The sequence below is a fragment of the Corythoichthys intestinalis genome, unplaced genomic scaffold (genome assembly GCF_030265065.1).
Source record: "Corythoichthys intestinalis isolate RoL2023-P3 unplaced genomic scaffold, ASM3026506v1 HiC_scaffold_35, whole genome shotgun sequence".
Classification (NCBI taxonomy): domain Eukaryota; kingdom Metazoa; phylum Chordata; class Actinopteri; order Syngnathiformes; family Syngnathidae; genus Corythoichthys; species Corythoichthys intestinalis.
In genome coordinates, this window is record NW_026651604.1 from 295,598 (window position 1) to 439,776 (window position 144,179).

Below are 144,179 nucleotides of genomic sequence, written 5' to 3' on the forward strand. Positions count from 1 at the left end.
TTGAGCGCAATCCTCAAACTTAGGTCAAAACAGCCATTTAAGCCTTTTCACAGTGAGATCTATGCGATATGGCCGAGAAATGTAATTTTGATGTTAACTCCCAAACCGCTGCGCAGAAGTCAACCAAACTTCACCCAATAGTGTATTGTATCACAATCTAGTAGTTACATTTGAAAATTTTGTTCTAGGACATTTTGTTTGAACGCAATCATCAAACTTAATTAAAAAAGTCATTTAAGCCTTTTCACAGTGAGATCTATGCGATATGGCCGAGAAATGTAATTTTGATGTTAACTCCCAAACCGCTGCGCAGAAGTCAACCAAACTTCACCCATTAGTGTATTGTATCACAATCTAGTAGTTACATGTGGAAATTTGGTTATTGGACATATGATTTGAGCGCAATCCTCAAACTTAGGTCAAAAAAGCCATTTAAGCCTTTTCACAGTGAGATCTATGCGATATGGCCGAGAAATGTAATTTTGATGTTAACTCCCAAACCGCTGCGCAGAAGTCAACCAAACTTCACCCATTAGTGTATTGTATCACAATCTAGTAGTTACATGTGGAAATTTGGTTCTAGGACATTTGATTTGAGCGCAATCCTCAAACTTAGGTCAAAAAAGCCATTTAAGCCTTTTCACAGTGAGATCTATGCGATATGGCCGAGAAATGTAATTTTGATGTTAACTCCCAAACCGCTGCGCAGAAGTCAACCAAACTTCACCCAATAGTGTATTGTATCACAATCTAGTAGTTACATTTGAAAATTTTGTTCTAGGACATTTTGTTTGAGCGCAATCATCAAACTTAATTAAAAAAGTCATTTAAGCCTTTTCACAGTGAGATCTATGCGATATGGCCGAGAAATGTAATTTTGATGTTAACTCCAAAATCGCTGCGCAGAAGTCAACCAAACTTCACCCATTAGTGTATTGTATCACAATCTAGTAGTTACATGTGGAAATTTGGTTCTAGGACATTTGATTTGAGCGCAATCCTCAAACTTAGGTCAAAAAAGCCATTTAAGCCTTTTCACAGTGAGATCTATGCGATATGGCCGAGAAATGTAATTTTGATGTTAACTCCCAAACCGCTGCGCAGAAGTCAACCAAACTTCACCCAATAGTGTATTGTATCACATTCTAGTAGTTACATTTGAAAATTTCGTTCTAGGACATTTGGTTTGAGCGCAATCATTAAACTTAGGTCAAAAAAGCCATTTAAGCCTTTTCACAGTGAGATCTATGCGATATGGCAAAGAAATGTAATTTTGATGTTAACTCCCAAACCGCTGCGCAGAAGTCAACTAAACTTCACCCAATAGTGTATTGTATCACATTCTAGTAGTTACATTTGAAAATTTCGTTCTAGGACATTTGGTTTGAGCGCAATCATTAAACTTAATTAAAAAAGTCATTTAAGCCTTTTCACAGTGAGATCTATGCGATATGGCCGAGAAATGTAATTTTGATGTTAACTCCCAAACCGCTGCGCAGAAGTCAACCAAACTTCACCCATTAGTGTATTGTATCACAATCTAGTAATTACATGTGGAAATTTGGTTATTGGACATTTGATTTGAGCGCAATCCTCAAACTTAGGTCAAAAAAGCCATTTAAGCCTTTTCACAGTGAGATCTATGCGATATGGCCGAGAAATGTAATTTTGATGTTAACTCCCAAACCGCTGCGCAGAAGTCAACCAAACTTCACCAAATAGTGTATTGTATCACAATCTAGTAGTTACATTTGAAAATTTTGTTCTAGGACATTTTGTTTGAACGCAATCATCAAACTTAATTAAAAAAGTCATTTAAGCCTTTTCACAGTGAGATCTATGCGATATGGCCGAGAAATGTAATTTTGATGTTAACTCCCAAACCGCTGCGCAGAAGTCAACCAAACTTCACCCATTAGTGTATTGTATCACAATCTAGTAGTTACATGTGGAAATTTGGTTATAGGACATTTGGTTTGAGCGCAATCCTCAAACTTAGGTCAAAAAAGCCATTTAAGCCTTTTCACAGTGATATCTATGCGATATGGCCGAGAAATGTAATTTTGATGTTAACTCCCAAACCGCTGCGCAGAAGTCAACCAAACTTCACCCAATAGTGTATTTTATCACAATCTAGTAGTTACATTTGGAAATTTAGTTCTAGGACATTTGATTTGAGCGCAATCTTCAAACTTAATTAAAAAAAGTCATTTAAGCCTTTTCACAGTGAGATCTATGCGATATGGCCGAGAAATGTAATTTTGATGTTAACTCCCAAACCGCTGCGCAGAAGTCAACCAAACTTCACCCATTAGTGTATTGTATCACAATCTAGTAGTTACATGTGGAAATTTGGTTCTAGGACATTTGATTTGAGCGCAATCCTCAAACTTAGGTCAAAAAAGCCATTTAAGCCTTTTCACAGTGAGATCTATGCGATATGGCCGAGAAATGTAATTTTGATGTTAACTCCCAAACCGCTGCGCAGAAGTCAACCAAACTTCACCCAATAGTGTATTGTATCACAATCTAGTAGTTACATTTGAAAATTTTGTTCTAGGACATTTTGTTTGAGCGCAATCATCAAACTTAATTAAAAAAGTCATTTAAGCCTTTTCACAGTGAGATCTATGCGATATGGCCGAGAAATGTAATTTTGATGTTAACTCCCAAACCGCTGCGCAGAAGTCAACCAAACTTCACCCATTAGTGTATTGTATCACAATCTAGTAGTTACATGTGGAAATTTGGTTCTAGGACATTTGATTTGAGCGCAATTATTAAACTTAGGTCAAAAAAGCCATTTAAGCCTTTTCACAGTGAGATCTATGCGATATGGCCGAGAAATGTAATTTTGATGTTAACTCCCAAACCGCTGCGCAGAAGTCAACCAAACTTCACCCAATAGTGTATTGTATCACAATCTAGTAGTTACATTTGAAAATTTTGTTTTAGGAAATTTTGTTTGAGCGCAATCATCAAACTTAATTAAAAAAGTGATTTAAGCTTTTTCACAGTGAGATCTATGCGATATGGCCGAGAAATGTAATTTTGATGTTCACTCCCAAACCGCTGCGCAGAAGTCAACCAAACTTCACCCATTAGTGTATTGTATCACAATCTAGTAGTTACATGTGGAAATTTGGTTATAGGACATTTGATTTGAGCGCAATCCTCAAACTTAGGTCAAAAAAGCCATTTAAGCCTTTTCACAGTGAGATCTATGCGATATGGCCGAGAAATGTAATTTTGATGTTAACTCCCAAACCGCTGCGCAGAAGTCAACCAAACTTCACCCAATAGTGTATTTTATCACAATCTAGTAGTTACATTTGGAAATTTAGTTCTAAGATATTTGATTTGAGCGCAATCTTCAAACTTAATTAAAAAAAGTCATTTAAGCCTTTTCACAGTGAGATCTATGCGATATGGCCGAGAAATGTAATTTTAATGTTCACTCCCAAACCGCTGCGCAGAAGTCAACCAAACTTCACCCAATAGTGTATTGTATCACAATCTAGTAGTTACATTTGAAAATTTTGTTCTAGGACATTTTGTTTGAGCGCAATCATCAAACTTAATTAAAAAAGTCATTTAAGCCTTTTCACAGTGAGATCTATGCGATATGGCCGAGAAATGTAATTTTGATGTTAACTCCCAAACCGCTGCGCAGAAGTCAACCAAACTTCACCCATTAGTGTATTGTATCACAATCTAGTAGTTACATGTGGAAATTTGGTTCTAGGACATTTGATTTGAGCGCAATCCTCAAACTTAGGTCAAAAAAGCCATTTAAGCCTTTTCACAGTGAGATCTATGCGATATGGCCGAGAAATGTAATTTTGATGTTAACTCCCAAACCGCTGCGCAGAAGTCAACCAAACTTCACCCAATAGTGTATTGTATCACATTCTAGTAGTTACATTTGAAAATTTTGTTCTAGGACATTTTGTTTGAACGCAATCATCAAACTTAATTAAAAAAGTCATTTAAGCCTTTTCACAGTGAGATCTATGCGATATGGCCGAGAAATGTAATTTTGATGTTAACTCCCAAACCGCTGCGCAGAAGTCAACCAAACTTCACCCAATAGTGTATTGTATCACAATCTAGTAGTTACATTTGAAAATTTTGTTCTAGGACATTTTGTTTGAGCGCAATCCTCAAACTTAGGTCAAAAAAGCCATTTAAGCCTTTTCACAGTGAGATCTATGCGATATGGCCGAGAAATGTAATTTTGATGTTAACTCCCAAACCGCTGCGCAGAAGTCAACCAAACTTCACCCAATAGTGTATTGTATCACATTCTAGTAGTTACATTTGAAAATTTCGTTCTAGGACATTTGGTTTGAGCGCAATCATTAAACTTAGGTCAAAAAAGCCATTTAAGCCTTTTCACAGTGAGATCTATGCGATATGGCCGAGAAATGTAATTTTGATGTTAACTCCCAAACCGCTGCGCAGAAGTAAACCAAACTTCACCCATTAGTGTATTGTATCACAATCTAGTAGTTACATGTGGAAATTTGGTTCTAGGACATTTGATTTGAGCGCAATCCTCAAACTTAGGTCAAAAAAGCCATTTAAGCCTTTTCACAGTGAGATCTATGCGATATGGCCGAGAAATGTAATTTTGATGTTAACTCCCAAACCGCTGCGCAGAAGTCAACCAAACTTCACCCAATAATGTATTGTATCACAATCTAGTAGTTACATTTGAAAATTTTGTTCTAGGACATTTTGTTTGAACGCAATCATCAAACTTAATTAAAAAAGTCATTTAAGCCTTTTCACAGTGAGATCTATGCGATATGGCCGAGAAATGTAATTTTGATGTTAACTCCCAAACCGCTGCGCAGAAGTCAACCAAACTTCACCCATTAGTGTATTGTATCACAATCTAGTAGTTACATGTGGAAATTTGGTTATAGGACATTTGATTTGAGCGCAATCCTCAAACTTAGGTCAAAAAAGCCATTTAAGCCTTTTCACAGTGAGATCTATGCGATATGGCCGAGAAATGTAATTTTGATGTTAACTCCCAAACCGCTGCGCAGAAGTCAACCAAACTTCACCCAATAGTGTATTGTATCACAATCTAGTAGTTACATTTGAAAATTTTGTTCTAGGACATTTTGTTTGAACGCAATCATTAAACTTAGGTCAAAAAAGCCATTTAAGCCTTTTCACAGTGAGATCTATGCGATATGGCCGAGAAATGTAATTTTGATGTTAACTCCCAAACCGCTGCGCAGAAGTAAACCAAACTTCACCCATTAGTGTATTGTATCACAATCTAGTAGTTACATGTGGAAATTTGGTTCTAGGACATTTGATTTGAGCGCAATCCTCAAACTTAGGTCAAAAAAGCCATTTAAGCCTTTTCACAGTGAGATCTATGCGATATGGCCGAGAAATGTAATTTTGATGTTAACTCCCAAACCGCTGCGCAGAAGTCAACCAAACTTCACCCAATAGTGTATTGTATCACAATCTAGTAGTTACATTTGAAAATTTTGTTCTAGGACATTTTGTTTGAACGCAATCATCAAACTTAATTAAAAAAGTCATTTAAGCCTTTTCACAGTGAGATCTATGCGATATGGCCGAGAAATGTAATTTTGATGTTAACTCCCAAACCGCTGCGCAGAAGTCAACCAAACTTCACCCATTAGTGTATTGTATCACAATCTAGTAGTTACATGTGGAAATTTGGTTCTAGGACATTTGATTTGAGCGCAATCCTCAAACTTAGGTCAAAAAAGCCATTTAAGCCTTTTCACAGTGAGATCTATGCGATATGGCCGAGAAATGTAATTTTGATGTTAACTCCCAAACCGCTGCGCAGAAGTCAACCAAACTTCACCCAATAGTGTATTGTATCACAATCTAGTAGTTACATTTGAAAATTTTGTTCTAGGACATTTTGTTTGAGCGCAATCATCAAACTTAATTAAAAAAGTCATTTAAGCCTTTTCACAGTGAGATCTATGCGATATGGCCGAGAAATGTAATTTTGATGTTAACTCCCAAACCGCTGCGCAGAAGTCAACCAAACTTCACCCATTAGTGTATTGTATCACAATCTAGTAGTTACATGTGGAAATTTGGTTCTAGGACATTTGATTTGAGCGCAATCCTCAAACTTAGGTCAAAAAAGCCATTTAAGCCTTTTCACAGTGAGATCTATGCGATATGGCCGAGAAATGTAATTTTGATGTTAACTCCCAAACCGCTGCGCAGAAGTCAACCAAACTTCACCCAATAGTGTATTGTATCACATTCTAGTAGTTACATTTGAAAATTTCGTTCTAGGACATTTGGTTTGAGCGCAATCATTAAACTTAGGTCAAAAAAGCCATTTAAGCCTTTTCACAGTGATATCTATGCGATATGGCAAAGAAATGTAATTTTGATGTTAACTCCCAAACCGCTGCGCAGAAGTCAACCAAACTTCACCCAATAGTGTATTGTATCACAATCTAGTAGTTACATTTGAAAATTTTGTTCTAGGACATTTTGTTTGAACGCAATCATCAAACTTAATTAAAAAAGTCATTTAAGCCTTTTCACAGTGAGATCTATGCGATATGGCCGAGAAATGTAATTTTGATGTTAACTCCCAAACCGCTGCGCAGAAGTCAACCAAACTTCACCCATTAGTGTATTGTATCACAATCTAGTAGTTACATGTGGAAATTTGGTTATAGGACATTTGGTTTGAGCGCAATCCTCAAACTTAGGTCAAAAAAGCCATTTAAGCCTTTTCACAGTGATATCTATGCGATATGGCCGAGAAATGTAATTTTGATGTTAACTCCCAAACCGCTGCGCAGAAGTCAACCAAACTTCACCCAATAGTGTATTGTATCACAATCTAGTAGTTACATTTGAAAATTTTGTTCTAGGACATTTTGTTTGAACGCAATCATCAAACTTAATTAAAAAAGTCATTTAAGCCTTTTCACAGTGAGATCTATGCGATATGGCCGAGAAATGTAATTTTGATGTTAACTCCCAAACCGCTGCGCAGAAGTCAACCAAACTTCACCCATTAGTGTATTGTATCACAATCTAGTAGTTACATGTGGAAATTTGGTTCTAGGACATTTGATTTGAGCGCAATCCTCAAACTTAGGTCAAAAAAGCCATTTAAGCCTTTTCACAGTGAGATCTATGCGATATGGCCGAGAAATGTAATTTTGATGTTAACTCCCAAACCGCTGCGCAGAAGTCAACCAAACTTCACCCAATAGTGTATTTTATCACAATCTAGTAGTTACATTTGGAAATTTAGTTCTAGGACATTTGATTTGAGCGCAATCTTCAAACTTAATTAAAAAAAGTCATTTAAGCCTTTTCACAGTGAGATCTATGCGATATGGCCGAGAAATGTAATTTTGATGTTCACTCCCAAACCGCTGCGCAGAAGTCAACTAAACTTCACCCAATAGTGTATTGTATCACATTCTAGTAGTTACATTTGAAAATTTCGTTCTAGGACATTTGGTTTGAGCGCAATCATTAAACTTAATTAAAAAAGTCATTTAAGCCTTTTCACAGTGAGATCTATGCGATATGGCCGAGAAATGTAATTTTGATGTTAACTCCCAAACCGCTGCGCAGAAGTCAACCAAACTTCACCCATTAGTGTATTGTATCACAATCTAGTAATTACATGTGGAAATTTGGTTCTAGGACATTTGATTTGAGCGCAATCCTCAAACTTAGGTCAAAAAAGCCATTTAAGCCTTTTCACAGTGAGATCTATGCGATATGGCCGAGAAATGTAATTTTGATGTTAACTCCCAAACCGCTGCGCAGAAGTCAACCAAACTTCACCCATTAGTGTATTGTATCACAATCTAGTAGTTACATGTGGAAATTTGGTTATAGGACATTTGATTTGAGCGCAATCCTCAAACTTAGGTCAAAAAAGCCATTTAAGCCTTTTCACAGTGAGATCTATGCGATATGGCCGAGAAATGTAATTTTGATGTTAACTCCCAAACCGCTGCGCAGAAGTCAACCAAACTTCACCCAATAGTGTATTGTATCACAATCTAGTAGTTACATTTGAAAATTTTGTTCTAGGACATTTTGTTTGAACGCAATCATCAAACTTAATTAAAAAAGTCATTTAAGCCTTTTCACAGTGAGATCTATGCGATATGGCCGAGAAATGTAATTTTGATGTTAACTCCCAAACCGCTGCGCAGAAGTCAACCAAACTTCACCCATTAGTGTATTGTATCACAATCTAGTAGTTACATGTGGAAATTTGGTTCTAGGACATTTGATTTGAGCGCAATCCTCAAACTTAGGTCAAAAAAGCCATTTAAGCCTTTTCACAGTGAGATCTATGCGATATGGCCGAGAAATGTAATTTTGATGTTAACTCCCAAACCGCTGCGCAGAAGTCAACCAAACTTCACCCAATAGTGTATTGTATCACAATCTAGTAGTTACATTTGAAAATTTTGTTCTAGGACATTTTGTTTGAGCGCAATCATCAAACTTAATTAAAAAAGTCATTTAAGCCTTTTCACAGTGAGATCTATGCGATATGGCCGAGAAATGTAATTTTGATGTTAACTCCCAAACCGCTGCGCAGAAGTCAACCAAACTTCACCCATTAGTGTATTGTATCACAATCTAGTAGTTACATGTGGAAATTTGGTTCTAGGACATTTGATTTGAGCGCAATTATTAAACTTAGGTCAAAAAAGCCATTTAAGCCTTTTCACAGTGAGATCTATGCGATATGGCCGAGAAATGTAATTTTGATGTTAACTCCCAAACCGCTGCGCAGAAGTCAACCAAACTTCACCCAATAGTGTATTGTATCACAATCTAGTAGTTACATTTGAAAATTTTGTTTTAGGAAATTTTGTTTGAGCGCAATCATCAAACTTAATTAAAAAAGTGATTTAAGCTTTTTCACAGTGAGATCTATGCGATATGGCCGAGAAATGTAATTTTGATGTTCACTCCCAAACCGCTGCGCAGAAGTCAACCAAACTTCACCCATTAGTGTATTGTATCACAATCTAGTAGTTACATGTGGAAATTTGGTTATAGGACATTTGATTTGAGCGCAATCCTCAAACTTAGGTCAAAAAAGCCATTTAAGCCTTTTCACAGTGAGATCTATGCGATATGGCCGAGAAATGTAATTTTGATGTTAACTCCCAAACCGCTGCGCAGAAGTCAACCAAACTTCACCCAATAGTGTATTTTATCACAATCTAGTAGTTACATTTGGAAATTTAGTTCTAAGATATTTGATTTGAGCGCAATCTTCAAACTTAATTAAAAAAAGTCATTTAAGCCTTTTCACAGTGAGATCTATGCGATATGGCCGAGAAATGTAATTTTAATGTTCACTCCCAAACCGCTGCGCAGAAGTCAACCAAACTTCACCCAATAGTGTATTGTATCACAATCTAGTAGTTACATTTGAAAATTTTGTTCTAGGACATTTTGTTTGAGCGCAATCATCAAACTTAATTAAAAAAGTCATTTAAGCCTTTTCACAGTGAGATCTATGCGATATGGCCGAGAAATGTAATTTTGATGTTAACTCCCAAACCGCTGCGCAGAAGTCAACCAAACTTCACCCATTAGTGTATTGTATCACAATCTAGTAGTTACATGTGGAAATTTGGTTCTAGGACATTTGATTTGAGCGCAATCCTCAAACTTAGGTCAAAAAAGCCATTTAAGCCTTTTCACAGTGAGATCTATGCGATATGGCCGAGAAATGTAATTTTGATGTTAACTCCCAAACCGCTGCGCAGAAGTCAACCAAACTTCACCCAATAGTGTATTGTATCACATTCTAGTAGTTACATTTGAAAATTTTGTTCTAGGACATTTTGTTTGAACGCAATCATCAAACTTAATTAAAAAAGTCATTTAAGCCTTTTCACAGTGAGATCTATGCGATATGGCCGAGAAATGTAATTTTGATGTTAACTCCCAAACCGCTGCGCAGAAGTCAACCAAACTTCACCCAATAGTGTATTGTATCACAATCTAGTAGTTACATTTGAAAATTTTGTTCTAGGACATTTTGTTTGAGCGCAATCCTCAAACTTAGGTCAAAAAAGCCATTTAAGCCTTTTCACAGTGAGATCTATGCGATATGGCCGAGAAATGTAATTTTGATGTTAACTCCCAAACCGCTGCGCAGAAGTCAACCAAACTTCACCCAATAGTGTATTGTATCACATTCTAGTAGTTACATTTGAAAATTTCGTTCTAGGACATTTGGTTTGAGCGCAATCATTAAACTTAGGTCAAAAAAGCCATTTAAGCCTTTTCACAGTGAGATCTATGCGATATGGCCGAGAAATGTAATTTTGATGTTAACTCCCAAACCGCTGCGCAGAAGTAAACCAAACTTCACCCATTAGTGTATTGTATCACAATCTAGTAGTTACATGTGGAAATTTGGTTCTAGGACATTTGATTTGAGCGCAATCCTCAAACTTAGGTCAAAAAAGCCATTTAAGCCTTTTCACAGTGAGATCTATGCGATATGGCCGAGAAATGTAATTTTGATGTTAACTCCCAAACCGCTGCGCAGAAGTCAACCAAACTTCACCCAATAATGTATTGTATCACAATCTAGTAGTTACATTTGAAAATTTTGTTCTAGGACATTTTGTTTGAACGCAATCATCAAACTTAATTAAAAAAGTCATTTAAGCCTTTTCACAGTGAGATCTATGCGATATGGCCGAGAAATGTAATTTTGATGTTAACTCCCAAACCGCTGCGCAGAAGTCAACCAAACTTCACCCATTAGTGTATTGTATCACAATCTAGTAGTTACATGTGGAAATTTGGTTATAGGACATTTGATTTGAGCGCAATCCTCAAACTTAGGTCAAAAAAGCCATTTAAGCCTTTTCACAGTGAGATCTATGCGATATGGCCGAGAAATGTAATTTTGATGTTAACTCCCAAACCGCTGCGCAGAAGTCAACCAAACTTCACCCAATAGTGTATTGTATCACAATCTAGTAGTTACATTTGAAAATTTTGTTCTAGGACATTTTGTTTGAACGCAATCATTAAACTTAGGTCAAAAAAGCCATTTAAGCCTTTTCACAGTGAGATCTATGCGATATGGCCGAGAAATGTAATTTTGATGTTAACTCCCAAACCGCTGCGCAGAAGTAAACCAAACTTCACCCATTAGTGTATTGTATCACAATCTAGTAGTTACATGTGGAAATTTGGTTCTAGGACATTTGATTTGAGCGCAATCCTCAAACTTAGGTCAAAAAAGCCATTTAAGCCTTTTCACAGTGAGATCTATGCGATATGGCCGAGAAATGTAATTTTGATGTTAACTCCCAAACCGCTGCGCAGAAGTCAACCAAACTTCACCCAATAGTGTATTGTATCACATTCTAGTAGTTACATTTGAAAATTTCGTTCTAGGACATTTGGTTTGAGCGCAATCATTAAACTTAGGTCAAAAAAGCCATTTAAGCCTTTTCACAGTGATATCTATGCGATATGGCAAAGAAATGTAATTTTGATGTTAACTCCCAAACCGCTGCGCAGAAGTCAACCAAACTTCACCCAATAGTGTATTGTATCACAATCTAGTAGTTACATTTGAAAATTTTGTTCTAGGACATTTTGTTTGAACGCAATCATCAAACTTAATTAAAAAAGTCATTTAAGCCTTTTCACAGTGAGATCTATGCGATATGGCCGAGAAATGTAATTTTGATGTTAACTCCCAAACCGCTGCGCAGAAGTCAACCAAACTTCACCCATTAGTGTATTGTATCACAATCTAGTAGTTACATGTGGAAATTTGGTTATAGGACATTTGGTTTGAGCGCAATCCTCAAACTTAGGTCAAAAAAGCCATTTAAGCCTTTTCACAGTGATATCTATGCGATATGGCCGAGAAATGTAATTTTGATGTTAACTCCCAAACCGCTGCGCAGAAGTCAACCAAACTTCACCCAATAGTGTATTGTATCACAATCTAGTAGTTACATTTGAAAATTTTGTTCTAGGACATTTTGTTTGAACGCAATCATCAAACTTAATTAAAAAAGTCATTTAAGCCTTTTCACAGTGAGATCTATGCGATATGGCCGAGAAATGTAATTTTGATGTTAACTCCCAAACCGCTGCGCAGAAGTCAACCAAACTTCACCCATTAGTGTATTGTATCACAATCTAGTAGTTACATGTGGAAATTTGGTTCTAGGACATTTGATTTGAGCGCAATCCTCAAACTTAGGTCAAAAAAGCCATTTAAGCCTTTTCACAGTGAGATCTATGCGATATGGCCGAGAAATGTAATTTTGATGTTAACTCCCAAACCGCTGCGCAGAAGTCAACCAAACTTCACCCAATAGTGTATTTTATCACAATCTAGTAGTTACATTTGGAAATTTAGTTCTAGGACATTTGATTTGAGCGCAATCTTCAAACTTAATTAAAAAAAGTCATTTAAGCCTTTTCACAGTGAGATCTATGCGATATGGCCGAGAAATGTAATTTTGATGTTCACTCCCAAACCGCTGCGCAGAAGTCAACTAAACTTCACCCAATAGTGTATTGTATCACATTCTAGTAGTTACATTTGAAAATTTCGTTCTAGGACATTTGGTTTGAGCGCAATCATTAAACTTAATTAAAAAAGTCATTTAAGCCTTTTCACAGTGAGATCTATGCGATATGGCCGAGAAATGTAATTTTGATGTTAACTCCCAAACCGCTGCGCAGAAGTCAACCAAACTTCACCCATTAGTGTATTGTATCACAATCTAGTAATTACATGTGGAAATTTGGTTCTAGGACATTTGATTTGAGCGCAATCCTCAAACTTAGGTCAAAAAAGCCATTTAAGCCTTTTCACAGTGAGATCTATGCGATATGGCCGAGAAATGTAATTTTGATGTTAACTCCCAAACCGCTGCGCAGAAGTCAACCAAACTTCACCCATTAGTGTATTGTATCACAATCTAGTAGTTACATGTGGAAATTTGGTTATAGGACATTTGATTTGAGCGCAATCCTCAAACTTAGGTCAAAAAAGCCATTTAAGCCTTTTCACAGTGAGATCTATGCGATATGGCCGAGAAATGTAATTTTGATGTTAACTCCCAAACCGCTGCGCAGAAGTCAACCAAACTTCACCCAATAGTGTATTGTATCACAATCTAGTAGTTACATTTGAAAATTTTGTTCTAGGACATTTTGTTTGAACGCAATCATCAAACTTAATTAAAAAAGTCATTTAAGCCTTTTCACAGTGAGATCTATGCGATATGGCCGAGAAATGTAATTTTGATGTTAACTCCCAAACCGCTGCGCAGAAGTCAACCAAACTTCACCCATTAGTGTATTGTATCACAATCTAGTAGTTACATGTGGAAATTTGGTTATAGGACATTTGATTTGAGCGCAATCCTCAAACTTAGGTCAAAAAAGCCATTTAAGCCTTTTCACAGTGAGATCTATGCGATATGGCAGAGAAATGTAATTTTGATGTTAACTCCCAAACCGCTGCGCTGAAGTCAACCAAACTTCACCCATTAGTGTATTGTATCACAATCTAGTAGTTACATGTGGAAATTTGGTTCTAGGACATTTGATTTGAGCGCAATCCTCAAACTTAGGTCAAAAAAGCCATTTAAGCCTTTTCACAGTGAGATCTATGCGATATGGCCGAGAAATGTAATTTTGATGTTAACTCCCAAACCGCTGCGCAGAAGTCAACCAAACTTCACCCAATAATGTATTGTATCACAATCTAGTAGTTACATTTGAAAATTTTGTTCTAGGACATTTTGTTTGAACGCAATCATCAAACTTAATTAAAAAAGTCATTTAAGCCTTTTCACAGTGAGATCTATGCGATATGGCCGAGAAATGTAATTTTGATGTTAACTCCCAAACCGCTGCGCAGAAGTCAACCAAACTTCACCCATTAGTGTATTGTATCACAATCTAGTAGTTACATGTGGAAATTTGGTTATAGGACATTTGATTTGAGCGCAATCCTCAAACTTAGGTCAAAAAAGCCATTTAAGCCTTTTCACAGTGAGATCTATGCGATATGGCCGAGAAATGTAATTTTGATGTTAACTCCCAAACCGCTGCGCAGAAGTCAACCAAACTTCACCCAATAGTGTATTGTATCACAATCTAGTAGTTACATTTGAAAATTTTGTTCTAGGACATTTTGTTTGAACGCAATCATTAAACTTAGGTCAAAAAAGCCATTTAAGCCTTTTCACAGTGAGATCTATGCGATATGGCCGAGAAATGTAATTTTGATGTTAACTCCCAAACCGCTGCGCAGAAGTCAACCAAACTTCACCCATTAGTGTATTGTATCACAATCTAGTAGTTACATGTGGAAATTTGGTTCTAGGACATTTGATTTGAGCGCAATCCTCAAACTTAGGTCAAAAAAGCCATTTAATCCTTTTCACAGTGAGATCTATGCGATATGGCCGAGAAATGTAATTTTGATGTTAACTCCCAAACCGCTGCGCAGAAGTCAACCAAACTTCACCCAATAGTGTATTGTATCACATTCTAGTAGTTACATTTGAAAATTTCGTTCTAGGACATTTGGTTTGAGCGCAATCATTAAACTTAGGTCAAAAAAGCCATTTAAGCCTTTTCACAGTGAGATCTATGCGATATGGCCGAGAAATGTAATTTTGATGTTAACTCCCAAACCGCTGCGCAGAAGTCAACTAAACTTCACCCAATAGTGTATTGTATCACATTCTAGTAGTTACATTTGAAAATTTCGTTCTAGGACATTTGGTTTGAGCGCAATCATTAAACTTAATTAAAAAAGTCATTTAAGCCTTTTCACAGTGAGATCTATGCGATATGGCCGAGAAATGTAATTTTGATGTTAACTCCCAAACCGCTGCGCAGAAGTCAACCAAACTTCACCCATTAGTGTATTGTATCACAATCTAGTAATTACATGTGGAAATTTGGTTCTAGGACATTTGATTTGAGCGCAATCCTCAAACTTAGGTCAAAAAAGCCATTTAAGCCTTTTCACAGTGAGATCTATGCGATATGGCCGAGAAATGTAATTTTGATGTTAACTCCCAAACCGCTGCGCAGAAGTCAACCAAACTTCACCCAATAGTGTATTGTATCACAATCTAGTAGTTACATTTGAAAATTTTGTTCTAGGACATTTTGTTTGAACGCAATCATCAAACTTAATTAAAAAAGTCATTTAAGCCTTTTCACAGTGAGATCGATGCGATATGGCCGAGAAATGTAATTTTGATGTTAACTCCCAAACCGCTGCGCAGAAGTCAACCAAACTTCACCCATTAGTGTATTGTATCACAATCTAGTAGTTACATGTGGAAATTTGGTTATTGGACATATGATTTGAGCGCAATCCTCAAACTTAGGTCAAAAAAGCCATTTAAGCCTTTTCACAGTGAGATATATGCGATATGGCCGAGAAATGTAATTTTGATGTTAACTCCCAAACCGCTGCGCAGAAGTCAACCAAACTTCACCCATTAGTGTATTGTATCACAATCTAGTAGTTACATGTGGAAATTTGGTTATTGGACATATGATTTGAGCGCAATCCTCAAACTTAGGTCAAAAAAGCCATTTAAGCCTTTTCACAGTGAGATCTATGCGATATGGCCGAGAAATGTAATTTTGATGTTAACTCCCAAACCGCTGCGCAGAAGTCAACCAAACTTCACCCATTAGTGTATTGTATCACAATCTAGTAGTTACATGTGGAAATTTGGTTCTAGGACATTTGATTTGAGCGCAATCCTCAAACTTAGGTCAAAAAAGCCATTTAAGCCTTTTCACAGTGAGATCTATGCGATATGGCCGAGAAATGTAATTTTGATGTTAACTCCCAAACCGCTGCGCAGAAGTCAACCAAACTTCACCCAATAGTGTATTGTATCACAATCTAGTAGTTACATTTGAAAATTTTGTTCTAGGACATTTTGTTTGAGCGCAATCATCAAACTTAATTAAAAAAGTCATTTAAGCCTTTTCACAGTGAGATCTATGCGATATGGCCGAGAAATGTAATTTTGATGTTAACTCCCAAACCGCTGCGCAGAAGTCAACCAAACTTCACCCATTAGTGTATTGTATCACAATCTAGTAGTTACATGTGGAAATTTGGTTCTAGGACATTTGATTTGAGCGCAATCCTCAAACTTAGGTCAAAAAAGCCATTTAAGCCTTTTCACAGTGAGATCTATGCGATATGGCCGAGAAATGTAATTTTGATGTTAACTCCCAAACCGCTGCGCAGAAGTCAACCAAACTTCACCCAATAGTGTATTGTATCACATTCTAGTAGTTACATTTGAAAATTTCGTTCTAGGACATTTGGTTTGAGCGCAATCATTAAACTTAGGTCAAAAAAGCCATTTAAGCCTTTTCACAGTGATATCTATGCGATATGGCAAAGAAATGTAATTTTGATGTTAACTCCCAAACCGCTGCGCAGAAGTCAACCAAACTTCACCCAATAGTGTATTGTATCACAATCTAGTAGTTACATTTGAAAATTTTGTTCTAGGACATTTTGTTTGAACGCAATCATCAAACTTAATTAAAAAAGTCATTTAAGCCTTTTCACAGTGAGATCTATGCGATATGGCCGAGAAATGTAATTTTGATGTTAACTCCCAAACCGCTGCGCAGAAGTCAACCAAACTTCACCCATTAGTGTATTGTATCACAATCTAGTAGTTACATGTGGAAATTTGGTTATAGGACATTTGGTTTGAGCGCAATCCTCAAACTTAGGTCAAAAAAGCCATTTAAGCCTTTTCACAGTGATATCTATGCGATATGGCCGAGAAATGTAATTTTGATGTTAACTCCCAAACCGCTGCGCAGAAGTCAACCAAACTTCACCCAATAGTGTATTGTATCACAATCTAGTAGTTACATTTGAAAATTTTGTTCTAGGACATTTTGTTTGAACGCAATCATCAAACTTAATTAAAAAAGTCATTTAAGCCTTTTCACAGTGATATCTATGCGATATGGCAAAGAAATGTAATTTTGATGTTAACTCCCAAACCGCTGCGCAGAAGTCAACCAAACTTCACCCATTAGTGTATTGTATCACAATCTAGTAGTTACATGTGGAAATTTGGTTCTAGGACATTTGATTTGAGCGCAATCCTCAAACTTAGGTCAAAAAAGCCATTTAAGCCTTTTCACAGTGAGATCTATGCGATATGGCCGAGAAATGTAATTTTGATGTTAACTCCCAAACCGCTGCGCAGAAGTCAACCAAACTTCACCCAATAGTGTATTGTATCACAATCTAGTAGTTACATTTGAAAATTTTGTTCTAGGACATTTTGTTTGAGCGCAATCATCAAACTTAATTAAAAAAGTCATTTAAGCCTTTTCACAGTGAGATCTATGCGATATGGCCGAGAAATGTAATTTTGATGTTAACTCCCAAACCGCTGCGCAGAAGTCAACCAAACTTCACCCATTAGTGTATTGTATCACAATCTAGTAGTTACATGTGGAAATTTGGTTCTAGGACATTTGATTTGAGCGCAATCCTCAAACTTAGGTCAAAAAAGCCATTTAAGCCTTTTCACAGTGAGATCTATGCGATATGGCCGAGAAATGTAATTTTGATGTTAACTCCCAAACCGCTGCGCAGAAGTCAACCAAACTTCACCCAATAGTGTATTGTATCACATTCTAGTAGTTACATTTGAAAATTTCGTTCTAGGACATTTGGTTTGAGCGCAATCATTAAACTTAGGTCAAAAAAGCCATTTAAGCCTTTTCACAGTGATATCTATGCGATATGGCAAAGAAATGTAATTTTGATGTTAACTCCCAAACCGCTGCGCAGAAGTCAACCAAACTTCACCCATTAGTGTATTGTATCACAATCTAGTAGTTACATGTGGAAATTTGGTTCTAGGACATTTGATTTGAGCGCAATCCTCAAACTTAGGTCAAAAAAGCCATTTAAGCCTTTTCACAGTGAGATCTATGCGATATGGCCGAGAAATGTAATTTTGATGTTAACTCCCAAACCGCTGCGCAGAAGTCAACCAAACTTCACCCAATAGTGTATTTTATCACAATCTAGTAGTTACATTTGGAAATTTAGTTCTAGGACATTTGATTTGAGCGCAATCTTCAAACTTAATTAAAAAAAGTCATTTAAGCCTTTTCACAGTGAGATCTATGCGATATGGCCGAGAAATGTAATTTTGATGTTCACTCCCAAACCGCTGCGCAGAAGTCAACTAAACTTCACCCAATAGTGTATTGTATCACATTCTAGTAGTTACATTTGAAAATTTCGTTCTAGGACATTTGGTTTGAGCGCAATCATTAAACTTAATTAAAAAAGTCATTTAAGCCTTTTCACAGTGAGATCTATGCGATATGGCCGAGAAATGTAATTTTGATGTTAACTCCCAAACCGCTGCGCAGAAGTCAACCAAACTTCACCCATTAGTGTATTGTATCACAATCTAGTAATTACATGTGGAAATTTGGTTCTAGGACATTTGATTTGAGCGCAATCCTCAAACTTAGGTCAAAAAAGCCATTTAAGCCTTTTCACAGTGAGATCTATGCGATATGGCCGAGAAATGTAATTTTGATGTTAACTCCCAAACCGCTGCGCAGAAGTCAACCAAACTTCACCCAATAGTGTATTGTATCACAGTCTAGTAGTTACATTTGAAAATTTTGTTCTAGGACATTTTGTTTGAGCGCAATCATCAAACTTAATTAAAAAAGTCATTTAAGCCTTTTCACAGTGAGATCTATGCGATATGGCCGAGAAATGTAATTTTGATGTTAACTCCCAAACCGCTGCACAGAAGTCAACCAAACTTCACCCATTAGTGTATTGTATCACAATCTAGTAGTTACATGTGGAAATTTGGTTCTAGGACATATGATTTGAGCGCAATCCTCAAACTTAGGTCAAAAAAGCCATTTAAGCCTTTTCACAGTGAGATCTATGCGATATGGCCGAGAAATGTAATTTTGATGTTAACTCCCAAACCGCTGCGCAGAAGTCAACCAAACTTCACCCATTAGTGTATTGTATCACAATCTAGTAGTTACATGTGGAAATTTGGTTATAGGACATTTGATTTGAGCGCAATCCTCAAACTTAGGTCAAAAAAGCCATTTAAGCCTTTTCACAGTGAGATCTATGCGATATGGCCGAGAAATGTAATTTTGATGTTAACTCCCAAACCGCTGCGCAGAAGTCAACCAAACTTCACCCAATAGTGTATTTTATCACAATCTAGTAGTTACATTTGGAAATTTAGTTCTAGGACATTTGATTTGAGCGCAATCTTCAAACTTAATTAAAAAAAGTCATTTAAGCCTTTTCACAGTGAGATCTATGCGATATGGCCGAGAAATGTAATTTTGATGTTCACTCCCAAACCGCTGCGCAGAAGTCAACCAAACTTCACCCAATAGTGTATTGTATCACAATCTAGTAGTTACATTTGAAAATTTTGTTCTAGGACATTTTGTTTGAGCGCAATCATCAAACTTAATTAAAAAAGTCATTTAAGCCTTTTCACAGTGAGATCTATGCGATATGGCCGAGAAATGTAATTTTGATGTTAACTCCCAAACCGCTGCGCAGAAGTCAACCAAACTTCACCCATTAGTGTATTGTATCACAATCTAGTAGTTACATGTGGAAATTTGGTTCTAGGACATTTGATTTGAGCGCAATCCTCAAACTTAGGTCAAAAAAGCCATTTAAGCCTTTTCACAGTGAGATCTATGCGATATGGCCGAGAAATGTAATTTTGATGATAACTCCCAAACCGCTGCGCAGAAGTCAACCAAACTTCACCCAATAGTGTATTGTATCACATTCTAGTAGTTACATTTTAAAATTTTGTTCTAGGACATTTTGTTTGAACGCAATCATCAAACTTAATTAAAAAAGTCATTTAAGCCTTTTCACAGTGAGATCTATGCGATATGGCCGAGAAATGTAATTTTGATGTTAACTCCCAAACCGCTGCGCAGAAGTCAACCAAACTTCACCCAATAGTGTATTGTATCACAATCTAGTAGTTACATTTGAAAATTTTGTTCTAGGACATTTTGTTTGAGCGCAATCCTCAAACTTAGGTCAAAAAAGCCATTTAAGCCTTTTCACAGTGAGATCTATGCGATATGGCCGAGAAATGTAATTTTGATGTTAACTCCCAAACCGCTGCGCAGAAGTCAACCAAACTTCACCCAATAGTGTATTGTATCACATTCTAGTAGTTACATTTGAAAATTTCGTTCTAGGACATTTGGTTTGAGCGCAATCATTAAACTTAGGTCAAAAAAGCCATTTAAGCCTTTTCACAGTGAGATCTATGCGATATGGCCGAGAAATGTAATTTTGATGTTCACTCCCAAACCGCTGCGCAGAAGTCAACCAAACTTCACCCATTAGTGTATTGTATCACAATCTAGTAGTTACATGTGGAAATTTGGTTCTAGGACATTTGATTTGAGCGCAATCCTCAAACTTAGGTCAAAAAAGCCATTTAAGCCTTTTCACAGTGAGATCTATGCGATATGGCCGAGAAATGTAATTTTGATGTTAACTCCCAAACCGCTGCGCAGAAGTCAACCAAACTTCACCCAATAGTGTATTGTATCACAATGTAGTAGTTACATTTGAAAATTTTGTTCTAGGACATTTTGTTTGAGCGCAATCATCAAACTTAATTAAAAAAGTCATTTAAGCCTTTTCACAGTGAGATCTATGCGATATGGCCGAGAAATGTAATTTTGATGTTAACTCCCAAACCGCTGCGCAGAAGTCAACCAAACTTCACCCATTAGTGTATTGTATCACAATCTAGTAGTTACATGTGGAAATTTGGTTCTAGGACATTTGATTTGAGCGCAATCCTCAAACTTAGGTCAAAAAAGCCATTTAATCCTTTTCACAGTGATATCTATGCGATATGGCCGAGAAATGTAATTTTGATGTTAACTCCCAAACCGCTGCGCAGAAGTCAACCAAACTTCACCCAATAGTGTATTGTATCACAATCTAGTAGTTACATTTGAAAATTTTGTTCTAGGACATTTTGTTTGAACGCAATCATCAAACTTAATTAAAAAAGTCATTTAAGCCTTTTCACAGTGATATCTATGCGATATGGCAAAGAAATGTAATTTTGATGTTAACTCCCAAACCGCTGCGCAGAAGTCAACCAAACTTCACCCATTAGTGTATTGTATCACAATCTAGTAGTTACATGTGGAAATTTGGTTCTAGGACATTTGATTTGAGCGCAATCCTCAAACTTAGGTCAAAAAAGCCATTTAAGCCTTTTCACAGTGAGATCTATGCGATATGGCCGAGAAATGTAATTTTGATGTTAACTCCCAAACCGCTGCGCAGAAGTCAACCAAACTTCACCCAATAGTGTATTGTATCACAATCTAGTAGTTACATTTGAAAATTTTGTTCTAGGACATTTTGTTTGAGCGCAATCATCAAACTTAATTAAAAAAGTCATTTAAGCCTTTTCACAGTGAGATCTATGCGATATGGCCGAGAAATGTAATTTTGATGTTAACTCCCAAACCGCTGCGCAGAAGTCAACCAAACTTCACCCATTAGTGTATTGTATCACAATCTAGTAGTTACATGTGGAAATTTGGTTCTAGGACATTTGATTTGAGCGCAATCCTCAAACTTAGGTCAAAAAAGCCATTTAAGCCTTTTCACAGTGAGATCTATGCGATATGGCCGAGAAATGTAATTTTGATGTTAACTCCCAAACCGCTGCGCAGAAGTCAACCAAACTTCACCCAATAGTGTATTGTATCACATTCTAGTAGTTACATTTGAAAATTTCGTTCTAGGACATTTGGTTTGAGCGCAATCATTAAACTTAGGTCAAAAAAGCCATTTAAGCCTTTTCACAGTGATATCTATGCGATATGGCAAAGAAATGTAATTTTGATGTTAACTCCCAAACCGCTGCGCAGAAGTCAACCAAACTTCACCCATTAGTGTATTGTATCACAATCTAGTAGTTACATGTGGAAATTTGGTTCTAGGACATTTGATTTGAGCGCAATCCTCAAACTTAGGTCAAAAAAGCCATTTAAGCCTTTTCACAGTGAGATCTATGCGATATGGCCGAGAAATGTAATTTTGATGTTAACTCCCAAACCGCTGCGCAGAAGTCAACCAAACTTCACCCAATAGTGTATTTTATCACAATCTAGTAGTTACATTTGGAAATTTAGTTCTAGGACATTTGATTTGAGCGCAATCTTCAAACTTAATTAAAAAAAGTCATTTAAGCCTTTTCACAGTGAGATCTATGCGATATGGCCGAGAAATGTAATTTTGATGTTCACTCCCAAACCGCTGCGCAGAAGTCAACTAAACTTCACCCAATAGTGTATTGTATCACATTCTAGTAGTTACATTTGAAAATTTCGTTCTAGGACATTTGGTTTGAGCGCAATCATTAAACTTAATTAAAAAAGTCATTTAAGCCTTTTCACAGTGAGATCTATGCGATATGGCCGAGAAATGTAATTTTGATGTTAACTCCCAAACCGCTGCGCAGAAGTCAACCAAACTTCACCCATTAGTGTATTGTATCACAATCTAGTAATTACATGTGGAAATTTGGTTCTAGGACATTTGATTTGAGCGCAATCCTCAAACTTAGGTCAAAAAAGCCATTTAAGCCTTTTCACAGTGAGATCTATGCGATATGGCCGAGAAATGTAATTTTGATGTTAACTCCCAAACCGCTGCGCAGAAGTCAACCAAACTTCACCCAATAGTGTATTGTATCACAGTCTAGTAGTTACATTTGAAAATTTTGTTCTAGGACATTTTGTTTGAGCGCAATCATCAAACTTAATTAAAAAAGTCATTTAAGCCTTTTCACAGTGAGATCTATGCGATATGGCCGAGAAATGTAATTTTGATGTTAACTCCCAAACCGCTGCACAGAAGTCAACCAAACTTCACCCATTAGTGTATTGTATCACAATCTAGTAGTTACATGTGGAAATTTGGTTCTAGGACATATGATTTGAGCGCAATCCTCAAACTTAGGTCAAAAAAGCCATTTAAGCCTTTTCACAGTGAGATCTATGCGATATGGCCGAGAAATGTAATTTTGATGTTAACTCCCAAACCGCTGCGCAGAAGTCAACCAAACTTCACCCATTAGTGTATTGTATCACAATCTAGTAGTTACATGTGGAAATTTGGTTATAGGACATTTGATTTGAGCGCAATCCTCAAACTTAGGTCAAAAAAGCCATTTAAGCCTTTTCACAGTGAGATCTATGCGATATGGCCGAGAAATGTAATTTTGATGTTAACTCCCAAACCGCTGCGCAGAAGTCAACCAAACTTCACCCAATAGTGTATTTTATCACAATCTAGTAGTTACATTTGGAAATTTAGTTCTAGGACATTTGATTTGAGCGCAATCTTCAAACTTAATTAAAAAAAGTCATTTAAGCCTTTTCACAGTGAGATCTATGCGATATGGCCGAGAAATGTAATTTTGATGTTCACTCCCAAACCGCTGCGCAGAAGTCAACCAAACTTCACCCAATAGTGTATTGTATCACAATCTAGTAGTTACATTTGAAAATTTTGTTCTAGGACATTTTGTTTGAGCGCAATCATCAAACTTAATTAAAAAAGTCATTTAAGCCTTTTCACAGTGAGATCTATGCGATATGGCCGAGAAATGTAATTTTGATGTTAACTCCCAAACCGCTGCGCAGAAGTCAACCAAACTTCACCCATTAGTGTATTGTATCACAATCTAGTAGTTACATGTGGAAATTTGGTTCTAGGACATTTGATTTGAGCGCAATCCTCAAACTTAGGTCAAAAAAGCCATTTAAGCCTTTTCACAGTGAGATCTATGCGATATGGCCGAGAAATGTAATTTTGATGATAACTCCCAAACCGCTGCGCAGAAGTCAACCAAACTTCACCCAATAGTGTATTGTATCACATTCTAGTAGTTACATTTTAAAATTTTGTTCTAGGACATTTTGTTTGAACGCAATCATCAAACTTAATTAAAAAAGTCATTTAAGCCTTTTCACAGTGAGATCTATGCGATATGGCCGAGAAATGTAATTTTGATGTTAACTCCCAAACCGCTGCGCAGAAGTCAACCAAACTTCACCCAATAGTGTATTGTATCACAATCTAGTAGTTACATTTGAAAATTTTGTTCTAGGACATTTTGTTTGAGCGCAATCCTCAAACTTAGGTCAAAAAAGCCATTTAAGCCTTTTCACAGTGAGATCTATGCGATATGGCCGAGAAATGTAATTTTGATGTTAACTCCCAAACCGCTGCGCAGAAGTCAACCAAACTTCACCCAATAGTGTATTGTATCACATTCTAGTAGTTACATTTGAAAATTTCGTTCTAGGACATTTGGTTTGAGCGCAATCATTAAACTTAGGTCAAAAAAGCCATTTAAGCCTTTTCACAGTGAGATCTATGCGATATGGCCGAGAAATGTAATTTTGATGTTCACTCCCAAACCGCTGCGCAGAAGTCAACCAAACTTCACCCATTAGTGTATTGTATCACAATCTAGTAGTTACATGTGGAAATTTGGTTCTAGGACATTTGATTTGAGCGCAATCCTCAAACTTAGGTCAAAAAAGCCATTTAAGCCTTTTCACAGTGAGATCTATGCGATATGGCCGAGAAATGTAATTTTGATGTTAACTCCCAAACCGCTGCGCAGAAGTCAACCAAACTTCACCCAATAGTGTATTGTATCACAATGTAGTAGTTACATTTGAAAATTTTGTTCTAGGACATTTTGTTTGAGCGCAATCATCAAACTTAATTAAAAAAGTCATTTAAGCCTTTTCACAGTGAGATCTATGCGATATGGCCGAGAAATGTAATTTTGATGTTAACTCCCAAACCGCTGCGCAGAAGTCAACCAAACTTCACCCATTAGTGTATTGTATCACAATCTAGTAGTTACATGTGGAAATTTGGTTCTAGGACATTTGATTTGAGCGCAATCCTCAAACTTAGGTCAAAAAAGCCATTTAATCCTTTTCACAGTGAGATCTATGCGATATGGCCGAGAAATGTAATTTTGATGTTAACTCCCAAACCGCTGCGCAGAAGTCAACCAAACTTCACCCAATAGTGTATTGTATCACATTCTAGTAGTTACATTTGAAAATTTCGTTCTAGGACATTTGGTTTGAGCGCAATCATTAAACTTAGGTCAAAAAAGCCATTTAAGCCTTTTCACAGTGAGATCTATGCGATATGGCCGAGAAATGTAATTTTGATGTTAACTCCCAAACCGCTGCGCAGAAGTCAACTAAACTTCACCCAATAGTGTATTGTATCACATTCTAGTAGTTACATTTGAAAATTTCGTTCTAGGACATTTGGTTTGAGCGCAATCATTAAACTTAATTAAAAAAGTCATTTAAGCCTTTTCACAGTGAGATCTATGCGATATGGCCGAGAAATGTAATTTTGATGTTAACTCCCAAACCGCTGCGCAGAAGTCAACCAAACTTCACCCATTAGTGTATTGTATCACAATCTAGTAATTACATGTGGAAATTTGGTTCTAGGACATTTGATTTGAGCGCAATCCTCAAACTTAGGTCAAAAAAGCCATTTAAGCCTTTTCACAGTGAGATCTATGCGATATGGCCGAGAAATGTAATTTTGATGTTAACTCCCAAACCGCTGCGCAGAAGTCAACCAAACTTCACCCAATAGTGTATTGTATCACAATCTAGTAGTTACATTTGAAAATTTTGTTCTAGGACATTTTGTTTGAACGCAATCATCAAACTTAATTAAAAAAGTCATTTAAGCCTTTTCACAGTGAGATCTATGCGATATGGCCGAGAAATGTAATTTTGATGTTAACTCCCAAACCGCTGCGCAGAAGTCAACCAAACTTCACCCATTAGTGTATTGTATCACAATCTAGTAGTTACATGTGGAAATTTGGTTATTGGACATATGATTTGAGCGCAATCCTCAAACTTAGGTCAAAAAAGCCATTTAAGCCTTTTCACAGTGAGATCTATGCGATATGGCCGAGAAATGTAATTTTGATGTTAACTCCCAAACCGCTGCGCAGAAGTCAACCAAACTTCACCCATTAGTGTATTGTATCACAATCTAGTAGTTACATGTGGAAATTTGGTTCTAGGACATTTGATTTGAGCGCAATCCTCAAACTTAGGTCAAAAAAGCCATTTAAGCCTTTTCACAGTGAGATCTATGCGATATGGCCGAGAAATGTAATTTTGATGTTAACTCCCAAACCGCTGCGCAGAAGTCAACCAAACTTCACCCAATAGTGTATTGTATCACAATCTAGTAGTTACATTTGAAAATTTTGTTCTAGGACATTTTGTTTGAGCGCAATCATCAAACTTAATTAAAAAAGTCATTTAAGCCTTTTCACAGTGAGATCTATGCGATATGGCCGAGAAATGTAATTTTGATGTTAACTCCAAAATCGCTGCGCAGAAGTCAACCAAACTTCACCCATTAGTGTATTGTATCACAATCTAGTAGTTACATGTGGAAATTTGGTTCTAGGACATTTGATTTGAGCGCAATCCTCAAACTTAGGTCAAAAAAGCCATTTAAGCCTTTTCACAGTGAGATCTATGCGATATGGCCGAGAAATGTAATTTTGATGTTAACTCCCAAACCGCTGCGCAGAAGTCAACCAAACTTCACCCAATAGTGTATTGTATCACATTCTAGTAGTTACATTTGAAAATTTCGTTCTAGGACATTTGGTTTGAGCGCAATCATTAAACTTAGGTCAAAAAAGCCATTTAAGCCTTTTCACAGTGATATCTATGCGATATGGCAAAGAAATGTAATTTTGATGTTAACTCCCAAACCGCTGCGCAGAAGTCAACCAAACTTCACCCAATAGTGTATTGTATCACAATCTAGTAGTTACATTTGAAAATTTTGTTCTAGGACATTTTGTTTGAACGCAATCATCAAACTTAATTAAAAAAGTCATTTAAGCCTTTTCACAGTGAGATCTATGCGATATGGCCGAGAAATGTAATTTTGATGTTAACTCCCAAACCGCTGCGCAGAAGTCAACCAAACTTCACCCATTAGTGTATTGTATCACAATCTAGTAGTTACATGTGGAAATTTGGTTATAGGACATTTGGTTTGAGCGCAATCCTCAAACTTAGGTCAAAAAAGCCATTTAAGCCTTTTCACAGTGATATCTATGCGATATGGCCGAGAAATGTAATTTTGATGTTAACTCCCAAACCGCTGCGCAGAAGTCAACCAAACTTCACCCAATAGTGTATTGTATCACAATCTAGTAGTTACATTTGAAAATTTTGTTCTAGGACATTTTGTTTGAACGCAATCATCAAACTTAATTAAAAAAGTCATTTAAGCCTTTTCACAGTGATATCTATGCGATATGGCAAAGAAATGTAATTTTGATGTTAACTCCCAAACCGCTGCGCAGAAGTCAACCAAACTTCACCCATTAGTGTATTGTATCACAATCTAGTAGTTACATGTGGAAATTTGGTTCTAGGACATTTGATTTGAGCGCAATCCTCAAACTTAGGTCAAAAAAGCCATTTAAGCCTTTTCACAGTGAGATCTATGCGATATGGCCGAGAAATGTAATTTTGATGTTAACTCCCAAACCGCTGCGCAGAAGTCAACCAAACTTCACCCAATAGTGTATTGTATCACAATCTAGTAGTTACATTTGAAAATTTTGTTCTAGGACATTTTGTTTGAGCGCAATCATCAAACTTAATTAAAAAAGTCATTTAAGCCTTTTCACAGTGAGATCTATGCGATATGGCCGAGAAATGTAATTTTGATGTTAACTCCCAAACCGCTGCGCAGAAGTCAACCAAACTTCACCCATTAGTGTATTGTATCACAATCTAGTAGTTACATGTGGAAATTTGGTTCTAGGACATTTGATTTGAGCGCAATCCTCAAACTTAGGTCAAAAAAGCCATTTAAGCCTTTTCACAGTGAGATCTATGCGATATGGCCGAGAAATGTAATTTTGATGTTAACTCCCAAACCGCTGCGCAGAAGTCAACCAAACTTCACCCAATAGTGTATTGTATCACATTCTAGTAGTTACATTTGAAAATTTCGTTCTAGGACATTTGGTTTGAGCGCAATCATTAAACTTAGGTCAAAAAAGCCATTTAAGCCTTTTCACAGTGATATCTATGCGATATGGCAAAGAAATGTAATTTTGATGTTAACTCCCAAACCGCTGCGCAGAAGTCAACCAAACTTCACCCATTAGTGTATTGTATCACAATCTAGTAGTTACATGTGGAAATTTGGTTATAGGACATTTGATTTGAGCGCAATCCTCAAACTTAGGTCAAAAAAGCCATTTAAGCCTTTTCACAGTGAGATCTATGCGATATGGCCGAGAAATGTAATTTTGATGTTAACTCCCAAACCGCTGCGCAGAAGTCAACCAAACTTCACCCAATAGTGTATTGTATCACAATCTAGTAGTTACATTTGAAAATTTTGTTCTAGGACATTTTGTTTGAACGCAATCATCAAACTTAATTAAAAAAGTCATTTAAGCCTTTTCACAGTGAGATCTATGCGATATGGCCGAGAAATGTAATTTTGATGTTAACTCCCAAACCGCTGCGCAGAAGTCAACCAAACTTCACCCATTAGTGTATTGTATCACAATCTAGTAGTTACATGTGGAAATTTGGTTCTAGGACATTTGATTTGAGCGCAATCCTCAAACTTAGGTCAAAAAAGCCATTTAAGCCTTTTCACAGTGAGATCTATGCGATATGGCCGAGAAATGTAATTTTGATGTTAACTCCCAAACCGCTGCGCAGAAGTCAACCAAACTTCACCCAATAGTGTATTTTATCACAATCTAGTAGTTACATTTGGAAATTTAGTTCTAGGACATTTGATTTGAGCGCAATCTTCAAACTTAATTAAAAAAAGTCATTTAAGCCTTTTCACAGTGAGATCTATGCGATATGGCCGAGAAATGTAATTTTGATGTTCACTCCCAAACCGCTGCGCAGAAGTCAACTAAACTTCACCCAATAGTGTATTGTATCACATTCTAGTAGTTACATTTGAAAATTTCGTTCTAGGACATTTGGTTTGAGCGCAATCATTAAACTTAATTAAAAAAGTCATTTAAGCCTTTTCACAGTGAGATCTATGCGATATGGCCGAGAAATGTAATTTTGATGTTAACTCCCAAACCGCTGCGCAGAAGTCAACCAAACTTCACCCATTAGTGTATTGTATCACAATCTAGTAATTACATGTGGAAATTTGGTTATTGGACATTTGATTTGAGCGCAATCCTCAAACTTAGGTCAAAAAAGCCATTTAAGCCTTTTCACAGTGAGATCTATGCGATATGGCCGAGAAATGTAATTTTGATGTTAACTCCCAAACCGCTGCGCAGAAGTCAACCAAACTTCACCCAATAGTGTATTGTATCACAATCTAGTAGTTACATTTGAAAATTTTGTTCTAGGACATTTTGTTTGAACGCAATCATCAAACTTAATTAAAAAAGTCATTTAAGCCTTTTCACAGTGAGATCTATGCGATATGGCCGAGAAATGTAATTTTGATGTTAACTCCCCAACCGCTGCGCAGAAGTCAACTAAACTTCACCCAATAGTGTATTGTATCACATTCTAGTAGTTACATTTGAAAATTTCGTTCTAGGACATTTGGTTTGAGCGCAATCATTAAACTTAATTAAAAAAGTCATTTAAGCCTTTTCACAGTGAGATCTATGCGATATGGCCGAGAAATGTAATTTTGATGTTAACTCCCAAACCGCTTCGCAGAAGTCAACCAAACTTCACCCAATAGTGTATTGTATCACAATCTAGTAGTTACATGTGGAAATTTGGTTCTAGGACATTTGATTTGAGCGCAATCCTCAAACTTAGGTCAAAAAAGCCATTTAAGCCTTTTCACAGTGAGATCTATGCGATATGGCCGAGAAATGTAATTTTGATGTTAACTCCCAAACCGCTGCGCAGAAGTCAACCAAACTTCACCCAATAGTGTATTGTATCACAATCTAGTAGTTACATTTGAAAATTTTGTTCTAGGACATTTTGTTTGAGCGCAATCATCAAACTTAATTAAAAAAGTCATTTAAGCCTTTTCACAGTGAGATCTATGCGATATGGCCGAGAAATGTAATTTTGATGTTAACTCCAAAATCGCTGCGCAGAAGTCAACCAAACTTCACCCATTAGTGTATTGTATCACAATCTAGTAGTTACATGTGGAAATTTGGTTCTAGGACATTTGATTTGAGCGCAATCCTCAAACTTAGGTCAAAAAAGCCATTTAAGCCTTTTCACAGTGAGATCTATGCGATATGGCCGAGAAATGTAATTTTGATGTTAACTCCCAAACCGCTGCGCAGAAGTCAACCAAACTTCACCCAATAGTGTATTGTATCACATTCTAGTAGTTACATTTGAAAATTTCGTTCTAGGACATTTGGTTTGAGCGCAATCATTAAACTTAGGTCAAAAAAGCCATTTAAGCCTTTTCACAGTGATATCTATGCGATATGGCAAAGAAATGTAATTTTGATGTTAACTCCCAAACCGCTGCGCAGAAGTCAACCAAACTTCACCCAATAGTGTATTGTATCACAATCTAGTAGTTACATTTGAAAATTTTGTTCTAGGACATTTTGTTTGAACGCAATCATCAAACTTAATTAAAAAAGTCATTTAAGCCTTTTCACAGTGAGATCTATGCGATATGGCCGAGAAATGTAATTTTGATGTTAACTCCCAAACCGCTGCGCAGAAGTCAACCAAACTTCACCCATTAGTGTATTGTATCACAATCTAGTAGTTACATGTGGAAATTTGGTTATAGGACATTTGGTTTGAGCGCAATCCTCAAACTTAGGTCAAAAAAGCCATTTAAGCCTTTTCACAGTGATATCTATGCGATATGGCCGAGAAATGTAATTTTGATGTTAACTCCCAAACCGCTGCGCAGAAGTCAACCAAACTTCACCCAATAGTGTATTGTATCACAATCTAGTAGTTACATTTGAAAATTTTGTTCTAGGACATTTTGTTTGAACGCAATCATCAAACTTAATTAAAAAAGTCATTTAAGCCTTTTCACAGTGATATCTATGCGATATGGCAAAGAAATGTAATTTTGATGTTAACTCCCAAACCGCTGCGCAGAAGTCAACCAAACTTCACCCATTAGTGTATTGTATCACAATCTAGTAGTTACATGTGGAAATTTGGTTCTAGGACATTTGATTTGAGCGCAATCCTCAAACTTAGGTCAAAAAAGCCATTTAAGCCTTTTCACAGTGAGATCTATGCGATATGGCCGAGAAATGTAATTTTGATGTTAACTCCCAAACCGCTGCGCAGAAGTCAACCAAACTTCACCCAATAGTGTATTGTATCACAATCTAGTAGTTACATTTGAAAATTTTGTTCTAGGACATTTTGTTTGAGCGCAATCATCAAACTTAATTAAAAAAGTCATTTAAGCCTTTTCACAGTGAGATCTATGCGATATGGCCGAGAAATGTAATTTTGATGTTAACTCCCAAACCGCTGCGCAGAAGTCAACCAAACTTCACCCATTAGTGTATTGTATCACAATCTAGTAGTTACATGTGGAAATTTGGTTCTAGGACATTTGATTTGAGCGCAATCCTCAAACTTAGGTCAAAAAAGCCATTTAAGCCTTTTCACAGTGAGATCTATGCGATATGGCCGAGAAATGTAATTTTGATGTTAACTCCCAAACCGCTGCGCAGAAGTCAACCAAACTTCACCCAATAGTGTATTGTATCACATTCTAGTAGTTACATTTGAAAATTTCGTTCTAGGACATTTGGTTTGAGCGCAATCATTAAACTTAGGTCAAAAAAGCCATTTAAGCCTTTTCACAGTGATATCTATGCGATATGGCAAAGAAATGTAATTTTGATGTTAACTCCCAAACCGCTGCGCAGAAGTCAACCAAACTTCACCCATTAGTGTATTGTATCACAATCTAGTAGTTACATGTGGAAATTTGGTTATAGGACATTTGATTTGAGCGCAATCCTCAAACTTAGGTCAAAAAAGCCATTTAAGCCTTTTCACAGTGAGATCTATGCGATATGGCCGAGAAATGTAATTTTGATGTTAACTCCCAAACCGCTGCGCAGAAGTCAACCAAACTTCACCCAATAGTGTATTGTATCACAATCTAGTAGTTACATTTGAAAATTTTGTTCTAGGACATTTTGTTTGAACGCAATCATCAAACTTAATTAAAAAAGTCATTTAAGCCTTTTCACAGTGAGATCTATGCGATATGGCCGAGAAATGTAATTTTGATGTTAACTCCCAAACCGCTGCGCAGAAGTCAACCAAACTTCACCCATTAGTGTATTGTATCACAATCTAGTAGTTACATGTGGAAATTTGGTTCTAGGACATTTGATTTGAGCGCAATCCTCAAACTTAGGTCAAAAAAGCCATTTAAGCCTTTTCACAGTGAGATCTATGCGATATGGCCGAGAAATGTAATTTTGATGTTAACTCCCAAACCGCTGCGCAGAAGTCAACCAAACTTCACCCAATAGTGTATTTTATCACAATCTAGTAGTTACATTTGGAAATTTAGTTCTAGGACATTTGATTTGAGCGCAATCTTCAAACTTAATTAAAAAAAGTCATTTAAGCCTTTTCACAGTGAGATCTATGCGATATGGCCGAGAAATGTAATTTTGATGTTCACTCCCAAACCGCTGCGCAGAAGTCAACTAAACTTCACCCAATAGTGTATTGTATCACATTCTAGTAGTTACATTTGAAAATTTCGTTCTAGGACATTTGGTTTGAGCGCAATCATTAAACTTAATTAAAAAAGTCATTTAAGCCTTTTCACAGTGAGATCTATGCGATATGGCCGAGAAATGTAATTTTGATGTTAACTCCCAAACCGCTGCGCAGAAGTCAACCAAACTTCACCCATTAGTGTATTGTATCACAATCTAGTAATTACATGTGGAAATTTGGTTATTGGACATTTGATTTGAGCGCAATCCTCAAACTTAGGTCAAAAAAGCCATTTAAGCCTTTTCACAGTGAGATCTATGCGATATGGCCGAGAAATGTAATTTTGATGTTAACTCCCAAACCGCTGCGCAGAAGTCAACCAAACTTCACCCAATAGTGTATTGTATCACAATCTAGTAGTTACATTTGAAAATTTTGTTCTAGGACATTTTGTTTGAACGCAATCATCAAACTTAATTAAAAAAGTCATTTAAGCCTTTTCACAGTGAGATCTATGCGATATGGCCGAGAAATGTAATTTTGATGTTAACTCCCCAACCGCTGCGCAGAAGTCAACTAAACTTCACCCAATAGTGTATTGTATCACATTCTAGTAGTTACATTTGAAAATTTCGTTCTAGGACATTTGGTTTGAGCGCAATCATTAAACTTAATTAAAAAAGTCATTTAAGCCTTTTCACAGTGAGATCTATGCGATATGGCCGAGAAATGTAATTTTGATGTTAACTCCCAAACCGCTTCGCAGAAGTCAACCAAACTTCACCCAATAGTGTATTGTATCACAATCTAGTAGTTACATGTGGAAATTTGGTTCTAGGACATTTGATTTGAGCGCAATCCTCAAACTTAGGTCAAAAAAGCCATTTAAGCCTTTTCACAGTGAGATCTATGCGATATGGCCGAGAAATGTAATTTTGATGTTAACTCCCAAACCGCTGCGCAGAAGTCAACCAAACTTCACCCAATAGTGTATTGTATCACAATCTAGTAGTTACATTTGAAAATTTTGTTCTAGGACATTTTGTTTGAGCGCAATCATCAAACTTAATTAAAAAAGTCATTTAAGCCTTTTCACAGTGAGATCTATGCGATATGGCCGAGAAATGTAATTTTGATGTTAACTCCCAAACCGCTGCGCAGAAGTCAACCAAACTTCACCCATTAGTGTATTGTATCACAATCTAGTAGTTACATGTGGAAATTTGGTTCTAGGACATTTGATTTGAGCGCAATCCTCAAACTTAGGTCAAAAAAGCCATTTAAGCCTTTTCACAGTGAGATCTATGCGATATGGCCGAGAAATGTAATTTTGATGTTAACTCCCAAACCGCTGCGCAGAAGTCAACCAAACTTCACCCATTAGTGTATTGTATCACAATCTAGTAGTTACATGTGGAAATTTGGTTATAGGACATTTTATTTGAGCGCAATCCTCAAACTTAGGTCAAAAAAGCCATTTAAGCCTTTTCACAGTGAGATCTATGCGATATGGCCGAGAAATGTAATTTTGATGTTAACTCCCAAACCGCTGCGCAGAAGTCAACCAAACTTCACCCAATAGTGTATTTTATCACAATCTAGTAGTTACATTTGGAAATTTAGTTCTAGGACATTTGATTTGAGCGCAATCTTCAAACTTAATTAAAAAAAGTCATTTAAGCCTTTTCACAGTGAGATCTATGCGATATGGCCGAGAAATGTAATTTTGATGTTCACTCCCAAACCGCTGCGCAGAAGTCAACCAAACTTCACCCAATAGTGTATTGTATCACAATCTAGTAGTTACATTTGAAAATTTTGTTCTAGGAAATTTTGTTTGAGCGCAATCATCAAACTTAATTAAAAAAGTCATTTAAGCCTTTTCACAGTGAGATCTATGCGATATGGCCGAGAAATGTAATTTTGATGTTCACTCCCAAACCGCTGCGCAGAAGTCAACTAAACTTCACCCAATAGTGTATTGTATCACATTCTAGTAGTTACATTTGAAAATTTCGTTCTAGGACATTTGGTTTGAGCGCAATCATTAAACTTAATTAAAAAAGTCATTTAAGCCTTTTCACAGTGAGATCTATGCGATATGGCCGAGAAATGTAATTTTGATGTTAACTCCCAAACCGCTGCGCAGAAGTCAACCAAACTTCACCCATTAGTGTATTGTATCACAATCTAGTAATTACATGTGGAAATTTGGTTCTAGGACATTTGATTTGAGCGCAATCCTCAAACTTAGGTCAAAAAAGCCATTTAAGCCTTTTCACAGTGAGATCTATGCGATATGGCCGAGAAATGTAATTTTGATGTTAACTCCCAAACCGCTGCGCAGAAGTCAACCAAACTTCACCCAATAGTGTATTGTATCACAATCTAGTAGTTACATTTGAAAATTTTGTTCTAGGACATTTTGTTTGAGCGCAATCATCAAACTTAATTAAAAAAGTCATTTAAGCCTTTTCACAGTGAGATCTATGCGATATGGCCGAGAAATGTAATTTTGATGTTAACTCCCAAACCGCTGCACAGAAGTCAACCAAACTTCACCCATTAGTGTATTGTATCACAATCTAGTAGTTACATGTGGAAATTTGGTTCTAGGACATATGATTTGAGCGCAATCCTCAAACTTAGGTCAAAAAAGCCATTTAAGCCTTTTCACAGTGAGATCTATGCGATATGGCCGAGAAATGTAATTTTGATGTTAACTCCCAAACCGCTGCGCAGAAGTCAACCAAACTTCACCCAATAGTGTATTTTATCACAATCTAGTAGTTACATTTGGAAATTTAGTTCTAGGACATTTGATTTGAGCGCAATCTTCAAACTTAATTAAAAAAAGTCATTTAAGCCTTTTCACAGTGAGATCTATGCGATATGGCCGAGAAATGTAATTTTGATGTTCACTCCCAAACCGCTGCGCAGAAGTCAACCAAACTTCACCCAATAGTGTATTGTATCACAATCTAGTAGTTACATTTGAAAATTTTGTTCTAGGACATTTTGTTTGAGCGCAATCATCAAACTTAATTAAAAAAGTCATTTAAGCCTTTTCACAGTGAGATCTATGCGATATGGCCGAGAAATGTAATTTTGATGTTAACTCCCAAACCGCTGCGCAGAAGTCAACCAAACTTCACCCATTAGTGTATTGTATCACAATCTAGTAGTTACATGTGGAAATTTGGTTCTAGGACATTTGATTTGAGCGCAATCCTCAAACTTAGGTCAAAAAAGCCATTTAAGCCTTTTCACAGTGAGATCTATGCGATATGGCCGAGAAATGTAATTTTGATGTTAACTCCCAAACCGCTGCGCAGAAGTCAACCAAACTTCACCCAATAGTGTATTGTATCACATTCTAGTAGTTACATTTTAAAATTTTGTTCTAGGACATTTTGTTTGAACGCAATCATCAAACTTAATTAAAAAAGTCATTTAAGCCTTTTCACAGTGAGATCTATGCGATATGGCCGAGAAATGTAATTTTGATGTTAACTCCCAAACCGCTGCGCAGAAGTCAACCAAACTTCACCCAATAGTGTATTGTATCACAATCTAGTAGTTACATTTGAAAATTTTGTTCTAGGACATTTTGTTTGAGCGCAATCCTCAAACTTAGGTCAAAAAAGCCATTTAAGCCTTTTCACAGTGAGATCTATGCGATATGGCCGAGAAATGTAATTTTGATGTTAACTCCCAAACCGCTGCGCAGAAGTCAACCATACTTCACCCAATAGTGTATTGTATCACATTCTAGTAGTTACATTTGAAAATTTCGTTCTAGGACATTTGGTTTGAGCGCAATCATTAAACTTAGGTCAAAAAAGCCATTTAAGCCTTTTCACAGTGAGATCTATGCGATATGGCCGAGAAATGTAATTTTGATGTTCACTCCCAAACCGCTGCGCAGAAGTCAACCAAACTTCACCCATTAGTGTATTGTATCACAATCTAGTAGTTACATGTGGAAATTTGGTTCTAGGACATTTGATTTGAGCGCAATCCTCAAACTTAGGTCAAAAAAGCCATTTAAGCCTTTTCACAGTGAGATCTATGCGATATGGCCGAGAAATGTAATTTTGATGTTAACTCCCAAACCGCTGCGCAGAAGTCAACCAAACTTCACCCAATAGTGTATTGTATCACAATCTAGTAGTTACATTTGAAAATTTTGTTCTAGGACATTTTGTTTGAGCGCAATCATCAAACTTAATTAAAAAAGTCATTTAAGCCTTTTCACAGTGAGATCTATGCGATATGGCCGAGAAATGTAATTTTGATGTTAACTCCCAAACCGCTGCGCAGAAGTCAACCAAACTTCACCCATTAGTGTATTGTATCACAATCTAGTAGTTACATGTGGAAATTTGGTTCTAGGACATTTGATTTGAGCGCAATCCTCAAACTTAGGTCAAAAAAGCCATTTAATCCTTTTCACAGTGAGATCTATGCGATATGGCCGAGAAATGTAATTTTGATGTTAACTCCCAAACCGCTGCGCAGAAGTCAACCAAACTTCACCCAATAGTGTATTGTATCACATTCTAGTAGTTACATTTGAAAATTTCGTTCTAGGACATTTGGTTTGAGCGCAATCATTAAACTTAGGTCAAAAAAGCCATTTAAGCCTTTTCACAGTGAGATCTATGCGATATGGCCGAGAAATGTAATTTTGATGTTAACTCCCAAACCGCTGCGCAGAAGTCAACTAAACTTCACCCAATAGTGTATTGTATCACATTCTAGTAGTTACATTTGAAAATTTCGTTCTAGGACATTTGGTTTGAGCGCAATCATTAAACTTAATTAAAAAAGTCATTTAAGCCTTTTCACAGTGAGATCTATGCGATATGGCCGAGAAATGTAATTTTGATGTTAACTCCCAAACCGCTGCGCAGAAGTCAACCAAACTTCACCCATTAGTGTATTGTATCACAATCTAGTAATTACATGTGGAAATTTGGTTCTAGGACATTTGATTTGAGCGCAATCCTCAAACTTAGGTCAAAAAAGCCATTTAAGCCTTTTCACAGTGAGATCTATGCGATATGGCCGAGAAATGTAATTTTGATGTTAACTCCCAAACCGCTGCGCAGAAGTCAACCAAACTTCACCCAATAGTGTATTGTATCACAATCTAGTAGTTACATTTGAAAATTTTGTTCTAGGACATTTTGTTTGAACGCAATCATCAAACTTAATTAAAAAAGTCATTTAAGCCTTTTCACAGTGAGATCTATGCGATATGGCCGAGAAATGTAATTTTGATGTTAACTCCCAAACCGCTGCGCAGAAGTCAACCAAACTTCACCCATTAGTGTATTGTATCACAATCTAGTAGTTACATGTGGAAATTTGGTTATTGGACATATGATTTGAGCGCAATCCTCAAACTTAGGTCAAAAAAGCCATTTAAGCCTTTTCACAGTGAGATCTATGCGATATGGCCGAGAAATGTAATTTTGATGTTAACTCCCAAACCGCTGCGCAGAAGTCAACCAAACTTCACCCATTAGTGTATTGTATCACAATCTAGTAGTTACATGTGGAAATTTGGTTCTAGGACATTTGATTTGAGCGCAATCCTCAAACTTAGGTCAAAAAAGCCATTTAAGCCTTTTCACAGTGAGATCTATGCGATATGGCCGAGAAATGTAATTTTGATGTTAACTCCCAAACCGCTGCGCAGAAGTCAACCAAACTTCACCCAATAGTGTATTGTATCACAATCTAGTAGTTACATTTGAAAATTTTGTTCTAGGACATTTTGTTTGAGCGCAATCATCAAACTTAATTAAAAAAGTCATTTAAGCCTTTTCACAGTGAGATCTATGCGATATGGCCGAGAAATGTAATTTTGATGTTAACTCCAAAATCGCTGCGCAGAAGTCAACCAAACTTCACCCATTAGTGTATTGTATCACAATCTAGTAGTTACATGTGGAAATTTGGTTCTAGGACATTTGATTTGAGCGCAATCCTCAAACTTAGGTCAAAAAAGCCATTTAAGCCTTTTCACAGTGAGATCTATGCGATATGGCCGAGAAATGTAATTTTGATGTTAACTCCCAAACCGCTGCGCAGAAGTCAACCAAACTTCACCCAATAGTGTATTGTATCACATTCTAGTAGTTACATTTGAAAATTTCGTTCTAGGACATTTGGTTTGAGCGCAATCATTAAACTTAGGTCAAAAAAGCCATTTAAGCCTTTTCACAGTGAGATCTATGCGATATGGCAAAGAAATGTAATTTTGATGTTAACTCCCAAACCGCTGCGCAGAAGTCAACTAAACTTCACCCAATAGTGTATTGTATCACATTCTAGTAGTTACATTTGAAAATTTCGTTCTAGGACATTTGGTTTGAGCGCAATCATTAAACTTAATTAAAAAAGTCATTTAAGCCTTTTCACAGTGAGATCTATGCGATATGGCCGAGAAATGTAATTTTGATGTTAACTCCCAAACCGCTGCGCAGAAGTCAACCAAACTTCACCCATTAGTGTATTGTATCACAATCTAGTAATTACATGTGGAAATTTGGTTATTGGACATTTGATTTGAGCGCAATCCTCAAACTTAGGTCAAAAAAGCCATTTAAGCCTTTTCACAGTGAGATCTATGCGATATGGCCGAGAAATGTAATTTTGATGTTAACTCCCAAACCGCTGCGCAGAAGTCAACCAAACTTCACCCAATAGTGTATTGTATCACAATCTAGTAGTTACATTTGAAAATTTTGTTCTAGGACATTTTGTTTGAACGCAATCATCAAACTTAATTAAAAAAGTCATTTAAGCCTTTTCACAGTGAGATCTATGCGATATGGCCGAGAAATGTAATTTTGATGTTAACTCCCCAACCGCTGCGCAGAAGTCAACTAAACTTCACCCAATAGTGTATTGTATCACATTCTAGTAGTTACATTTGAAAATTTCGTTCTAGGACATTTGGTTTGAGCGCAATCATTAAACTTAATTAAAAAAGTCATTTAAGCCTTTTCACAGTGAGATCTATGCGATATGGCCGAGAAATGTAATTTTGATGTTAACTCCCAAACCGCTTCGCAGAAGTCAACCAAACTTCACCCAATAGTGTATTGTATCACAATCTAGTAGTTACATGTGGAAATTTGGTTCTAGGACATTTGATTTGAGCGCAATCCTCAAACTTAGGTCAAAAAAGCCATTTAAGCCTTTTCACAGTGAGATCTATGCGATATGGCCGAGAAATGTAATTTTGATGTTAACTCCCAAACCGCTGCGCAGAAGTCAACCAAACTTCACCCAATAGTGTATTGTATCACAATCTAGTAGTTACATTTGAAAATTTTGTTCTAGGACATTTTGTTTGAGCGCAATCATCAAACTTAATTAAAAAAGTCATTTAAGCCTTTTCACAGTGAGATCTATGCGATATGGCCGAGAAATGTAATTTTGATGTTAACTCCCAAACCGCTGCGCAGAAGTCAACCAAACTTCACCCATTAGTGTATTGTATCACAATCTAGTAATTACATGTGGAAATTTGGTTATTGGACATTTGATTTGAGCGCAATCCTCAAACTTAGGTCAAAAAAGCCATTTAAGCCTTTTCACAGTGAGATCTATGCGATATGGCCGAGAAATGTAATTTTGATGTTCACTCCCAAACCGCTGCGCAGAAGTCAACCAAACTTCACCCAATAGTGTATTGTATCACAATCTAGTAGTTACATTTGAAAATTTTGTTCTAGGACATTTTGTTTGAGCGCAATCATCAAACTTAATTAAAAAAGTCATTTAAGCCTTTTCACAGTGAGATCTATGCGATATGGCCGAGAAATGTAATTTTGATGTTAACTCCCAAACCGCTGCGCAGAAGTCAACCAAACTTCACCCATTAGTGTATTGTATCACAATCTAGTAGTTACATGTGGAAATTTGGTTCTAGGACATTTGATTTGAGCGCAATCCTCAAACTTAGGTCAAAAAAGCCATTTAAGCCTTTTCACAGTGAGATCTATGCGATATGGCCGAGAAATGTAATTTTGATGTTAACTCCCAAACCGCTGCGCAGAAGTCAACCAAACTTCACCCAATAGTGTATTGTATCACATTCTAGTAGTTACATTTTAAAATTTTGTTCTAGGACATTTTGTTTGAACGCAATCATCAAACTTAATTAAAAAAGTCATTTAAGCCTTTTCACAGTGAGATCTATGCGATATGGCCGAGAAATGTAATTTTGATGTTAACTCCCAAACCGCTGCGCAGAAGTCAACCAAACTTCACCCAATAGTGTATTGTATCACAATCTAGTAGTTACATTTGAAAATTTTGTTCTAGGACATTTTGTTTGAGCGCAATCCTCAAACTTAGGTCAAAAAAGCCATTTAAGCCTTTTCACAGTGAGATCTATGCGATATGGCCGAGAAATGTAATTTTGATGTTAACTCCCAAACCGCTGCGCAGAAGTCAACCAAACTTCACCCAATAGTGTATTGTATCACATTCTAGTAGTTACATTTGAAAATTTCGTTCTAGGACATTTGGTTTGAGCGCAATCATTAAACTTAGGTCAAAAAAGCCATTTAAGCCTTTTCACAGTGAGATCTATGCGATATGGCCGAGAAATGTAATTTTGATGTTCACTCCCAAACCGCTGCGCAGAAGTCAACCAAACTTCACCCATTAGTGTATTGTATCACAATCTAGTAGTTACATGTGGAAATTTGGTTCTAGGACATTTGATTTGAGCGCAATCCTCAAACTTAGGTCAAAAAAGCCATTTAAGCCTTTTCACAGTGAGATCTATGCGATATGGCCGAGAAATGTAATTTTGATGTTAACTCCCAAACCGCTGCGCAGAAGTCAACCAAACTTCACCCAATAGTGTATTGTATCACAATCTAGTAGTTACATTTGAAAATTTTGTTCTAGGACATTTTGTTTGAGCGCAATCATCAAACTTAATTAAAAAAGTCATTTAAGCCTTTTCACAGTGAGATCTATGCGATATGGCCGAGAAATGTAATTTTGATGTTAACTCCCAAACCGCTGCGCAGAAGTCAACCAAACTTCACCCATTAGTGTATTGTATCACAATCTAGTAGTTACATGTGGAAATTTGGTTCTAGGACATTTGATTTGAGCGCAATCCTCAAACTTAGGTCAAAAAAGCCATTTAATCCTTTTCACAGTGAGATCTATGCGATATGGCCGAGAAATGTAATTTTGATGTTAACTCCCAAACCGCTGCGCAGAAGTCAACCAAACTTCACCCAATAGTGTATTGTATCACATTCTAGTAGTTACATTTGAAAATTTCGTTCTAGGACATTTGGTTTGAGCGCAATCATTAAACTTAGGTCAAAAAAGCCATTTAAGCCTTTTCACAGTGAGATCTATGCGATATGGCCGAGAAATGTAATTTTGATGTTAACTCCCAAACCGCTGCGCAGAAGTCAACTAAACTTCACCCAATAGTGTATTGTATCACATTCTAGTAGTTACATTTGAAAATTTCGTTCTAGGACATTTGGTTTGAGCGCAATCATTAAACTTAATTAAAAAAGTCATTTAAGCCTTTTCACAGTGAGATCTATGCGATATGGCCGAGAAATGTAATTTTGATGTTAACTCCCAAACCGCTGCGCAGAAGTCAACCAAACTTCACCCATTAGTGTATTGTATCACAATCTAGTAGTTACATGTGGAAATTTGGTTCTAGGACATTTGATTTGAGCGCAATCCTCAAACTTAGGTCAAAAAAGCCATTTAAGCCTTTTCACAGTGAGATCTATGCGATATGGCCGAGAAATGTAATTTTGATGTTAACTCCCAAACCGCTGCGCAGAAGTCAACCAAACTTCACCCAATAGTGTATTGTATCACAATCTAGTAGTTACATTTGAAAATTTTGTTCTAGGACATTTTGTTTGAACGCTATCATCAAACTTAATTAAAAAAGTCATTTAAGCCTTTTCACAGTGAGATCTATGCGATATGGCCGAGAAATGTAATTTTGATGTTAACTCCCAAACCGCTGCGCAGAAGTCAACCAAACTTCACCCAATAGTGTATTGTATCACAATCTAGTAGTTACATTTGAAAATTTTGTTCTAGGACATTTTGTTTGAGCGCAATCATCAAACTTAATTAAAAAAGTCATTTAAGCCTTTTCACAGTGAGATCTATGCGATATGGCCGAGAAATGTAATTTTGATGTTAACTCCAAAATCGCTGCGCAGAAGTCAACCAAACTTCACCCATTAGTGTATTGTATCACAATCTAGTAGTTACATGTGGAAATTTGGTTCTAGGACATTTGATTTGAGCGCAATCCTCAAACTTAGGTCAAAAAAGCCATTTAAGCCTTTTCACAGTGAGATCTATGCGATATGGCCGAGAAATGTAATTTTGATGTTAACTCCCAAACCGCTGCGCAGAAGTCAACCAAACTTCACCCAATAGTGTATTGTATCACATTCTAGTAGTTACATTTGAAAATTTCGTTCTAGGACATTTGGTTTGAGCGCAATCATTAAACTTAGGTCAAAAAAGCCATTTAAGCCTTTTCACAGTGAGATCTATGCGATATGGCAAAGAAATGTAATTTTGATGTTAACTCCCAAACCGCTGCGCAGAAGTCAACTAAACTTCACCCAATAGTGTATTGTATCACATTCTAGTAGTTACATTTGAAAATTTCGTTCTAGGACATTTGGTTTGAGCGCAATCATTAAACTTAATTAAAAAAGTCATTTAAGCCTTTTCACAGTGAGATCTATGCGATATGGCCGAGAAATGTAATTTTGATGTTAACTCCCAAACCGCTGCGCAGAAGTCAACCAAACTTCACCCATTAGTGTATTGTATCACAATCTAGTAATTACATGTGGAAATTTGGTTATTGGACATTTGATTTGAGCGCAATCCTCAAACTTAGGTCAAAAAAGCCATTTAAGCCTTTTCACAGTGAGATCTATGCGATATGGCCGAGAAATGTAATTTTGATGTTAACTCCCAAACCGCTGCGCAGAAGTCAACCAAACTTCACCCAATAGTGTATTGTATCACAATCTAGTAGTTACATTTGAAAATTTTGTTCTAGGACATTTTGTTTGAACGCAATCATCAAACTTAATTAAAAAAGTCATTTAAGCCTTTTCACAGTGAGATCTATGCGATATGGCCGAGAAATGTAATTTTGATGTTAACTCCCCAACCGCTGCGCAGAAGTCAACTAAACTTCACCCAATAGTGTATTGTATCACATTCTAGTAGTTACATTTGAAAATTTCGTTCTAGGACATTTGGTTTGAGCGCAATCATTAAACTTAATTAAAAAAGTCATTTAAGCCTTTTCACAGTGAGATCTATGCGATATGGCCGAGAAATGTAATTTTGATGTTAACTCCCAAACCGCTTCGCAGAAGTCAACCAAACTTCACCCAATAGTGTATTGTATCACAATCTAGTAGTTACATGTGGAAATTTGGTTCTAGGACATTTGATTTGAGCGCAATCCTCAAACTTAGGTCAAAAAAGCCATTTAAGCCTTTTCACAGTGAGATCTATGCGATATGGCCGAGAAATGTAATTTTGATGTTAACTCCCAAACCGCTGCGCAGAAGTCAACCAAACTTCACCCAATAGTGTATTGTATCACAATCTAGTAGTTACATTTGAAAATTTTGTTCTAGGACATTTTGTTTGAGCGCAATCATCAAACTTAATTAAAAAAGTCATTTAAGCCTTTTCACAGTGAGATCTATGCGATATGGCCGAGAAATGTAATTTTGATGTTAACTCCCAAACCGCTGCGCAGAAGTCAACCAAACTTCACCCATTAGTGTATTGTATCACAATCTAGTAGTTACATGTGGAAATTTGGTTCTAGGACATTTGATTTGAGCGCAATCCTCAAACTTAGGTCAAAAAAGCCATTTAAGCCTTTTCACAGTGAGATCTATGCGATATGGCCGAGAAATGTAATTTTGATGTTAACTCCCAAACCGCTGCGCAGAAGTCAACCAAACTTCACCCATTAGTGTATTGTATCACAATCTAGTAGTTACATGTGGAAATTTGGTTATAGGACATTTGATTTGAGCGCAATCCTCAAACTTAGGTCAAAAAAGCCATTTAAGCCTTTTCACAGTGAGATCTATGCGATATGGCCGAGAAATGTAATTTTGATGTTAACTCCCAAACCGCTGCGCAGAAGTCAACCAAACTTCACCCAATAGTGTATTTTATCACAATCTAGTAGTTACATTTGGAAATTTAGTTCTAGGACATTTGATTTGAGCGCAATCTTCAAACTTAATTAAAAAAAGTCATTTAAGCCTTTTCACAGTGAGATCTATGCGATATGGCCGAGAAATGTAATTTTGATGTTCACTCCCAAACCGCTGCGCAGAAGTCAACCAAACTTCACCCAATAGTGTATTGTATCACAATCTAGTAGTTACATTTGAAAATTTTGTTCTAGGACATTTTGTTTGAGCGCAATCATCAAACTTAATTAAAAAAGTCATTTAAGCCTTTTCACAGTGAGATCTATGCGATATGGCCGAGAAATGTAATTTTGATGTTAACTCCCAAACCGCTGCGCAGAAGTCAACCAAACTTCACCCATTAGTGTATTGTATCACAATCTAGTAGTTACATGTGGAAATTTGGTTCTAGGACATTTGATTTGAGCGCAATCCTCAAACTTAGGTCAAAAAAGCCATTTAAGCCTTTTCACAGTGAGATCTATGCGATATGGCCGAGAAATGTAATTTTGATGTTAACTCCCAAACCGCTGCGCAGAAGTCAACCAAACTTCACCCATTAGTGTATTGTATCACAATCTAGTAGTTACATGTGGAAATTTGGTTATAGGACATTTGATTTGAGCGCAATCCTCAAACTTAGGTCAAAAAAGCCATTTAAGCCTTTTCACAGTGAGATCTATGCGATATGGCCGAGAAATGTAATTTTGATGTTAACTCCCAAACCGCTGCGCAGAAGTCAACCAAACTTCACCCAATAGTGTATTTTATCACAATCTAGTAGTTACATTTGGAAATTTAGTTCTAGGACATTTGATTTGAGCGCAATCTTCAAACTTAATTAAAAAAAGTCATTTAAGCCTTTTCACAGTGAGATCTATGCGATATGGCCGAGAAATGTAATTTTGATGTTCACTCCCAAACCGCTGCGCAGAAGTCAACCAAACTTCACCCAATAGTGTATTGTATCACAATCTAGTAGTTACATTTGAAAATTTTGTTCTAGGACATTTTGTTTGAGCGCAATCATCAAACTTAATTAAAAAAGTCATTTAAGCCTTTTCACAGTGAGATCTATGCGATATGGCCGAGAAATGTAATTTTGATGTTAACTCCCAAACCGCTGCGCAGAAGTCAACCAAACTTCACCCATTAGTGTATTGTATCACAATCTAGTAGTTACATGTGGAAATTTGGTTCTAGGACATTTGATTTGAGCGCAATCCTCAAACTTAGGTCAAAAAAGCCATTTAAGCCTTTTCACAGTGAGATCTATGCGATATGGCCGAGAAATGTAATTTTGATGTTAACTCCCAAACCGCTGCGCAGAAGTCAACCAAACTTCACCCAATAGTGTATTGTATCACATTCTAGTAGTTACATTTTAAAATTTTGTTCTAGGACATTTTGTTTGAACGCAATCATCAAACTTAATTAAAAAAGTCATTTAAGCCTTTTCACAGTGAGATCTATGCGATATGGCCGAGAAATGTAATTTTGATGTTAACTCCCAAACCGCTGCGCAGAAGTCAACCAAACTTCACCCATTAGTGTATTGTATCACAATCTAGTAGTTACATGTGGAAATTTGGTTATTGGACATATGATTTGAGCGCAATCCTCAAACTTAGGTCAAAAAAGCCATTTAAGCCTTTTCACAGTGAGATCTATGCGATATGGCCGAGAAATGTAATTTTGATGTTAACTCCCAAACCGCTGCGCAGAAGTCAACCAAACTTCACCCATTAGTGTATTGTATCACAATCTAGTAGTTACATGTGGAAATTTGGTTCTAGGACATTTGATTTGAGCGCAATCCTCAAACTTAGGTCAAAAAAGCCATTTAAGCCTTTTCACAGTGAGATCTATGCGATATGGCCGAGAAATGTAATTTTGATGTTAACTCCCAAACCGCTGCGCAGAAGTCAACCAAACTTCACCCAATAGTGTATTGTATCACAATCTAGTAGTTACATTTGAAAATTTTGTTCTAGGACATTTTGTTTGAGCGCAATCATCAAACTTAATTAAAAAAGTCATTTAAGCCTTTTCACAGTGAGATCTATGCGATATGGCCGAGAAATGTAATTTTGATGTTAACTCCAAAATCGCTGCGCAGAAGTCAACCAAACTTCACCCATTAGTGTATTGTATCACAATCTAGTAGTTACATGTGGAAATTTGGTTCTAGGACATTTGATTTGAGCGCAATCCTCAAACTTAGGTCAAAAAAGCCATTTAAGCCTTTTCACAGTGAGATCTATGCGATATGGCCGAGAAATGTAATTTTGATGTTAACTCCCAAACCGCTGCGCAGAAGTCAACCAAACTTCACCCAATAGTGTATTGTATCACATTCTAGTAGTTACATTTGAAAATTTCGTTCTAGGACATTTGGTTTGAGCGCAATCATTAAACTTAGGTCAAAAAAGCCATTTAAGCCTTTTCACAGTGAGATCTATGCGATATGGCAAAGAAATGTAATTTTGATGTTAACTCCCAAACCGCTGCGCAGAAGTCAACTAAACTTCACCCAATAGTGTATTGTATCACATTCTAGTAGTTACATTTGAAAATTTCGTTCTAGGACATTTGGTTTGAGCGCAATCATTAAACTTAATTAAAAAAGTCATTTAAGCCTTTTCACAGTGAGATCTATGCGATATGGCCGAGAAATGTAATTTTGATGTTAACTCCCAAACCGCTGCGCAGAAGTCAACCAAACTTCACCCATTAGTGTATTGTATCACAATCTAGTAATTACATGTGGAAATTTGGTTATTGGACATTTGATTTGAGCGCAATCCTCAAACTTAGGTCAAAAAAGCCATTTAAGCCTTTTCACAGTGAGATCTATGCGATATGGCCGAGAAATGTAATTTTGATGTTAACTCCCAAACCGCTGCGCAGAAGTCAACCAAACTTCACCCAATAGTGTATTGTATCACAATCTAGTAGTTACATTTGAAAATTTTGTTCTAGGACATTTTGTTTGAACGCAATCATCAAACTTAATTAAAAAAGTCATTTAAGCCTTTTCACAGTGAGATCTATGCGATATGGCCGAGAAATGTAATTTTGATGTTAACTCCCCAACCGCTGCGCAGAAGTCAACTAAACTTCACCCAATAGTGTATTGTATCACATTCTAGTAGTTACATTTGAAAATTTCGTTCTAGGACATTTGGTTTGAGCGCAATCATTAAACTTAATTAAAAAAGTCATTTAAGCCTTTTCACAGTGAGATCTATGCGATATGGCCGAGAAATGTAATTTTGATGTTAACTCCCAAACCGCTTCGCAGAAGTCAACCAAACTTCACCCAATAGTGTATTGTATCACAATCTAGTAGTTACATGTGGAAATTTGGTTCTAGGACATTTGATTTGAGCGCAATCCTCAAACTTAGGTCAAAAAAGCCATTTAAGCCTTTTCACAGTGAGATCTATGCGATATGGCCGAGAAATGTAATTTTGATGTTAACTCCCAAACCGCTGCGCAGAAGTCAACCAAACTTCACCCAATAGTGTATTGTATCACAATCTAGTAGTTACATTTGAAAATTTTGTTCTAGGACATTTTGTTTGAGCGCAATCATCAAACTTAATTAAAAAAGTCATTTAAGCCTTTTCACAGTGAGATCTATGCGATATGGCCGAGAAATGTAATTTTGATGTTAACTCCCAAACCGCTGCGCAGAAGTCAACCAAACTTCACCCATTAGTGTATTGTATCACAATCTAGTAGTTACATGTGGAAATTTGGTTCTAGGACATTTGATTTGAGCGCAATCCTCAAACTTAGGTCAAAAAAGCCATTTAAGCCTTTTCACAGTGAGATCTATGCGATATGGCCGAGAAATGTAATTTTGATGTTAACTCCCAAACCGCTGCGCAGAAGTCAACCAAACTTCACCCATTAGTGTATTGTATCACAATCTAGTAGTTACATGTGGAAATTTGGTTATAGGACATTTGATTTGAGCGCAATCCTCAAACTTAGGTCAAAAAAGCCATTTAAGCCTTTTCACAGTGAGATCTATGCGATATGGCCGAGAAATGTAATTTTGATGTTAACTCCCAAACCGCTGCGCAGAAGTCAACCAAACTTCACCCAATAGTGTATTTTATCAGAATCTAGTAGTTACATTTGGAAATTTAGTTCTAGGACATTTGATTTGAGCGCAATCTTCAAACTTAATTAAAAAAAGTCATTTAAGCCTTTTCACAGTGAGATCTATGCGATATGGCCGAGAAATGTAATTTTGATGTTCACTCCCAAACCGCTGCGCAGAAGTCAACCAAACTTCACCCAATAGTGTATTGTATCACAATCTAGTAGTTACATTTGAAAATTTTGTTCTAGGACATTTTGTTTGAGCGCAATCATCAAACTTAATTAAAAAAGTCATTTAAGCCTTTTCACAGTGAGATCTATGCGATATGGCCGAGAAATGTAATTTTGATGTTAACTCCCAAACCGCTGCGCAGAAGTCAACCAAACTTCACCCATTAGTGTATTGTATCACAATCTAGTAGTTACATGTGGAAATTTGGTTCTAGGACATTTGATTTGAGCGCAATCCTCAAACTTAGGTCAAAAAAGCCATTTAAGCCTTTTCACAGTGAGATCTATGCGATATGGCCGAGAAATGTAATTTTGATGTTAACTCCCAAACCGCTGCGCAGAAGTCAACCAAACTTCACCCAATAGTGTATTGTATCACATTCTAGTAGTTACATTTTAAAATTTTGTTCTAGGACATTTTGTTTGAACGCAATCATCAAACTTAATTAAAAAAGTCATTTAAGCCTTTTCACAGTGAGATCTATGCGATATGGCCGAGAAATGTAATTTTGATGTTAACTCCCAAACCGCTGCGCAGAAGTCAACCAAACTTCACCCAATAGTGTATTGTATCACAATCTAGTAGTTACATTTGAAAATTTTGTTCTAGGACATTTTGTTTGAGCGCAATCCTCAAACTTAGGTCAAAAAAGCCATTTAAGCCTTTTCACAGTGAGATCTATGCGATATGGCCGAGAAATGTAATTTTGATGTTAACTCCCAAACCGCTGCGCAGAAGTCAACCAAACTTCACCCAATAGTGTATTGTATCACATTCTAGTAGTTACATTTGAAAATTTCGTTCTAGGACATTTGGTTTGAGCGCAATCATTAAACTTAGGTCAAAAAAGCCATTTAAGCCTTTTCACAGTGAGATCTATGCGATATGGCCGAGAAATGTAATTTTGATGTTCACTCCCAAACCGCTGCGCAGAAGTCAACCAAACTTCACCCATTAGTGTATTGTATCACAATCTAGTAGTTACATGTGGAAATTTGGTTCTAGGACATTTGATTTGAGCGCAATCCTCAAACTTAGGTCAAAAAAGCCATTTAAGCCTTTTCACAGTGAGATCTATGCGATATGGCCGAGAAATGTAATTTTGATGTTAACTCCCAAACCGCTGCGCAGAAGTCAACCAAACTTCACCCAATAGTGTATTGTATCACAATCTAGTAGTTACATTTGAAAATTTTGTTCTAGGACATTTTGTTTGAGCGCAATCATCAAACTTAATTAAAAAAGTCATTTAAGCCTTTTCACAGTGAGATCTATGCGATATGGCCGAGAAATGTAATTTTGATGTTAACTCCCAAACCGCTGCGCAGAAGTCAACCAAACTTCACCCATTAGTGTATTGTATCACAATCTAGTAGTTACATGTGGAAATTTGGTTCTAGGACATTTGATTTGAGCGCAATCCTCAAACTTAGGTCAAAAAAGCCATTTAATCCTTTTCACAGTGAGATCTATGCGATATGGCCGAGAAATGTAATTTTGATGTTAACTCCCAAACCGCTGCGCAGAAGTCAACCAAACTTCACCCAATAGTGTATTGTATCACATTCTAGTAGTTACATTTGAAAATTTCGTTCTAGGACATTTGGTTTGAGCGCAATCATTAAACTTAGGTCAAAAAAGCCATTTAAGCCTTTTCACAGTGAGATCTATGCGATATGGCCGAGAAATGTAATTTTGATGTTAACTCCCAAACCGCTGCGCAGAAGTCAACTAAACTTCACCCAATAGTGTATTGTATCACATTCTAGTAGTTACATTTGAAAATTTCGTTCTAGGACATTTGGTTTGAGCGCAATCATTAAACTTAATTAAAAAAGTCATTTAAGCCTTTTCACAGTGAGATCTATGCGATATGGCCGAGAAATGTAATTTTGATGTTAACTCCCAAACCGCTGCGCAGAAGTCAACCAAACTTCACCCATTAGTGTATTGTATCACAATCTAGTAGTTACATGTGGAAATTTGGTTCTAGGACATTTGATTTGAGCGCAATCCTCAAACTTAGGTCAAAAAAGCCATTTAAGCCTTTTCACAGTGAGATCTATGCGATATGGCCGAGAAATGTAATTTTGATGTTAACTCCCAAACCGCTGCGCAGAAGTCAACCAAACTTCACCCAATAGTGTATTGTATCACAATCTAGTAGTTACATTTGAAAATTTTGTTCTAGGACATTTTGTTTGAACGCAATCATCAAACTTAATTAAAAAAGTCATTTAAGCCTTTTCACAGTGAGATCTATGCGATATGGCCGAGAAATGTAATTTTGATGTTAACTCCCAAACCGCTGCGCAGAAGTCAACCAAACTTCACCCAATAGTGTATTGTATCACAATCTAGTAGTTACATTTGAAAATTTTGTTCTAGGACATTTTGTTTGAGCGCAATCATCAAACTTAATTAAAAAAGTCATTTAAGCCTTTTCACAGTGAGATCTATGCGATATGGCCGAGAAATGTAATTTTGATGTTAACTCCAAAATCGCTGCGCAGAAGTCAACCAAACTTCACCCATTAGTGTATTGTATCACAATCTAGTAGTTACATGTGGAAATTTGGTTCTAGGACATTTGATTTGAGCGCAATCCTCAAACTTAGGTCAAAAAAGCCATTTAAGCCTTTTCACAGTGAGATCTATGCGATATGGCCGAGAAATGTAATTTTGATGTTAACTCCCAAACCGCTGCGCAGAAGTCAACCAAACTTCACCCAATAGTGTATTGTATCACATTCTAGTAGTTACATTTGAAAATTTCGTTCTAGGACATTTGGTTTGAGCGCAATCATTAAACTTAGGTCAAAAAAGCCATTTAAGCCTTTTCACAGTGAGATCTATGCGATATGGCAAAGAAATGTAATTTTGATGTTAACTCCCAAACCGCTGCGCAGAAGTCAACTAAACTTCACCCAATAGTGTATTGTATCACATTCTAGTAGTTACATTTGAAAATTTCGTTCTAGGACATTTGGTTTGAGCGCAATCATTAAACTTAATTAAAAAAGTCATTTAAGCCTTTTCACAGTGAGATCTATGCGATATGGCCGAGAAATGTAATTTTGATGTTAACTCCCAAACCGCTGCGCAGAAGTCAACCAAACTTCACCCATTAGTGTATTGTATCACAATCTAGTAATTACATGTGGAAATTTGGTTATTGGACATTTGATTTGAGCGCAATCCTCAAACTTAGGTCAAAAAAGCCATTTAAGCCTTTTCACAGTGAGATCTATGCGATATGGCCGAGAAATGTAATTTTGATGTTAACTCCCAAACCGCTGCGCAGAAGTCAACCAAACTTCACCCAATAGTGTATTGTATCACAATCTAGTAGTTACATTTGAAAATTTTGTTCTAGGACATTTTGTTTGAACGCAATCATCAAACTTAATTAAAAAAGTCATTTAAGCCTTTTCACAGTGAGATCTATGCGATATGGCCGAGAAATGTAATTTTGATGTTAACTCCCCAACCGCTGCGCAGAAGTCAACTAAACTTCACCCAATAGTGTATTGTATCACATTCTAGTAGTTACATTTGAAAATTTCGTTCTAGGACATTTGGTTTGAGCGCAATCATTAAACTTAATTAAAAAAGTCATTTAAGCCTTTTCACAGTGAGATCTATGCGATATGGCCGAGAAATGTAATTTTGATGTTAACTCCCAAACCGCTTCGCAGAAGTCAACCAAACTTCACCCAATAGTGTATTGTATCACAATCTAGTAGTTACATGTGGAAATTTGGTTCTAGGACATTTGATTTGAGCGCAATCCTCAAACTTAGGTCAAAAAAGCCATTTAAGCCTTTTCACAGTGAGATCTATGCGATATGGCCGAGAAATGTAATTTTGATGTTAACTCCCAAACCGCTGCGCAGAAGTCAACCAAACTTCACCCAATAGTGTATTGTATCACAATCTAGTAGTTACATTTGAAAATTTTGTTCTAGGACATTTTGTTTGAGCGCAATCATCAAACTTAATTAAAAAAGTCATTTAAGCCTTTTCACAGTGAGATCTATGCGATATGGCCGAGAAATGTAATTTTGATGTTAACTCCCAAACCGCTGCGCAGAAGTCAACCAAACTTCACCCATTAGTGTATTGTATCACAATCTAGTAGTTACATGTGGAAATTTGGTTCTAGGACATTTGATTTGAGCGCAATCCTCAAACTTAGGTCAAAAAAGCCATTTAAGCCTTTTCACAGTGAGATCTATGCGATATGGCCGAGAAATGTAATTTTGATGTTAACTCCCAAACCGCTGCGCAGAAGTCAACCAAACTTCACCCATTAGTGTATTGTATCACAATCTAGTAGTTACATGTGGAAATTTGGTTATAGGACATTTGATTTGAGCGCAATCCTCAAACTTAGGTCAAAAAAGCCATTTAAGCCTTTTCACAGTGAGATCTATGCGATATGGCCGAGAAATGTAATTTTGATGTTAACTCCCAAACCGCTGCGCAGAAGTCAACCAAACTTCACCCAATAGTGTATTTTATCAGAATCTAGTAGTTACATTTGGAAATTTAGTTCTAGGACATTTGATTTGAGCGCAATCTTCAAACTTAATTAAAAAAAGTCATTTAAGCCTTTTCACAGTGAGATCTATGCGATATGGCCGAGAAATGTAATTTTGATGTTCACTCCCAAACCGCTGCGCAGAAGTCAACCAAACTTCACCCAATAGTGTATTGTATCACAATCTAGTAGTTACATTTGAAAATTTTGTTCTAGGACATTTTGTTTGAGCGCAATCATCAAACTTAATTAAAAAAGTCATTTAAGCCTTTTCACAGTGAGATCTATGCGATATGGCCGAGAAATGTAATTTTGATGTTAACTCCCAAACCGCTGCGCAGAAGTCAACCAAACTTCACCCATTAGTGTATTGTATCACAATCTAGTAGTTACATGTGGAAATTTGGTTCTAGGACATTTGATTTGAGCGCAATCCTCAAACTTAGGTCAAAAAAGCCATTTAAGCCTTTTCACAGTGAGATCTATGCGATATGGCCGAGAAATGTAATTTTGATGTTAACTCCCAAACCGCTGCGCAGAAGTCAACCAAACTTCACCCAATAGTGTATTGTATCACATTCTAGTAGTTACATTTTAAAATTTTGTTCTAGGACATTTTGTTTGAACGCAATCATCAAACTTAATTAAAAAAGTCATTTAAGCCTTTTCACAGTGAGATCTATGCGATATGGCCGAGAAATGTAATTTTGATGTTAACTCCCAAACCGCTGCGCAGAAGTCAACCAAACTTCACCCAATAGTGTATTGTATCACAATCTAGTAGTTACATTTGAAAATTTTGTTCTAGGACATTTTGTTTGAGCGCAATCCTCAAACTTAGGTCAAAAAAGCCATTTAAGCCTTTTCACAGTGAGATCTATGCGATATGGCCGAGAAATGTAATTTTGATGTTAACTCCCAAACCGCTGCGCAGAAGTCAACCAAACTTCACCCAATAGTGTATTGTATCACATTCTAGTAGTTACATTTGAAAATTTCGTTCTAGGACATTTGGTTTGAGCGCAATCATTAAACTTAGGTCAAAAAAGCCATTTAAGCCTTTTCACAGTGAGATCTATGCGATATGGCCGAGAAATGTAATTTTGATGTTCACTCCCAAACCGCTGCGCAGAAGTCAACCAAACTTCACCCATTAGTGTATTGTATCACAATCTAGTAGTTACATGTGGAAATTTGGTTCTAGGACATTTGATTTGAGCGCAATCCTCAAACTTAGGTCAAAAAAGCCATTTAAGCCTTTTCACAGTGAGATCTATGCGATATGGCCGAGAAATGTAATTTTGATGTTAACTCCCAAACCGCTGCGCAGAAGTCAACCAAACTTCACCCAATAGTGTATTGTATCACAATCTAGTAGTTACATTTGAAAATTTTGTTCTAGGACATTTTGTTTGAGCGCAATCATCAAACTTAATTAAAAAAGTCATTTAAGCCTTTTCACAGTGAGATCTATGCGATATGGCCGAGAAATGTAATTTTGATGTTAACTCCCAAACCGCTGCGCAGAAGTCAACCAAACTTCACCCATTAGTGTATTGTATCACAATCTAGTAGTTACATGTGGAAATTTGGTTCTAGGACATTTGATTTGAGCGCAATCCTCAAACTTAGGTCAAAAAAGCCATTTAATCCTTTTCACAGTGAGATCTATGCGATATGGCCGAGAAATGTAATTTTGATGTTAACTCCCAAACCGCTGCGCAGAAGTCAACCAAACTTCACCCAATAGTGTATTGTATCACATTCTAGTAGTTACATTTGAAAATTTCGTTCTAGGACATTTGGTTTGAGCGCAATCATTAAACTTAGGTCAAAAAAGCCATTTAAGCCTTTTCACAGTGAGATCTATGCGATATGGCCGAGAAATGTAATTTTGATGTTAACTCCCAAACCGCTGCGCAGAAGTCAACTAAACTTCACCCAATAGTGTATTGTATCACATTCTAGTAGTTACATTTGAAAATTTCGTTCTAGGACATTTGGTTTGAGCGCAATCATTAAACTTAATTAAAAAAGTCATTTAAGCCTTTTCACAGTGAGATCTATGCGATATGGCCGAGAAATGTAATTTTGATGTTAACTCCCAAACCGCTGCGCAGAAGTCAACCAAACTTCACCCATTAGTGTATTGTATCACAATCTAGTAGTTACATGTGGAAATTTGGTTCTAGGACATTTGATTTGAGCGCAATCCTCAAACTTAGGTCAAAAAAGCCATTTAAGCCTTTTCACAGTGAGATCTATGCGATATGGCCGAGAAATGTAATTTTGATGTTAACTCCCAAACCGCTGCGCAGAAGTCAACCAAACTTCACCCAATAGTGTATTGTATCACAATCTAGTAGTTACATTTGAAAATTTTGTTCTAGGACATTTTGTTTGAACGCAATCATCAAACTTAATTAAAAAAGTCATTTAAGCCTTTTCACAGTGAGATCTATGCGATATGGCCGAGAAATGTAATTTTGATGTTAACTCCCAAACCGCTGCGCAGAAGTCAACCAAACTTCACCCAATAGTGTATTGTATCACAATCTAGTAGTTACATTTGAAAATTTTGTTCTAGGACATTTTGTTTGAGCGCAATCATCAAACTTAATTAAAAAAGTCATTTAAGCCTTTTCACAGTGAGATCTATGCGATATGGCCGAGAAATGTAATTTTGATGTTAACTCCAAAATCGCTGCGCAGAAGTCAACCAAACTTCACCCATTAGTGTATTGTATCACAATCTAGTAGTTACATGTGGAAATTTGGTTCTAGGACATTTGATTTGAGCGCAATCCTCAAACTTAGGTCAAAAAAGCCATTTAAGCCTTTTCACAGTGAGATCTATGCGATATGGCCGAGAAATGTAATTTTGATGTTAACTCCCAAACCGCTGCGCAGAAGTCAACCAAACTTCACCCAATAGTGTATTGTATCACATTCTAGTAGTTACATTTGAAAATTTCGTTCTAGGACATTTGGTTTGAGCGCAATCATTAAACTTAGGTCAAAAAAGCCATTTAAGCCTTTTCACAGTGAGATCTATGCGATATGGCAAAGAAATGTAATTTTGATGTTAACTCCCAAACCGCTGCGCAGAAGTCAACTAAACTTCACCCAATAGTGTATTGTATCACATTCTAGTAGTTACATTTGAAAATTTCGTTCTAGGACATTTGGTTTGAGCGCAATCATTAAACTTAATTAAAAAAGTCATTTAAGCCTTTTCACAGTGAGATCTATGCGATATGGCCGAGAAATGTAATTTTGATGTTAACTCCCAAACCGCTGCGCAGAAGTCAACCAAACTTCACCCATTAGTGTATTGTATCACAATCTAGTAATTACATGTGGAAATTTGGTTATTGGACATTTGATTTGAGCGCAATCCTCAAACTTAGGTCAAAAAAGCCATTTAAGCCTTTTCACAGTGAGATCTATGCGATATGGCCGAGAAATGTAATTTTGATGTTAACTCCCAAACCGCTGCGCAGAAGTCAACCAAACTTCACCCAATAGTGTATTGTATCACAATCTAGTAGTTACATTTGAAAATTTTGTTCTAGGACATTTTGTTTGAACGCAATCATCAAACTTAATTAAAAAAGTCATTTAAGCCTTTTCACAGTGAGATCTATGCGATATGGCCGAGAAATGTAATTTTGATGTTAACTCCCCAACCGCTGCGCAGAAGTCAACTAAACTTCACCCAATAGTGTATTGTATCACATTCTAGTAGTTACATTTGAAAATTTCGTTCTAGGACATTTGGTTTGAGCGCAATCATTAAACTTAATTAAAAAAGTCATTTAAGCCTTTTCACAGTGAGATCTATGCGATATGGCCGAGAAATGTAATTTTGATGTTAACTCCCAAACCGCTTCGCAGAAGTCAACCAAACTTCACCCAATAGTGTATTGTATCACAATCTAGTAGTTACATGTGGAAATTTGGTTCTAGGACATTTGATTTGAGCGCAATCCTCAAACTTAGGTCAAAAAAGCCATTTAAGCCTTTTCACAGTGAGATCTATGCGATATGGCCGAGAAATGTAATTTTGATGTTAACTCCCAAACCGCTGCGCAGAAGTCAACCAAACTTCACCCAATAGTGTATTGTATCACAATCTAGTAGTTACATTTGAAAATTTTGTTCTAGGACATTTTGTTTGAGCGCAATCATCAAACTTAATTAAAAAAGTCATTTAAGCCTTTTCACAGTGAGATCTATGCGATATGGCCGAGAAATGTAATTTTGATGTTAACTCCCAAACCGCTGCGCAGAAGTCAACCAAACTTCACCCATTAGTGTATTGTATCACAATCTAGTAGTTACATGTGGAAATTTGTGTTACGATCCGCGAACGCGGAAAACAAGATTGGACCAAAGAGCAGACAAGAGACAGAGGGAATAGTAAAAGGGGTTTTTAATACAACTAAAAAACACGCGATCGCGGAAAAAGGGAGAATAACAAAAGGAGTCCGTGACAAGAGGTCGACGGGGATCAAATAACACTAAACTAAGCGGTGGGCAGCGAGCCAACAAGATAACAAAAGTAATCACACTCAATACCTGCACAAGGTAGAGGAATCACCAAACGAAAAAACAGCTGACGCATAAACTAGCAAATACAATGAGCCTCGAAAGTACTGGTATAGAATGGCAAACAGCAAGCAAATATCTCGGCAACGTTGGCTTGGGTCGCCGGCGTTATATACAACTGTTGAGTTGCTGGAATTAGCCGCAGGTGCGATGATGGGAACGCCCACACCGCCGGCTCTGTAATGGAAAACAAAATCTAACCAGCAACAGAATGTGACAGTACCCCCCCTTCAAGGAGAGCCCCTTGGCGACCCACCTGGCTTCCCGGGACAGCGCGCGTGAAAGTCGCGGATGACCGAAGGATCCAGGATCCAGGAGCGGGGGACCCATTGGCGTTCTTCAGGACCGTAGCCCTCCCAGTCGACCAGATACTGTACACCCCTGCCCCTCCTCCTCGAGTCCAAAATAGACCTCACGGTGTAGACCGGGTCACCGTCGATCAAGCGTGGAGGTGGTGGGGGTGCTTCCGGAGGGCATAGCGGGCTGGAGGAAACTGGTTTCAACAGGGAGACATGGAACACTGGATGGATGCTGAGGGAACGTGGGAGCGTGAGCCTCACGGCTACAGGGTTCACCACCTTTTCCACCTTGAAAGGCCCAATGAAACGGGGACCCAACTTCTTGGAGACCCCGGCAAGATGCAGGTCCCTTGTAGACAGCCAGACTTTCTGGCCCGGCCTGTACAGAGGAGCCGGTCTCCGGTGACGGTCAGCCAACATCTGGTTGCGTGCTGCTGTCCGTGAAAGCGCTGCACGGGCGTCCCGCCAGACTCTGTGTGCCCGCCGCAGGTGTTGTTGCACTGAGGGTATGCAGACGTCTGACTCCTGGGACGGGAATACAGGAGGCTGGTAGCCGTATGCAGTCTTAAAGGGTGACATACCTGTGGCTGCACTGACAAGTGTATTATGGGCATACTCCACCCAAGGGATATGAGACGACCAGGACGCAGGGTGCTGGTGGCAGACACACCGGAGGGCTGCTGCAAGGTCTTGGTTGGCCCGCTCCGTCTGGCCGTTGGTCTGGGGGTGGTAGCCCGACGACATACTTGCTGTGGCCCCCATGGCCTTGCAGAACATCTTCCAAACTCGAGATATGAATTGGGGGCCCCTGTCGGATACCAGATCAATGGGTATGCCGTGAATGCGGAAGACTTGACTCACGAGGATGTTTGCGGTTTCCAGCGATGATGGCAACTTTGGGAGCGGAATGAAATGTGCCATCTTTGAGAACCGGTCAACAACTGTCAGCACTACCGTATTTCCCTGGGACTTGGGAAGGCCGGAGACGAAATCCACAGCAATGTGGGACCATGGACGTGATGGAACTGGCAGCGGGCGCAGGAGACCAGCAGGAGCATTGTGCGACGACTTGTTGCGGGCGCATACAGAGCAAGCCCGCACAAACTCTTGGATGTCATCATTCATTCCAGGCCACCAGAACTTCTGGGATACTAAAAACTGTGTCCGGGAGGTCCCCGGATGGCAGGCCACCTTCGAGGCGTGCCCCCATTGCAGCACGTCCGATCTGTGTTCTTGGGGAACAAATAGCTTGTCCTTGGGGCACCCCGTCGGAATGTTCACACCTTGCAGTGAGTTGGCGACCTTACCCTCCACTTCCCACTGAAGGGCCCCCACCACACGGGCCTCTGGCACAATGGGCTCTGGACCAGACTCGCAGAGGGCTGGGCTGAAGACCCTGGATAAGGCATCTGGCTTAGTGTTGCGAGAACCAGGGCGGTACGTGATTGTGTAATTAAAACGTGTAAGAAAAAGAGCCCAACGCGCTTGACGGGGATTCAGTCTTTTGGCTGCCCTAATGTATGCCAGGTTCTTGTGGTCGGTGAAGATCTCGAAAGGCTCTGGTGTCCCTTCCAACCAATGTCTCCACTCTTGCAGCGCCAGAACGATGGCCAGCAGCTCACGGTTTCCAACGTCGTAATTTCGTTCAGCAGGACTGAGGCGACGTGAGAAGAAGGCGCAGGGGTGAACCCTCTGATCGACTGGGGAACGTTGAGACAGGACTGCCCCCACTCCTGAATCTGAGGCATCCACTTCTACAATAAATGGCACATCGGTATTAGGGTGAGCAAGGACAGGGGCACACGTAAACGACCGTTTAAGAGCCACAAACGCAGCCTCAGCCTCTGGGGTCCATTTAAATGGTACTTTTGTAGATGTAAGCCTTGTCAAAGGTTCAGCCTTCTGGCTGTAGTTGCGAATGAAGCGCCTATAGAAGTTAGCAAACCCGAGGAACCTTTGCAATGGCTTCCTTGATGTAGGAGAAGGCCACTCGACCACAGCCTGTATCTTGGCTGGATCTGCTCTCAGCTGGCCCTTCTCCACAACAAACCCCAGAAACTGGACCGAACTGGTATGGAACCTGCATTTCTCTGCCTTGACATACAACCGGTTCTCGAGCAGCCTTTGCAAAACCAGCCGGACATGCTGTCTATGTTCCTCGAGGCTTCTAGAAAATATAAGGATGTCGTCCAAATAAATAAAACAAAACCGGCCTATCATGTCCCGAAGCACATCGTTAACAAGGTTCTGGAAAACTGCTGGTGCATTAGTAAGTCCGAACGGCATGACTAAGTATTCGAAGTGACCTATGGGAGTGTTAAATGCGGTCTTCCATTCATCACCCTCCCTCATTCTCACCAAGTGGTAGGCGTTGCGCAAGTCAAGCGTAGTAAAAATACACGCGGACTGCAACGGTGCAAAAGCGGAGTCCAGCAAAGGCAGGGGGTACTTATTTTTAACTGTGATGTCGTTAAGGCCTCTATAATCGACGCATGGCCGGAGGGACTTATCTTTTTTGTCAATAAAAAAGAACCCGGCCCCAACAGGGGACTTTGACGGTCGAATTAGCCCGGCCGCGAGGGAAGACGATATATATTCATTCAAGGCCCCCTGCTCGGGTTTCGATACCGGATAGAGTTTAGAGGAGGGCAACGGCGAATTCGGAACCAAATCAATGGAGCAGTCGTACGGTCGATGTGGTGGCAGTGATGTTGCTAGGTCTTTACTGAAGACCAACTTGAGGTCATGATATTCAGGGGGTACCAAAGACAAATCGATATGTTCCGGCTCACGTGGTACTGTGGGCCCGGAGGGGGACGGGGCAGCGCGTAAACAATGAGAATGACAATAAATACTCCAATTTGTTATCCTGGGGGCCCCCCAGTCTATGTCGGGGTTGTGTCGCTTTAGCCACGTCAAACCTAGTACCACGGGTGCCAACTTTGTCGGCATGACAAAAAACGGTCTCTGCTCACAGTGATTACCAGACACAACTAACTGGAGGCTTTCAGTTACATGAGAAATTGTGAAAATCAGGTCACCGTTAAGGTCCCGTACTTCCCGGGGCTCCTTCAATTCAATCAAGGCCCCACCGAGTACTTCTGCGATTGAGTGGTCCACGAAGCAGTCATCAGCCCCCGAATCGACCAAAACTGTTACCTTATAGCTGTTACCGTTCCCGGTAATAATCCCAGGTAATTGCAGCCTGGTGCTTTCGAGCCGCTTTGTAGACTTTGCGACCATAGGTGGTGACCCTCCGTGTCGTGGTGGAGTGCCTCTGGGAGAGTCACTCGCTGTGGTGGAGCTGTCTGACGTCGGGACCAGGAGAGGATGGTTTCTGCCAGCAGCACGAGGATTCACCGGACAGGAAGCGACCCGATGGCCAGGGTCACCGCAGTACAGACAGAGCTGCTCAGCCATGCGCCGGTGGCGTTCCCTTGTGTCGAGTCTCTTCCCTCCGAGCTGCATCGTCCCCTCGTCAGTAGTAGACCGCCAATACCCGCCAGGCGAGGGAAAAGAGCCTGCTGCAAAAGCTGATGAAGCTCTCCCGACGACCGCACTCGTCGACCGACCAAGCCGCTCCGCCCCTCTCTCTCGTTCCCGCTCAAGAAGTCGATTGTCCAAACGAATAGATAAAAAAATTAATTCTTCCAAGTCTTTTGCTTCGTCGCGGGCAGCTAGTTCGTCCTTCACTAATGGGTGCAGCCCCCTCCGAAAAATGCTACGTAAAGCAGCGTCACCAAAACCACTCTCTGCTGCGAGGATGCGGAAGGAGACCGAATAGTCAGCGACAGACAGTTTGCCCTGAGTCAAGTCTAGCAGGCGACTACCAGCCTCTTTGCCCCGAAAGGGGTGGTCGAAAACCCTCTTCATCTCCTCAACGAATTCAAAAAAAGAGTTACGTATCTCGGGGTGCTGTTTGCTGATTGCCATGGACCAAGATGCTGCCTTACCGGAGAGAAGGCTCATGACAAACGCGACCCGGGATCTATCGGTAGAATACGTGAGGGGTTGTTGGTCAAAAACTAAGGAACATTGATGCAAAAACTGCCCACACGAGCCGGTTTCCCCACCGTAGCGTGGCGGGTGTGGGATATTGGGCTCACGCAATGGAGAGGAAGCCGGGGCAGCTTGTGCGGCAAGGTGGACATGCGTTGGAGCCATGGCTGTGGCGGAAACGAGACGACGAGCGCAAACCTGGTCCACCCGTGCATCAAGAGAGCGCATGTTGACAGTAAGTTTGTTAATCGTCGAACTAATTTCATGGAGCACACGATCGAGCGGATTTGCGTGCTCCCTCGGGTCGGAAAACGCCTGGGCTAATGGCTCATTGTCTGCATGGTCCATCTTGGCCGAGATATTCTGTTACGATCCGCGAACGCGGAAAACAAGATTGGACCAAAGAGCAGACAAGAGACAGAGGGAATAGTAAAAGGGGTTTTTAATACAACTAAAAAACACGCGATCGCGGAAAAAGGGAGAATAACAAAAGGAGTCCGTGACAAGAGGTCGACGGGGATCAAATAACACTAAACTAAGCGGTGGGCAGCGAGCCAACAAGATAACAAAAGTAATCACACTCAATACCTGCACAAGGTAGAGGAATCACCAAACGAAAAAACAGCTGACGCATAAACTAGCAAATACAATGAGCCTCGAAAGTACTGGTATAGAATGGCAAACAGCAAGCAAATATCTCGGCAACGTTGGCTTGGGTCGCCGGCGTTATATACAACTGTTGAGTTGCTGGAATTAGCCGCAGGTGCGATGATGGGAACGCCCACACCGCCGGCTCTGTAATGGAAAACAAAATCTAACCAGCAACAGAATGTGACAATTTGGTTCTAGGACATTTGATTTGAGCGCAATCCTCAAACTTAGGTCAAAAAAGCCATTTAAGCCTTTTCACAGTGAGATCTATGCGATATGGCCGAGAAATGTAATTTTGATGTTAACTCCCAAACCGCTGCGCAGAAGTCAACCAAACTTCACCCATTAGTGTATTGTATCACAATCTAGTAGTTACATGTGGAAATTTGGTTATAGGACATTTGATTTGAGCGCAATCCTCAAACTTAGGTCAAAAAAGCCATTTAAGCCTTTTCACAGTGAGATCTATGCGATATGGCCGAGAAATGTAATTTTGATGTTAACTCCCAAACCGCTGCGCAGAAGTCAACCAAACTTCACCCAATAGTGTATTTTATCACAATCTAGTAGTTACATTTGGAAATTTAGTTCTAGGACATTTGATTTGAGCGCAATCTTCAAACTTAATTAAAAAAAGTCATTTAAGCCTTTTCACAGTGAGATCTATGCGATATGGCCGAGAAATGTAATTTTGATGTTCACTCCCAAACCGCTGCGCAGAAGTCAACCAAACTTCACCCAATAGTGTATTGTATCACAATCTAGTAGTTACATTTGAAAATTTTGTTCTAGGACATTTTGTTTGAGCGCAATCATCAAACTTAATTAAAAAAGTCATTTAAGCCTTTTCACAGTGAGATCTATGCGATATGGCCGAGAAATGTAATTTTGATGTTAACTCCCAAACCGCTGCGCAGAAGTCAACCAAACTTCACCCATTAGTGTATTGTATCACAATCTAGTAGTTACATGTGGAAATTTGGTTCTAGGACATTTGATTTGAGCGCAATCCTCAAACTTAGGTCAAAAAAGCCATTTAAGCCTTTTCACAGTGAGATCTATGCGATATGGCCGAGAAATGTAATTTTGATGTTAACTCCCAAACCGCTGCGCAGAAGTCAACCAAACTTCACCCAATAGTGTATTGTATCACATTCTAGTAGTTACATTTTAAAATTTTGTTCTAGGACATTTTGTTTGAACGCAATCATCAAACTTAATTAAAAAAGTCATTTAAGCCTTTTCACAGTGAGATCTATGCGATATGGCCGAGAAATGTAATTTTGATGTTAACTCCCAAACCGCTGCGCAGAAGTCAACCAAACTTCACCCAATAGTGTATTGTATCACAATCTAGTAGTTACATTTGAAAATTTTGTTCTAGGACATTTTGTTTGAGCGCAATCCTCAAACTTAGGTCAAAAAAGCCATTTAAGCCTTTTCACAGTGAGATCTATGCGATATGGCCGAGAAATGTAATTTTGATGTTAACTCCCAAACCGCTGCGCAGAAGTCAACCAAACTTCACCCAATAGTGTATTGTATCACATTCTAGTAGTTACATTTGAAAATTTCGTTCTAGGACATTTGGTTTGAGCGCAATCATTAAACTTAGGTCAAAAAAGCCATTTAAGCCTTTTCACAGTGAGATCTATGCGATATGGCCGAGAAATGTAATTTTGATGTTCACTCCCAAACCGCTGCGCAGAAGTCAACCAAACTTCACCCATTAGTGTATTGTATCACAATCTAGTAGTTACATGTGGAAATTTGGTTCTAGGACATTTGATTTGAGCGCAATCCTCAAACTTAGGTCAAAAAAGCCATTTAAGCCTTTTCACAGTGAGATCTATGCGATATGGCCGAGAAATGTAATTTTGATGTTAACTCCCAAACCGCTGCGCAGAAGTCAACCAAACTTCACCCAATAGTGTATTGTATCACAATCTAGTAGTTACATTTGAAAATTTTGTTCTAGGACATTTTGTTTGAGCGCAATCATCAAACTTAATTAAAAAAGTCATTTAAGCCTTTTCACAGTGAGATCTATGCGATATGGCCGAGAAATGTAATTTTGATGTTAACTCCCAAACCGCTGCGCAGAAGTCAACCAAACTTCACCCATTAGTGTATTGTATCACAATCTAGTAGTTACATGTGGAAATTTGGTTCTAGGACATTTGATTTGAGCGCAATCCTCAAACTTAGGTCAAAAAAGCCATTTAATCCTTTTCACAGTGAGATCTATGCGATATGGCCGAGAAATGTAATTTTGATGTTAACTCCCAAACCGCTGCGCAGAAGTCAACCAAACTTCACCCAATAGTGTATTGTATCACATTCTAGTAGTTACATTTGAAAATTTCGTTCTAGGACATTTGGTTTGAGCGCAATCATTAAACTTAGGTCAAAAAAGCCATTTAAGCCTTTTCACAGTGAGATCTATGCGATATGGCCGAGAAATGTAATTTTGATGTTAACTCCCAAACCGCTGCGCAGAAGTCAACTAAACTTCACCCAATAGTGTATTGTATCACATTCTAGTAGTTACATTTGAAAATTTCGTTCTAGGACATTTGGTTTGAGCGCAATCATTAAACTTAATTAAAAAAGTCATTTAAGCCTTTTCACAGTGAGATCTATGCGATATGGCCGAGAAATGTAATTTTGATGTTAACTCCCAAACCGCTGCGCAGAAGTCAACCAAACTTCACCCATTAGTGTATTGTATCACAATCTAGTAGTTACATGTGGAAATTTGGTTCTAGGACATTTGATTTGAGCGCAATCCTCAAACTTAGGTCAAAAAAGCCATTTAAGCCTTTTCACAGTGAGATCTATGCGATATGGCCGAGAAATGTAATTTTGATGTTAACTCCCAAACCGCTGCGCAGAAGTCAACCAAACTTCACCCAATAGTGTATTGTATCACAATCTAGTAGTTACATTTGAAAATTTTGTTCTAGGACATTTTGTTTGAACGCAATCATCAAACTTAATTAAAAAAGTCATTTAAGCCTTTTCACAGTGAGATCTATGCGATATGGCCGAGAAATGTAATTTTGATGTTAACTCCCCAACCGCTGCGCAGAAGTCAACTAAACTTCACCCAATAGTGTATTGTATCACATTCTAGTAGTTACATTTGAAAATTTCGTTCTAGGACATTTGGTTTGAGCGCAATCATTAAACTTAATTAAAAAAGTCATTTAAGCCTTTTCACAGTGAGATCTATGCGATATGGCCGAGAAATGTAATTTTGATGTTAACTCCCAAACCGCTTCGCAGAAGTCAACCAAACTTCACCCATTAGTGTATTGTATCACAATCTAGTAGTTACATGTGGAAATTTGGTTCTAGGACATTTGATTTGAGCGCAATCCTCAAACTTAGGTCAAAAAAGCCATTTAAGCCTTTTCACAGTGAGATCTATGCGATATGGCCGAGAAATGTAATTTTGATGTTAACTCCCAAACCGCTGCGCAGAAGTCAACCAAACTTCACCCAATAGTGTATTGTATCACAATCTAGTAGTTACATTTGAAAATTTTGTTCTAGGACATTTTGTTTGAGCGCAATCCTCAAACTTAGGTCAAAAAAGCCATTTAAGCCTTTTCACAGTGAGATCTATGCGATATGGCCGAGAAATGTAATTTTGATGTTAACTCCCAAACCGCTGCGCAGAAGTCAACCAAACTTCACCCAATAGTGTATTGTATCACAATCTAGTAGTTACATTTGAAAATTTTGTTCTAGGACATTTTGTTTGAACGCAATCATCAAACTTAATTAAAAAAGTCATTTAAGCCTTTTCACAGTGAGATCTATGCGATATGGCCGAGAAATGTAATTTTGATGTTAACTCCCAAACCGCTGCGCAGAAGTCAACCAAACTTCACCCATTAGTGTATTGTATCACAATCTAGTAGTTACATGTGGAAATTTGGTTATAGGACATTTGGTTTGAGCGCAATCCTCAAACTTAGGTCAAAAAAGCCATTTAAGCCTTTTCACAGTGAGATCTATGCGATATGGCCGAGAAATGTAATTTTGATGTTAACTCCCAAACCGCTGCGCAGAAGTCAACCAAACTTCACCCAATAGTGTATTTTATCACAATCTAGTAGTTACATTTGGAAATTTAGTTCTAGGACATTTGATTTGAGCGCAATCTTCAAACTTAATTAAAAAAAGTCATTTAAGCCTTTTCACAGTGAGATCTATGCGATATGGCCGAGAAATGTAATTTTGATGTTAACTCCCAAACCGCTGCGCAGAAGTCAACCAAACTTCACCCATTAGTGTATTGTATCACAATCTAGTAGTTACATGTGGAAATTTGGTTCTAGGACATTTGATTTGAGCGCAATCCTCAAACTTAGGTCAAAAAAGCCATTTAAGCCTTTTCACAGTGAGATCTATGCGATATGGCCGAGAAATGTAATTTTGATGTTAACTCCCAAACCGCTGCGCAGAAGTCAACCAAACTTCACCCAATAGTGTATTGTATCACAATCTAGTAGTTACATTTGAAAATTTTGTTCTAGGACATTTTGTTTGAGCGCAATCATCAAACTTAATTAAAAAAGTCATTTAAGCCTTTTCACAGTGAGATCTATGCGATATGGCCGAGAAATGTAATTTTGATGTTAACTCCCAAACCGCTGCGCAGAAGTCAACCAAACTTCACCCATTAGTGTATTGTATCACAATCTAGTAGTTACATGTGGAAATTTGGTTCTAGGACATTTGATTTGAGCGCAATCCTCAAACTTAGGTCAAAAAAGCCATTTAAGCCTTTTCACAGTGAGATCTATGCGATATGGCCGAGAAATGTAATTTTGATGTTAACTCCCAAACCGCTGCGCAGAAGTCAACCAAACTTCACCCAATAGTGTATTGTATCACATTCTAGTAGTTACATTTGAAAATTTCGTTCAAGGACATTTGGTTTGAGTGCAATTATTAAACTTAGGTCAAAAAAGCCATTTAAGCCTTTTCACAGTGAGATCTATGCGATATGGCCGAGAAATGTAATTTTGATGTTAACTCCCAAACCGCTGCGCAGAAGTCAACCAAACTTCACCCAATAGTGTATTGTATCACAATCTAGTAGTTACATTTGAAAATTTTGTTTTAGGAAATTTTGTTTGAGCGCAATCTTCAAACTTAATTAAAAAAAGTCATTTAAGCCTTTTCACAGTGAGATCTATGCGATATGGCCGAGAAATTTAATTTTGATGTTCACTCCCAAACCGCTGCGCAGAAGTCAACCAAACTTCACCCAATAGTGTATTGTATCACAATCTAGTAGTTACATTTGAAAATTTTGTTCTAGGACATTTTGTTTGAGCGCAATCATCAAACTTAATTAAAAAAGTCATTTAAGCCTTTTCACAGTGAGATCTATGCGATATGGCCGAGAAATGTAATTTTGATGTTAACTCCCAAACCGCTGCGCAGAAGTCAACCAAACTTCACCCATTAGTGTATTGTATCACAATCTAGTAGTTACATGTGGAAATTTGGTTCTAGGACATTTGATTTGAGCGCAATCCTCAAACTTAGGTCAAAAAAGCCATTTAAGCCTTTTCACAGTGAGATCTATGCGATATGGCCGAGAAATGTAATTTTGATGTTAACTCCCAAACCGCTGCGCAGAAGTCAACCAAACTTCACCCAATAGTGTATTGTATCACATTCTAGTAGTTACATTTTAAAATTTTGTTCTAGGACATTTTGTTTGAACGCAATCATCAAACTTAATTAAAAAAGTCATTTAAGCCTTTTCACAGTGAGATCTATGCGATATGGCCGAGAAATGTAATTTTGATGTTAACTCCCAAACCGCTGCGCAGAAGTCAACCAAACTTCACCCAATAGTGTATTGTATCACAATCTAGTAGTTACATTTGAAAATTTTGTTCTAGGACATTTTGTTTGAGCGCAATCCTCAAACTTAGGTCAAAAAAGCCATTTAAGCCTTTTCACAGTGAGATCTATGCGATATGGCCGAGAAATGTAATTTTGATGTTAACTCCCAAACCGCTGCGCAGAAGTCAACCAAACTTCACCCAATAGTGTATTGTATCACATTCTAGTAGTTACATTTGAAAATTTCGTTCTAGGACATTTGGTTTGAGCGCAATCATTAAACTTAGGTCAAAAAAGCCATTTAAGCCTTTTCACAGTGAGATCTATGCGATATGGCCGAGAAATGTAATTTTGATGTTAACTCCCAAACCGCTGCGCAGAAGTCAACCAAACTTCACCCATTAGTGTATTGTATCACAATCTAGTAGTTACATGTGGAAATTTGGTTCTAGGACATTTGATTTGAGCGCAATCCTCAAACTTAGGTCAAAAAAGCCATTTAAGCCTTTTCACAGTGAGATCTATGCGATATGGCCGAGAAATGTAATTTTGATGTTAACTCCCAAACCGCTGCGCAGAAGTCAACCAAACTTCACCCAATAGTGTATTGTATCACAATCTAGTAGTTACATTTGAAAATTTTGTTCTAGGACATTTTGTTTGAACGCAATCATCAAACTTAATTAAAAAAGTCATTTAAGCCTTTTCACAGTGAGATCTATGCGATATGGCCGAGAAATGTAATTTTGATGTTAACTCCCAAACCGCTGCGCAGAAGTCAACCAAACTTCACCCATTAGTGTATTGTATCACAATCTAGTAGTTACATGTGGAAATTTGGTTATAGGACATTTGATTTGAGCGCAATCCTCAAACTTAGGTCAAAAAAGCCATTTAAGCCTTTTCACAGTGAGATCTATGCGATATGGCCGAGAAATGTAATTTTGATGTTAACTCCCAAACCGCTGCGCAGAAGTCAACCAAACTTCACCCAATAGTGTATTGTATCACAATCTAGTAGTTACATTTGAAAATTTTGTTTTAGGAAATTTTGTTTGAGCGCAATCATCAAACTTAATTAAAAAAGTCATTTAAGCCTTTTCACAGTGAGATCTATGCGATATGGCCGAGAAATGTAATTTTGATGTTCACTCCCAAACCGCTGCGCAGAAGTCAACCAAACTTCACCCAATAGTGTATTTTATCACAATCTAGTAGTTACATTTGGAAATTTAGTTCTAGGACATTTGATTTGAGCGCAATCTTCAAACTTAATTAAAAAAAGTCATTTAAGCCTTTTCACAGTGAGATCTATGCGATATGGCCGAGAAATGTAATTTTGATGTTCACTCCCAAACCGCTGCGCAGAAGTCAACCAAACTTCACCCAATAGTGTATTGTATCACAATCTAGTAGTTACATTTGAAAATTTTGTTCTAGGACATTTTGTTTGAGCGCAATCATCAAACTTAATTAAAAAAGTCATTTAAGCCTTTTCACAGTGAGATCTATGCGATATGGCCGAGAAATGTAATTTTGATGTTAACTCCCAAACCGCTGCGCAGAAGTCAACCAAACTTCACCCATTAGTGTATTGTATCACAATCTAGTAGTTACATGTGGAAATTTGGTTCTAGGACATTTGATTTGAGCGCAATCCTCAAACTTAGGTCAAAAAAGCCATTTAAGCCTTTTCACAGTGAGATCTATGCGATATGGCCGAGAAATGTAATTTTGATGTTAACTCCCAAACCGCTGCGCAGAAGTCAACCAAACTTCACCCAATAGTGTATTGTATCACATTCTAGTAGTTACATTTTAAAATTTTGTTCTAGGACATTTTGTTTGAACGCAATCATCAAACTTAATTAAAAAAGTCATTTAAGCCTTTTCACAGTGAGATCTATGCGATATGGCCGAGAAATGTAATTTTGATGTTAACTCCCAAACCGCTGCGCAGAAGTCAACCAAACTTCACCCAATAGTGTATTGTATCACAATCTAGTAGTTACATTTGAAAATTTTGTTCTAGGACATTTTGTTTGAGCGCAATCCTCAAACTTAGGTCAAAAAAGCCATTTAAGCCTTTTCACAGTGAGATCTATGCGATATGGCCGAGAAATGTAATTTTGATGTTAACTCCCAAACCGCTGCGCAGAAGTCAACCAAACTTCACCCAATAGTGTATTGTATCACATTCTAGTAGTTACATTTGAAAATTTCGTTCTAGGACATTTGGTTTGAGCGCAATCATTAAACTTAGGTCAAAAAAGCCATTTAAGCCTTTTCACAGTGAGATCTATGCGATATGGCCGAGAAATGTAATTTTGATGTTAACTCCCAAACCGCTGCGCAGAAGTCAACCAAACTTCACCCATTAGTGTATTGTATCACAATCTAGTAGTTACATGTGGAAATTTGGTTCTAGGACATTTGATTTGAGCGCAATCATTAAACTTAGGTCAAAAAAGCCATTTAAGCCTTTTCACAGTGAGATCTATGCGATATGGCCGAGAAATGTAATTTTGATGTTAACTCCCAAACCGCTGCGCAGAAGTCAACCAAACTTCACCCATTAGTGTATTGTATCACAATCTAGTAGTTACATGTGGAAATTTGGTTCTAGGACATTTGATTTGAGCGCAATCCTCAAACTTAGGTCAAAAAAGCCATTTAAGCCTTTTCACAGTGAGATCTATGCGATATGGCCGAGAAATGTAATTTTGATGTTAACTCCCAAACCGCTGCGCAGAAGTCAACCAAACTTCACCCAATAGTGTATTGTATCACAATCTAGTAGTTACATTTGAAAATTTTGTTCTAGGACATTTTGTTTGAACGCAATCATCAAACTTAATTAAAAAAGTCATTTAAGCCTTTTCACAGTGAGATCTATGCGATATGGCCGAGAAATGTAATTTTGATGTTAACTCCCAAACCGCTGCGCAGAAGTCAACCAAACTTCACCCATTAGTGTATTGTATCACAATCTAGTAGTTACATGTGGAAATTTGGTTATAGGACATTTGATTTGAGCGCAATCCTCAAACTTAGGTCAAAAAAGCCATTTAAGCCTTTTCACAGTGAGATCTATGCGATATGGCCGAGAAATGTAATTTTGATGTTAACTCCCAAACCGCTGCGCAGAAGTCAACCAAATTTCACCCAATAGTGTATTGTATCACAATCTAGTAGTTACATTTGAAAATTTTGTTCTAGGACATTTTGTTTGAACGCAATCATCAAACTTAATTAAAAAAGTCATTTAAGCCTTTTCACAGTGAGATCTATGCGATATGGCCGAGAAATGTAATTTTGATGTTAACTCCCAAACCGCTGCGCAGAAGTCAACCAAACTTCACCCATTAGTGTATTGTATCACAATCTAGTAGTTACATGTGGAAATTTGGTTATAGGACATTTGATTTGAGCGCAATCCTCAAACTTAGGTCAAAAAAGCCATTTAAGCCTTTTCACAGTGAGATCTATGCGATATGGCCGAGAAATGTAATTTTGATGTTAACTCCCAAACCGCTGCGCAGAAGTCAACCAAACTTCACCCAATAGTGTATTTTATCACAATCTAGTAGTTACATTTGGAAATTTAGTTCTAGGACATTTGATTTGAGCGCAATCTTCAAACTTAATTAAAAAAAGTCATTTAAGCCTTTTCACAGTGAGATCTATGCGATATGGCCGAGAAATGTAATTTTGATGTTCACTCCCAAACCGCTGCGCAGAAGTCAACTAAACTTCACCCAATAGTGTATTGTATCACATTCTAGTAGTTACATTTGAAAATTTCGTTCTAGGACATTTGGTTTGAGCGCAATCATTAAACTTAATTAAAAAAGTCATTTAAGCCTTTTCACAGTGAGATCTATGCGATATGGCCGAGAAATGTAATTTTGATGTTCACTCCCAAACCGCTGCGCAGAAGTCAACCAAACTTCACCCATTAGTGTATTGTATCACAATCTAGTAGTTACATGTGGAAATTTGGTTCTAGGACATTTGATTTGAGCGCAATCCTCAAACTTAGGTCAAAAAAGCCATTTAAGCCTTTTCACAGTGAGATCTATGCGATATGGCCGAGAAATGTAATTTTGATGTTAACTCCCAAACCGCTGCGCAGAAGTCAACCAAACTTCACCCAATAGTGTATTGTATCACAATCTAGTAGTTACATTTGAAAATTTTGTTCTAGGACATTTTGTTTGAGCGCAATCATCAAACTTAATTAAAAAAGTCATTTAAGCCTTTTCACAGTGAGATCTATGCGATATGGCCGAGAAATGTAATTTTGATGTTAACTCCCAAACCGCTGCGCAGAAGTCAACCAAACTTCACCCATTAGTGTATTGTATCACAATCTAGTAGTTACATGTGGAAATTTGGTTCTAGGACATTTGATTTGAGCGCAATCCTCAAACTTAGGTCAAAAAAGCCATTTAATCCTTTTCACAGTGAGATCTATGCGATATGGCCGAGAAATGTAATTTTGATGTTAACTCCCAAACCGCTGCGCAGAAGTCAACCAAACTTCACCCAATAGTGTATTGTATCACATTCTAGTAGTTACATTTGAAAATTTCGTTCTAGGACATTTGGTTTGAGCGCAATCATTAAACTTAGGTCAAAAAAGCCATTTAAGCCTTTTCACAGTGAGATCTATGCGATATGGCCGAGAAATGTAATTTTGATGTTAACTCCCAAACCGCTGCGCAGAAGTCAACTAAACTTCACCCAATAGTGTATTGTATCACATTCTAGTAGTTACATTTGAAAATTTCGTTCTAGGACATTTGGTTTGAGCGCAATCATTAAACTTAATTAAAAAAGTCATTTAAGCCTTTTCACAGTGAGATCTATGCGATATGGCCGAGAAATGTAATTTTGATGTTAACTCCCAAACCGCTGCGCAGAAGTCAACCAAACTTCACCCATTAGTGTATTGTATCACAATCTAGTAGTTACATGTGGAAATTTGGTTCTAGGACATTTGATTTGAGCGCAATCCTCAAACTTAGGTCAAAAAAGCCATTTAAGCCTTTTCACAGTGAGATCTATGCGATATGGCCGAGAAATGTAATTTTGATGTTAACTCCCAAACCGCTGCGCAGAAGTCAACCAAACTTCACCCAATAGTGTATTGTATCACAATCTAGTAGTTACATTTGAAAATTTTGTTCTAGGACATTTTGTTTGAACGCAATCATCAAACTTAATTAAAAAAGTCATTTAAGCCTTTTCACAGTGAGATCTATGCGATATGGCCGAGAAATGTAATTTTGATGTTAACTCCCCAACCGCTGCGCAGAAGTCAACTAAACTTCACCCAATAGTGTATTGTATCACATTCTAGTAGTTACATTTGAAAATTTCGTTCTAGGACATTTGGTTTGAGCGCAATCATTAAACTTAATTAAAAAAGTCATTTAAGCCTTTTCACAGTGAGATCTATGCGATATGGCCGAGAAATGTAATTTTGATGTTAACTCCCAAACCGCTTCGCAGAAGTCAACCAAACTTCACCCATTAGTGTATTGTATCACAATCTAGTAGTTACATGTGGAAATTTGGTTCTAGGACATTTGATTTGAGCGCAATCCTCAAACTTAGGTCAAAAAAGCCATTTAAGCCTTTTCACAGTGAGATCTATGCGATATGGCCGAGAAATGTAATTTTGATGTTAACTCCCAAACCGCTGCGCAGAAGTCAACCAAACTTCACCCAATAGTGTATTGTATCACAATCTAGTAGTTACATTTGAAAATTTTGTTCTAGGACATTTTGTTTGAGCGCAATCCTCAAACTTAGGTCAAAAAAGCCATTTAAGCCTTTTCACAGTGAGATCTATGCGATATGGCCGAGAAATGTAATTTTGATGTTAACTCCCAAACCGCTGCGCAGAAGTCAACCAAACTTCACCCAATAGTGTATTGTATCACAATCTAGTAGTTACATTTGAAAATTTTGTTCTAGGACATTTTGTTTGAACGCAATCATCAAACTTAATTAAAAAAGTCATTTAAGCCTTTTCACAGTGAGATCTATGCGATATGGCCGAGAAATGTAATTTTGATGTTAACTCCCAAACCGCTGCGCAGAAGTCAACCAAACTTCACCCATTAGTGTATTGTATCACAATCTAGTAGTTACATGTGGAAATTTGGTTATAGGACATTTGGTTTGAGCGCAATCCTCAAACTTAGGTCAAAAAAGCCATTTAAGCCTTTTCACAGTGAGATCTATGCGATATGGCCGAGAAATGTAATTTTGATGTTAACTCCCAAACCGCTGCGCAGAAGTCAACCAAACTTCACCCAATAGTGTATTTTATCACAATCTAGTAGTTACATTTGGAAATTTAGTTCTAGGACATTTGATTTGAGCGCAATCTTCAAACTTAATTAAAAAAAGTCATTTAAGCCTTTTCACAGTGAGATCTATGCGATATGGCCGAGAAATGTAATTTTGATGTTAACTCCCAAACCGCTGCGCAGAAGTCAACCAAACTTCACCCATTAGTGTATTGTATCACAATCTAGTAGTTACATGTGGAAATTTGGTTCTAGGACATTTGATTTGAGCGCAATCCTCAAACTTAGGTCAAAAAAGCCATTTAAGCCTTTTCACAGTGAGATCTATGCGATATGGCCGAGAAATGTAATTTTGATGTTAACTCCCAAACCGCTGCGCAGAAGTCAACCAAACTTCACCCAATAGTGTATTGTATCACAATCTAGTAGTTACATTTGAAAATTTTGTTCTAGGACATTTTGTTTGAGCGCAATCATCAAACTTAATTAAAAAAGTCATTTAAGCCTTTTCACAGTGAGATCTATGCGATATGGCCGAGAAATGTAATTTTGATGTTAACTCCCAAACCGCTGCGCAGAAGTCAACCAAACTTCACCCATTAGTGTATTGTATCACAATCTAGTAGTTACATGTGGAAATTTGGTTCTAGGACATTTGATTTGAGCGCAATCCTCAAACTTAGGTCAAAAAAGCCATTTAAGCCTTTTCACAGTGAGATCTATGCGATATGGCCGAGAAATGTAATTTTGATGTTAACTCCCAAACCGCTGCGCAGAAGTCAACCAAACTTCACCCAATAGTGTATTGTATCACATTCTAGTAGTTACATTTGAAAATTTCGTTCAAGGACATTTGGTTTGAGTGCAATTATTAAACTTAGGTCAAAAAAGCCATTTAAGCCTTTTCACAGTGAGATCTATGCGATATGGCCGAGAAATGTAATTTTGATGTTAACTCCCAAACCGCTGCGCAGAAGTCAACCAAACTTCACCCAATAGTGTATTGTATCACAATCTAGTAGTTACATTTGAAAATTTTGTTTTAGGAAATTTTGTTTGAGCGCAATCTTCAAACTTAATTAAAAAAAGTCATTTAAGCCTTTTCACAGTGAGATCTATGCGATATGGCCGAGAAATGTAATTTTGATGTTCACTCCCAAACCGCTGCGCAGAAGTCAACCAAACTTCACCCAATAGTGTATTGTATCACAATCTAGTAGTTACATTTGAAAATTTTGTTCTAGGACATTTTGTTTGAGCGCAATCATCAAACTTAATTAAAAAAGTCATTTAAGCCTTTTCACAGTGAGATCTATGCGATATGGCCGAGAAATGTAATTTTGATGTTAACTCCCAAACCGCTGCGCAGAAGTCAACCAAACTTCACCCATTAGTGTATTGTATCACAATCTAGTAGTTACATGTGGAAATTTGGTTCTAGGACATTTGATTTGAGCGCAATCCTCAAACTTAGGTCAAAAAAGCCATTTAAGCCTTTTCACAGTGAGATCTATGCGATATGGCCGAGAAATGTAATTTTGATGTTAACTCCCAAACCGCTGCGCAGAAGTCAACCAAACTTCACCCAATAGTGTATTGTATCACATTCTAGTAGTTACATTTTAAAATTTTGTTCTAGGACATTTTGTTTGAACGCAATCATCAAACTTAATTAAAAAAGTCATTTAAGCCTTTTCACAGTGAGATCTATGCGATATGGCCGAGAAATGTAATTTTGATGTTAACTCCCAAACCGCTGCGCAGAAGTCAACCAAACTTCACCCAATAGTGTATTGTATCACAATCTAGTAGTTACATTTGAAAATTTTGTTCTAGGACATTTTGTTTGAGCGCAATCCTCAAACTTAGGTCAAAAAAGCCATTTAAGCCTTTTCACAGTGAGATCTATGCGATATGGCCGAGAAATGTAATTTTGATGTTAACTCCCAAACCGCTGCGCAGAAGTCAACCAAACTTCACCCAATAGTGTATTGTATCACATTCTAGTAGTTACATTTGAAAATTTCGTTCTAGGACATTTGGTTTGAGCGCAATCATTAAACTTAGGTCAAAAAAGCCATTTAAGCCTTTTCACAGTGAGATCTATGCGATATGGCCGAGAAATGTAATTTTGATGTTAACTCCCAAACCGCTGCGCAGAAGTAAACCAAACTTCACCCATTAGTGTATTGTATCACAATCTAGTAGTTACATGTGGAAATTTGGTTCTAGGACATTTGATTTGAGCGCAATCCTCAAACTTAGGTCAAAAAAGCCATTTAAGCCTTTTCACAGTGAGATCTATGCGATATGGCCGAGAAATGTAATTTTGATGTTAAATCCCAAACCGCTGCGCAGAAGTCAACCAAACTTCACCCAATAGTGTATTGTATCACAATCTAGTAGTTACATTTGAAAATTTTGTTCTAGGACATTTTGTTTGAACGCAATCATCAAACTTAATTAAAAAAGTCATTTAAGCCTTTTCACAGTGAGATCTATGCGATATGGCCGAGAAATGTAATTTTGATGTTAACTCCCAAACCGCTGCGCAGAAGTCAACCAAACTTCACCCATTAGTGTATTGTATCACAATCTAGTAGTTACATGTGGAAATTTGGTTATAGGACATTTGATTTGAGCGCAATCCTCAAACTTAGGTCAAAAAAGCCATTTAAGCCTTTTCACAGTGAGATCTATGCGATATGGCCGAGAAATGTAATTTTGATGTTAACTCCCAAACCGCTGCGCAGAAGTCAACCAAACTTCACCCAATAGTGTATTGTATCACAATCTAGTAGTTACATTTGAAAATTTTGTTTTAGGAAATTTTGTTTGAGCGCAATCATCAAACTTAATTAAAAAAGTCATTTAAGCCTTTTCACAGTGAGATCTATGCGATATGGCCGAGAAATGTAATTTTGATGTTCACTCCCAAACCGCTGCGCAGAAGTCAACCAAACTTCACCCAATAGTGTATTTTATCACAATCTAGTAGTTACATTTGGAAATTTAGTTCTAGGACATTTGATTTGAGCGCAATCTTCAAACTTAATTAAAAAAAGTCATTTAAGCCTTTTCACAGTGAGATCTATGCGATATGGCCGAGAAATGTAATTTTGATGTTCACTCCCAAACCGCTGCGCAGAAGTCAACCAAACTTCACCCAATAGTGTATTGTATCACAATCTAGTAGTTACATTTGAAAATTTTGTTCTAGGACATTTTGTTTGAGCGCAATCATCAAACTTAATTAAAAAAGTCATTTAAGCCTTTTCACAGTGAGATCTATGCGATATGGCCGAGAAATGTAATTTTGATGTTAACTCCCAAACCGCTGCGCAGAAGTCAACCAAACTTCACCCATTAGTGTATTGTATCACAATCTAGTAGTTACATGTGGAAATTTGGTTCTAGGACATTTGATTTGAGCGCAATCCTCAAACTTAGGTCAAAAAAGCCATTTAAGCCTTTTCACAGTGAGATCTATGCGATATGGCCGAGAAATGTAATTTTGATGTTAACTCCCAAACCGCTGCGCAGAAGTCAACCAAACTTCACCCAATAGTGTATTGTATCACATTCTAGTAGTTACATTTTAAAATTTTGTTCTAGGACATTTTGTTTGAACGCAATCATCAAACTTAATTAAAAAAGTCATTTAAGCCTTTTCACAGTGAGATCTATGCGATATGGACGAGAAATGTAATTTTGATGTTAACTCCCAAACCGCTGCGCAGAAGTCAACCAAACTTCACCCAATAGTGTATTGTATCACAATCTAGTAGTTACATTTGAAAATTTTGTTCTAGGACATTTTGTTTGAGCGCAATCCTCAAACTTAGGTCAAAAAAGCCATTTAAGCCTTTTCACAGTGAGATCTATGCGATATGGCCGAGAAATGTAATTTTGATGTTAACTCCCAAACCGCTGCGCAGAAGTCAACCAAACTTCACCCAATAGTGTATTGTATCACATTCTAGTAGTTACATTTGAAAATTTCGTTCTAGGACATTTGGTTTGAGCGCAATCATTAAACTTAGGTCAAAAAAGCCATTTAAGCCTTTTCACAGTGAGATCTATGCGATATGGCCGAGAAATGTAATTTTGATGTTAACTCCCAAACCGCTGCGCAGAAGTCAACCAAACTTCACCCATTAGTGTATTGTATCACAATCTAGTAGTTACATGTGGAAATTTGGTTCTAGGACATTTGATTTGAGCGCAATCATTAAACTTAGGTCAAAAAAGCCATTTAAGCCTTTTCACAGTGAGATCTATGCGATATGGCCGAGAAATGTAATTTTGATGTTAACTCCCAAACCGCTGCGCAGAAGTCAACCAAACTTCACCCATTAGTGTATTGTATCACAATCTAGTAGTTACATGTGGAAATTTGGTTCTAGGACATTTGATTTGAGCGCAATCCTCAAACTTAGGTCAAAAAAGCCATTTAAGCCTTTTCTCAGTGAGATCTATGCGATATGGCCGAGAAATGTAATTTTGATGTTAACTCCCAAACCGCTGCGCAGAAGTCAACCAAACTTCACCCAATAGTGTATTGTATCACAATCTAGTAGTTACATTTGAAAATTTTGTTCTAGGACATTTTGTTTGAACGCAATCATCAAACTTAATTAAAAAAGTCATTTAAGCCTTTTCACAGTGAGATCTATGCGATATGGCCGAGAAATGTAATTTTGATGTTAACTCCCAAACCGCTGCGCAGAAGTCAACCAAACTTCACCCATTAGTGTATTGTATCACAATCTAGTAGTTACATGTGGAAATTTGGTTATAGGACATTTGATTTGAGCGCAATCCTCAAACTTAGGTCAAAAAAGCCATTTAAGCCTTTTCACAGTGAGATCTATGCGATATGGCCGAGAAATGTAATTTTGATGTTAACTCCCAAACCGCTGCGCAGAAGTCAACCAAATTTCACCCAATAGTGTATTGTATCACAATCTAGTAGTTACATTTGAAAATTTTGTTCTAGGACATTTTGTTTGAACGCAATCATCAAACATAATTAAAAAAGTCATTTAAGCCTTTTCACAGTGAGATCTATGCGATATGGCCGAGAAATGTAATTTTGATGTTAACTCCCAAACCGCTGCGCAGAAGTCAACCAAACTTCACCCATTAGTGTATTGTATCACAATCTAGTAGTTACATGTGGAAATTTGGTTATAGGACATTTGATTTGAGCGCAATCCTCAAACTTAGGTCAAAAAAGCCATTTAAGCCTTTTCACAGTGAGATCTATGCGATATGGCCGAGAAATGTAATTTTGATGTTAACTCCCAAACCGCTGCGCAGAAGTCAACCAAACTTCACCCAATAGTGTATTTTATCACAATCTAGTAGTTACATTTGGAAATTTAGTTCTAGGACATTTGATTTGAGCGCAATCTTCAAACTTAATTAAAAAAAGTCATTTAAGCCTTTTCACAGTGAGATCTATGCGATATGGCCGAGAAATGTAATTTTGATGTTCACTCCCAAACCGCTGCGCAGAAGTCAACTAAACTTCACCCAATAGTGTATTGTATCACATTCTAGTAGTTACATTTGAAAATTTCGTTCTAGGACATTTGGTTTGAGCGCAATCATTAAACTTAATTAAAAAAGTCATTTAAGCCTTTTCACAGTGAGATCTATGCGATATGGCCGAGAAATGTAATTTTGATGTTAACTCCCAAACCGCTGCGCAGAAGTCAACCAAACTTCACCCATTAGTGTATTGTATCACAATCTAGTAATTACATGTGGAAATTTGGTTCTAGGACATTTGATTTGAGCGCAATCCTCAAACTTAGGTCAAAAAAGCCATTTAAGCCTTTTCACAGTGAGATCTATGCGATATGGCCGAGAAATGTAATTTTGATGTTAACTCCCAAACCGCTGCGCAGAAGTCAACCAAACTTCACCCAATAGTGTATTGTATCACAATCTAGTAGTTACATTTGAAAATTTTGTTCTAGGACATTTTGTTTGAACGCAATCATCAAACTTAATTAAAAAAGTCATTTAAGCCTTTTCACAGTGAGATCTATGCGATATGGCCGAGAAATGTAATTTTGATGTTAACTCCCAAACCGCTGCGCAGAAGTCAACCAAACTTTACCCATTAGTGTATTGTATCACAATCTAGTAATTACATGTGGAAATTTGGTTATTGGACATTTGATTTGAGCGCAATCCTCAAACTTAGGTCAAAAAAGCCATTTAAGCCTTTTCACAGTGAGATCTATGCGATATGGCCGAGAAATGTAATTTTGATGTTAACTCCCAAACCGCTGCGCAGAAGTCAACCAAACTTCACCCATTAGTGTATTGTATCACAATCTAGTAGTTACATGTGGAAATTTGGTTCTAGGACATTTGATTTGAGCGCAATCCTCAAACTTAGGTCAAAAAAGCCATTTAAGCCTTTTCACAGTGAGATCAATGCGATATGGCCGAGAAATGTAATTTTGATGTTAACTCCCAAACCGCTGCGCAGAAGTCAACCAAACTTCACCCATTAGTGTATTGTATCACAGTCTAGTAGTTACATGTGGAAATTTGGTTATAGGACATTTGATTTGAGCGCAATCCTCAAACTTAGGTCAAAAAAGCCATTTAAGCCTTTTCACAGTGAGATCTATGCGATATGGCCGAGAAATGTAATTTTGATGTTAACTCCCAAACCGCTGCGCAGAAGTCAACCAAACTTTACCCATTAGTGTATTGTATCACAATCTAGTAGTTACATGTGGAAATTTGGTTATTGGACATTTGATTTGAGCGCAATCCTCAAACTTAGGTCAAAAAAGCCATTTAAGCCTTTTCACAGTGAGATCTATGCGATATGGCCGAGAAATGTAATTTTGATGTTAACTCCCAAACCGCTGCGCAGAAGTCAACCAAACTTCACCCATTAGTGTATTGTATCACAATCTAGTAGTTACATGTGGAAATTTGGTTCTAGGACATTTGATTTGAGCGCAATCCTCAAACTTAGGTCAAAAAAGCCATTTAAGCCTTTTCACAGTGAGATCTATGCGATATGGCCGAGAAATGTAATTTTGATGTTAACTCCCAAACCGCTGCGCAGAAGTCAACCAAACTTCACCCAATAGTGTATTGTATCACAATCTAGTAGTTACATTTGAAAATTTTGTTCTAGGACATTTTGTTTGAGCGCAATCATCAAACTTAATTAAAAAAGTCATTTAAGCCTTTTCACAGTGAGATCTATGCGATATGGCCGAGAAATGTAATTTTGATGTTAACTCCCAAACCGCTGCGCAGAAGTCAACTAAACTTCACCCATTAGTGTATTGTATCACAATCTAGTAGTTACATGTGGAAATTTGGTTCTAGGACATTTGGTTTGAGCGCAATCATTAAACTTAATTAAAAAAGTCATTTAAGCCTTTTCACAGTGAGATCTATGCGATATGGCCGAGAAATGTAATTTTGATGTTAACTCCCAAACCGCTGCGCAGAAGTCAACCAAACTTCACCCATTAGTGTATTGTAATACAATCTAGTAGTTACATGTGGAAATTTGGTTATTGGACATTTGATTTGAGCGCAATCCTCAAACTTAGGTCAAAAAAGCCATTTAAGCCTTTTCACAGTGAGATCTATGCGATATGGCCGAGAAATGTAATTTTGATGTTAACTCCCAAACCGCTGCGCAGAAGTCAACCAAACTTCACCCATTAGTGTATTGTATCACAATCTAGTAGTTACATGTGGAAATTTGGTTCTAGGACATTTGATTTGAGCGCAATCCTCAAACTTAGGTCAAAAAAGCCATTTAAGCCTTTTCACAGTGAGATCTATGCGATATGGCCGAGAAATGTAATTTTGATGTTAACTCCCAAACCGCTGCGCAGAAGTCAACCAAACTTCACCCAATAGTGTATTGTATCACAATCTAGTAGTTACATTTGAAAATTTTGTTCTAGGACATTTTGTTTGAACGCAATCATCAAACTTAATTAAAAAAGTCATTTAAGCCTTTTCACAGTGAGATCTATGCGATATGGCCGAGAAATGTAATTTTGATGTTAACTCCCAAACCGCTGCGCAGAAGTCAACCAAACTTCACCCATTAGTGTATTGTATCACAATCTAGTAGTTACATGTGGAAATTTGGTTATAGGACATTTGATTTGAGCGCAATCCTCAAACTTAGGTCAAAAAAGCCATTTAAGCCTTTTCACAGTGAGATCTATGCGATATGGCCGAGAAATGTAATTTTGATGTTAACTCCCAAACCGCTGCGCAGAAGTCAACCAAACTTCACCCAATAGTGTATTGTATCACATTCTAGTAGTTACATTTGAAAATTTCGTTCTAGGACATTTGGTTTGAGCGCAATCATTAAACTTAGGTCAAAAAAGCCATTTAAGCCTTTTCACAGTGAGATCTATGCGATATGGCCGAGAAATGTAATTTTGATGTTAACTCCCAAACCGCTGCGCAGAAGTAAACCAAACTTCACCCATTAGTGTATTGTATCACAATCTAGTAGTTACATGTGGAAATTTGGTTCTAGGACATTTGATTTGAGCGCAATCCTCAAACTTAGGTCAAAAAAGCCATTTAAGCCTTTTCACAGTGAGATCTATGCGATATGGCCGAGAAATGTCATTTTGATGTTAACTCCCAAACCGCTGCGCAGAAGTCAACCAAACTTCACCCAATAGTGTATTGTATCACAATCTAGTAGTTACATTTGAAAATTTTGTTCTAGGACATTTTGTTTGAACGCAATCATCAAACTTAATTAAAAAAGTCATTTAAGCCTTTTCACAGTGAGATCTATGCGATATGGCCGAGAAATGTAATTTTGATGTTAACTCCCAAACCGCTGCGCAGAAGTCAACCAAACTTCACCCATTAGTGTATTGTATCACAATCTAGTAGTTACATGTGGAAATTTGGTTATAGGACATTTGATTTGAGCGCAATCCTCAAACTTAGGTCAAAAAAGCCATTTAAGCCTTTTCACAGTGAGATCTATGCGATATGGCCGAGAAATGTAATTTTGATGTTAACTCCCAAACCGCTGCGCAGAAGTCAACCAAACTTCACCCAATAGTGTATTGTATCACAATCTAGTAGTTACATTTGAAAATTTTGTTTTAGGAAATTTTGTTTGAGCGCAATCATCAAACTTAATTAAAAAAGTCATTTAAGCCTTTTCACAGTGAGATCTATGCGATATGGCCGAGAAATGTAATTTTGATGTTCACTCCCAAACCGCTGCGCAGAAGTCAACCAAACTTCACCCAATAGTGTATTTTATCACAATCTAGTAGTTACATTTGGAAATTTAGTTCTAGGACATTTGATTTGAGCGCAATCTTCAAACTTAATTAAAAAAAGTCATTTAAGCCTTTTCACAGTGAGATCTATGCGATATGGCAGAGAAATGTAATTTTGATGTTCACTCCCAAACCGCTGCGCAGAAGTCAACCAAACTTCACCCAATAGTGTATTGTATCACAATCTAGTAGTTACATTTGAAAATTTTGTTCTAGGACATTTTGTTTGAGCGCAATCATCAAACTTAATTAAAAAAGTCATTTAAGCCTTTTCACAGTGAGATCTATGCGATATGGCCGAGAAATGTAATTTTGATGTTAACTCCCAAACCGCTGCGCAGAAGTCAACCAAACTTCACCCATTAGTGTATTGTATCACAATCTAGTAGTTACATGTGGAAATTTGGTTCTAGGACATTTGATTTGAGCGCAATCCTCAAACTTAGGTCAAAAAAGCCATTTAAGCCTTTTCACAGTGAGATCTATGCGATATGGCCGAGAAATGTAATTTTGATGTTAACTCCCAAACCGCTGCGCAGAAGTCAACCAAACTTCACCCAATAGTGTATTGTATCACAATCTAGTAGTTACATTTGAAAATTTTGTTCTAGGACATTTTGTTTGAACGCAATCATCAAACTTAATTAAAAAAGTCATTTAAGCCTTTTCACAGTGAGATCTATGCGATATGGCCGAGAAATGTAATTTTGATGTTAACTCCCAAACCGCTGCGCAGAAGTCAACCAAACTTCACCCATTAGTGTATTGTATCACAATCTAGTAGTTACATGTGGAAATTTGGTTCTAGGACATTTGATTTGAGCGCAATCCTCAAACTTAGGTCAAAAAAGCCATTTAAGCCTTTTCACAGTGAGATCTATGCGATATGGCCGAGAAATGTAATTTTGATGTTAACTCCCAAACCGCTGCGCAGAAGTCAACCAAACTTCACCCAATAGTGTATTGTATCACATTCTAGTAGTTACATTTGAAAATTTCGTTCTAGGACATTTGGTTTGAGCGCAATCCTCAAACTTAGGTCAAAAAAGCCATTTAAGCCTTTTCACAGTGAGATCTATGCGATATGGCCGAGAAATGTAATTTTGATGTTAACTCCCAAACCGCTGCGCAGAAGTCAACTAAACTTCACCCAATAGTGTATTGTATCACATTCTAGTAGTTACATTTGAAAATTTCGTTCTAGGACATTTGGTTTGAGCGCAATCATTAAACTTAATTAAAAAAGTCATTTAAGCCTTTTCACAGTGAGATCTATGCGATATGGCCGAGAAATGTAATTTTGATGTTAACTCCCAAACCGCTGCGCAGAAGTCAACCAAACTTCACCCATTAGTGTATTGTATCACAATCTAGTAATTAAATGTGGAAATTTGGTTCTAGGACATTTGATTTGAGCGCAATCCTCAAACTTAGGTCAAAAAAGCCATTTAAGCCTTTTCACAGTGAGATCTATGCGATATGGCCGAGAAATGTAATTTTGATGTTAACTCCCAAACCGCTGCGCAGAAGTCAACCAAACTTCACCCAATAGTGTATTGTATCACAATCTAGTAGTTACATTTGAAAATTTTGTTCTAGGACATTTTGTTTGAACGCAATCATCAAACTTAATTAAAAAAGTCATTTAAGCCTTTTCACAGTGAGATCTATGCGATATGGCCGAGAAATGTAATTTTGATGTTAACTCCCAAACCGCTGCGCAGAAGTCAACCAAACTTCACCCATTAGTGTATTGTAATACAATCTAGTAGTTACATGTGGAAATTTGGTTATTGGACATTTGATTTGAGCGCAATCCTCAAACTTAGGTCAAAAAAGCCATTTAAGCCTTTTCACAGTGAGATCTATGCGATATGGCCGAGAAATGTAATTTTGATGTTAACTCCCAAACCGCTGCGCAGAAGTCAACCAAACTTCACCCATTAGTGTATTGTATCACAATCTAGTAGTTACATGTGGAAATTTGGTTCTAGGACATTTGATTTGAGCGCAATCCTCAAACTTAGGTCAAAAAAGCCATTTAAGCCTTTTCACAGTGAGATCTATGCGATATGGCCGAGAAATGTAATTTTGATGTTAACTCCCAAACCGCTGCGCAGAAGTCAACCAAACTTCACCCAATAGTGTATTGTATCACAATCTAGTAGTTACATTTGAAAATTTTGTTCTAGGACATTTTGTTTGAACGCAATCATCAAACTTAATTAAAAAAGTCATTTAAGCCTTTTCACAGTGAGATCTATGCGATATGGCCGAGAAATGTAATTTTGATGTTAACTCCCAAGCCGCTGCGCAGAAGTCAACCAAACTTCACCCAATAGTGTATTTTATCACAATCTAGTAGTTACATTTGGAAATTTAGTTCTAGGACATTTGATTTGAGCGCAATCTTCAAACTTAATTAAAAAAAGTCATTTAAGCCTTTTCACAGTGAGATCTATGCGATATGGCCGAGAAATGTAATTTTGATGTTAACTCCCAAACCGCTGCGCAGAAGTCAACCAAACTTCACCCATTAGTGTATTGTATCACAATCTAGTAGTTACATGTGGAAATTTGGTTCTAGGACATTTGATTTGAGCGCAATCCTCAAACTTAGGTCAAAAAAGCCATTTAAGCCTTTTCACAGTGAGATCTATGCGATATGGCCGAGAAATGTAATTTTGATGTTAACTCCCAAACCGCTGCGCAGAAGTCAACCAAACTTCACCCAATAGTGTATTGTATCACAATCTAGTAGTTACATTTGAAAATTTTGTTCTAGGACATTTTGTTTGAGCGCAATCATCAAACTTAATTAAAAAAGTCATTTAAGCCTTTTCACAGTGAGATCTATGCGATATGGCCGAGAAATGTAATTTTGATGTTAACTCCCAAACCGCTGCGCAGAAGTCAACCAAACTTCACCCATTAGTGTATTGTATCACAATCTAGTAGTTACATGTGGAAATTTGGTTCTAGGACATTTGATTTGAGCGCAATCCTCAAACTTAGGTCAAAAAAGCCATTTAAGCCTTTTCACAGTGAGATCTATGCGATATGGCCGAGAAATGTAATTTTGATGTTAACTCCCAAACCGCTGCGCAGAAGTCAACCAAACTTCACCCAATAGTGTATTGTATCACATTCTAGTAGTTACATTTGAAAATTTCGTTCAAGGACATTTGGTTTGAGTGCAATTATTAAACGTAGGTCAAAAAAGCCATTTAAGCCTTTTCACAGTGAGATCTATGCGATATGGCCGAGAAATGTAATTTTGATGTTAACTCCCAAACCGCTGCGCAGAAGTCAACCAAACTTCACCCATTAGTGTATTGTATCACAATCTAGTAATTACATGTGGAAATTTGGTTCTAGGACATTTGATTTGAGCGCAATCCTCAAACTTAGGTCAAAAAAGCCATTTAAGCCTTTTCACAGTGAGATCTATGCGATATGGCCGAGAAATGTAATTTTGATGTTAACTCCCAAACCGCTGCGCAGAAGTCAACCAAACTTCACCCAATAGTGTATTGTATCACAATCTAGTAGTTACATTTGAAAATTTTGTTCTAGGACATTTTGTTTGAACGCAATCATCAAACTTAATTAAAAAAGTCATTTAAGCCTTTTCACAGTGAGATCTATGCGATATGGCCGAGAAATGTAATTTTGATGTTAACTCCCAAACCGCTGCGCAGAAGTCAACCAAACTTCACCCATTAGTGTATTGTATCACAATCTAGTAGTTACATGTGGAAATTTGGTTCTAGGACATTTGATTTGAGCGCAATCCTCAAACTTAGGTCAAAAAAGCCATTTAAGCCTTTTCACAGTGAGATCAATGCGATATGGCCGAGAAATGTAATTTTGATGTTAACTCCCAAACCGCTGCGCAGAAGTCAACTAAACTTCACCCAATAGTGTATTATATCACATTCTAGTAGTTACATTTGAAAATTTTTTTCTAGGACATTTTGTTTGAACGCAATCATCAAACTTAATTAAAAAAGTCATTTAAGCCTTTTCACAGTGAGATCTATGCGATATGGCCGAGAAATGTAATTTTGATGTTAACTCCCAAACCGCTGCGCAGAAGTCAACCAAACTTCACCCAATAGTGTATTGTATCACAATCTAGTAGTTACATTTGAAAATTTTGTTTTAGGAAATTTTGTTTGAGCGCAATCATCAAACTTAATTAAAAAAGTCATTTAAGCCTTTTCACAGTGAGATCTATGCGATATGGCCGAGAAATGTAATTTTGATGTTCACTCCCAAACCGCTGCGCAGAAGTCAACCAAACTTCACCCATTAGTGTATTGTATCACAATCTAGTAGTTACATGTGGAAATTTGGTTATAGGACATTTGATTTGAGCGCAATCCTCAAACTTAGGTCAAAAAAGCCATTTAAGCCTTTTCACAGTGAGATCTATGCGATATGGCCGAGAAATGTAATTTTGATGTTAACTCCCAAACCGCTGCGCAGAAGTCAACCAAACTTCACCCAATAGTGTATTGTATCACAATCTAGTAGTTACATTTGAAAATTTTGTTCTAGGACATTTTGTCTGAGCGCAATCCTCAAACTTAGGTCAAAAAAGCCATTTAAGCCTTTTCACAGTGAGATCTATGCGATATGGCCGAGAAATGTAATTTTGATGTTAACTCCCAAACCGCTGCGCAGAAGTCAACCAAACTTCACCCAATAGTGTATTGTATCACATTCTAGTAGTTACATTTGAAAATTTCGTTCTAGGACATTTGGTTTGAGCGCAATCATTAAACTTAGGTCAAAAAAGCCTTTTAAGCCTTTTCACAGTGAGATCTATGCGATATGGCCGAGAAATGTAATTTTGATGTTAACTCCCAAACCGCTGCGCAGAAGTAAACCAAACTTCACCCATTAGTGTATTGTATCACAATCTAGTAGTTACATGTGGAAATTTGGTTCTAGGACATTTGATTTGAGCGCAATCCTCAAACTTAGGTCAAAAAAGCCATTTAAGCCTTTTCACAGTGAGATCTATGCGATATGGCCGAGAAATGTAATTTTGATGTTAACTCCCAAACCGCTGCGCAGAAGTCAACCAAACTTCACCCAATAGTGTATTGTATCACAATCTAGTAGTTACATTTGAAAATTTTGTTCTAGGACATTTTGTTTGAACGCAATCATCAAACTTAATTAAAAAAGTCATTTAAGCCTTTTCACAGTGAGATCTATGCGATATGGCCGAGAAATGTAATTTTGATGTTAACTCCCAAACCGCTGCGCAGAAGTCAACCAAACTTCACCCATTAGTGTATTGTATCACAATCTAGTAGTTACATGTGGAAATTTGGTTATAGGACATTTGATTTGAGCGCAATCCTCAAACTTAGGTCAAAAAAGCCATTTAAGCCTTTTCACAGTGAGATCTATGCGATATGGCCGAGAAATGTAATTTTGATGTTAACTCCCAAACCGCTGCGCAGAAGTCAACCAAACTTCACCCAATAGTGTATTGTATCACACTCTAGTAGTTACATTTAAAAATTTTGTTCTAGGACATTTTGTTTGAACGCAATCATCAAACTTAATTAAAAAAGTCATTTAAGCCTTTTCACAGTGAGATCTATGCGATATGGCCGAGAAATGTAATTTTGATGTTAACTCCCAAACCGCTGCGCAGAAGTCAACCAAACTTCACCCATTAGTGTATTGTATCACAATCTAGTAGTTACATGTGGAAATTTGGTTATAGGACATTTGATTTGAGCGCAATCCTCAAACTTAGGTCAAAACAGCCATTTAAGCCTTTTCACAGTGAGATCTATGCGATATGGCCGAGAAATGTAATTTTGATGTTAACTCCCAAACCGCTGCGCAGAAGTCAACCAAACTTCACCCATTAGTGTATTGTATCACAATCTAGTAGTTACATGTGGAAATTTGGTTCTAGGACATTTGATTTGAGCGCAATCTTCAAACTTAATTAAAAAAAGTCATTTAAGCCTTTTCACAGTGAGATCTATGCGATATGGCCGAGAAATGTAATTTTGATGTTCACTCCCAAACCGCTGCGCAGAAGTCAACCAAACTTCAACCATTAGTGTATTGTATCACAATCTAGTAGTTACATGTGGAAATTTGGTTCTAGGACATTTGATTTGAGCGCAATCCTCAAACTTAGGTCAAAAAAGCCATTTAAGCCTTTTCACAGTGAGATCTATGCGATATGGCCGAGAAATGTAATTTTGATGTTAACTCCCAAACCGCTGCGCAGAAGTCAACCAAACTTCACCCAATAGTGTATTGTATCACAATCTAGTAGTTACATTTGAAAATTTTGTTCTAGGACATTTTGTTTGAGCGCAATCATCAAACTTAATTAAAAAAGTCATTTAAGCCTTTTCACAGTGAGATCTATGCGATATGGCCGAGAAATGTAATTTTGATGTTAACTCCCAAACCGCTGCGCAGAAGTCAACCAAACTTCACCCATTAGTGTATTGTATCACAATCTAGTAGTTACATGTGGAAATTTGGTTCTAGGACATTTGATTTGAGCGCAATCCTCAAACTTAGGTCAAAACAGCCATTTAAGCCTTTTCACAGTGAGATCTATGCGATATGGCCGAGAAATGTAATTTTGATGTTAACTCCCAAACCGCTGCGCAGAAGTCAACCAAACTTCACCCAATAGTGTATTTTATCACAATCTAGTAGTTACATTTGGAAATTTAGTTCTAGGACATTTGATTTGAGCGCAATCTTCAAACTTAATTAAAAAAAGTCATTTAAGCCTTTTCACAGTGAGATCTATGCGATATGGCCGAGAAATGTAATTTTGATGTTCACTCCCAAACCGCTGCGCAGAAGTCAACCAAACTTCAACCATTAGTGTATTGTATCACAATCTAGTAGTTACATGTGGAAATTTGGTTCTAGGACATTTGATTTGAGCGCAATCCTCAAACTTAGGTCAAAAAAGCCATTTAAGCCTTTTCACAGTGAGATCTATGCGATATGGCCGAGAAATGTAATTTTGATGTTAACTCCCAAACCGCTGCGCAGAAGTCAACCAAACTTCACCCAATAGTGTATTGTATCACAATCTAGTAGTTACATTTGAAAATTTTGTTCTAGGACATTTTGTTTGAACGCAATCATCAAACTTAATTAAAAAAGTCATTTAAGCCTTTTCACAGTGAGATCTATGCGATATGGCCGAGAAATGTAATTTTGATGTTAACTCCCAAACCGCTGCGCAGAAGTCAACCAAACTTCACCCAATAGTGTATTGTATCACAATCTAGTAGTTACATTTGAAAATTTTTTTTTAGGAAATTTTGTTTGAGCGCAATCATCAAACTTAATTAAAAAAGTCATTTAAGCCTTTTCACAGTGAGATCTATGCGATATGGCCGAGAAATGTAATTTTGATGTTAACTCCCAAACCGCTGCGCAGAAGTCAACCAAACTTCACCCATTAGTGTATTGTATCACAATCTAGTAGTTACATGTGGAAATTTGGTTATTGGACATTTGATTTGAGCGCAATCCTCAAACTTAGGTCAAAAAAGCCATTTAAGCCTTTTCACAGTGAGATCTATGCGATATGGCCGAGAAATGTAATTTTGATGTTAACTCCCAAACCGCTGCGCAGAAGTCAACCAAACTTCACCCAATAGTGTATTGTATCACAATCTAGTAGTTACATTTGAAAATTTTGTTCTAGGACATTTTGTTTGAACGCAATCATCAAACTTAATTAAAAAAGTCATTTAAGCCTTTTCACAGTGAGATCTATGCGATATGGCCGAGAAATGTAATTTTGATGTTAACTCCCAAACCGCTGCGCAGAAGTCAACCAAACTTCACCCAATAGTGTATTGTATCACAATCTAGTAGTTACATTTGAAAATTTTGTTCTAGGAAATTTTGTTTGAGCGCAATCATCAAACTTAATTAAAAAAGTCATTTAAGCCTTTTCACAGTGAGATCTATGCGATATGGCCGAGAAATGTAATTTTGATGTTAACTCCCAAACCGCTGCGCAGAAGTCAACCAAACTTCACCCATTAGTGTATTGTATCACAATCTAGTAGTTACATGTGGAAATTTGGTTCTAGGACATTTGATTTGAGCGCAATCCTCAAACTTAGGTCAAAAAAGCCATTTAAGCCTTTTCACAGTGAGATCTATGCGATATGGCCGAGAAATGTAATTTTGATGTTAACTCCCAAACCGCTGCGCAGAAGTCAACCAAACTTTACCCAATAGTGTATTGTATCACATTCTAGTAGTTACATTTTAAAATTTCGTTCTAGGACATTTGGTTTGAGCGCAATTATTAAACTTAGGTCAAAAAAGCCATTTAAGCCTTTTCACAGTGAGATCTATGCGATATGGCCGAGAAATGTAATTTTGATGTTAACTCCCAAACCGCTGCGCAGAAGTCAACCAAACTTCACCCAATAGTGTATTGTATCACAATCTAGTAGTTACATTTGAAAATTTTGTTCTAGGACATTTTGTTTGAACGCAATCATCAAACTTAATTAAAAAAGTCATTTAAGCCTTTTCACAGTGAGATCTATGCGATATGGCCGAGAAATGTAATTTTGATGTTAACTCCCAAACCGCTGCGCAGAAGTCAACCAAACTTCACCCAATAGTGTATTGTATCACAATCTAGTAGTTACATTTGAAAATTTTGTTCTAGGACATTTTGTTTGAGCGCAATCCTCAAACTTAGGTCAAAAAAGCCATTTAAGCCTTTTCACAGTGAGATCTATGCGATATGGCCGAGAAATGTAATTTCGATATTAACTCCCAAACCGCTGCGCAGAAGTCAACAAAACTTCACCCAATAGTGTATTGTATCACATTCTAGTAGTTACATTTGAAAATTTCGTTCTAGGACATTTGGTTTGAGCGCAATCATTAAACTTAGGTCAAAAAAGCCATTTAAGCCTTTTCACAGTGAGATCTATGCGATATGGCCGAGAAATGTAATTTTGATGTCAACTCCCAAACCGCTGCGCAGAAGTCAACTAAACTTCACCCAATAGTGTATTTTATCACATTCTAGTAGTTACATTTGAAAATTTCGTTCTAGGACATTTGGTTTGAGCGCAATCATTAAACTTAATTAAAAAAGTCATTTAAGCCTTTTCACAGTGAGATCTATGCGATATGGCCGAGAAATGTAATTTTGATGTTAACTCCCAAACCGCTGCGCAGAAGTCAACCAAACTTCATCCAATAGTGTATTGTATCACAATCTAGTAGTTACATTTGAAAATTTTGTTCTAGGACATTTTGTTTGAACGCAATCATCAAACTTAATTAAAAAAGTCATTTAAGCCTTTTCACAGTGAGATCTATGCGATATGGCCGAGAAATGTAATTTTGATGTTAACTCCCAAACCGCTGCGCAGAAGTCAACCAAACTTCACCCATTAGTGTATTGTATCACAATCTAGTAGTTACATGTGGAAATTTGGTTCTAGGACATTTGATTTGAGCGCAATCCTCAAACTTAGGTCAAAAAAGCCATTTAAGCCTTTTCACAGTGAGATCAATGCGATATGGCCGAGAAATGTAATTTTGATGTTAACTCCCAAACCGCTGCGCAGAAGTCAACCAAACTTCACCCAATAGTGTATTGTATCACAATCTAGTAGTTACATTTGAAAATTTTGTTCTAGGACATTTTGTTTGAACGCAATCATCAAACTTAATTAAAAAAGTCATTTAAGCTTTTTCACAGTGAGATCTATGCGATATGGCCGAGAAATGTAATTGTGATGTTAACTCCCAAACCGCTGCGCAGAAGTCAACCGAACTTCACCCAATAGTGTATTGTATCACAATCTAGTAGTTACATTTGAAAATTTTGTTCTAGGAAATTTTGTTTGAGCGCAATCATCAAACTTAATTAAAAAAGTCATTTAAGCCTTTTCACAGTGAGATCTATGCGATATGGCCGAGAAATGTAATTTTGATGTTAACTCCCAAACCGCTGCGCAGAAGTCAACCAAACTTCACCCATTAGTGTATTGTATCACAATCTAGTAGTTACATGTGGAAATTTGGTTCTAGGACATTTGATTTGAGCGCAATCCTCAAACTTAGGTCAAAAAAGCCATTTAAGCCTTTTCACAGTGAGATCTATGCGATATGGCCGAGAAATGTAATTTTGATGTTAACTCCCAAACCGCTGCGCAGAAGTCAACCAAACTTCACCCAATAGTGTATTGTATCACAATCTAGTAGTTACATTTGAAAATTTTGTTCTAGGACATTTTGTTTGAACGCAATCATCAAACTTAATTAAAAAAGTCATTTAAGCCTTTTCACAGTGAGATCTATGCGATATGGCCGAGAAATGTAATTTTGATGTTAACTCCCAAACCGCTGCGCAGAAGTCAACCAAACTTCACCCATTAGTGTATTGTATCACAATCTAGTAGTTACATGTGGAAATTTGGTTATAGGACATTTGATTTGAGCGCAATCCTCAAACTTAGGTCAAAAAAGCCATTTAAGCCTTTTCACAGTGAGATCTATGCGATATGGCCGAGAAATGTAATTTTGATGTTAACTCCCAAGCCGCTGCGCAGAAGTCAACCAAACTTCACCCAATAGTGTATTTTATCACAATCTAGTAGTTACATTTGGAAATTTAGTTCTAGGACATTTGATTTGAGCGCAATCTTCAAACTTAATTAAAAAAAGTCATTTAAGCCTTTTCACAGTGAGATCTATGCGATATGGCCGAGAAATGTAATTTTGATGTTAACTCCCAAACCGCTGCGCAGAAGTCAACCAAACTTCACCCATTAGTGTATTGTATCACAATCTAGTAGTTACATGTGGAAATTTGGTTCTAGGACATTTGATTTGAGCGCAATCCTCAAACTTAGGTCAAAAAAGCCATTTAAGCCTTTTCACAGTGAGATCTATGCGATATGGCCGAGAAATGTAATTTTGATGTTAACTCCCAAACCGCTGCGCAGAAGTCAACCAAACTTCACCCAATAGTGTATTGTATCACAATCTAGTAGTTACATTTGAAAATTTTGTTCTAGGACATTTTGTTTGAGCGCAATCATCAAACTTAATTAAAAAAGTCATTTAAGCCTTTTCACAGTGAGATCTATGCGATATGGCCGAGAAATGTAATTTTGATGTTAACTCCCAAACCGCTGCGCAGAAGTCAACCAAACTTCACCCATTAGTGTATTGTATCACAATCTAGTAGTTACATGTGGAAATTTGGTTCTAGGACATTTGATTTGAGCGCAATCCTCAAACTTAGGTCAAAAAAGCCATTTAAGCCTTTTCACAGTGAGATCTATGCGATATGGCCGAGAAATGTAATTTTGATGTTAACTCCCAAACCGCTGCGCAGAAGTCAACCAAACTTCACCCAATAGTGTATTGTATCACATTCTAGTAGTTACATTTGAAAATTTCGTTCAAGGACATTTGGTTTGAGTGCAATTATTAAACTTAGGTCAAAAAAGCCATTTAAGCCTTTTCACAGTGAGATCTATGCGATATGGCCGAGAAATGTAATTTTGATGTTAACTCCCAAACCGCTGCGCAGAAGTCAACCAAACTTCACCCATTAGTGTATTGTATCACAATCTAGTAATTACATGTGGAAATTTGGTTCTAGGACATTTGATTTAAGCGCAATCCTCAAACTTAGGTCAAAAAAGCCATTTAAGCCTTTTCACAGTGAGATCTATGCGATATGGCCGAGAAATGTAATTTTGATGTTAACTCCCAAACCGCTGCGCAGAAGTCAACCAAACTTCACCCAATAGTGTATTGTATCACAATCTAGTAGTTACATTTGAAAATTTTGTTCTAGGACATTTTGTTTGAACGCAATCATCAAACTTAATTAAAAAAGTCATTTAAGCCTTTTCACAGTGAGATCTATGCGATATGGCCGAGAAATGTAATTTTGATGTTAACTCCCAAACCGCTGCGCAGAAGTCAACCAAACTTCACCCATTAGTGTATTGTATCACAATCTAGTAGTTACATGTGGAAATTTGGTTCTAGGACATTTGATTTGAGCGCAATCCTCAAACTTAGGTCAAAAAAGCCATTTAAGCCTTTTCACAGTGAGATCAATGCGATATGGCCGAGAAATGTAATTTTGATGTTAACTCCCAAACCGCTGCGCAGAAGTCAACTAAACTTCACCCAATAGTGTATTATATCACATTCTAGTAGTTACATTTGAAAATTTTGTTCTAGGACATTTTGTTTGAACGCAATCATCAAACTTAATTAAAAAAGTCATTTAAGCCTTTTCACAGTGAGATCTATGCGATATGGCCGAGAAATGTAATTTTGATGTTAACTCCCAAACCGCTGCGCAGAAGTCAACCAAACTTCACCCAATAGTGTATTGTATCACAATCTAGTAGTTACATTTGAAAATTTTGTTTTAGGAAATTTTGTTTGAGCGCAATCATCAAACTTAATTAAAAAAGTCATTTAAGCCTTTTCACAGTGAGATCTATGCGATATGGCCGAGAAATGTAATTTTGATGTTCACTCCCAAACCGCTGCGCAGAAGTCAACCAAACTTCACCCATTAGTGTATTGTATCACAATCTAGTAGTTACATGTGGAAATTTGGTTCTAGGACATTTGATTTGAGCGCAATCCTCAAACTTAGGTCAAAAAAGCCATTTAAGCCTTTTCACAGTGAGATCTATGCGATATGGCCGAGAAATGTAATTTTGATGTTAACTCCCAAACCGCTGCGCAGAAGTCAACCAAACTTCACCCAATAGTGTATTGTATCACAATCTAGTAGTTACATTTGAAAATTTTGTTCTAGGACATTTTGTTTGAACGCAATCATCAAACTTAATTAAAAAAGTCATTTAAGCCTTTTCACAGTGAGATCTATGCGATATGGCCGAGAAATGTAATTTTGATGTTAACTCCCAAACCGCTGCGCAGAAGTCAACCAAACTTCACCCATTAGTGTATTGTATCACAATCTAGTAGTTACATGTGGAAATTTGGTTATAGGACATTTGATTTGAGCGCAATCCTCAAACTTAGGTCAAAAAAGCCATTTAAGCCTTTTCACAGTGAGATCTATGCGATATGGCCGAGAAATGTAATTTTGATGTTAACTCCCAAACCGCTGCGCAGAAGTCAACCAAAATTCACCCAATAGTGTATTGTATCACACTCTAGTAGTTACATTTAAAAATTTTGTTCTAGGACATTTTGTTTGAACGCAATCATCAAACTTAATTAAAAAAGTCATTTAAGCCTTTTCACAGTGAGATCTATGCGATATGGCCGAGAAATGTAATTTTGATGTTAACTCCCAAACCGCTGCGCAGAAGTCAACCAAACTTCACCCATTAGTGTATTGTATCACAATCTAGTAGTTACATGTGGAAATTTGGTTATAGGACATTTGATTTGAGCGCAATCCTCAAACTTAGGTCAAAACAGCCATTTAAGCCTTTTCACAGTGAGATCTATGCGATATGGCCGAGAAATGTAATTTTGATGTTAACTCCCAAACCGCTGCGCAGAAGTCAACCAAACTTCACCCATTAGTGTATTGTATCACAATCTAGTAGTTACATGTGGAAATTTGGTTCTAGGACATTTGATTTGAGCGCAATCTTCAAACTTAATTAAAAAAAGTCATTTAAGCCTTTTCACAGTGAGATCTATGCGATATGGCCGAGAAATGTAATTTTGATGTTCACTCCCAAACCGCTGCGCAGAAGTCAACCAAACTTCAACCATTAGTGTATTGTATCACAATCTAGTAGTTACATGTGGAAATTTGGTTCTAGGACATTTGATTTGAGCGCAATCCTCAAACTTAGGTAAAAAAGCCATTTAAGCCTTTTCACAGTGAGATCTATGCGATATGGCCGAGAAATGTAATTTTGATGTTAACTCCCAAACCGCTGCGCAGAAGTCAACCAAACTTCACCCAATAGTGTATTGTATCACAATCTAGTAGTTACATTTGAAAATTTTGTTCTAGGACATTTTGTTTGAGCGCAATCATCAAACTTAATTAAAAAAGTCATTTAAGCCTTTTCACAGTGAGATCTATGCAATATGGCCGAGAAATGTAATTTTGATGTTAACTCCCAAACCGCTGCGCAGAAGTCAACCAAACTTCACCCATTAGTGTATTGTATCACAATCTAGTAGTTACATGTGGAAATTTGGTTCTAGGACATTTGATTTGAGCGCAATCCTCAAACTTAGGTCAAAACAGCCATTTAAGCCTTTTCACAGTGAGATCTATGCGATATGGCCGAGAAATGTAATTTTGATGTTAACTCCCAAACCGCTGCGCAGAAGTCAACCAAACTTCACCCAATAGTGTATTGTATCACAATCTAGTAGTTACATTTGGAAATTTAGTTCTAGGACATTTGATTTGAGCGCAATCTTAAAACTTAATTAAAAAAAGTCATTTAAGCCTTTTCACAGTGAGATCTATGCGATATGGCCGAGAAATGTAATTTTGATGTTCACTCCCAAACCGCTGCGCAGAAGTCAACCAAACTTCAACCATTAGTGTATTGTATCACAATCTAGTAGTTACATGTGGAAATTTGGTTCTAGGACATTTGATTTGAGCGCAATCCTCAAACTTAGGTCAAAAAAGCCATTTAAGCCTTTTCACAGTGAGATCTATGCGATATGGCCGAGAAATGTAATTTTGATGTTAACTCCCAAACCGCTGCGCAGAAGTCAACCAAACTTCACCCAATAGTGTATTGTATCACAATCTAGTAGTTACATTTGAAAATTTTGTTCTAGGACATTTTGTTTGAACGCAATCATCAAACTTAATTAAAAAAGTCATTTAAGCCTTTTCACAGTGAGATCTATGCGATATGGCCGAGAAATGTAATTTTGATGTTAACTCCCAAACCGCTGCGCAGAAGTCAACCAAACTTCACCCAATAGTGTATTGTATCACAATCTAGTAGTTACATTTGAAAATTTTTTTTTAGGAAATTTTGTTTGAGCGCAATCATCAAACTTAATTAAAAAAGTCATTTAAGCCTTTTCACAGTGAGATCTATGCGATATGGCCGAGAAATGTAATTTTGATGTTAACTCCCAAACCGCTGCGCAGAAGTCAACCAAACTTCACCCATTAGTGTATTGTATCACAATCTAGTAGTTACATGTGGAAATTTGGTTATTGGACATTTGATTTGAGCGCAATCCTCAAACTTAGGTCAAAAAAGCCATTTAAGCCTTTTCACAGTGAGATCTATGCGATATGGCCGAGAAATGTAATTTTGATGTTAACTCCCAAACCGCTGCGCAGAAGTCAACCAAACTTCACCCAATAGTGTATTGTATCACAATCTAGTAGTTACATTTGAAAATTTTGTTCTAGGACATTTTGTTTGAACGCAATCATCAAACTTAATTAAAAAAGTCATTTAAGCCTTTTCACAGTGAGATCTATGCGATATGGCCGAGAAATGTAATTTTGATGTTAACTCCCAAACCGCTGCGCAGAAGTCAACCAAACTTCACCCAATAGTGTATTGTATCACAATCTAGTAGTTACATTTGAAAATTTTTTTTTAGGAAATTTTGTTTGAGCGCAATCATCAAACTTAATTAAAAAAGTCATTTAAGCCTTTTCACAGTGAGATCTATGCGATATGGCCGAGAAATGTAATTTTGATGTTAACTCCCAAACCGCTGCGCAGAAGTCAACCAAACTTCACCCATTAGTGTATTGTATCACAATCTAGTAGTTACATGTGGAAATTTGGTTATTGGACATTTGATTTGAGCGCAATCCTCAAACTTAGGTCAAAAAAGCCATTTAAGCCTTTTCACAGTGAGATCTATGCGATATGGCCGAGAAATGTAATTTTGATGTTAACTCCCAAACCGCTGCGCAGAAGTCAACCAAACTTCACCCAATAGTGTATTGTATCACAATCTAGTAGTTACATTTGAAAATTTTGTTCTAGGACATTTTGTTTGAACGCAATCATCAAACTTAATTAAAAAAGTCATTTAAGCCTTTTCACAGTGAGATCTATGCGATATGGCCGAGAAATGTAATTTTGATGTTAACTCCCAAACCGCTGCGCAGAAGTCAACCAAACTTCACCCAATAGTGTATTGTATCACAATCTAGTAGTTACATTTGAAAATTTTGTTCTAGGAAATTTTGTTTGAGCGCAATCATCAAACTTAATTAAAAAAGTCATTTAAGCCTTTTCACAGTGAGATCTATGCGATATGGCCGAGAAATGTAATTTTGATGTTAACTCCCAAACCGCTGCGCAGAAGTCAACCAAACTTCACCCATTAGTGTATTGTATCACAATCTAGTAGTTACATGTGGAAATTTGGTTCTAGGACATTTGATTTGAGCGCAATCCTCAAACTTAGGTCAAAAAAGCCATTTAAGCCTTTTCACAGTGAGATCTATGCGATATGGCCGAGAAATGTAATTTTGATGTTAACTCCCAAACCGCTGCGCAGAAGTCAACCAAACTTTACCCAATAGTGTATTGTATCACATTCTAGTAGTTACATTTTAAAATTTCGTTCTAGGACATTTGGTTTGAGCGCAATTATTAAACTTAGGTCAAAAAAGCCATTTAAGCCTTTTCACAGTGAGATCTATGCGATATGGCCGAGAAATGTAATTTTGATGTTAACTCCCAAACCGCTGCGCAGAAGTCAACCAAACTTCACCCAATAGTGTATTGTATCACAATCTAGTAGTTACATTTGAAAATTTTGTTCTAGGACATTTTGTTTGAACGCAATCATCAAACTTAATTAAAAAAGTCATTTAAGCCTTTTCACAGTGAGATCTATGCGATATGGCCGAGAAATGTAATTTTGATGTTAACTCCCAAACCGCTGCGCAGAAGTCAACCAAACTTCATCCAATAGTGTATTGTATCACAATCTAGTAGTTACATTTGAAAATTTTGTTCTAGGACATTTTGTTTGAACGCAATCATCAAACTTAATTAAAAAAGTCATTTAAGCCTTTTCACAGTGAGATCTATGCGATATGGCCGAGAAATGTAATTTTGATGTTAACTCCCAAACCGCTGCGCAGAAGTCAACCAAACTTCACCCATTAGTGTATTGTATCACAATCTAGTAGTTACATGTGGAAATTTGGTTCTAGGACATTTGATTTGAGCGCAATCCTCAAACTTAGGTCAAAAAAGCCATTTAAGCCTTTTCACAGTGAGATCAATGCGATATGGCCGAGAAATGTAATTTTGATGTTAACTCCCAAACCGCTGCGCAGAAGTCAACCAAACTTCACCCAATAGTGTATTGTATCACAATCTAGTAGTTACATTTGAAAATTTTGTTCTAGGACATTTGGTTTGAACGCAATCATCAAACTTAATTAAAAAAGTCATTTAAGCTTTTTCACAGTGAGATCTATGCGATATGGCCGAGAAATGTAATTGTGATGTTAACTCCCAAACCGCTGCGCAGAAGTCAACCGAACTTCACCCAATAGTGTATTGTATCACAATCTAGTAGTTACATTTGAAAATTTTGTTCTAGGAAATTTTGTTTGAGCGCAATCATCAAACTTAATTAAAAAAGTCATTTAAGCCTTTTCACAGTGAGATCTATGCGATATGGCCGAGAAATGTAATTTTGATGTTAACTCCCAAACCGCTGCGCAGAAGTCAACCAAACTTCACCCATTAGTGTATTGTATCACAATCTAGTAGTTACATGTGGAAATTTGGTTCTAGGACATTTGATTTGAGCGCAATCCTCAAACTTAGGTCAAAAAAGCCATTTAAGCCTTTTCACAGTGAGATCTATGCGATATGGCCGAGAAATGTAATTTTGATGTTAACTCCCAAACCGCTGCGCAGAAGTCAACCAAACTTCACCCAATAGTGTATTGTATCACAATCTAGTAGTTACATTTGAAAATTTTGTTCTAGGACATTTTGTTTGAACGCAATCATCAAACTTAATTAAAAAAGTCATTTAAGCCTTTTCACAGTGAGATCTATGCGATATGGCCGAGAAATGTAATTTTGATGTTAACTCCCAAACCGCTGCGCAGAAGTCAACCAAACTTCACCCATTAGTGTATTGTATCACAATCTAGTAGTTACATGTGGAAATTTGGTTATAGGACATTTGATTTGAGCGCAATCCTCAAACTTAGGTCAAAAAAGCCATTTAAGCCTTTTCACAGTGAGATCTATGCGATATGGCCGAGAAATGTAATTTTGATGTTAACTCCCAAGCCGCTGCGCAGAAGTCAACCAAACTTCACCCAATAGTGTATTTTATCACAATCTAGTAGTGACATTTGGAAATTTAGTTCTAGGACATTTGATTTGAGCGCAATCTTCAAACTTAATTAAAAAAAGTCATTTAAGCCTTTTCACAGTGAGATCTATGCGATATGGCCGAGAAATGTAATTTTGATGTTAACTCCCAAACCGCTGCGCAGAAGTCAACCAAACTTCACCCATTAGTGTATTGTATCACAATCTAGTAGTTACATGTGGAAATTTGGTTCTAGGACATTTGATTTGAGCGCAATCCTCAAACTTAGGTCAAAAAAGCCATTTAAGCCTTTTCACAGTGAGATCTATGCGATATGGCCGAGAAATGTAATTTTGATGTTAACTCCCAAACCGCTGCGCAGAAGTCAACCAAACTTCACCCAATAGTGTATTGTATCACATTCTAGTAGTTACATTTGAAAATTTCGTTCAAGGACATTTGGTTTGAGTGCAATTATTAAACTTAGGTCAAAAAAGCCATTTAAGCCTTTTCACAGTGAGATCTATGCGATATGGCCGAGAAATGTAATTTTGATGTTAACTCCCAAACCGCTGCGCAGAAGTCAACCAAACTTCACCCATTAGTGTATTGTATCACAATCTAGTAATTACATGTGGAAATTTGGTTCTAGGACATTTGATTTAAGCGCAATCCTCAAACTTAGGTCAAAAAAGCCATTTAAGCCTTTTCACAGTGAGATCTATGCGATATGGCCGAGAAATGTAATTTTGATGTTAACTCCCAAACCGCTGCGCAGAAGTCAACCAAACTTCACCCAATAGTGTATTGTATCACAATCTAGTAGTTACATTTGAAAATTTTGTTCTAGGACATTTTGTTTGAACGCAATCATCAAACTTAATTAAAAAAGTCATTTAAGCCTTTTCACAGTGAGATCTATGCGATATGGCCGAGAAATGTAATTTTGATGTTAACTCCCAAACCGCTGCGCAGAAGTCAACCAAACTTCACCCATTAGTGTATTGTATCACAATCTAGTAGTTACATGTGGAAATTTGGTTCTAGGACATTTGATTTGAGCGCAATCCTCAAACTTAGGTCAAAAAAGCCATTTAAGCCTTTTCACAGTGAGATCAATGCGATATGGCCGAGAAATGTAATTTTGATGTTAACTCCCAAACCGCTGCGCAGAAGTCAACTAAACTTCACCCAATAGTGTATTATATCACATTCTGGTAGTTACATTTGAAAATTTTGTTCTAGGACATTTTGTTTGAACGCAATCATCAAAATTAATTAAAAAAGTCATTTAAGCCTTTTCACAGTGAGATCTATGCGATATGGCCGAGAAATGTAATTTTGATGTTAACTCCCAAACCGCTGCGCAGAAGTCAACCAAACTTCACCCAATAGTGTATTGTATCACAATCTAGTAGTTACATTTGAAAATTTTGTTTTAGGAAATTTTGTTTGAGCGCAATCATCAAACTTAATTAAAAAAGTCATTTAAGCCTTTTCACAGTGAGATCTATGCGATATGGCCGAGAAATGTAATTTTGATGTTCACTCCCAAACCGCTGCGCAGAAGTCAACCAAACTTCACCCATTAGTGTATTGTATCACAATCTAGTAGTTACATGTGGAAATTTGGTTATAGGACATTTGATTTGAGCGCAATCCTCAAACTTAGGTCAAAAAAGCCATTTAAGCCTTTTCACAGTGAGATCTATGCGATATGGCCGAGAAATGTAATTTTGATGTTAACTCCCAAACCGCTGCGCAGAAGTCAACCAAACTTCACCCAATAGTGTATTGTATCACATTCTAGTAGTTACATTTGAAAATTTCGTTCTAGGACATTTGGTTTGAGCGCAATCATTAAACCTAGGTCAAAAAAGCCTTTTAAGCCTTTTCACAGTGAGATCTATGCGATATGGCCGAGAAATGTAATTTTGATGTTAACTCCCAAACCGCTGCGCAGAAGTAAACCAAACTTCACCCATTAGTGTATTGTATCACAATCTAGTAGTTACATGTGGAAATTTGGTTCTAGGACATTTGATTTGAGCGCAATCCTCAAACTTAGGTCAAAAAAGCCATTTAAGCCTTTTCACAGTGAGATCTATGCGATATGGCCGAGAAATGTAATTTTGATGTTAACTCCCAAACCGCTGCGCAGAAGTCAACCAAACTTCACCCAATAGTGTATTGTATCACAATCTAGTAGTTACATTTGAAAATTTTGTTCTAGGACATTTTGTTTGAGCGCAATCATCAAACTTAATTAAAAAAGTCATTTAAGCCTTTTCACAGTGAGATCTATGCGATATGGCCGAGAAATGTAATTTTGATGTTAACTCCCAAACCGCTGCGCAGAAGTCAACCAAACTTCACCCATTAGTGTATTGTATCACAATCTAGTAGTTACATGTGGAAATTTGGTTCTAGGACATTTGATTTGAGCGCAATCCTCAAACTTAGGTCAAAACAGCCATTTAAGCCTTTTCACAGTGAGATCTATGCGATATGGCCGAGAAATGTAATTTTGATGTTAACTCCCAAACCGCTGCGCAGAAGTCAACCAAACTTCACCCAATAGTGTATTGTATCACAATCTAGTAGTTACATTTGGAAATTTAGTTCTAGGACATTTGATTTGAGCGCAATCTTCAAACTTAATTAAAAAAAGTCATTTAAGCCTTTTCACAGTGAGATCTATGCGATATGGCCGAGAAATGTAATTTTGATGTTCACTCCCAAACCGCTGCGCAGAAGTCAACCAAACTTCAACCATTAGTGTATTGTATCACAATCTAGTAGTTACATGTGGAAATTTGGTTCTAGGACATTTGATTTGAGCGCAATCCTCAAACTTAGGTCAAAAAAGCCATTTAAGCCTTTTCACAGTGAGATCTATGCGATATGGCCGAGAAATGTAATTTTGATGTTAACTCCCAAACCGCTGCGCAGAAGTCAACCAAACTTCACCCAATAGTGTATTGTATCACAATCTAGTAGTTACATTTGAAAATTTTGTTCTAGGACATTTTGTTTGAACGCAATCATCAAACTTAATTAAAAAAGTCATTTAAGCCTTTTCACAGTGAGATCTATGCGATATGGCCGAGAAATGTAATTTTGATGTTAACTCCCAAACCGCTGCGCAGAAGTCAACCAAACTTCACCCAATAGTGTATTGTATCACAATCTAGTAGTTACATTTGAAAATTTTTTTTTAGGAAATTTTGTTTGAGCGCAATCATCAAACTTAATTAAAAAAGTCATTTAAGCCTTTTCACAGTGAGATCTATGCGATATGGCCGAGAAATGTAATTTTGATGTTAACTCCCAAACCGCTGCGCAGAAGTCAACCAAACTTCACCCATTAGTGTATTGTATCACAATCTAGTAGTTACATGTGGAAATTTGGTTATTGGACATTTGATTTGAGCGCAATCCTCAAACTTAGGTCAAAAAAGCCATTTAAGCCTTTTCACAGTGAGATCTATGCGATATGGCCGAGAAATGTAATTTTGATGTTAACTCCCAAACCGCTGCGCAGAAGTCAACCAAACTTCACCCAATAGTGTATTGTATCACAATCTAGTAGTTACATTTGAAAATTTTGTTCTAGGACATTTTGTTTGAACGCAATCATCAAACTTAATTAAAAAAGTCATTTAAGCCTTTTCACAGTGAGATCTATGCGATATGGCCGAGAAATGTAATTTTGATGTTAACTCCCAAACCGCTGCGCAGAAGTCAACCAAACTTCACCCAATAGTGTATTGTATCACAATCTAGTAGTTACATTTGAAAATTTTTTTTCAGGAAATTTTGTTTGAGCGCAATCATCAAACTTAATTAAAAAAGTCATTTAAGCCTTTTCACAGTGAGATCTATGCGATATGGCCGAGAAATGTAATTTTGATGTTAACTCCCAAACCGCTGCGCAGAAGTCAACCAAACTTCACCCATTAGTGTATTGTATCACAATCTAGTAGTTACATGTGGAAATTTGGTTATTGGACATTTGATTTGAGCGCAATCCTCAAACTTAGGTCAAAAAAGCCATTTAAGCCTTTTCACAGTGAGATCTATGCGATATGGCCGAGAAATGTAATTTTGATGTTAACTCCCAAACCGCTGCGCAGAAGTCAACCAAACTTCACCCAATAGTGTATTGTATCACAATCTAGTAGTTACATTTGAAAATTTTGTTCTAGGACATTTTGTTTGAACGCAATCATCAAACTTAATTAAAAAAGTCATTTAAGCCTTTTCACAGTGAGATCTATGCGATATGGCCGAGAAATGTAATTTTGATGTTAACTCCCAAACCGCTGCGCAGAAGTCAACCAAACTTCACCCAATAGTGTATTGTATCACAATCTAGTAGTTACATTTGAAAATTTTTTTTCAGGAAATTTTGTTTGAGCGCAATCATCAAACTTAATTAAAAAAGTCATTTAAGCCTTTTCACAGTGAGATCTATGCGATATGGCCGAGAAATGTAATTTTGATGTTAACTCCCAAACCGCTGCGCAGAAGTCAACCAAACTTCACCCATTAGTGTATTGTATCACAATCTAGTAGTTACATGTGGAAATTTGGTTATTGGACATTTGATTTGAGCGCAATCCTCAAACTTAGGTCAAAAAAGCCATTTAAGCCTTTTCACAGTGAGATCTATGCGATATGGCCGAGAAATGTAATTTTGATGTTAACTCCCAAACCGCTGCGCAGAAGTCAACCAAACTTCACCCAATAGTGTATTGTATCACAATCTAGTAGTTACATTTGAAAATTTTGTTCTAGGACATTTTGTTTGAACGCAATCATCAAACTTAATTAAAAAAGTCATTTAAGCCTTTTCACAGTGAGATCTATGCGATATGGCCGAGAAATGTAATTTTGATGTTAACTCCCAAACCGCTGCGCAGAAGTCAACCAAACTTCACCCAATAGTGTATTGTATCACAATCTAGTAGTTACATTTGAAAATTTTTTTTTAGGAAATTTTGTTTGAGCGCAATCATCAAACTTAATTAAAAAAGTCATTTAAGCCTTTTCACAGTGAGATCTATGCGATATGGCCGAGAAATGTAATTTTGATGTTAACTCCCAAACCGCTGCGCAGAAGTCAACCAAACTTCACCCATTAGTGTATTGTATCACAATCTAGTAGTTACATGTGGAAATTTGGTTATTGGACATTTGATTTGAGCGCAATCCTCAAACTTAGGTCAAAAAAGCCATTTAAGCCTTTTCACAGTGAGATCTATGCGATATGGCCGAGAAATGTAATTTTGATGTTAACTCACAAACCGCTGCGCAGAAGTCAACCAAACTTCACCCAATAGTGTATTGTATCACAATCTAGTAGTTACATTTGAAAATTTTGTTCTAGGACATTTTGTTTGAACGCAATCATCAAACTTAATTAAAAAAGTCATTTAAGCCTTTTCACAGTGAGATCTATGCGATATGGCCGAGAAATGTAATTTTGATGTTAACTCCCAAACCGCTGCGCAGAAGTCAACCAAACTTCACCCAATAGTGTATTGTATCACAATCTAGTAGTTACATTTGAAAATTTTTTTTTAGGAAATTTTGTTTGAGCGCAATCATCAAACTTAATTAAAAAAGTCATTTAAGCCTTTTCACAGTGAGATCTATGCGATATGGCCGAGAAATGTAATTTTGATGTTAACTCCCAAACCGCTGCGCAGAAGTCAACCAAACTTCACCCATTAGTGTATTGTATCACAATCTAGTAGTTACATGTGGAAATTTGGTTATTGGACATTTGATTTGAGCGCAATCCTCAAACTTAGGTCAAAAAAGCCATTTAAGCCTTTTCACAGTGAGATCTATGCGATATGGCCGAGAAATGTAATTTTGATGTTAACTCCCAAACCGCTGCGCAGAAGTCAACCAAACTTCACCCAATAGTGTATTGTATCACAATCTAGTAGTTACATTTGAAAATTTTGTTCTAGGACATTTTGTTTGAACGCAATCATCAAACTTAATTAAAAAAGTCATTTAAGCCTTTTCACAGTGAGATCTATGCGATATGGCAGAGAAATGTAATTTTGATGTTAACTCCCAAACCGCTGCGCAGAAGTCAACCAAACTTCACCCAATAGTGTATTGTATCACAATCTAGTAGTTACATTTGAAAATTTTGTTCTAGGAAATTTTGTTTGAGCGCAATCATCAAACTTAATTAAAAAAGTCATTTAAGCCTTTTCACAGTGAGATCTATGCGATATGGCCGAGAAATGTAATTTTGATGTTAACTCCCAAACCGCTGCGCAGAAGTCAACCAAACTTCACCCATTAGTGTATTGTATCACAATCTAGTAGTTACATGTGGAAATTTGGTTCTAGGACATTTGATTTGAGCGCAATCCTCAAACTTAGGTCAAAAAAGCCATTTAAGCCTTTTCACAGTGAGATCTATGCGATATGGCCGAGAAATGTAATTTTGATGTTAACTCCCAAACCGCTGCGCAGAAGTCAACCAAACTTCACCCAATAGTGTATTGTATCACAATCTAGTAGTTACATTTGAAAATTTTGTTCTAGGAAATTTTGTTTGAGCGCAATCATCAAACTTAATTAAAAAAGTCATTTAAGCCTTTTCACAGTGAGATCTATGCGATATGGCCGAGAAATGTAATTTTGATGTTAACTCCCAAACCGCTGCGCAGAAGTCAACCAAACTTCACCCATTAGTGTATTGTATCACAATCTAGTAGTTACATGTGGAAATTTGGTTCTAGGACATTTGATTTGAGCGCAATCCTCAAACTTAGGTCAAAAAAGCCATTTAAGCCTTTTCACAGTGAGATCTATGCGATATGGCCGAGAAATGTAATTTTGATGTTAACTCCCAAACCGCTGCGCAGAAGTCAACCAAACTTTACCCAATAGTGTATTGTATCACATTCTAGTAGTTACATTTTAAAATTTCGTTCTAGGACATTTGGTTTGAGCGCAATTATTAAACTTAGGTCAAAAAAGCCATTTAAGCCTTTTCACAGTGAGATCTATGCGATATGGCCGAGAAATGTAATTTTGATGTTAACTCCCAAACCGCTGCGCAGAAGTCAACCAAACTTCACCCAATAGTGTATTGTATCACAATCTAGTAGTTACATTTGAAAATTTTGTTCTAGGACATTTTGTTTGAACGCAATCATCAAACTTAATTAAAAAAGTCATTTAAGCCTTTTCACAGTGAGATCTATGCGATATGGCCGAGAAATGTAATTTTGATGTTAACTCCCAAACCGCTGCGCAGAAGTCAACCAAACTTCACCCAATAGTGTATTGTATCACAATCTAGTAGTTACATTTGAAAATTTTGTTCTAGGACATTTTGTTTGAGCGCAATCCTCAAACTTAGGTCAAAAAAGCCATTTAAGCCTTTTCACAGTGAGATCTATGCGATATGGCCGAGAAATGTAATTTCGATATTAACTCCCAAACCGCTGCGCAGAAGTCAACAAAACTTCACCCAATAGTGTATTGTATCACATTCTAGTAGTTACATTTGAAAATTTCGTTCTAGGACATTTGGTTTGAGCGCAATCATTAAACTTAGGTCAAAAAAGCCATTTAAGCCTTTTCACAGTGAGATCTATGCGATATGGCCGAGAAATGTAATTTTGATGTTAACTCCCAAACCGCTGCGCAGAAGTCAACTAAACTTCACCCAATAGTGTATTTTATCACATTCTAGTAGTTACATTTGAAAATTTCGTTCTAGGACATTTGGTTTGAGCGCAATCATTAAACTTAATTAAAAAAGTCATTTAAGCCTTTTCACAGTGAGATCTATGCGATATGGCCGAGAAATGTAATTTTGATGTTAACTCCCAAACCGCTGCGCAGAAGTCAACCAAACTTCATCCAATAGTGTATTGTATCACAATCTAGTAGTTACATTTGAAAATTTTGTTCTAGGACATTTTGTTTGAACGCAATCATCAAACTTAATTAAAAAAGTCATTTAAGCCTTTTCACAGTGAGATCTATGCGATATGGCCGAGAAATGTAATTTTGATGTTAACTCCCAAACCGCTGCGCAGAAGTCAACCAAACTTCACCCATTAGTGTATTGTATCACAATCTAGTAGTTACATGTGGAAATTTGGTTCTAGGACATTTGATTTGAGCGCAATCCTCAAACTTAGGTCAAAAAAGCCATTTAAGCCTTTTCACAGTGAGATCAATGCGATATGGCCGAGAAATGTAATTTTGATGTTAACTCCCAAACCGCTGCGCAGAAGTCAACCAAACTTCACCCAATAGTGTATTGTATCACAATCTAGTAGTTACATTTGAAAATTTTGTTCTAGGACATTTTGTTTGAACGCAATCATCAAACTTAATTAAAAAAGTCATTTAAGCTTTTTCACAGTGAGATCTATGCGATATGGCCGAGAAATGTAATTGTGATGTTAACTCCCAAACCGCTGCGCAGAAGTCAACCGAACTTCACCCAATAGTGTATTGTATCACAATCTAGTAGTTACATTTGAAAATTTTGTTCTAGGAAATTTTGTTTGAGCGCAATCATCAAACTTAATTAAAAAAGTCATTTAAGCCTTTTCACAGTGAGATCTATGCGATATGGCCGAGAAATGTAATTTTGATGTTAACTCCCAAACCGCTGCGCAGAAGTCAACCAAACTTCAACCATTAGTGTATTGTATTACAATCTAGTAGTTACATGTGGAAATTTGGTTCTAGGACATTTGATTTGAGCGCAATCCTCAAACTTAGGTCAAAAAAGCCATTTAAGCCTTTTCACAGTGAGATCTATGCGATATGGCCGAGAAATGTAATTTTGATGTTAACTCCCAAACCGCTGCGCAGAAGTCAACCAAACTTTACCCAATAGTGTATTGTATCACATTCTAGTAGTTACATTTTAAAATTTCGTTCTAGGACATTTGGTTTGAGCGCAATTATTAAACTTAGGTCAAAAAAGCCATTTAAGCCTTTTCACAGTGAGATCTATGCGATATGGCCGAGAAATGTAATTTTGATGTTAACTCCCAAACCGCTGCGCAGAAGTCAACCAAACTTCACCCAATAGTGTATTGTATCACAATCTAGTAGTTACATTTGAAAATTTTGTTCTAGGACATTTTGTTTGAACGCAATCATCAAACTTAATTAAAAAAGTCATTTAAGCCTTTTCACAGTGAGATCTATGCGATATGGCCGAGAAATGTAATTTTGATGTTAACTCCCAAACCGCTGCGCAGAAGTCAACCAAACTTCACCCAATAGTGTATTGTATCACAATCTAGTAGTTACATTTGAAAATTTTGTTCTAGGACATTTTGTTTGAGCGCAATCCTCAAACTTAGGTCAAAAAAGCCATTTAAGCCTTTTCACAGTGAGATCTATGCGATATGGCCGAGAAATGTAATTTCGATATTAACTCCCAAACCGCTGCGCAGAAGTCAACAAAACTTCACCCAATAGTGTATTGTATCACATTCTAGTAGTTACATTTGAAAATTTCGTTCTAGGACATTTGGTTTGAGCGCAATCATTAAACTTAGGTCAAAAAAGCCATTTAAGCCTTTTCACAGTGAGATCTATGCGATATGGCCGAGAAATGTAATTTTGATGTTAACTCCCAAACCGCTGCGCAGAAGTCAACTAAACTTCACCCAATAGTGTATTTTATCACATTCTAGTAGTTACATTTGAAAATTTCGTTCTAGGACATTTGGTTTGAGCGCAATCATTAAACTTAATTAAAAAAGTCATTTAAGCCTTTTCACAGTGAGATCTATGCGATATGGCCGAGAAATGTAATTTTGATGTTAACTCCCAAACCGCTGCGCAGAAGTCAACCAAACTTCATCCAATAGTGTATTGTATCACAATCTAGTAGTTACATTTGAAAATTTTGTTCTAGGACATTTTGTTTGAACGCAATCATCAAACTTAATTAAAAAAGTCATTTAAGCCTTTTCACAGTGAGATCTATGCGATATGGCCGAGAAATGTAATTTTGATGTTAACTCCCAAACCGCTGCGCAGAAGTCAACCAAACTTCACCCATTAGTGTATTGTATCACAATCTAGTAGTTACATGTGGAAATTTGGTTCTAGGACATTTGATTTGAGCGCAATCCTCAAACTTAGGTCAAAAAAGCCATTTAAGCCTTTTCACAGTGAGATCAATGCGATATGGCCGAGAAATGTAATTTTGATGTTAACTCCCAAACCGCTGCGCAGAAGTCAACCAAACTTCACCCAATAGTGTATTGTATCACAATCTAGTAGTTACATTTGAAAATTTTGTTCTAGGACATTTTGTTTGAACGCAATCATCAAACTTAATTAAAAAAGTCATTTAAGCTTTTTCACAGTGAGATCTATGCGATATGGCCGAGAAATGTAATTGTGATGTTAACTCCCAAACCGCTGCGCAGAAGTCAACCGAACTTCACCCAATAGTGTATTGTATCACAATCTAGTAGTTACATTTGAAAATTTTGTTCTAGGAAATTTTGTTTGAGCGCAATCATCAAACTTAATTAAAAAAGTCATTTAAGCCTTTTCACAGTGAGATCTATGCGATATGGCCGAGAAATGTAATTTTGATGTTAACTCCCAAACCGCTGCGCAGAAGTCAACCAAACTTCAACCATTAGTGTATTGTATTACAATCTAGTAGTTACATGTGGAAATTTGGTTCTAGGACATTTGATTTGAGCGCAATCCTCAAACTTAGGTCAAAAAAGCCATTTAAGCCTTTTCACAGTGAGATCTATGCGATATGGCCGAGAAATGTAATTTTGATGTTAACTCCCAAACCGCTGCGCAGAAGTCAACCAAACTTCACCCATTAGTGTATTGTATCACAATCTAGTAGTTACATGTGGAAATTTGGTTCTAGGACATTTGATTTGAGCGCAATCCTCAAACTTAGGTCAAAAAAGCCATTTAAGCCTTTTCACAGTGAGATCTATGCGATATGGCCGAGAAATGTAATTTTGATGTTAACTCCCAAACCGCTGCGCAGAAGTCAACCAAACTTCACCCAATAGTGTATTGTATCACAATCTAGTAGTTACATTTGAAAATTTTGTTCTAGGACATTTTGTTTGAACGCAATCATCAAACTTAATTAAAAAAGTCATTTAAGCCTTTTCACAGTGAGATCTATGCGATATGGCCGAGAAATGTAATTTTGATGTTAACTCCCAAACCGCTGCGCAGAAGTAAACCAAACTTCACCCATTAGTGTATTGTATCACAATCTAGTAGTTACATGTGGAAATTTGGTTCTAGGACATTTGATTTGAGCGCAATCCTCAAACTTAGGTCAAAAAAGCCATTTAAGCCTTTTCACAGTGAGATCTATGCGATATGGCCGAGAAATGTAATTTTGATGTTAACTCCCAAACCGCTGCGCAGAAGTCAACCAAACTTCACCCAATAGTGTATTGTATCACAATCTAGTAGTTACATTTGAAAATTTTGTTCTAGGACATTTTGTTTGAACGCAATCATCAAACTTAATTAAAAAAGTCATTTAAGCCTTTTCACAGTGAGATCTATGCGATATGGCCGAGAAATGTAATTTTGATGTTAACTCCCAAACCGCTGCGCAGAAGTCAACCAAACTTCACCCATTAGTGTATTGTATCACAATCTAGTAGTTACATGTGGAAATTTGGTTATAGGACATTTGATTTGAGCGCAATCCTCAAACTTAGGTCAAAAAAGCCATTTAAGCCTTTTCACAGTGAGATCTATGCGATATGGCCGAGAAATGTAATTTTGATGTTAACTCCCAAACCGCTGCGCAGAAGTCAACCAAAATTCACCCAATAGTGTATTGTATCACACTCTAGTAGTTACATTTAAAAATTTTGTTCTAGGACATTTTGTTTGAACGCAATCATCAAACTTAATTAAAAAAGTCATTTAAGCCTTTTCACAGTGAGATCTATGCGATATGGCCGAGAAATGTAATTTTGATGTTAACTCCCAAACCGCTGCGCAGAAGTCAACCAAACTTCACCCATTAGTGTATTGTATCACAATCTAGTAGTTACATGTGGAAATTTGGTTATAGGACATTTGATTTGAGCGCAATCCTCAAACTTAGGTCAAAACAGCCATTTAAGCCTTTTCACAGTGAGATCTATGCGATATGGCCGAGAAATGTAATTTTGATGTTAACTCCCAAACCGCTGCGCAGAAGTCAACCAAACTTCACCCATTAGTGTATTGTATCACAATCTAGTAGTTACATGTGGAAATTTGGTTCTAGGACATTTGATTTGAGCGCAATCTTCAAACTTAATTAAAAAAAGTCATTTAAGCCTTTTCACAGTGAGATCTATGCGATATGGCCGAGAAATGTAATTTTGATGTTCACTCCCAAACCGCTGCGCAGAAGTCAACCAAACTTCAACCATTAGTGTATTGTATCACAATCTAGTAGTTACATGTGGAAATTTGGTTCTAGGACATTTGATTTGAGCGCAATCCTCAAACTTAGGTCAAAAAAGCCATTTAAGCCTTTTCACAGTGAGATCTATGCGATATGGCCGAGAAATGTAATTTTGATGTTAACTCCCAAACCGCTGCGCAGAAGTCAACCAAACTTCACCCAATAGTGTATTGTATCACAATCTAGTAGTTACATTTGAAAATTTTGTTCTAGGACATTTTGTTTGAGCGCAATCATCAAACTTAATTAAAAAAGTCATTTAAGCCTTTTCACAGTGAGATCTATGCGATATGGCCGAGAAATGTAATTTTGATGTTAACTCCCAAACCGCTGCGCAGAAGTCAACCAAACTTCACCCATTAGTGTATTGTATCACAATCTAGTAGTTACATGTGGAAATTTGGTTCTAGGACATTTGATTTGAGCGCAATCCTCAAACTTAGGTCAAAACAGCCATTTAAGCCTTTTCACAGTGAGATCTATGCGATATGGCCGAGAAATGTAATTTTGATGTTAACTCCCAAACCGCTGCGCAGAAGTCAACCAAACTTCACCCAATAGTGTATTGTATCACAATCTAGTAGTTACATTTGGAAATTTAGTTCTAGGACATTTGATTTGAGCGCAATCTTCAAACTTAATTAAAAAAAGTCATTTAAGCCTTTTCACAGTGAGATCTATGCGATATGGCCGAGAAATGTAATTTTGATGTTCACTCCCAAACCGCTGCGCAGAAGTCAACCAAACTTCAACCATTAGTGTATTGTATCACAATCTAGTAGTTACATGTGGAAATTTGGTTCTAGGACATTTGATTTGAGCGCAATCCTCAAACTTAGGTCAAAAAAGCCATTTAAGCCTTTTCACAGTGAGATCTATGCGATATGGCCGAGAAATGTAATTTTGATGTTAACTCCCAAACCGCTGCGCAGAAGTCAACCAAACTTCACCCATTAGTGTATTGTATCACAATCTAGTAGTTACATTTGAAAATTTTGTTCTAGGACATTTTGTTTGAACGCAATCATCAAACTTAATTAAAAAAGTCATTTAAGCCTTTTCACAGTGAGATCTATGCGATATGGCCGAGAAATGTAATTTTGATGTTAACTCCCAAACCGCTGCGCAGAAGTCAACCAAACTTCACCCAATAGTGTATTGTATCACAATCTAGTAGTTACATTTGAAAATTTTTTTTTAGGAAATTTTGTTTGAGCGCAATCATCAAACTTAATTAAAAAAGTCATTTAAGCCTTTTCACAGTGAGATCTATGCGATATGGCCGAGAAATGTAATTTTGATGTTAACTCCCAAACCGCTGCGCAGAAGTCAACCAAACTTCACCCATTAGTGTATTGTATCACAATCTAGTAGTTACATGTGGAAATTTGGTTATTGGACATTTGATTTGAGCGCAATCCTCAAACTTAGGTCAAAAAAGCCATTTAAGCCTTTTCACAGTGAGATCTATGCGATATGGCCGAGAAATGTAATTTTGATGTTAACTCCCAAACCGCTGCGCAGAAGTCAACCAAACTTCACCCAATAGTGTATTGTATCACAATCTAGTAGTTACATTTGAAAATTTTGTTCTAGGACATTTTGTTTGAACGCAATCATCAAACTTAATTAAAAAAGTCATTTAAGCCTTTTCACAGTGAGATCTATGCGATATGGCCGAGAAATGTAATTTTGATGTTAACTCCCAAACCGCTGCGCAGAAGTCAACCAAACTTCACCCAATAGTGTATTGTATCACAATCTAGTAGTTACATTTGAAAATTTTTTTTTAGGAAATTTTGTTTGAGCGCAATCATCAAACTTAATTAAAAAAGTCATTTAAGCCTTTTCACAGTGAGATCTATGCGATATGGCCGAGAAATGTAATTTTGATGTTAACTCCCAAACCGCTGCGCAGAAGTCAACCAAACTTCACCCATTAGTGTATTGTATCACAATCTAGTAGTTACATGTGGAAATTTGGTTATTGGACATTTGATTTGAGCGCAATCCTCAAACTTAGGTCAAAAAAGCCATTTAAGCCTTTTCACAGTGAGATCTATGCGATATGGCCGAGAAATGTAATTTTGATGTTAACTCCCAAACCGCTGCGCAGAAGTCAACCAAACTTCACCCAATAGTGTATTGTATCACAATCTAGTAGTTACATTTGAAAATTTTGTTCTAGGACATTTTGTTTGAACGCAATCATCAAACTTAATTAAAAAAGTCATTTAAGCCTTTTCACAGTGAGATCTATGCGATATGGCCGAGAAATGTAATTTTGATGTTAACTCCCAAACCGCTGCGCAGAAGTCAACCAAACTTCACCCAATAGTGTATTGTATCACAATCTAGTAGTTACATTTGAAAATTTTGTTCTAGGAAATTTTGTTTGAGCGCAATCATCAAACTTAATTAAAAAAGTCATTTAAGCCTTTTCACAGTGAGATCTATGCGATATGGCCGAGAAATGTAATTTTGATGTTAACTCCCAAACCGCTGCGCAGAAGTCAACCAAACTTCACCCATTAGTGTATTGTATCACAATCTAGTAGTTACATGTGGAAATTTGGTTCTAGGACATTTGATTTGAGCGCAATCCTCAAACTTAGGTCAAAAAAGCCATTTAAGCCTTTTCACAGTGAGATCTATGCGATATGGCCGAGAAATGTAATTTTGATGTTAACTCCCAAACCGCTGCGCAGAAGTCAACCAAACTTTACCCAATAGTGTATTGTATCACATTCTAGTAGTTACATTTTAAAATTTCGTTCTAGGACATTTGGTTTGAGCGCAATTATTAAACTTAGGTCAAAAAAGCCATTTAAGCCTTTTCACAGTGAGATCTATGCGATATGGCCGAGAAATGTAATTTTGATGTTAACTCCCAAACCGCTGCGCAGAAGTCAACCAAACTTCACCCAATAGTGTATTGTATCACAATCTAGTAGTTACATTTGAAAATTTTGTTCTAGGACATTTTGTTTGAACGCAATCATCAAACTTAATTAAAAAAGTCATTTAAGCCTTTTCACAGTGAGATCTATGCGATATGGCCGAGAAATGTAATTTTGATGTTAACTCCCAAACCGCTGCGCAGAAGTCAACCAAACTTCACCCAATAGTGTATTGTATCACAATCTAGTAGTTACATTTGAAAATTTTGTTCTAGGACATTTTGTTTGAGCGCAATCCTCAAACTTAGGTCAAAAAAGCCATTTAAGCCTTTTCACAGTGAGATCTATGCGATATGGCCGAGAAATGTAATTTCGATATTAACTCCCAAACCGCTGCGCAGAAGTCAACAAAACTTCACCCAATAGTGTATTGTATCACATTCTAGTAGTTACATTTGAAAATTTCGTTCTAGGACATTTGGTTTGAGCGCAATCATTAAACTTAGGTCAAAAAAGCCATTTAAGCCTTTTCACAGTGAGATCTATGCGATATGGCCGAGAAATGTAATTTTGATGTTAACTCCCAAACCGCTGCGCAGAAGTCAACTAAACTTCACCCAATAGTGTATTTTATCACATTCTAGTAGTTACATTTGAAAATTTCGTTCTAGGACATTTGGTTTGAGCGCAATCATTAAACTTAATTAAAAAAGTCATTTAAGCCTTTTCACAGTGAGATCTATGCGATATGGCCGAGAAATGTAATTTTGATGTTAACTCCCAAACCGCTGCGCAGAAGTCAACCAAACTTCATCCAATAGTGTATTGTATCACAATCTAGTAGTTACATTTGAAAATTTTGTTCTAGGACATTTTGTTTGAACGCAATCATCAAACTTAATTAAAAAAGTCATTTAAGCCTTTTCACAGTGAGATCTATGCGATATGGCCGAGAAATGTAATTTTGATGTTAACTCCCAAACCGCTGCGCAGAAGTCAACCAAACTTCACCCATTAGTGTATTGTATCACAATCTAGTAGTTACATGTGGAAATTTGGTTCTAGGACATTTGATTTGAGCGCAATCCTCAAACTTAGGTCAAAAAAGCCATTTAAGCCTTTTCACAGTGAGATCAATGCGATATGGCCGAGAAATGTAATTTTGATGTTAACTCCCAAACCGCTGCGCAGAAGTCAACCAAACTTCACCCAATAGTGTATTGTATCACAATCTAGTAGTTACATTTGAAAATTTTGTTCTAGGACATTTTGTTTGAACGCAATCATCAAACTTAATTAAAAAAGTCATTTAAGCTTTTTCACAGTGAGATCTATGCGATATGGCCGAGAAATGTAATTGTGATGTTAACTCCCAAACCGCTGCGCAGAAGTCAACCGAACTTCACCCAATAGTGTATTGTATTACAATCTAGTAGTTACATTTGAAAATTTTGTTCTAGGAAATTTTGTTTGAGCGCAATCATCAAACTTAATTAAAAAAGTCATTTAAGCCTTTTCACAGTGAGATCTATGCGATATGGCCGAGAAATGTAATTTTGATGTTAACTCCCAAACCGCTGCGCAGAAGTCAACCAAACTTCAACCATTAGTGTATTGTATTACAATCTAGTAGTTACATGTGGAAATTTGGTTCTAGGACATTTGATTTGAGCGCAATCCTCAAACTTAGGTCAAAAAAGCCATTTAAGCCTTTTCACAGTGAGATCTATGCGATATGGCCGAGAAATGTAATTTTGATGTTAACTCCCAAACCGCTGCGCAGAAGTCAACCAAACTTCACCCATTAGTGTATTGTATCACAATCTAGTAGTTACATGTGGAAATTTGGTTCTAGGACATTTGATTTGAGCGCAATCCTCAAACTTAGGTCAAAAAAGCCATTTAAGCCTTTTCACAGTGAGATCTATGCGATATGGCCGAGAAATGTAATTTTGATGTTAACTCCCAAACCGCTGCGCAGAAGTCAACCAAACTTCACCCAATAGTGTATTGTATCACAATCTAGTAGTTACATTTGAAAATTTTGTTCTAGGACATTTTGTTTGAACGCAATCATCAAACTTAATTAAAAAAGTCATTTAAGCCTTTTCACAGTGAGATCTATGCGATATGGCCGAGAAATGTAATTTTGATGTTAACTCCCAAACCGCTGCGCAGAAGTCAACCAAACTTCACCCATTAGTGTATTGTATCACAATCTAGTAGTTACATTTGAAAATTTTGTTCTAGGACATTTTGTTTGAGCGCAATCCTCAAACTTAGGTCAAAAAAGCCATTTAAGCCTTTTCATAGTGAGATCTATGCGATATGGCCGAGAAATGTAATTTTGATGTTAACTCCCAAACCGCTGCGCAGAAGTCAACCAAACTTCACCCAATAGTGTATTGTATCACATTCTAGTAGTTACATTTGAAAATTTCGTTCTAGGACATTTGGTTTGAACGCAATCATCAAACTTAATTAAAAAAGTCATTTAAGCCTTTTCACAGTGAGACCTATGCGATATGGCCGAGAAATGTAATTTTGATGTTAAGTCCCAAACCGCTGCGCAGAAGTCAACCAAACTTCACCCAATAGTGTATTGTATCACATTCTAGTAGTTACATTTGAAAATTTTGTTCTAGGACATTTTGTTTGAGCGCAATCATCAAACTTAATTAAAAAAGTCATTTAAGCCTTTTCACAGTGAGATCTATGCGATATGGCCGAGAAATGTAATTTTGATGTTAACTCCCAAACCGCTGCGCAGAAGTCAACCAAACTTCACCCATTAGTGTATTGTATCACAATCTAGTAGTTACATGTGGAAATTTGGTTCTAGGACATTTGATTTGAGCGCAATCCTCAAACTTAGGTCAAAAAAGCCATTTAAGCCTTTTCACAGTGAGATCTATGCGATATGGCCGAGAAATGTAATTTTGATGTTAACTCCCAAACCGCTGCGCAGAAGTCAACAAAACTTCACCCAATAGTGTATTGTATCACATTCTAGTAGTTACATTTGAAAATTTCGTTCTAGGACATTTGGTTTGAGCGCAATCATTAAACTTAGGTCAAAAAAGCCATTTAAGCCTTTTCACAGTGAGATCTATGCGATATGGCCGAGAAATGTAATTTTGATGTTAACTCCCAAACCGCTGCGCAGAAGTCAACTAAACTTCACCCAATAGTGTATTTTATCACATTCTAGTAGTTACATTTGAAAATTTCGTTCTAGGACATTTGGTTTGAGCGCAATCATTAAACTTAATTAAAAAAGTCATTTAAGCCTTTTCACAGTGAGATCTATGCGATATGGCCGAGAAATGTAATTTTGATGTTAACTCCCAAACCGCTGCGCAGAAGTCAACCAAACTTCATCCAATAGTGTATTGTATTACAATCTAGTAGTTACATGTGGAAATTTGGTTCTAGGACATTTGATTTGAGCGCAATCCTCAAACTTAGGTCAAAAAAGCCATTTAAGCCTTTTCACAGTGAGATCTATGCGATATGGCCGAGAAATGTAATTTTGATGTTAACTCCCAAACCGCTGCGCAGAAGTCAACCAAACTTCACCCATTAGTGTATTGTATCACAATCTAGTAGTTACATGTGGAAATTTGGTTCTAGGACATTTGATTTGAGCGCAATCCTCAAACTTAGGTCAAAAAAGCCATTTAAGCCTTTTCACAGTGAGATCTATGCGATATGGCCGAGAAATGTAATTTTGATGTTAACTCCCAAACCGCTGCGCAGAAGTCAACCAAACTTCACCCAATAGTGTATTGTATCACAATCTAGTAGTTACATTTGAAAATTTTGTTCTAGGACATTTTGTTTGAACGCAATCATCAAACTTAATTAAAAAAGTCATTTAAGCCTTTTCACAGTGAGATCTATGCGATATGGCCGAGAAATGTAATTTTGATGTTAACTCCCAAACCGCTGCGCAGAAGTCAACCAAACTTCACCCATTAGTGTATTGTATCACAATCTAGTAGTTACATTTGAAAATTTTGTTCTAGGACATTTTGTTTGAGCGCAATCCTCAAACTTAGGTCAAAAAAGCCATTTAAGCCTTTTCATAGTGAGATCTATGCGATATGGCCGAGAAATGTAATTTTGATGTTAACTCCCAAACCGCTGCGCAGAAGTCAACCAAACTTCACCCAATAGTGTATTGTATCACATTCTAGTAGTTACATTTGAAAATTTCGTTCTAGGACATTTGGTTTGAACGCAATCATCAAACTTAATTAAAAAAGTCATTTAAGCCTTTTCACAGTGAGATCTATGCGATATGGCCGAGAAATGTAATTTTGATGTTAAGTCCCAAACCGCTGCGCAGAAGTCAACCAAACTTCACCCAATAGTGTATTGTATCACATTCTAGTAGTTACATTTGAAAATTTTGTTCTAGGACATTTTGTTTGAGCGCAATCATCAAACTTAATTAAAAAAGTCATTTAAGCCTTTTCACAGTGAGATCTATGCGATATGGCCGAGAAATGTAATTTTGATGTTAACTCCCAAACCGCTGCGCAGAAGTCAACCAAACTTCACCCAATAGTGTATTGTATCACAATCTAGTAGTTACATGTGGAAATTTGGTTCTAGGACATTTGATTTGAGCGCAATCCTCAAACTTAGGTCAAAAAAGCCATTTAAGCCTTTTCACAGTGAGATCTATGCGATATGGCCGAGAAATGTAATTTTGATGTTAACTCCCAAACCGCTGCGCAGAAGTCAACCAAACTTCACCCAATAGTGTATTGTATCACAATCTAGTAGTTACATTTGAAAATTTTGTTCTAGGACATTTTGTTTGAACGCAATCATCAAACTTAATTAAAAAAGTCATTTAAGCCTTTTCACAGTGAGATCTATGCGATATGGCCGAGAAATGTAATTTTGATGTTAACTCCCAAACCGCTGCGCAGAAGTCAACCAAACTTCACCCAATAGTGTATTGTATCACAATCTAGTAGTTACATTTGAAAATTTTTTTTTAGGAAATTTTGTTTGAGCGCAATCATCAAACTTAATTAAAAAAGTCATTTAAGCCTTTTCACAGTGAGATCTATGCGATCTGGCCGAGAAATGTAATTTTGATGTTAACTCCCAAACCGCTGCGCAGAAGTCAACCAAACTTCACCCATTAGTGTATTGTATCACAATCTAGTAGTTACATGTGGAAATTTGGTTATTGGACATTTGATTTGAGCGCAATCCTCAAACTTAGGTCAAAAAAGCCATTTAAGCCTTTTCACAGTGAGATCTATGCGATATGGCCGAGAAATGTAATTTTGATGTTAACTCCCAAACCGCTGCGCAGAAGTCAACCAAACTTCACCCAATAGTGTATTGTATCACAATCTAGTAGTTACATTTGAAAATTTTGTTCTAGGACATTTTGTTTGAACGCAATCATCAAACTTAATTAAAAAAGTCATTTAAGCCTTTTCACAGTGAGATCTATGCGATATGGCCGAGAAATGTAATTTTGATGTTAACTCCCAAACCGCTGCGCAGAAGTCAACCAAACTTCACCCAATAGTGTATTGTATCACAATCTAGTAGTTACATTTGAAAATTTTGTTCTAGGACATTTTGTTTGAGCGCAATCATCAAACTTAATTAAAAAAGTCATTTAAGCCTTTTCACAGTGAGATCTATGCGATATGGCCGAGAAATGTAATTTTGATGTTAACTCCCAAACCGCTGCGCAGAAGTCAACCAAACTTCACCCATTAGTGTATTGTATCACAATCTAGTAGTTACATGTGGAAATTTGGTTCTAGGACATTTGATTTGAGCGCAATCCTCAAACTTAGGTCAAAAAAGCCATTTAAGCCTTTTCACAGTGAGATCTATGCGATATGGCCGAGAAATGTAATTTTGATGTTAACTCCCAAACCGCTGCGCAGAAGTCAACAAAACTTCACCCAATAGTGTATTGTATCACATTCTAGTAGTTACATTTGAAAATTTCGTTCTAGGACATTTGGTTTGAGCGCAATCATTAAACTTAGGTCAAAAAAGCCATTTAAGCCTTTTCACAGTGAGATCTATGCGATATGGCCGAGAAATGTAATTTTGATGTTAACTCCCAAACCGCTGCGCAGAAGTCAACTAAACTTCACCCAATAGTGTATTTTATCACATTCTAGTAGTTACATTTGAAAATTTCGTTCTAGGACATTTGGTTTGAGCGCAATCATTAAACTTAATTAAAAAAGTCATTTAAGCCTTTTCACAGTGAGATCTATGCGATATGGCCGAGAAATGTAATTTTGATGTTAACTCCCAAACCGCTGCGCAGAAGTCAACCAAACTTCATCCAATAGTGTATTGTATCACAATCTAGTAGTTACATTTGAAAATTTTGTTCTAGGACATTTTGTTTGAACGCAATCATCAAACTTAATTAAAAAAGTCATTTAAGCCTTTTCACAGTGAGATCTATGCGATATGGCCGAGAAATGTAATTTTGATGTTAACTCCCAAACCGCTGCGCAGAAGTCAACCAAACTTCAACCATTAGTGTATTGTATTACAATCTAGTAGTTACATGTGGAAATTTGGTTCTAGGACATTTGATTTGAGCGCAATCCTCAAACTTAGGTCAAAAAAGCCATTTAAGCCTTTTCACAGTGAGATCTATGCGATATGGCCGAGAAATGTAATTTTGATGTTAACTCCCAAACCGCTGCGCAGAAGTCAACCAAACTTCACCCATTAGTGTATTGTATCACAATCTAGTAGTTACATGTGGAAATTTGGTTCTAGGACATTTGATTTGAGCGCAATCCTCAAACTTAGGTCAAAAAAGCCATTTAAGCCTTTTCACAGTGAGATCTATGCGATATGGCCGAGAAATGTAATTTTGATGTTAACTCCCAAACCGCTGCGCAGAAGTCAACCAAACTTCACCCAATAGTGTATTGTATCACAATCTAGTAGTTACATTTGAAAATTTTGTTCTAGGACATTTTGTTTGAACGCAATCATCAAACTTAATTAAAAAAGTCATTTAAGCCTTTTCACAGTGAGATCTATGCGATATGGCCGAGAAATGTAATTTTGATGTTAACTCCCAAACCGCTGCGCAGAAGTCAACCAAACTTCACCCATTAGTGTATTGTATCACAATCTAGTAGTTACATTTGAAAATTTTGTTCTAGGACATTTTGTTTGAGCGCAATCCTCAAACTTAGGTCAAAAAAGCCATTTAAGCCTTTTCACAGTGAGATCTATGCGATATGGCCGAGAAATGTAATTTTGATGTTAACTCCCAAACCGCTGCGCAGAAGTCAACCAAACTTCACCCAATAGTGTATTGTATCACATTCTAGTAGTTACATTTGAAAATTTCGTTCTAGGACATTTGGTTTGAACGCAATCATCAAACTTAATTAAAAAAGTCATTTAAGCCTTTTCACAGTGAGATCTATGCGATATGGCCGAGAAATGTAATTTTGATGTTAAGTCCCAAACCGCTGCGCAGAAGTCAACCAAACTTCACCCAATAGTGTATTGTATCACATTCTAGTAGTTACATTTGAAAATTTTGTTCTAGGACATTTTGTTTGAGCGCAATCATCAAACTTAATTAAAAAAGTCATATAAGCCTTTTCACAGTGAGATCTATGCGATATGGCCGAGAAATGTAATTTTGATGTTAACTCCCAAACCGCTGCGCAGAAGTCAACCAAACTTCACCCAATAGTGTATTGTATCACAATCTAGTAGTTACATTTGAAAATTTTGTTCTAGGACATTTTGTTTGAGCGCAATCCTCAAACTTAGGTCAAAAAAGCCATTTAAGCCTTTTCACAGTGAGATCTATGCGATATGGCCGAGAAATGTAATTTTGATGTTAACTCCCAAACCGCTGCGCAGAAGTCAACCAAACTTCACCCAATAGTGTATTGTATCACATTCTAGTAGTTACATTTGAAAATTTCGTTCTAGGACATTTGGTTTGTGCGCAATCATTAAACTTAGGTCAAAAAAGCCATTTAAGCCTTTTCACAGTGAGATCTATGAGATATGGCCGAGAAATGTAATTTTGATGTTAACTCCCAAACCGCTGCGCAGAAGTCAACTAAACTTCACCCAATAGTGTATTGTATCACATTCTAGTAGTTACATTTGAAAATTTCGTTCTAGGACATTTGGTTTGAGCGCAATCATTAAACTTAATTAAAAAAGTCATTTAAGCCTTTTCACAGTGAGATCTATGCGATATGGCCGAGAAATGTAATTTTGATGTTAACTCCCAAACCGCTGCGCAGAAGTCAACCAAACTTCACCCAATAGTGTATTGTATCACAATCTAGTAGTTACATTTGAAAATTTTGTTCTAGGACATTTTGTTTGAACGCAATCATCAAACTTAATTAAAAAAGTCATTTAAGCCTTTTCACAGTGAGATCTATGCGATATGGCCGAGAAATGTAATTTTGATGTTAACTCCCAAACCGCTGCGCAGAAGTCAACCAAACTTCACCCATTAGTGTATTGTATCACAATCTAGTAGTTACATGTGGAAATTTGGTTCTAGGACATTTGATTTGAGCGCAATCCTCAAACTTAGGTCAAAAAAGCCATTTAAGCCTTTTCACAGTGAGATCAATGCGATATGGCCGAGAAATGTAATTTTGATGTTAACTCCCAAACCGCTGCGCAGAAGTCAACCAAACTTCACCCAATAGTGTATTGTATCACAATCTAGTAGTTACATTTTAAAATTTTGTTCTAGGACATTTTGTTTGAGCGCAATCCTCAAACTTAGGTCAAAAAAAGCCATTTAAGCCTTTTCACAGTGAGATCAATGCGATATGGCCGAGAAATGTAATTTTGATGTTAACTCCCAAACTACTGCGCAGAAGTCAACCAAACTTCACCCAATAGTGTATTGTATCACATTCTAGTAGTTACATTTGAAAATTTCGTTCTAGGACATTTGGTTTGAGCGCAATTATTAAACTTAGGTCAAAAAAGCCATTTAAGCCTTTTCACAGTGAGATCTATGCGATATGGCCGAGAAATGTAATTTTGATGTTAACTCCCAAACCGCTGCGCAGAAGTCAACCAAACTTCACCCAATAGTGTATTGTATCACATTCTAGTAGTTACATTTGAAAATTTCGTTCTAGGACATTTTGTTTGAGCGCAATCCTCAAACTTAGGTCAAAAAAGCCATTTAAGCCTTTTCACAGTGAGATCTATGCGATATGGCCGAGAAATGTAATTTTGATGTTAACTCCCAAACCGCTGCGCAGAAGTCAACCAAACTTCACCCAATAGTGTATTGTATCACATTCTAGTAGTTACATTTGAAAATTTCGTTCTAGGACATTTGGTTTGAACGCAATCATCAAACTTAATTAAAAAAGTCATTTAAGCCTTTTCACAGTGAGATCTATGCGATATGGCCGAGAAATGTAATTTTGATGTTAACTCCCAAACCGCTGCGCAGAAGTCAACCAAACTTCACCCATTAGTGTATTGTATCACAATCTAGTAGTTACATTTGAAAATTTTGTTCTAGGACATTTTGTTTGAGCGCAATCCTCAAACTTAGGTCAAAAAAGCCATTTAAGCCTTTTCACAGTGAGATCTATGCGATATGGCCGAGAAATGTAATTTTGATGTTAACTCCCAAACCGCTGCGCAGAAGTCAACCAAACTTCACCCAATAGTGTATTGTATCACATTCTAGTAGTTACATTTGAAAATTTCGTTCTAGGACATTTGGTTTGAACGCAATCATCAAACTTAATTAAAAAAGTCATTTAAGCCTTTTCACAGTGAGATCTATGCGATATGGCCGAGAAATGTAATTTTGATGTTAAGTCCCAAACCGCTGCGCAGAAGTCAACCAAACTTCACCCAATAGTGTATTGTATCACATTCTAGTAGTTACATTTGAAAATTTTGTTCTAGGACATTTTGTTTGAGCGCAATCATCAAACTTAATTAAAAAAGTCATATAAGCCTTTTCACAGTGAGATCTATGCGATATGGCCGAGAAATGTAATTTTGATGTTAACTCCCAAACCGCTGCGCAGAAGTCAACCAAACTTCACCCAATAGTGTATTGTATCACAATCTAGTAGTTACATTTGAAAATTTTGTTCTAGGACATTTTGTTTGAGCGCAATCCTCAAACTTAGGTCAAAAAAGCCATTTAAGCCTTTTCACAGTGAGATCTATGCGATATGGCCGAGAAATGTAATTTTGATGTTAACTCCCAAACCGCTGCGCAGAAGTCAACCAAACTTCACCCAATAGTGTATTGTATCACATTCTAGTAGTTACATTTGAAAATTTCGTTCTAGGACATTTGGTTTGTGCGCAATCATTAAACTTAGGTCAAAAAAGCCATTTAAGCCTTTTCACAGTGAGATCTATGCGATATGGCCGAGAAATGTAATTTTGATGTTAACTCCCAAACCGCTGCGCAGAAGTCAACTAAACTTCACCCAATAGTGTATTGTATCACATTCTAGTAGTTACATTTGAAAATTTCGTTCTAGGACATTTGGTTTGAGCGCAATCATTAAACTTAATTAAAAAAGTCATTTAAGCCTTTTCACAGTGAGATCTATGCGATATGGCCGAGAAATGTAATTTTGATGTTAACTCCCAAACCGCTGCGCAGAAGTCAACCAAACTTCACCCATTAGTGTATTGTATCACAATCTAGTAGTTACATGTGGAAATTTGGTTCTAGGACATTTGATTTGAGCGCAATCCTCAAACTTAGGTCAAAAAAGCCATTTAAGCCTTTTCACAGTGAGATCAATGCGATATGGCCGAGAAATGTAATTTTGATGTTAACTCCCAAACCGCTGCGCAGAAGTCAACCAAACTTCACCCAATAGTGTATTGTATCACAATCTAGTAGTTACATTTTAAAATTTTGTTCTAGGACATTTTGTTTGAGCGCAATCCTCAAACTTAGGTCAAAAAAAGCCATTTAAGCCTTTTCACAGTGAGATCAATGCGATATGGCCGAGAAATGTAATTTTGATGTTAACTCCCAAACTACTGCGCAGAAGTCAACCAAACTTCACCCAATAGTGTATTGTATCACATTCTAGTAGTTACATTTGAAAATTTCGTTCTAGGACATTTGGTTTGAGCGCAATTATTAAACTTAGGTCAAAAAAGCCATTTAAGCCTTTTCACAGTGAGATCTATGCGATATGGCCGAGAAATGTAATTTTGATGTTAACTCCCAAACCGCTGCGCAGAAGTCAACCAAACTTCACCCATTAGTGTATTGTATCACAATCTAGTAGTTACATGTGGAAATTTGGTTCTAGGACATTTGATTTGAGCGCAATCCTCAAACTTAGGTCAAAAAAGCCATTTAAGCCTTTTCACAGTGAGATCTATGCGATATGGCCGAGAAATGTAATTTTGATGTTAACTCCCAAACCGCTGCGCAGAAGTCAACCAAACTTCACCCAATAGTGTATTGTATCACAATCTAGTAGTTACATTTGAAAATTTTGTTCTAGGACATTTTGTTTGAACGCAATCATCAAACTTAATTAAAAAAGTCATTTAAGCCTTTTCACAGTGAGATCTATGCGATATGGCCGAGAAATGTAATTTTGATGTTAACTCCCAAACCGCTGCGCAGAAGTCAACCAAACTTCACCCATTAGTGTATTGTATCACAATCTAGTAGTTACATGTGGAAATTTGGTTATAGGACATTTGATTTGAGCGCAATCCTCAAACTTAGGTCAAAAAAGCCATTTAAGCCTTTTCACAGTGAGATCTATGCGATATGGCCGAGAAATGTAATTTTGATGTTCACTCCCAAACCGCTGCGCAGAAGTCAACCAAATTTCACCCAATAGTGTATTGTATCACAATCTAGTAGTTACATTTGAAAATTTTGTTCTAGGACATTTTGTTTGAACGCAATCATCAAACTTAATTAAAAAAGTCATTTAAGCCTTTTCACAGTGAGATCTATGCGATATGGCCGAGAAATGTAATTTTGATGTTAACTCTAAAACTGCTGCGCAGAAGTCAACCAAACTTCACCCATTAGTGTATTGTATCACAATCTAGTAGTTACATGTGGAAATTTGGTTATTGGACATTTGATTTGAGCGCAATCCTCAAACTTAGGTCAAAAAAGCCATTTAAGCCTTTTCACAGTGAGATCTATGCGATATGGCCGAGAAATGTAATTTTGATGTTAACTCCCAAACCGCTGCGCAGAAGTCAACCAAACTTCACCCATTAGTGTATTGTATCACAATCTAGTAGTTACATGTGGAAATTTGGTTCTAGGACATTTGATTTGAGCGCAATCCTCAAACTTAGGTCAAAAAAGCCATTTAAGCCTTTTCACAGTGAGATCTATGCGATATGGCCGAGAAATGTAATTTTGATGTTAACTCCCAAACCGCTGCGCAGAAGTCAACCAAACTTCACCCAATAGTGTATTGTATCACATTCTAGTAGTTACATTTGAAAATTTCGTTCTAGGACATTTGGTTTGAGCGCAATTATTAAACTTAGGTCAAAAAAGCCATTTAAGCCTTTTCACAGTGAGATCTATGCGATATGGCCGAGAAATGTAATTTTGATGTTAACTCCCAAACCGCTGCGCAGAAGTCAACCAAACTTCACCCATTAGTGTATTGTATCACAATCTAGTAGTTACATGTGGAAATTTGGTTATAGGACATTTGATTTGAGCGCAATCCTCAAACTTAGGTCAAAAAAGCCATTTAAGCCTTTTCACAGTGAGATCTATGCGATATGGCCGAGAAATGTAATTTTGATGTTAACTCCCAAACCGCTGCGCAGAAGTCAACCAAACTTCACCCAATAGTGTATTTTATCACAATCTAGTAGTTACATTTGGAAATTTAGTTCTAGGACATTTGATTTGAGCGCAATCTTCAAACTTAATTAAAAAAAGTCATTTAAGCCTTTTCACAGTGAGATCTATGCGATATGGCCGAGAAATGTAATTTTGCTGTTAACTCCCAAACCGCTGCGCAGAAGTCAACCAAACTTCACCCAATAGTGTATTTTATCACAATCTAGTAGTTACATTTGGAAATTTAGTTCTAGGACATTTGATTTGAGCGCAATCTTCAAACTTAATTAAAAAAAGTCATTTAAGCCTTTTCACAGTGAGATCTATGCGATATGGCCGAGAAATGTAATTTTGATGTTAACTCCCAAACCGCTGCGCAGAAGTCAACCAAACTTCACCCATTATTGTATTGTATCACAATCTAGTAATTACATGTGGAAATTTGGTTCTAGGACATTTGATTTGAGCGCAATCCTCAAACTTAGGTCAAAAAAGCCATTTAAGCCTTTTCACAGTGAGATCTATGCGATATTGCCGAGAAATGTAATTTTGATGTTCACTCCCAAACCGCTGCGCAGAAGTCAACCAAACTTCACCCAATAGTGTATTGTATCACAATCTAGTAGTTACATTTGAAAATTTTGTTCTAGGACATTTTGTTTGAACGCAATCATCAAACTTAATTAAAAAAGTCATTTAAGCCTTTTCACAGTGAGATCTATGCGATATGGCCGAGAAATGTAATTTTGATGTTAACTCTCAAACTGCTGCGCAGAAGTCAACCAAACTTCACCCATTAGTGTATTGTATCATAATCTAGTAGTTACATGTGGAAATTTGGTTATTGGACATTTGATTTGAGCGCAATCCTCAAACTTAGGTCAAAAAAGCCATTTAAGCCTTTTCACAGTGAGATCTATGCGATATGGCCGAGAAATGTAATTTTGATGTTAACTCCCAAACCGCTGCGCAGAAGTCAACCAAACTTCACCCAATAGTGTATTGTATCACAATCTAGTAGTTACATTTGAAAATTTTGTTCTAGGACATTTTGTTTGAACGCAATCATCAAACTTAATTAAAAAAGTCATTTAAGCTTTTTCACAGTGAGATCTATGCGATATGGCCGAGAAATGTTATTTTGATGTTAACTCCCAAACCGCTGCGCAGAAGTAAACCAAACTTCACCCAATAGTGTATTGTATCACAATCTAGTAGTTACATTTGAAAATTTTGTTCTAGGACATTTTGTTTGAACGCAATCATCAAACTTAATCAAAAAAGTCATTTAAGCCTTTTCACAGTGAGATCTATGCGATATGGCCGAGAAATGTAATTTTGATGTTAACTCCCAAACCGCTGCGCAGAAGTCAACCAAACTTCACCCAATAGTGTATTGTATCACAATCTAGTAGTTACATTTGAAAATTTTGTTCTAGGACATTTTGTTTGAGCGCAATCCTCAAACTTAGGTCAAAAAAGCCATTTAAGCCTTTTCACAGTGAGATCTATGCGATATGGCCGAGAAATGTAATTTTGATGTTAACTCCCAAACCGCTGCGCAGAAGTCAACCAAACTTCACCCAATAGTGTATTGTATCACATTCTAGGAGTTACATTTGAAAATTTCGTTCTAGGACATTTGGTTTGAGCGCAATCATTAAACTTAGGTCAAAAAAGCCATTTAAGCCTTTTCACAGTGAGATCTATGCGATATGGCCGAGAAATGTAATTTTGATGTTAACTCCCAAACCGCTGCGCAGAAGTCAACCAAACTTCACCCAATAGTGTATTGTATCACAATCTAGTAGTTACATTTGAAAATTTTGTTCTAGGACATTTTTTTTAAACGCAATCATCAAACTTAATTAAAAAAGTCATTTAAGCCTTTTCACAGTGAGATCTATGCGATATGGCCGAGAAATGTAATTTTGATGTTAACTCCCAAACCGCTGCGCAGAAGTCAACCAAACTTCACCCATTAGTGTATTGTATCACAATCTAGTAGTTACATGTGGAAATTTGGTTCTAGGACATTTGATTTGAGCGCAATCCTCAAACTTAGGTCAAAAAAGCCATTTAAGCCTTTTCACAGTGAGATCTATGCGATATGGCCGAGAAATGTAATTTTGATGTTAACTCCCAAACCGCTGCGCAGAAGTCAACCAAACTTCACCCAATAGTGTATTGTATCACAATCTAGTAGTTACATTTGAAAATTTTGTTCTAGGACATTTTGTTTGAACGCAATCATCAAACTTAATTAAAAAAGTCATTTAAGCCTTTTCACAGTGAGATCTATGCGATATGGCCGAGAAATGTAATTTTGATGTTAACTCCCAAACCGCTGCGCAGAAGTCAACTAAACTTCACCCATTAGTGTATTGTATCACAATCTAGTAGTTACATGTGGAAATTTTGTTATAGGACATTTGATTTGAGCGCAATCCTCAAACTTAGGTCAAAAAAGCCATTTAAGCCTTTTCACAGTGAGATCTATGCGATATGGCCGAGAAATGTAATTTTGATGTTAACTCCCAAACCGCTGCGCAGAAGTCAACCAAACTTCACCCAATAGTGTATTTTATCACAATCTAGTAGTTACATTTGGAAATTTAGTTCTAGGACATTTGATTTGAGCGCAATCTTCAAACTTAATTAAAAAAAGTCATTTAAGCCTTTTCACAGTGAGATCTATGCGATATGGCCGAGAAATGTAATTTTGATGTTAACTCCCAAACCGCTGCGCAGAAGTCAACCAAACTTCACCCATTATTGTATTGTATCACAATCTAGTAATTACATGTGGACATTTGGTTCTAGGACATTTGATTTGAGCGCAATCCTCAAACTTAGGTCAAAAAAGCCATTTAAGCCTTTTCACAGTGAGATCTATGCGATATGGCCGAGAAATGTAATTTTGATGTTAACTCCCAAACCGCTGCGCAGAAGTCAACCAAACTTCACCCAATAGTGTATTGTATCACAATCTAGTAGTTACATTTGAAAATTTTGTTCTAGGACATTTTGTTTGAACGCAATCATCAAACTTAATTAAAAAAGTCATTTAAGCCTTTTCACAGTGAGATCTATGCGATATGGCCGAGAAATGTAATTTTGATGTTAACTCCCAAACCGCTGCGCAGAAGTCAACCAAACTTCACCCAATAGTGTATTGTATCACAATCTAGTAGTTACATTTGAAAATTTTGTTCTAGGACATTTTGTTTGAACGCAATCATCAAACTTAATTAAAAAAGTCATTTAAGCCTTTTCACAGTGAGATCTATGCGATATGGCCGAGAAATGTAATTTTGATGTTAACTCCCAAACCGCTGCGCAGAAGTCAACCAAACTTCACCCATTAGTGTATTGTATCACAATCTAGTAGTTACATGTGGAAATTTGGTTCTAGGACATTTGATTTGAGCGCAATCCTCAAACTTAGGTCAAAAAAGCCATTTAAGCCTTTTCACAGTGAGATCTATGCGATATGGCCGAGAAATGTAATTTTGATGTTAACTCCCAAACCGCTGCGCAGAAGTCAACCAAACTTCACCCAATAGTGTATTGTATCACAATCTAGTAGTTACATTTGAAAATTTTGTTCTAGGACATTTTGTTTGAACGCAATCATCAAACTTAATTAAAAAAGTCATTTAAGCCTTTTCACAGTGAGATCTATGCGATATGGCCGAGAAATGTAATTTTGATGTTAACTCCCAAACCGCTGCGCAGAAGTCAACCAAACTTCACCCAATAGTGTATTGTATCACAATCTAGTAGTTACATTTGAAAATTTTGTTCTAGGACATTTTGTTTGAGCGCAATCCTCAAACTTAGGTCAAAAAAGCCATTTAAGCCTTTTCACAGTGAGATCTATGCGATATGGCCGAGAAATGTAATTTTGATATTAACTCCCAAACCGCTGCGCAGAAGTCAACAAAACTTCACCCAATAGTGTATTGTATCACATTCTAGTAGTTACATTTGAAAATTTCGTTCTAGGACATTTGGTTTGAGCGCAATCATTAAACTTAGGTCAAAAAAGCCATTTAAGCCTTTTCACAGTGAGATCTATGCGATATGGCCGAGAAATGTAATTTTGATGTTAACTCCCAAACCGCTGCGCAGAAGTCAACTAAACTTCACCCAATAGTGTATTTTATCACATTCTAGTAGTTACATTTGAAAATTTCGTTCTAGGACATTTGGTTTGAGCGCAATCATTAAACTTAATTAAAAAAGTCATTTAAGCCTTTTCACAGTGAGATCTATGCGATATGGCCGAGAAATGTAATTTTGATGTTAACTCCCAAACCGCTGCGCAGAAGTCAACCAAACTTCATCAAATAGTGTATTGTATCACAATCTAGTAGTTACATTTGAAAATTTTGTTCTAGGACATTTTGTTTGAACGCAATCATCAAACTTAATTAAAAAAGTCATTTAAGCCTTTTTACAGTGAGATCTATGCGATATGGCCGAGAAATGTAATTTTGATGTTAACTCCCAAACCGCTGCGCAGAAGTCAACCAAACTTCACCCATTAGTGTATTGTATCACAATCTAGTAGTTACATGTGGAAATTTGGTTCTAGGACATTTGATTTGAGCGCAATCCTCAAACTTAGGTCAAAAAAGCCATTTAAGCCTTTTCACAGTGAGATCAATGCGATATGGCCGAGAAATGTAATTTTGATGTTAACTCCCAAACCGCTGCGCAGAAGTCAACCAAACTTCACCCAATAGTGTATTGTATCACAATCTAGTAGTTACATTTGAAAATTTTGTTCTAGGACATTTTGTTTGAACGCAATCATCAAACTTAATTAAAAAACTCATTTAAGCTTTTTCACAGTGAGATCTATGCGATATGGCCGAGAAATGTAATTGTGATGTTAACTCCCAAACCGCTGCGCAGAAGTCAACCGAACTTCACCCAATAGTGTATTGTATCACAATCTAGTAGTTACATTTGAAAATTTTGTTCTAGGAAATTTTGTTTGAGCGCAATCATCAAACTTAATTAAAAAAGTCATTTAAGCCTTTTCACAGTGAGATCTATGCGATATGGCCGAGAAATGTAATTTTGATGTTAACTCCCAAACCGCTGCGCAGAAGTCAACCAAACTTCAACCATTAGTGTATTGTATCACAATCTAGTAGTTACATGTGGAAATTTGGTTCTAGGACATTTGATTTGAGCGCAATCCTCAAACTTAGGTCAAAAAAGCCATTTAAGCCTTTTCACAGTGAGATCTATGCGATATGGCCGAGAAATGTAATTTTGATGTTAACTCCCAAACCGCTGCGCAGAAGTCAACCAAACTTCACCCATTAGTGTATTGTATCACAATCTAGTAGTTACATGTGGAAATTTGGTTCTAGGACATTTGATTTGAGCGCAATCCTCAAACTTAGGTCAAAAAAGCCATTTAAGCCTTTTCACAGTGAGATTTATGCGATATGGCCGAGAAATGTAATTTTGATGTTAACTCCCAAACCGCTGCGCAGAAGTCAACCAAACTTCACCCAATAGTGTATTGTATCACAATCTAGTAGTTACATTTGAAAATTTTGTTCTAGGAAATTTTGTTTGAACGCAATCATCAAACTTAATTAAAAAAGTCATTTAAGCCTTTTCACAGTGAGATCTATGCGATATGGCCGAGAAATGTAATTTTGATGTTAACTCCCAAACCGCTGCGCAGAAGTCAACTAAACTTCACCCAATAGTGTATTGTATCACATTCTAGTAGTTACATTTGAAAATTTCGTTCTAGGACATTTGGTTTGAGCGCAATCATTAAACTTAATTAAAAAAGTCATTTAAGCCTTTTCACAGTGAGATCTATGCGATATGGCCGAGAAATGTAATTTTGATGTTAACTCCCAAACCGCTGCGCAGAAGTCAACCAAACTTTACCCAATAGTGTATTGTATCACAATCTAGTAGTTACATTTGAAAATTTTGTTCTAGGACATTTTGTTTGAACGCAATCATCAAACTTAATTAAAAAAGTCATTTAAGCCTTTTCACAGTGAGATCTATGCGATATGGCCGAGAAATGTAATTTTGATGTTAACTCCCAAACCGCTGCGCAGAAGTCAACCAAACTTCACCCATTAGTGTATTGTATCACAATCTAGTAGTTACATGTGGAAATTTGGTTCTAGGACATTTGATTTGAGCGCAATCCTCAAACTTAGGTCAAAAAAGCCATTTAAGCCTTTTCACAGTGAGATCTATGCGATATGGCCGAGAAATGTAATTTTGATGTTAACTCCCAAACCGCTGCGCAGAAGTCAACCAAACTTCACCCAATAGTGTATTGTATCACAATCTAGTAGTTACATTTGAAAATTTTGTTCTAGGACATTTTGTTTGAGCGCAATCCTCAAACTTAGGTCAAAAAAGCCATTTAAGCCTTTTCACAGTGAGATCAATGCGATATGGCCGAGAAATGTAATTTTGATGTTAACTCCATAACCGCTGCGCAGAAGTCAACCAAACTTCACCCAATAGTGTATTGTATCACAATCTAGTAGTTACATTTGAAAATTTTGTTCTAGGACATTTTGTTTGAACGCAATCATCAAACTTAATTAAAAAACTCATTTAAGCTTTTTCACAGTGAGATCTATGCGATATGGCCGAGAAATGTAATTGTGATGTTAACTCCCAAACCGCTGCGCAGAAGTCAACCGAACTTCACCCAATAGTGTATTGTATCACAATCTAGTAGTTACTTTTGAAAATTTTGTTCTAGGAAATTTTGTTTGAGCGCAATCATCAAACTTAATTAAAAAAGTCATTTAAGCCTTTTCACAGTGAGATCTATGCGATATGGCCGAGAAATGTAATTTTGATGTTAACTCCCAAACCGCTGCGCAGAAGTCAACCAAACTTCAACCATTAGTGTATTGTATCACAATCTAGTAGTTACATGTGGAAATTTGGTTCTAGGACATTTGATTTGAGCGCAATCCTCAAACTTAGGTCAAAAAAGCCATTTAAGCCTTTTCACAGTGAGATCTATGCGATATGGCCGAGAAATGTAATTTTGATGTTAACTCCCAAACCGCTGCGCAGAAGTCAACCAAACTTCACCCATTAGTGTATTGTATCACAATCTAGTAGTTACATGTGGAAATTTGGTTCTAGGACATTTGATTTGAGCGCAATCCTCAAACTTAGGTCAAAAAAGCCATTTAAGCCTTTTCACAGTGAGATCTATGCGATATGGCCGAGAAATGTAATTTTGATGTTAACTCCCAAACCGCTGCGCAGAAGTCAACCAAACTTCACCCAATAGTGTATTGTATCACAATCTAGTAGTTACATTTGAAAATTTTGTTCTAGGACATTTTGTTTGAACGCAATCATCAAACTTAATTAAAAAAGTCATTTAAGCCTTTTCACAGTGAGATCTATGCGATATGGCCGAGAAATGTAATTTTGATGTTAACTCCCAAACCGCTGCGCAGAAGTCAACCAAACTTCACCCATTAGTGTATTGTATCACAATCTAGTAGTTACATTTGAAAATTTTGTTCTAGGACATTTTGTTTGAGCGCAATCCTCAAACTTAGGTCAAAAAAGCCATTTAAGCCTTTTCACAGTGAGATCTATGCGATATGGCCGAGAAATGTAATTTTGATGTTAACTCCCAAACCGCTGCGCAGAAGTCAACTAAACTTCACCCAATAGTGTATTGTATCACATTCTAGTAGTTACATTTGAAAATTTCGTTCTAGGACATTTGGTTTGAGCGCAATCATTAAACTTAATTAAAAAAGTCATTTAAGCCTTTTCACAGTGAGATCTATGCGATATGGCCGAGAAATGTAATTTTGATGTTAACTCCCAAACCGCTGCGCAGAAGTCAACCAAACTTCACCCAATAGTGTATTGTATCACAATCTAGTAGTTACATTTGAAAATTTTGTTCTAGGACATTTTGTTTGAACGCAATCATCAAACTTAATTAAAAAAGTCATTTAAGCCTTTTCACAGTGAGATCTATGCGATATGGCCGAGAAATGTAATTTTGATGTTAACTCCCAAACCGCTGCGCAGAAGTCAACCAAACTTCACCCATTAGTGTATTGTATCACAATCTAGTAGTTACATGTGGAAATTTGGTTCTAGGACATTTGATTTGAGCGCAATCCTCAAACTTAGGTCAAAAAAGCCATTTAAGCCTTTTCACAGTGAGATCTATGCGATATGGCCGAGAAATGTAATTTTGATGTTAACTCCCAAACCGCTGCGCAGAAGTCAACCAAACTTCACCCAATAGTGTATTGTATCACAATCTAGTAGTTACATTTGAAAATTTTGTTCTAGGACATTTTGTTTGAGCGCAATCCTCAAACTTAGGTCAAAAAAGCCATTTAAGCCTTTTCACAGTGAGATCAATGCGATATGGCCGAGAAATGTAATTTTGATGTTAACTCCCAAACCGCTGCGCAGAAGTCAACCAAACTTCACCCAATAGTGTATTGTATCACATTCTAGTAGTTACATTTGAAAATTTCGTTCTAGGACATTTGGTTTGAGCGCAATTATTAAACTTAGGTCAAAAAAGCCATTTAAGCCTTTTCACAGTGAGATCTATGCGATATGGCCGAGAAATGTAATTTTGATGTTAACTCCCAAACCGCTGCGCAGAAGTCAACCAAACTTCACCCATTAGTGTATTGTATCACAATCTAGTAGTTACATGTGGAAATTTGGTTCTAGGACATTTGATTTGAGCGCAATCCTCAAACTTAGGTCAAAAAAGCCATTTAAGCATTTTCACAGTGAGATCTATGCGATATGGCCGAGAAATGTAATTTTGATGTTAACTCCCAAACCGCTGCGCAGAAGTCAACCAAACTTCACCCAATAGTGTATTGTATCACAATCTAGTAGTTACATTTGAAAATTTTGTTCTAGGACATTTTGTTTGAACGCAATCATCAAACTTAATTAAAAAAGTCATTTAAGCCTTTTCACAGTGAGATCTATGCGATATGGCCGAGAAATGTAATTTTGATGTTAACTCTAAAACTGCTGCGCAGAAGTCAACCAATCTTCACCCATTAGTGTATTGTATCACAATCTAGTAGTTACATGTGGAAATTTGGTTATTGGACATTTGATTTGAGCGCAATCCTCAAACTTAGGTCAAAAAAGCCATTTAAGCCTTTTCACAGTGAGATCTATGCGATATGGCCGAGAAATGTAATTTTGATGTTAACTCCCAAACCGCTGCGCAGAAGTCAACCAAACTTCACCCATTAGTGTATTGTATCACAATCTAGTAGTTACATGTGGAAATTTGGTTATAGGACATTTGATTTGAGCGCAATCCTCAAACTTAGGTCAAAAAAGCCATTTAAGCCTTTTCACAGTGAGATCTATGCGATATGGCCGAGAAATGTAATTTTGATGTTAACTCCCAAACCGCTGCGCAGAAGTCAACTAAACTTCACCCAATAGTGTATTGTATCACATTCTAGTAGTTACATTTGAAAATTTCGTTCTAGGACATTTGGTTTGAGCGCAATCATTAAACTTAATTAAAAAAGTCATTTAAGCCTTTTCACAGTGAGATCTATGCGATATGGCCGAGAAATGTAATTTTGATGTTAACTCCCAAACCGCTGCGCAGAAGTCAACCAAACTTCACCCAATAGTGTATTGTATCACAATCTAGTAGTTACATTTGAAAATTTTGTTCTAGGACATTTTGTTTGAACGCAATCATCAAACTTAATTAAAAAAGTCATTTAAGCCTTTTCACAGTGAGATCTATGCGATATGGCCGAGAAATGTAATTTTGATGTTAACTCCCAATCCGCTGCGCAGAAGTCAACCAAACTTCACCCATTAGTGTATTGTATCACAATCTAGTAGTTACATGTGGAAATTTGGTTCTAGGACATTTGATTTGAGCGCAATCCTCAAACTTAGGTCAAAAAAGCCATTTAAGCCTTTTCACAGTGAGATCTATGCGATATGGCCGAGAAATGTAATTTTGATGTTAACTCCCAAACCGCTGCGCAGAAGTCAACCAAACTTCACCCAATAGTGTATTGTATCACAATCTAGTAGTTACATTTGAAAATTTTGTTCTAGGACATTTTGTTTGAACGCAATCATCAAACTTAATTAAAAAAGTCATTTAAGCCTTTTCACAGTGAGATCTATGCGATATGGCCGAGAAATGTAATTTTGATGTTAACTCCCAAACCGCTGCGCAGAAGTCAACCAAACTTCACCCAATAGTGTATTGTATCACAATCTAGTAGTTACATTTGAAAATTTTTTTTTAGGAAATTTTGTTTGAGCGCAATCATCAAACTTAATTAAAAAAGTCATTTAAGCCTTTTCACAGTGAGATCTATGCGATATGGCCGAGAAATGTAATTTTGATGTTAACTCCCAAACCGCTGCGCAGAAGTCAACCAAACTTCACCCATTAGTGTATTGTATCACAATCTAGTAGTTACATGTGGAAATTTGGTTATTGGACATTTGATTTGAGCGCAATCCTCAAACTTAGGTCAAAAAAGCCATTTAAGCCTTTTCACAGTGAGATCTATGCGATATGGCCGAGAAATGTAATTTTGATGTTAACTCCCAAACCGCTGCGCAGAAGTCAACCAAACTTCACCCAATAGTGTATTGTATCACAATCTAGTAGTTACATTTGAAAATTTTGTTCTAGGACATTTTGTTTGAACGCAATCATCAAACTTAATTAAAAAAGTCATTTAAGCCTTTTCACAGTGAGATCTATGCGATATGGCCGAGAAATGTAATTTTGATGTTAACTCCCAAACCGCTGCGCAGAAGTCAACCAAACTTCACCCAATAGTGTATTGTATCACAATCTAGTAGTTACATTTGAAAATTTTGTTCTAGGAAATTTTGTTTGAGCGCAATCATCAAACTTAATTAAAAAAGTCATTTAAGCCTTTTCACAGTGAGATCTATGCGATATGGCCGAGAAATGTAATTTTGATGTTAACTCCCAAACCGCTGCGCAGAAGTCAACCAAACTTCACCCATTAGTGTATTGTATCACAATCTAGTAGTTACATGTGGAAATTTGGTTCTAGGACATTTGATTTGAGCGCAATCCTCAAACTTAGGTCAAAAAAGCCATTTAAGCCTTTTCACAGTGAGATCTATGCGATATGGCCGAGAAATGTAATTTTGATGTTAACTCCCAAACCGCTGCGCAGAAGTCAACCAAACTTTACCCAATAGTGTATTGTATCACATTCTAGTAGTTACATTTTAAAATTTCGTTCTAGGACATTTGGTTTGAGCGCAATTATTAAACTTAGGTCAAAAAAGCCATTTAAGCCTTTTCACAGTGAGATCTATGCGATATGGCCGAGAAATGTAATTTTGATGTTAACTCCCAAACCGCTGCGCAGAAGTCAACCAAACTTCACCCAATAGTGTATTGTATCACAATCTAGTAGTTACATTTGAAAATTTTGTTCTAGGACATTTTGTTTGAACGCAATCATCAAACTTAATTAAAAAAGTCATTTAAGCCTTTTCACAGTGAGATCTATGCGATATGGCCGAGAAATGTAATTTTGATGTTAACTCCCAAACCGCTGCGCAGAAGTCAACCAAACTTCACCCAATAGTGTATTGTATCACAATCTAGTAGTTACATTTGAAAATTTTGTTCTAGGACATTTTGTTTGAGCGCAATCCTCAAACTTAGGTCAAAAAAGCCATTTAAGCCTTTTCACAGTGAGATCTATGCGATATGGCCGAGAAATGTAATTTCGATATTAACTCCCAAACCGCTGCGCAGAAGTCAACAAAACTTCACCCAATAGTGTATTGTATCACATTCTAGTAGTTACATTTGAAAATTTCGTTCTAGGACATTTGGTTTGAGCGCAATCATTAAACTTAGGTCAAAAAAGCCATTTAAGCCTTTTCACAGTGAGATCTATGCGATATGGCCGAGAAATGTAATTTTGATGTTAACTCCCAAACCGCTGCGCAGAAGTCAACTAAACTTCACCCAATAGTGTATTTTATCACATTCTAGTAGTTACATTTGAAAATTTCGTTCTAGGACATTTGGTTTGAGCGCAATCATTAAACTTAATTAAAAAAGTCATTTAAGCCTTTTCACAGTGAGATCTATGCGATATGGCCGAGAAATGTAATTTTGATGTTAACTCCCAAACCGCTGCGCAGAAGTCAACCAAACTTCATCCAATAGTGTATTGTATCACAATCTAGTAGTTACATTTGAAAATTTTGTTCTAGGACATTTTGTTTGAACGCAATCATCAAACTTAATTAAAAAAGTCATTTAAGCCTTTTCACAGTGAGATCTATGCGATATGGCCG